The 144,179-nt window shown below is 45.5% G+C and overlaps 2 protein-coding genes across 8 annotated transcripts; one reads left to right on the top strand and one right to left on the bottom strand.

Annotated features, from left to right (window-relative positions):
- Nucleotides 1-38,529: 38,529 nt before the first annotated feature.
- Nucleotides 38,530-110,130, top strand: FBXL20 (F-box and leucine rich repeat protein 20). 6 transcript variants are annotated; one of them, XM_030220702.1, is made up of 17 exons: nt 39,092-39,178; nt 55,245-55,346; nt 69,131-69,217; nt 87,635-87,696; nt 88,178-88,232; nt 88,538-88,612; nt 89,183-89,277; nt 89,398-89,466; nt 91,455-91,550; nt 91,823-91,949; nt 93,018-93,092; nt 93,467-93,597; nt 100,811-100,871; nt 101,335-101,379; nt 106,890-106,946; nt 107,140-107,352; nt 107,676-110,128. In XM_030220702.1, exons 3-17 carry the CDS (start codon nt 69,161-69,163, stop codon nt 107,781-107,783), a joined length of 1,326 nt encoding a protein of 441 aa, XP_030076562.1. In that variant the 5' UTR covers nt 39,092-39,178; nt 55,245-55,346; nt 69,131-69,160; the 3' UTR covers nt 107,784-110,128. The 6 variants fall into 6 exon arrangements, with proteins under 6 accessions (XP_030076564.1, XP_030076562.1, XP_030076561.1 ...); XM_030220701.1 differs by lacking the exons at nt 55,245-55,346; nt 69,131-69,217 and adding an exon at nt 78,901-79,000 and having other exon boundaries at nt 107,676-110,129; XM_030220706.1 differs by lacking the exon at nt 39,092-39,178 and having other exon boundaries at nt 55,266-55,346; nt 107,676-110,130.
- Nucleotides 110,131-112,365: 2,235 nt separating this feature from the next.
- LOC115482088 (transcription factor CP2-like protein 1) lies at nt 112,366-128,556 on the bottom strand. 2 transcript variants are annotated; one of them, XM_030221653.1, is made up of 15 exons: nt 128,343-128,556; nt 124,988-125,139; nt 124,142-124,218; nt 121,715-121,820; nt 121,257-121,363; nt 117,609-117,761; nt 117,134-117,244; nt 116,848-116,933; nt 116,607-116,661; nt 115,374-115,470; nt 114,444-114,534; nt 114,217-114,299; nt 113,786-113,931; nt 113,394-113,445; nt 112,366-113,018 (listed from the first exon to the last, which is right to left on the bottom strand). In XM_030221653.1, exons 1-15 carry the CDS (start codon nt 128,423-128,425, stop codon nt 112,981-112,983), a joined length of 1,437 nt encoding a protein of 478 aa, XP_030077513.1. In that variant the 5' UTR covers nt 128,426-128,556; the 3' UTR covers nt 112,366-112,980. The 2 variants fall into 2 exon arrangements, with proteins under 2 accessions (XP_030077513.1, XP_030077514.1); XM_030221654.1 differs by having other exon boundaries at nt 115,374-115,467.
- Between the last annotated feature and the right edge of the window lie 15,623 nt (nt 128,557-144,179).

Here is a 144,179-nt window from a genome sequence, read left to right as displayed (position 1 = left end):
CAGACAGATGTAGTTAGGGAATGGAAGATGAAAGTGGAGAAAATACAAATAGAGAGCACCCACTGGAAAGAGAGCAGAAAACAGACAAGCAGAAAAGAGAAACTGGAATCAGCGTGCTAAGAAAAAAAAATGCCCAGACAACAAAGGTAGGAAAAAAGTAGGTTTTTTCTTAGGTGGAATACTTCAGCTTTGGGAAATGTGCTTCACGGATGTCTTTGTGTTTTGTTCTATACATGATAAAATGCAGTTTTGTTCTTATTTCTCCAATTTTGTGATACCTGCCTAGTTTGACTTCTTGGGGTTCCCAGTTCAATTTTTGTCTTTATATTTCTATTTCTAATTTGTCATTCCTTGTTCTATATTTGGTAAAGGTTTGTCTGTGTTTTGCCTGTGACCAAAGTGTCATTCTGTTTAGATATAGTTTCTGTGTAGAACTCTGTAGCAGTCCCACTTGTTCTGTTTTACCAGTAGTAGGTATATTGGTGTTTTAGAGCCCTGTGTAATAGTTGTAGCTCTTAGGTAGGGTTCATGTTGTTTGAATCGTAGGAATTAGTAGTATTAGTGCTAATTCAGATTTGCACCTGTTAGGGGGGGAGATAGGGTTTTTGTGGATGCAGAGAGTGTTTACATTTAATACATTTTTTCATTTCTTTTATTACCTTTTATATACTGCCCTTATCCAGAACGGTGTACAAATCAAACACACATGATAAAAACATTAAAAGACACAAGTACGATACAAATTCAAAAGTGACATAACAGATAATTCCTAAGAATTGCCTTACTGTATCAAACCAAAGATCGGGGAGCGTCATATGCAGTGTGTCACGTATGTGAGCATCATCTGTCAGGTGTGTCCCACTTGAAAAAAGGTTGAGAACCACTGCTGTAGGGTATACTTATTCAGGTTTCTTCTCGTACATCTTTTGGCTCAAACTGAAAGCGTGTAGGGCTAAGCTGATCTTTATATGCCCTCCCCCACCAGGGGACCTATCAGTTCTTTATCCTAGATTCCCCTGAAGAGGTCAACTGAAAATGCTATACTTCGGTCCCGTTTTGGGCGCCATCAATTTCTATGGGGATAAACTTTGGTTTAGCGCACCACTGATAAGTGCAAGGGTCGCTTATATGCATGGTTTAAGACCGCTCCCCTGCAGGGAAGACTCCGCATAAGCGCACGCACGGAATATGGAAGCTGATTTTCACGTGACAAAGGGGGTGGTAAATTTGAAATCTCGTTGGTTAACTGCCACAGGCAGAAGAAGCGAAAGAATGTTGTTAGAGTGTACACTGGAGTTGCCGTCATCGCGCAACTGTAAGACTTTTACACTGGCTGAACAAATAGAAGTTCTTAAAAAATTAGAAAACAAACAAAGTCAAGCATCTATTGCTAAAGAATATGGTGTCAATCCGTAAAATTTCACGTATCTTGAAGCAGAAAGATCAGCTTCTGGAAGACTGGCAAAACAATACAAATCCACACGAAACGAAAATGGGCAGGAAAAGCTGAGGATGTAGAAAATGCTCTTCTTCATTGGTTTTCTCAAGTCAGGAGCAGACAGTTTCTTATGGAGAAAGCTAATCAGCTAGCTGAAAATCTTGGACTAACTGAATTCAAAGCCACTGTTGGATGGTTGGAAAGATGGAAGGAGAGGAACAACATAAAATTCAAGAAACAGCATGGTGAAAACAAGACACTGTTGACTTTGGTGCTGAAAATTGGGTTGTTTCAGTTCTTTCTACCATCTTGAACGAGTTTGCACCTTGTGACATTTTCAATACTGACGAAAACGGTCTCTACTGGCGAGCGATTCCTGATGAACACTTGCATTCAAACAAGCCGAAACTACAGGAAGTAAAACGTCGAAGGACCGACTGACGATCCTCCTTTGCTGCAATATGGATGGGAGTGAGAAGTTGGAACCACTCGTCATTGGAAAGAGCAAACAGCCCTGATGCTCCAAGAATGTTAAGCGACTTCCTGTGTCATACGAGGCTAACGCAAATTCATGGATGACTGGGGAAATTTGGAAGCAGTGGCTAAAGAAGTTAGACCCTAGAATGCGGGCACAAAAGCATCAGATTTTGTTGCTTTGTGATAATTGTGCTGCACACAGTGATGATGTCAGGCTGTCTAACGTCAAGGTGGTCTTCCTGACACCAAATACTACCTCTCTGATCCAACCTATGGATCAGGGCATAATAGCCCATTTCAAACAACATTATCGGGCTCTTGCGCTACGTCGTCTGATGAGCATTATGGATGATCAGACTGGCAAGGATAAACGTGCTGTTGAACTGGCTCGTAATCTATCACTGTTGGATTCCCTACATATGCAGAAAGAAGCCTGGAATCATGTTACACAGGCAACCATTGTGAACTGCTACAAGCGGGCAAGCTTTGTTTAGGATGTGGAGAGGGACAAAACAGATGCAGCTGTTGCAAACGCGTGAGATGAACAGGCTATTGACATCCCAGCCGGTGTTACTGAAGAGGAGTTTCATCACTACGTAGCTGGTGATTACGATCTACAAACAGCTGACGACCGCACTGATGTCGAGATATGCGCCTACACACAGGCAACGGATGATGTTGAAACAGATGATGAAATGAGCAGCGAAGCACATGCTGACGAAATTCAACAACCTCCTGTCACTTTTGCAAGAGCACTGGAGAGTCTCAACACCGTGTGGGCCTATCTGGAGGCCACTGGATGTCAGTGCTATGACAGTTTTTACCGTCTGGCAGACGTAGTTTATGGAACTCACAGACACAATAGTGTATAGAGGACTAGGACTGATTACTTCAAGTAAGCCTAACGTCAGTTAACGGAGACTGTATACTGTACATATAATAAACAGTACTATACATATGTTTATCAGATGTCAAGCTTCTTTGGGTCACAACGGTTAAGTGTATGCTCCGGTTAACTGCATGGATTTCTTTGGTCCCAGACCCTTGCACCAGTGGCATAGCAGGGAGGGCTGCCACCCGCGGCGGTTCACCGTTGCACCCCCCCCCCCCCCAGGGTGCAGCACGATGACACCCCCCCTCGGTGCATCGACACCCCCTCCCCCCCTCCCAGCTCCCGCACCCTACCATTAAAAAGAATGTCGGAATCTGAGGCGAGGCGCAGCCCCTCGCGCCTGCCCTGCACGTAAAAGAAACGTTGACCATTGGGCCTTCTCTCGCTCTGTCTGTCCCGCCCTTGCGGAAATAGGAAGTTGCGTCAGCGGAGGGCGGGACAGATAGAGCGAGGGAAGGCCCGACGGTCCACATTTCTTTTACATGCAGGGCAGGCCTCGGATTCGGATATTCTTTTTAAAGGTAGGGTGCGGGAGCTGGTCGGGGGGTGTCGATGCGCCGAGGGGGGGGGGAGCTGGCAGGGAGCACCCCCCCTGAGCTGACACCCAGGGCGGACCACCCCTCCCACCCCCCCTTGCTACGCCACTGCCTTGCACTTAAGCAGATTGCACTGTGTGTGTGTGTGTGTGTATATATATATATATATATATATATATATATATAATATAATAATTCGCACCTCCAACGTTCTGAATCTGACTCCATGGCAGCTTGGAAGTGAAGCCGTGAAGCCGTGAAGTGTTCGTAGGCTTCGTAATTGCTCCGCCCATGGTAACGCGACGTCAGAAGAATTCCTCCCTCCCTCCGATTTCCAGACCCCCCCTCCGAGTTCCTGACCCCTGGACCCCCCTGCCGCGACCCTCTCGAGCCCCCCTTCCTGCCACCAACCCTCCGCTGCCGTCGCGTACCTGTGCTGGTGGGGGACCCCAAACCCCGCCAGCCGAAGTCCTCTTCTGGGCCATGCAGCGTGGACAAATGATCTGATGAAGTTGCAATCTGTTCGTGTGCATGCGTACGATGTCAGATGCACGCACACAAACAGATTGCAGCTTCATCAGATCATTCGTCCCCCACCAGCACAGGTACACGACGGCGGCAGAGGAGGGTTGGTGGCGGGAATGGGGGACTCGAGAGGGTCGCGGCAGGGGGGTCCAGGGGTCAGGAACTTGGAGGGGGGGTCTGGAAATTGGAGGGAGGGAGGGAGGTGGGGTCTGGAACTCGAGGGGGGGCCTGGAACTCGGGAGAGGGAGAGGGCCTGGAAGGAAGGAAGGAACTCGGGAGGGGGCCTGGAACTCTGGGGAGGGAGGGGGTGGGGGCCTGGAACTCGGTGGAGGAGAGGGCTTTGGAACTCGGGGGAGGGGAGGAGGTAGGGAATGCACCACTTGTACAAAAACTAAAAAAAAAAGCAGGGGGACGACCCTGGAACTGGGAGGGAGGGGGGGTGACGACAACCCTGGAACATGGAGGAAGGGATGACACTGGACCTGGGAGAGGGGGAGGGGGGCCCCTGGCACACACTCTCACTTCACACACACACTCTCTCACAGACACACTTGCACCCATTCTCAAGCTCTCTCTGTCACACACACACTCGCACATTCACTCTCTCTCACACAGTCACTCTCACACATACTCTCTCAAACATACACACTCCAAGGAAAACCTTGCAAGCGCCCGTTTCATTTGTGTCAGAAACGGGCCTGTTATACTAGTGTGTGTGTGTATATATATATATATATATATATATATATATATATATATATACACACACACACACACCCCCAATGTGGAGCGAAATCCTGAGTCTCTTAAACCGTAGAGATTCTACAGGACTGGCTCAGAGATACACTTCAGCCCTCTTCTTTTTATTGGTAAGCAATCAAAGCCACATCATCATTAGATTCAGGCATCACATGTTATCAGCATCATATGGAAAACATTACTCATTAATCTTTACCTTTCTTATGAAAGTTAAGCAGAATCATGGAAAATTGTTGTAATGTCAGCAGTTGTCCATCCAGCATATTGGTAACAAGCTGACCTATATTTAATCTTTCTAATTCACGTCAAGTCACTTAATGCTGACAAATCTATGATTTCCCAAAAGCAAGCTAAAATTAAATTTGCTGATCAGGGATACAGTTCCATGTTCTTTATCATTCTGCTAGCTTCAGCTGTTGATTTAGAAATATGTGTTATATCTAGCATCTATCTCAAGTTATTTGAACATTAGCTCAATGTTCAGTAAATTATTATTATTTTAGTTGCTGTAAGCAGAATCATCTAGCTGCAAGCTTTTTATCTCCCCTGATTTAATTGTTACATTAATCATAATCCTTATCAACCCGGACCTGGGGGGTCTCTATTCTCAGACAGATTTTCCAGGCCATCAAAACCCTGTATCATTTTTGTAACCTCCTACTGGTCAGATTCGTCTTTTTATGTCCTTAGCATGATACAGCCTTCAAAACTGAACACAGTACTCCAAGTGGACCTCACCATTGATTTGTAGTGCATTGGCACTATCTTTCTTTTGCTGATTATGTCTCTCTGTATGCAACCTAGCATCCTTCTCACTTTGGTCACTGCCTTTTCACACTGTTCTTTCATGTTGATATCCTCAAACACTGTCCTCTAAGGTCTCCATCCTAGTCCACGCATATCGACCTCTCACCCCCTCTCACATACAGCTCCTTTGGATTTTTGTACCTCTAAGTATATCAGTGCACTGCACTTCTCTGGTATAACCCCTTAGCAGCTAAAATTGAATGCAATTTTCTAATTTTTGTAGATCACTTCTTGTGTTGTCTTGCTTTTGACATGTCCAGTCGGTTACAAATCTTTTGTGTCATCCACAAAAAGGCAAACTTTTCCTTCTAACCCTTCAGAAATGTGCACAAATATATTGTATACAGTCCGTTCTCGGTATTTGCGATGCTGTGGTTCCGCAAAAACATAGCGAACCACAAAATCACGAATACTGAAAAACTGTACTTATGGGAAATAGGAGTTAGGTTCCAGCAATAGCAGTTTTCTTTCAAAACCACGAAAAGTGAATACATATTCCTAAAGGGAATACAGGCTTGGTTCCTTCATTGGACAACACATAAAAAAAAACAGAGAAACAATGTGTGTTGCAAAAAAATTTTTTTTTACTTGCTGAACCACTTACAGTACTGTAGTAACACTCCCAAATTAAGGAAAATAAATACTGTAACACTCTTAAATAAAAAAATACTGTATAGTATTGCACAATAGTAAGCAAGTACTGTGCCATGGTTTTGCCGCCATATTGTTTTATTTGCTGAGCCACTTACAGTATGTACGTAGTAACATTCTTGAATTAAAGAAATTGCACAGAACAGTGCTGGAAAATACTGTACCATGGTTTTGCCACCATATTTTACATTCCTTGTAGTTGACAACAACACTTTAAGAAAAATGTCCTTGATAAACATTGCCGCGTACTGTAACTAGAAGGCTACAGGAATGTTACTGTACCATATGAAACATTGCCTCATAAGCAGAAGGCTACAGTGTTTGGAAACTACAGATCTGCTTGTGAGGAGGATGGGGACAGAGAGATTTACTCCTCCTGTACAGATGGAGACGATGAGGGTGTCAGATCAGGCAAGTCGACCTCTGGAGAGTGATAGCCTTGCAGAAAGATAGTAGATTATGAAGAGAGCGATCCTGTGGTGAGGGGGAGGGAGTGGTGATTCAACTTCTGCCTGATCTACCTCAGGTGCCTTGGTCTCGCACGTTGACTGAAAAAAAATGCCAACCTTGTCTGGCTTTCCTTCTCAAGTCCTTAAGTGTTTCATTGTAAGGGCTTGTGAGATGCTTAAATTTTAGACTGAACTCCAGCATAGGCTCACATTCCTCCATGTTGCTGAACATTTTTTTCCAGTCTTGACACCCACTCTGCTATTTTAACAGATGTGAGAGGCATGATTTTTGAAGTCTCAACTATCTCTGCTTTGTTATCACTTCCCCCGAGACTTTGTTGCACCATCTCGTCCAGGTCTTCATTGCTGGGCTGAATTGCAGTCTCTACCAAAATTCCCTCAACATCTTTTTGTGTCATGCCCTCTAAGTCTTCGCCAGGGATGTCACACAAAGTGCATGTTTTCCACATTTCTACTCTTGTGTTCTGCAACACTTTCAAATCATATTTGTTGAAAAGTCTCTGTGATCCCTGGGGCAAGTCCCTTTATCTCATTGTGCCTTTGTATTCAGATGGAAACAGTTGTACTGTCTGTTTATTCCATTTTGCAAGTACTGTAGTTTTTGGAGGCAATGAAGAAAATCCCTCTTGGCTGTTCTAGGATGCTTGGTGGCAGTTTCCAGAAGCAAATAAGCAAATGCAACTATAGTAGTTTTGGAGGTAATGAAGAAAATCCCTCTTGGCTGTTCTAGGATACTTGGTGGCAGTTTCCAGAAGCAAACAAGCAAATGCCAAAAATGGAAAAGTGAAAGGCACATGTCCACAACTATGTGAACACAATACCGCGAATGACAGTCACTATTTGCTTCTCCACAGATAAGCGAAATAGCAGATGCCGAACGCGTGAATAATGAGAATGGACTGTACCTATAATAAGGTTAATAGGGATAAATTACTTGGAGATGTCTATTTTCTATCACTGTCAATTTTGTAGGCTATTTTCTAGTTTTATATTTTTTCTGCAGCAGATTATCAGTAAATAAACTTTTTGAGCAAACCAATGTTAAATTGGTGTCCAAATAAACATCTGAGAATGAGAGAGTGCAATGGCAAACGAGAAAGTAAAATTCAGGTCCTATAGGGCAGAGCACTAAGTGATGGATAGAGGATTAAGGGGCCAGTATGTAAAGGCTGGGGTGAGCCATGTGCAGAGCTGAAGGTTATCCAGTTAATGGCCATATTCAGACTGTTAACCAACTTAGGACAGCAAAAAGTTCTCTTCCTTTTATTCAGTTAATGGTCTGAATAATGCCACTAACCAGAGGGCACTTCATGTTGGTGTTGAATATGTATTTTCAATTTAACTGTGGTGGTTGGTGTTTTGACTAAAAGCTGACCCCTGTGGTTCGGTATCAGCCCTTTAGGCAGAGCCAGTCCTATTCACTAGTCACAAGAGGATCCCACCATGATCCTAGTGATAACTTGCATCTTTCTGATTTTCATCACCAAAGGCTTTAATGTTAGATTAGAAAATGAAGGGGACAAAGGGCACCCTTGTGTGTACCTCTTTCTAGGGGAAAAGACTCTGTGTGCGTATTATTCACTAAACGTTGCACTGTAGGCACTGTATACAACCTCATTATCCACTCCTGAAAGGGGGCCCATAATGCCATATTGTTGTACTAAAAAAAAAAAACCCCAAATACACAAGACCGAGGAGTGGCCTAGTGGTTAGGGTGGTGGACTTTGGTCCTGAGGAACTGAGTTCGATTCCCAATTCAGGCACAGGCTCCTTGTGACTCTGGGCAAGTCACTTAACCCTCCATTGCCCCATGTAAGCCGCATTGAGCCTGCCATGAGTGGGAAAGCGCAGGGTACAAATGTAATTAAAAAAAAAAAAAAGATACTCAGACACAAACAAGAAACATGAGTATAATCTCTTTCTGAAGGGTGCAAAGTTCTCCAAACATCTAACAGCTCTAACCCAGAACATAGCAATGTAATACCTTTATCTGAAATACTACCTCCCCTTATATCCTCCCTAGATCTATCTTGAGAGGAATCATGCACCATGTTAAAGTCTCCCCCCCATGATAGTAGGTGTCTCCATCATGCCCGTCAGCCTGCCAATCAATCCTCGTACCCACTTATGATCATATATATTAGGCCCGTAAGCATTACAAAGCAGCAGTGGTTTTTTATTCAGGAGCGCTTTGATTATCATAAATCTACTCTGAGGGTCTTTCCATGTACGCTGCATAACAAAATCCAGCCCCCTCCGTACCAGAATCAAGAGCCCCACCTTACACCCCAAAGCCAGCGCTTCCGCTATTTGCCCCACCCACCATCGCTTAAACTTTAAGTGTTCAGCAGTCGGGAGATGAGTTTCTTGCAAAAATGCTATATCAGCCCCATGTCTGTTCAAGGTCTGCATAATTTTTTGTCTCTTAACAGCTGAGGATACTCCATTGACATTCCAAGATATCAATTTAACCTTTTTCATATCTTGTAATCCAATTTAACTTATACCAGATCCATTGTTCATTGATAGCCAGCAAGCAGCTCCCGAACCCATCTTTTGTAAATCTGATGACCGGCACTGCAACCCTCCTCTTCGAAGGACTCCGCCCCCCCCTCCCCCCGACTCAAAAAGAAAAACAAAACCGAAAAAAACAGAACAAAACCCCATACCCACATAAAGGAAACTTAATTTGCTCTTTATATTCTTCCCCTTGTCCCTTCTTCCTGACTCACATAGAGCCTGATTGAATTGCCCAGTTAGCCCCCTGCCCCACCTCCCTTTACTGGATATTTCTCCCCCCTCAGATCCCTAATCCTAATTTCGTCCACTACTCTAAATGGACTGAGATCCGTGTGAGATATCTCCCACCTCTAGTCTCCTCCCCCTCTCTCCTATATTTTACCCACATTATACCCAAATGACTAATATAAGCATCCTAATACACATAGCTCTCATAATAAATCAGTACAAAAAGAAAAGGATCCCCCTCAAAAACATCCATGAACCAACAACCATAACATTCCCATAACATCTAATCATAACATTAAGACTTAGTTATCTCCCCCTACGCCAAACCCACACACAGCTCTACTCATCCGCTCATACAAACCCACTTCCCTCTCCCCCCCTTTCCTGTCATTCAGCCCCTTTCGAACCTCACACAAACAACTCTCACTTCCGCGCCTAGTTGTTGACCAACAGGGGTGGGAACCCTACTGGCACCAGTATTGATCATGTGATGTCGATGTAAATTGAATCTTGTCTTAAGCATCTGGCCTGTTTCTCCAATATAGCATCCTTCGTTACATTTTTTACACTGAATGATATATACCACATTGGAAGATGAGCAAGTGAAAGATTCCTTTATGTTGAATGTCTTTCCTTTGTGGATGACTGTGGGGGTCCTGTGAAATATTTTGGCATAGTTTGCAACTGGATAAATTACAGGGAAGTGTGCCCTTCTGTTCCTTTTCAGTCTGTGATGGAAGTTTACTTCTGATTAGCTTGTGTTTTAAGTTGGGTGGCTGTCGGAAGGCCAGTACTGGTCAATATTTTACAGGCCCAGGACACTGTACCAGTGACTTCACAGTGAGAATCCTGAAACGTTACTTTAAAACCATACAAGAATGTAAGACCTTTGAAGTCAGAATGATTGAATATTTTAACACCCAACAGAAAGGACAACAAGGATCTGGGGTTCCTAGCCCATTATCTCTCTATATAAAAGGCAACACCAACGTTCTATGAAGCCTCCAGCCGGAAGTGTGAAGGGGGCGAGATATCCGGTTTCCCTATGAGTGTCTGCCCCGCCCTCTCTGTAACACAGTCGGTGAAGGAAAACAGAGCACGAAATCAAATCGCTGGCTCTGTAACACTGAAGGACTCAGAGGGGGGAGGGGAGAGAGGCCAGAGGGCAGGGACACACACACTCCCACATGCACACAGAAGAAAACATTGCTAGCCCCCGTTTCATTTGCATCAGAAACGGGGCTTTTTTACTAGTAAACCATAAAAGCTGTATTTCTCTGTTGATCACCCCACCCCTCACCTATCCACACCCATCCTGTTAGAATATCAATGATATGCTTTGATGTCCCCATGCATACCTCCTACCCACCCCCATCCTCCCACCCTGTCAGACTGTCATAGTAATGCTTGAATGTTTTCACTTATATACACTGTCAGCTAGCACATTTGCTTATTTCCGATCTGACGAAGAAGGGCAACCTTCTAAAGCTAATCAAGAAATGTATTAAGTTATGTCCAATAAAAAAGGTATCATCTTATTTTCTTTTCCATGTTTTATTTTGTTTGATTTCTATTGATAACCTTAAGAGTGGACTAACACTGCTACCACACTCCTCTACAGCCAGTGTATTGGAATCGATCAGATAATGATGTTACTTTCAGATAGTACATAAGCACCGCCATACTGGGAAAAGACCAAGGGTCCATCAAGCCCAGCATCCTGTCTCTGACAGCGGCCAATCCAGGCTTCAAGAACCCGGCAACCCCCCACCCCAAAAAATTGTTTTTATATAATGTTCAATGGACTTTTCCCTCAGGAATCTGTCCAAACCCCCTTTAAATTCCGTAAGGCCAGCTGCGGTCACTACATTCTCTGGCAATGAGTTCCAGAGTCTAACTACACGCTGAATAAAGAAAATCTTTCTCCTATTTGTTTTAAATCTACCATATTCTAGCTTCATCTTGTGTCCCCTGGTTTTGTTGTTGTTTGAAAGTGTAAACAAACGCTTCACATCTGTTCGCTCTAATCCGCTCATTATCTTGTAGACTTCTATCATATCACCCCTCAGCTGCCTTTTCTCCAAGCTGAAGAGCCCTAACCTCAGCCTTTCCTCATAGGGAAGTCGTTCCATTCTCTTTATCATTTTCGTCACCCTTCTCTGCACCTTTCTCTAATTCCTGTATATCTTTTTTGAGATGCGGCGACCAGAATTGGACACAATACTCGAGGTGCGGTCGCACCATGGAGTGATACAATGGCATTATAACATCCTCGTGTTTGTTTTCCATCCCTTTCCTAATAATACTCAACATTCTGTGCGCTTTCTTAGCCGCCGCAGCACACTGAGCAGAAGTTTTTAACATCTTATCAACTATGACTCCCAGATTCCTTTCTAGGTCCGTGACTCTTAACGCGGAATCTTGCATGACATAGCTGTAATTCGGGTTCCTCTTACCCACATGCATCACTTTGCACTTGTCAACATTGAACTTCATCTGCCACTTGGACGCCCAATCCCTCAGTCTCGCGAGGTCCTCCTGTAATCTTTCACACGCCTCCTGTGACTTGACGACCCTGAATAACTTTGTGTCATCTGCGAATTTAATTAAATCACTAGTTACTCCCATCTCTAGGTCATTTATATTGAAATGATTTTTATTGAACCACAACAATCAAACATAAATATGTTAAAAAGCAGAGGTCCCACCACAGACCCCTGCGGGACCCCACTAACTACCCTTCTCCACTGAGAATACTGACCATTCAACCCTACTCTTTGCTTCCTATCTTTCAACCAGTTCTTAATCCATAGTAATACCCTACCTCCGATCCCATGACTCTCCAGTTTCCTCAGGAGTCTTTCATGAGGCACTTTGTCAAACGCCTTTTGAAAATCCAGATACACAATATCCACAGCCTCTTTAAATTATTGTGTGCCTCCTTTTCTCTAATCCATCCCCTCAAAACCAGCCACCATTTTTCTATTCATTCACCTCCCATCCTTCCCCCTCTATCTCCCTTCTCTTCCTCAGACATTCACTCCCACAGACTTTCACCACTTGCCCAATCGAATTGTAGAAAAGTCTGCAAAACCTGTTATATTTGTAAGCTGCATTGAACCTGCTAATAAGTGGGAAAGCGCAGGGTATAAATGTTACAATACAAAGTGGACAATGGGGTGGCACATAGGCGCCCCGTATAAGAGGCTTGGGGAGGCTAAGCCTCCCCAGCCCAGTTGTGACCTTCGCCGCCTGCCTCCCGCCCCCCCTCCAAAATTTAAAACTTGATACGCTTGAGAGACAGAACGAAGGGAAGCTGAAGGCGCGCCGAGCCAGCACGCGTTTCACAGGCGCTGACGTGCTGTGTCGCTGCCGACGCCGCCTTCCCTTAACCCCGAGCAGGTATCAAGTTTTAAATTTCAGAGGGGGGACGGGAACTGGACCTGGTGCTCGGTGGGAGGGAGGGAAGGAGGAAGGCCTGATGCTGGGTGGGTGGGAAGGAGGAAGGCCTGATGCTGCTGGGTGGGTGGGAGGAAGGAAGGAAGGCAGGCAGGCCTTATGCTGGGTGGGGTGCCTGGCGCTTGATGCTGGGTGGGTGGGAGGGAGGGGTGCCTGCCTGCCTGATGCTGGGTGGGAGGGGTGCCTGGTGCTAGGTGGGTGGGAGGAAGGGGTGCTTGATGCTGGGTGACAATTATGGGTTTAAGCTCCGCTCCCAACCCCACCCCCTTTAGCCTCCCCAAACAGTTGGGCCACCGACCGCCTATGGGGTGGCAGAAGATCATTTATTCACAATCAAAATCCAAAAGACCTGACATGAACTGTATTTTGGTTCTGAGACCTGCATCAGGGGTCAATTCACATCTGATTTTGAAACAATACAATGTGTAGCTTGTCCAGCAAATACAGTAAATTCCGCTCGATCTCAACATGGAAAAATCTGCATTAAAAATGGAGAAAGGTGTAATCACACAAATCCCAATCTAGAAAATCATTGAAAAATTATTCCGTTTGGAGAAGAGATGGCTGCAGGGAGATACAATAGAGGTGAATAAAATACTGAGTGCAATGGAATGGGTAGACGTTAATCATTTGTTTACTGTTTCCAAAATTAAACCAGCCGATATTCAGTGCAAGTTAACCATCCACTGCTGACCAGTTAACTTGTGACTTGGTGGATAACCAGTCATTTTCAGTAGCATTTAACCTGTTATCGCCGCAGAAAATGCCTGGTTAGCACCAAAAATAAAGCTGGCGATGTTGAGGGTGGTCTGAGGGCATGACCAGTTAAGTCCCAATATTCAGGCTTAGTGGCTAAATAAGTCCGCATAAAAAGCAGGCCTATATTTGCCTGCTAAGTCATGGCTTGTTAAGTCTGAATATCGACTTAACTTGGCATTTTTCAACCAGTTTGCCATGGCTGCTCCCCATGTGTGCCAGTGGAGTTTGGGAATCCTTGTGACACTGCCTGATTTTTTTTTTTTTTTGGCTGCATCTTTTTTCCCCTTCATACTGCATTTCTGCCTCCCTCCTCCCTGAGGGCGAGGCAGCAGCTCTCATGAAACTCCCCTGGGTCCGAACACTTTTCCTCCTTCCAATGCCCACAGTGCTTCAAACGTTTCTCAAGCAGTGATCAATACGCTGTCAGGAGCTGGCGCTGGAACCTTTCCTCTGAACATCCCACCCCCTGCTGATGCAATTTCCTATTTATGCAGGGGCCGGGACGTGCAGAAGAAAGGTTCCAGCGCCAGCTGCAGACAGCATGTGTTGATCGTTGTTTGTTTTGTTACATTTGTACCCCGTGCTTTCCCACTCATGGCAGGCTCAATGCGGCTTACATGGGGCAATAGAGGGTTAAGTGACTTGCCCAGAGTCACAAGGAGCTACCTGTGTCTGAAGTGGGAATCGAACTCAGTTCCTCAGTTCCCCAGGACCAAAGTCCACCACCCTAACCACTAGGCCACTCCTCCACTGTTGCAGCAAAGAGGAAAGTTTGAAATGCTTGGACCCGCAGGGGACATCAGGAGAGCTGCTGACTTCCACTCAGGAGGAGGGAGCAAGTAGAAAGGCGGGGGAGGGAGAGCCGCTGGATTCAAGGGGGTAGGGCAGGAGAGATGCTAGACTGGTAAAGGAAGGGGGCATAAGAAAATCTGGACCTGCAGGGGAGGGGGAGGTGCCAAGCTACCCAGAGGAGTTGTTTACCAGGGGGCAACTGGGTGGAGAGGAGGAGATGAAAAACTACCCAGGGGTACCCAGAAAGAGGGGGAGATGAGATGTCATAGTGGGAAGAGGGAGGGCATGCTGGACTCACAGTGGTAGGGACACATTCTGCACTGGGTATTGGAGAGGGAATGGGAGAGAGAGACATTCTGGACACAGGGTGGAGAGAAGAAACAAAGATAGTAGACCATGTGGGAAGAATAGGAAAGATGCTGGGCCATGTTGGGCTTGGAGGGTAGAGAAAAAGAAGAAGCTGGACATGGGGGAGGGGTAGGGACACGGGAGATAGTGGGCATGGAGGACCAATGCAGAACTTGGGGGAGGGGTGGTTAGGGACACAGAAGGAAGCCTATTAGGGGAAAGGGTGATGTTAGACATGGGCGATAGGGACACAGAGGGGTGATGCTGAAAAAGGGGGAGTAGGAATACAGAAGTGAGATGCTGAATGTGGGGGCAGGGTAGGGACAGGGACACAGGGAAGATGAATATGGAAAATATTTCTTCACTCAACATGTAATTAAACTCAGGAATTTGTTGTCAGAGAATATGGTAAAAGCATTTAGCTTAGCAAGGTTTAAAAAAGGCTTGGCTAACTTTAAAAGAAAAGTGTATAAGCCATTATTAAGATGGACTTGGGTAAATCCACTGCTTATTTCTAGGATAAGCAGCATAAAATGTAACAATCTCATTTTAAATTATGTACATTAGTCTCTTGGTCTCTATGGGGGAATCTGCCTTCCTATTTTGTTGTTTTTTTCCCTTTATTGGGTAGACAGCTGTTAAGAGGGCAAGTTTCTTTATAGTTTTCACCTGTCTGAAATATTTCCACCAATATTACTGCCACAAACAAGCTGTGACTACTACCATTACTTTGGAAAAAGTTCTCGGCGCTGTCACAAGTCCAAAGCCATGGCTTTGAATTGAAAGTGGTGTCTCAGAACAGTGAATCTTAGACATCGCTGATGTGGAGGTCAAATGGGGATATGCAAATATGCCTCCTTCAAATCCAGTGCTGTGAGATATTTCCCTGCCTGAAATGAGGCTATGACAGCATGCAAGGTTTCCATGCATGAGAGACTTGTAAACAGTGATTCAGACTCATAAGGTCCAACATTGGATGAAAGGAGCATTCTTTCTTCTGGACAATGAAGTAAATTGAATATATCTTCCCTGTCCCTGCTCCTTCATAAGAACTGTTGTAGTTGTGTCCAAAGCCACCAAGTTGTCGACAGTGGCCTGTACCATTGCTTGCTTGATGCCCTTTCAACAGGGGGACTGTAAGAAGAGAGGTGTGATTGGTCAAGAGAACTCGAGCTTGTAGCCTTCTCAAATAATATCCAAGACCTACTCATCTGTTGTAATCTTGGCCTACTCCCCCAGAAAACCTTGAAAGTGCCCTCCAACCGCAAGGGATGAGGAGTGGGCCAGCACCATTTCATTGCATAGAACAGGAAGTAAAGGAGGTTTCCAGACCGGAATGCTGTCTTCCTGTTGGAGTGAAAGGAAGATTGCTGATCCTGCTACGCAACCTTTGCCCGAACTGCTGACTGCCAGGCCTGTTTCACCTACTCTCGCAAAACCTCCTAAGAGAAGATCCCGCAGAGCAGCGGGACAACTGTGGCTTATCCTCCACAAAGCACTGAGATTTAGTCTTGCCAAAGTCTTAAACCAGATTGCTGAGGTCCTCCCCAAACAACCATTTACCTCTAAAGGGGAGCTTCACTTAGAAACTGCATCTGCCATCTGATTATGCAGCCAAAGCTGTCTCCTCACCATGATGGCTAGAGATATTTCCTGGGCAAAAGCATGGAGCATGTCATAAATAGCATCGGCCAGGTAAGCCAACCCAGTCTCCAGTTGGGCCACAGGGATAGCATCCTGAGCCAAGAACTGCTGATTCCACTTCAGATACACTCGTACCACAAAAGAGATGCAGATAGTCACTTGGAGACCCAGCGACATCACTGCTTCAACACATTTTCCTGTCCTGTAGGTCTTTTAGCGTAATACACCCTTCCACCAGCAGAGTAGGCCTCTTAATCACTGCTGTCACCAATGGATCCACTATCGATCAAAAAGGCGCCAAAAGTAGTGTACTGCTTTAAACTGTGGTACAAGCTTAAGGCAAAATATCAATCCAGAAAGACACCAAAGCTTTGTACTACTGTGACTGCTTTTGGCGCCTTTTTGATTGATAGTCTTTTTAAAGACTTCACCTGCTTAAGTGTTTTTTTGAGAAGAAACAATCTTAAAATCTGACCTTTTGTGTCTTTAACTCATAATTAAGATTCCTGAAGCAGGCACTTGTGCTGAAACACAGTGCCGTGTCGAGTCAACATTTCTAAATAAAATGTATATGATAAGTTCTGTCCCCTTGGTATCTTTGGAAGAGTTCAGTTGATCACTGTACTCCTTTGAATTTACCTAGTATGCTCTTAGTGGATCTTGTTCCTCCACCTTGGTGATGTAGCAGAAGCACATATTGGGGGAAACATGGCCACCAAATCAGGAGCAGAATGTGCCTGGGCTACAGGTGTCAAATGATGTGCAGTTAGAGGCGGGAAAGCTGACACAGCCTAGCCCTCACAGTTGCCGTGTACTAACAATGTGGCTGCCATTCCTGCACTTTGTTGTGGGGAGGCACGATCAGCCATGACAGGGGAAACCAACCAATGCAGCAACACTGTTATAAGAATTTGCATGCAGGGCATTTCCTGGGAACTTCACCCCTCATCCTGCTGGGAATACAACTTGCAATCTATGTAGCACTGAGGCTGGACACCGCATCCCACAGCAGAAGCACGACTTCCCTGCCTCTGCCAGAGATGTCATTCATGGCCACGAGGTACACATGCTCCCCAGCTGACTCAGCAACCGCAAGGCAGGCAGACTTCTGCACATACCGCTGGAGCTCAAGTGATGCCACGTTGGCAGAAAACAAGAGACAGACTTGCCTCTGCTGCCAGGCTCAAGCTCACCCCTCCTCCACCCATGCTGACCTCTCCCCTGAAGTGAGATGAATCCATGGAGCCAGTCACCACTCTTGAAGCACAAATTCTGTCCTGGAGGAGGGGGGGTGCATGTCTCATAAGCCAGGGAACTAGAGACTTCCACCTGTGAATGCCTGAGGTGCGAACTGTCTGCCAAGCTCAACTATGAGCCGGTTGACTTGACGACCAGGAGCACCAGCCAGAACTTAGAGCTGCTAGCTATGCACCTGCTGGAGCTAGAAAATACTGAGGAGCTATGGAGCCTCGCAGAGCTTATAGGTCACAACTCAGATCAGTGTTCTCCATCTCTACCTGCTGGTCGATGGGCACAACTATCTAAATTCTGGACTAGTGGGAAGTGGGCAATATGAAGAAAGGCCTACCTCGACCTTGGGGATGAAAAGGGCTTTGCTTTCCAAAGGCTGAAGGGAGGGGGCAGCTTTGGAGATTGGGGGGGGGGGGGTCTTCTTAGGTAAAAAATAGTTATGCAGTTCCTGGACAATATTCAGTGCCAGGGCTCACATAACTAGGCGGGTGAAGTTAGGATAGTTTTTAAGCTGTCCTAAATTCACCTGCGTAGCTTTGCAGGTGCTAGCACTGAATATTGCCGACACCCACATAACACGCAGCTGCTCCTTAACACCGCCCCTGACCTGTCCACTTTTTGTTGGGCGGTCTGTGGGGATATTCAGCAACACTGTCTGCCCAAGTGCCTTTACATGTCCCCACTTAGGTGTAGTACTAAATTCACCTGCGTAGCTTTGCAGGTGCTAGCACTGAATATTGCCGACACCCACATAACACCCAGCTGCTCTCTAACACCGCCCCTGACCTGTCCACTTTTTGTTGGGCGGTCAGTGGGGATATTCAGCAACACTGTCTGCCCAAGTGCCTTTACATGTCCCAACTTAGGTGTAGTACATGATTTAAATCACTTTGAATATTAGCCAGAATACTTATTATTATGGCAAGGTCTTGATGGTGCATACAAGGGGATTTAAAAAAATAGCAAGGGGAACAAGATGACAACTGAATAGGAAGCAACAGAAGCAGTCCTGAGTTCACCTGCTCATTATTTCCCTTGTTACTTGAATTTCCACTCAAAGATATGCCTAAGCGGAGAGGCAAACAACACGTCGGTCCCACGACCCCTGTTTTGCCGTGAGCTGGAACAATGGACCACTTCCTTCTGCTAGGTGTATCTACGGGGATTTCTTTGCTGCCAGATGGTTCGGGGAGAGGTCTCCCGCTCCACCGGCTTGAACACGAAACATCTCTTAGCCCCGAAACGAGGAATCCTCCTCCCATGCCGGCGATGACAGAGTACGGCCCAGAATGCCCCGGATGTGCAAATAACGACGGGGCTTCCTGGAGCGGGTGCCGAATTCCTGCCAGAGACGCCGACAAATCCCGCCGTGGAGATAGCGGGTACGATCGGAGGAGATAGTATCCTTGAGGAAGATCGTGGAGCAGCGGGAGGACACTTAGATTTGACTTCTTTTACAGACTTGGACTCACCAAGTAAGTCATATTTACCTGAGAAACCTCAGAAAATCACCTTGGATAATATTTGGGAGGCACTTGTAGGTTTGGAAGCCTCTTTTTTACAAAACTTTACTAGCCTTAATCAGAAATTCAACTCTGACTTGGAAAAAATATCTGTAATGGATAAAAAATTAATATCTCTGGATAAAGAAACTGAAGCTAACTCTAAAATGATACAAAACTGTCAGCAGGTTCAAGTGAACCTAGAATATTGGAAAATTACCAGCGCTCAAATACCCTCAGATTAATAAATTTTCCCAAGCAAGTTGCCATCTCACCTTTAATAACTTTCAAACAATATTTAACTGAAGTGCTAAAAACCCCAGAAAAGTCACAGCCCCCTATTTCAAAAATCTTTTATATAGAACCTTTTTTGGAAGAAAGAACTTGGACAAGGAGAGCATGTGACTGCTCCAATAGAAAATTTAGACTTGAATTTGACTCAAATAATTGAAGGGGAGAATGTGGGTTTGACAACTGCTACACTTAAAGTGATTTTCATACTACAGCCTGATAGAGACAGGATACTCAAGCAATATTTCCTGAATAGAGGACAATATTTCCTTAGTTGTAAAATAAGGATGTATCCTGATGTCTCTAAAACCACCCAAAGGAAGAGACAAGAATTTCTTAAAATCAGGCCAAAAGTATTACAACTTGGTGCACTATTTTGGCTGAACTTTCCCTGCAAGTGTGTAATAAATTAAATACCATCAAATATGTATTTTTTGAGGCGAAGCAACTCAACATTTTTTGGAAGCCAAACAGAGACTCACAGCTGCCACTATCAAGGAATATAACAACTTCAACACTGTAATTAGTAAATAGTCACCTGACTTGCTCCTATCAGCTGCCTTATTCTAGAATTAAAAAACTTGATGCTGATTTAATATACTTAATTTCCTTAATTATTGTGAATACCCCCGCTATAGTGGACTAAAGATGAATAATTAGTTTAATAATTCTCATTAAGTATCATATGTTTTTCCTTTTTTTCCTTCTGTGTTAACTATAATCATCTTTTTCTGAATTCAAGATATATTCTTGATGTAAATGTAAAAATTGAATTAAAATAAAAAACAGAAAGAGAGCTACTTGTTCTGATGGGGGAGGATAGCGATTGTCAAAATGAATGTCCTCCTATCGCTACTGTATCTTTTTTAAGCCAAGTCAAGTTGCATTTCCCACAGACCAAAGATCTTAGCTATAGACCGATGTACTTGCAATTAACTATAAGGGCTCAAAACAAATCGGACACTGTATGTGACAAAACTCCACTAGGTACACTGCTTAGTGTTCAATCCTCTGAAGTTGATGAGAAAGTGCCATGTATTCACCATATTCTCAAACTCTCCTTTTGAGAATATAGCATCTGTTAGCCTTTTTTTTTTTTTTTTTTAAAGGAAAATTAGCAAATAACCTTCACCCACTGAAAAGTTCATCAGAATCAACCTGAGCCACTCTATGACTGATTCATTAGAGGACTTCACAGCCAGATGGACATAGCAGGCAAAACACATATTAGTCAAACCCCCTAATCTCACCTATTTACATAAGTACAAAAGTAACGCCATACTGGGAAAAGACCAAGGGTCCATCGAGCCCAGCATCTTGTCCACGACGGCCAATCCAGGCCAAGGGCACCTGGCAAGCTTCCCAAACGTACAAACATTCTATACATGTTATTCCTGGGATTTGGGATTTTTCCAAGTCCGTTTAGTAGCGGTTTATGGACTTGTCCTTAAGGAAACCGTCCAACCCCTTTTTAAACTCTGCTAAGCTAACCGCCTTCACCAAATTTTCTGGCAATGAATTCCAGAGTTTAATTACATGTTGGGTGAAGAAAAATTTTCTCCGATTTGTTTTAAATTTACTACACTGTAGTTTAATCGCATGCCCCCTAGTCCTAGTATTTATGGAAAGCGTGAACAGACGCTTCACATCCACCTGTTCCACTCCACTCATTATTTTATATACCTCTATCATGTCTCCCCTCAGCCGTCTCTTCTCCAAGCTGAATAGCCCTAGCCTCCTTAGTCTTTCTTCATAGGGAAGTCGTCCCATCCCCGCTATCATTTTAGTCGCCCTTCACTGCACCTTTTCCAATTCTACTATATCTTTCTTGAGATGCGGCAACCAGAATTGAACACAATACTCAAGGTGCGGTCGCACCATGGAGTGATACAACGGCATTATAACATCCTCACACCTGTTTTCCATACCTTTCCTAATAATACCCAACATTCTATTCGCTTTCGTAGCTGCAGCAGCACACTGAGCAGAAGGTTTCAGTGTGTTATCGACGACGACACTCAGATCCCTTTCTTGGTCCGTAACTCCTAACGTGGAACCTTGCATGACGTAGCTATAATTCGGGTTCTTTTTTCCCACACGCATCACCTTGCACTTGCTCACATTAAACGTCATCTGCCATTTAGTCTCCCAGTCTCGTAAGGTCCTCTTGTAATTTTTCACAATCCTGTCGCGAGTTAACGACTTTGAATAACTTTGTGTCATCAGCAAAATTAATTACCTCGCTAGTTACTCCCATCTCTAAATCATTTATAAATATATTAAAAAGCAGCGGTCCTAGCACAGACCCCTGAGGAACCCCACTAACTACCCTTCTCCATTGTGAATACTGCCAATTTAACCCCAATCTCTGTTTCCTATCCTTCAACCAGTTTTTAATCCACAATAGGACATTTCCTCCTATCCCATGACCCTCCAATTTCCTCTGTAGCCTTTCATGAGGTACCTTGTCAAACGCCTTTTGAAAATCCAGATACACAATATCAACCGGCTCCCCTTTGTCCACATGTTTGTTTACTCCTTCAAAGAATTGAAGTAAATTGGTCAGGCAAGATTTCCGCACACAAAAGCCGTGCTGACTCGGTCTCAGTAATCCATGTCCTCGGATGTGCTCTGTAATTTTGTTTTTAATAATAGCCTCTACCATTTTCCCCAGCACCGACGTCAGACTCACTGATCTATAATTTCCCGGATCTCCCCTGGAGCCTTTTTTAAAAATGGGCGTTACATTGGCCACCCTCCAATCTTCCGGTACCACGCTTGATTTTAAGGATAAGTTGCATATCACTAGCAGTAGCTCCGCAAGCTCATTTTTCAGTTCTATCAGTACTCTAGGATGAATACCATCTGGTCCAGGAGATTTGCTACTCTTCAGTTTGCCGAACTGCCCCATTACGTCCTCCAGGTTTACCGTGAAGTCAGTAAGTTTCTCCGACTCGTCCGCTTGAAATACCATTTCCGACACCGGTATCCCACCCAAATCTTCCTCGGTGAAGACCGAAGCAAAGAATTCATTCAGTCTCTCCACTACGTCTTTGTCTTCCTTGATCGCCCCTTTTACCCCTCAGTCATCCAGCGGCCCAACCGATTCTTTTGCCGGCTTCCTGCTTTTAATATACCGAAAAAAAAATTTACTATGATTTTTTGCCTCTAATGCTATCTTTTTTTCGTAATGGGCTTCCAAATTTCCACCACCTGAAAAGATCCTTTGCAACAAGAATGCAAAGGTCTTGCTCCTTTGGCCTTCCAGCACAATGAAAACCAGTGTGGGGATCCAGCACTATGCACCCTCATATGAAACCACCTGGGGATTTGAGTATTGAGATTTGTTTTTAAATACGGATGGATGATCTTTTCTAAATGAAGTTTGGAGTTCTTAACCGCCGTGATCCATTCAGGCTGGGCGATATATATAAAATTATATAAGCTAAACTAATATTCCCATCTTAACTGCCAGGGCCGACTCAAAATTGTTGCACCCTGAGCCAGCTTTTGCATCACTCCCCTCCCTAGCCCCCTTACAGTATGCCTGCAAGGCAGCTTTCCCCACCTGGCCTTGTAGTCCAACTTGCCCCAGGGGTGATAGGGACAGGAGTGATCTCCATTCATTTCTTCCCCAGCTTGGCACTGCTGACCCCTAGTCTTGCAGCTCTACGATTAGAGGATTCAGGCTGCCATCTAAGCTGCCAGAGCATGAGTGAGTGGGGATTGCTCCTACACGTGGGACCCATCTCCTCCTCTTACTCCCTAGATCTCCCATTTCCTGTCTCCTTCCCTAGCCTTCTATTCCCTTCTTTCAACTTCTCCTCATTACATTTTTACTCTCTGTACACACTATCCTCCTCTCAAATCATCTCCCTCTCTCTACCCTTATAGCCCAGCAGCATCTCCCTCACTCCACCCCCATAGTTGTATCCTGACATCTCCCTAGCCCATGTCTTCCCTCTAGCCCTCACCCAAATGCAGACATACCTCCTGTTTTCCCTTCACCCACACCTGCATATGGTCCAGCATCACCCCTCTTCTTCCCCCCGTCCTCCACCTCAGCTTTATTGGGAGATGCTACTAAATTACAGGCCTGTTGCTTCTCTCCCATTTTTGACTAAAGTAATGAAGGGAATAGTTGGTATTTAGCTTATGAATCACCTTTCCTCTTTCTCCCTCTTGCATAAATCCCAGTCAGGCTTTAGGCCTTGTTATAGTACCGAGAGAGAGAGTCTTCACCACCTTAGTATCTGATTTTAGGAAAGCAATCAGTTTAGGCTGCAATTTAGTGATGCAATTCGATATGTCAAGTGCATTTGAACTCGTTGATCATGACTTGCTTTTAGGCCTGTTGGATCAATTTGAACTGTGCGGTAAGGTTCACCAATGGTTCCTAACGTCTAGGTTGTATTGGGTAAAATTGTCAGGTTCTCTCACCATCCTGGTCTCCTGACTGAAGGGTGTCACAGGGCTTGCCGCTATCTCCAATCCTGTTCAATGTTATGATGGCTTCGTTAGATGAAAGAGTGGAGGCAACGGGGTTCTGCACTTTCATTTATGCAGATGATGTCACAATCTATATCCCTTTCAAGACTGGTCACAGAAACTGTCACTAAGATTAGGCTTGGTCTTGATTTGTTGGAATCCTGGGCTTCCAAATTTAAAGTTAAGTTAAACAGAGATAAGACTACATTTCTTGTATTAACCAATGCCTTTCAACCATACCGTATATAATAATTTTATCACTGACAATGCCTTCTACCCCCAGACACTTAAGGTACTGGGTGTATTGACAGTTACCTTACATTTGAGCCTCAGGTTTCCTCAATAGTGAAGTGGTGTGGTAGCCGTATTACCAACCCCTTTTGACCATACTGTATATAATAATTTTACCATTGACAATGCATCCCCCCCCCCCCCCCCCAAGACACTATGCTTAAGGTCATAGGTGTATTAATTGACAGTCACCTCAGGTTTCCTCAGTAGTAAAGTGGTGTGGTAGCCGTGTTAGTCCACTTTTAAAAGGTAATAAATAGAAATAAATCAACACATAGAAAAGAAAATAAGATGATACCTTTTTTATTGGATTAACTTAATACATATTTTGATTAGCTTTCAAAGGTAACCCTTCTTCAGATTGGAAATAAGCAAATGTTGACAAATATCAGAATATAAAGTGAAACACAGGCATTCCAATGGCAGTCTCACAGGAAAAGGGTGGGGTAGGTTAGGTGAGGAAACAGGGAGAGCTGGGTGGATGACAGAGAGTGATGTATGGCAGATAAGAGAGTGACAAAGCAGTAGTATTTTATGGTTTATAGTGGGATAGAAAGCCCAGATCTTTGTTTAAGTCCTTTCTGGTGGGTGTCAAAATGTTTCATCATTTTGACTTCAAAGGTCTTACATTCCTGGATTGTCTTAAAATTTCCTTTTAGTGTTCATACCAAAAGATCATTGATGCAATGTTCTGGTTTTGTAAAGTGCTGTCCCAGAGAGGTGGCATCCTAGTTGGCATTGAAGTGTTTAATATTGTGTCTGTGTAAATTGAGCTGTATCTTTAGCATCTGGCTTGCTTCTCCAATATAGTATCCTTCTTCACAATTTTTATATTGAACGATGTATACCACATTGGAGGATGAGCATATGAATGAAGAGATGTTTTTAAATACATATCAAACTAAACCCTTAAAATACTCTCAAACAATTTTACAGTTCCTTCAATACATACAGTCCTACAATAAAAGTGAAAACGGACTACTCCCCTGAAAAATTCAACTTTCTAGACACCAGTTTCCATCAGCAATGGTTATATACAAACATCAATATACAAGAAACCTACAGTCAAATGCAACTATCTCCACAACTCCAGCTTCCACCCTTCACGTTAAAAAAAAATCCATTACACAGCCAAGCCACACGATACCACCGTACCTGCTCTGACCCAAGAGACACAGATAAACACTTCAAAATCCTGACTGATTCCTTCAAACAAAAAGGCTACAACCCCCAAATAATCTCCAAGAATATTGCTGCTTCTCTTAAAATACCTACAGAAAACCTACTACAGTACAAAGAAGAAAGCCACAGAGAGAATCCTTCTTCGTGACATGCAATCCAGAGCTAGACTAATTGAGAAGAATCATAAAAGACCTACAGCCACTACTCCAGGAGGATGAAGAACTGAAAGAGATATTCCCAGCCCCACCAGTGCTGGCCTTCCGACAACCACCTAATTTGAAACAAATTAGTGAAAAGGAAGCTGCCAATAGAAGCTCAAAAAGAAGAAAATGGCACACGCCCCTGCAATATTCCCAGCTGCAAACTGTGCCTACACATTTCACAGGATCCTACAGTCACATGGGAAAAACATTCAGAATAGGGGGATCATTCACATGCTCATCCTCCAATGTGGTATACATCATTCATTCAATGTAAAAAAGTGTGAAGAAGGGTGCTATACTGGAGAAACAAGCCAGATGCTAAAGACACGGCTCAGCTTACACAGACACAATATTAAACACTCCAATGCCAACCAGGATGCCACCTCTGTGGGACAACACTTTACAACTGGAGCATATATTCACCTAGTGCAGGTGCAGATGTAACTTACCACCTTCTTCTCTTCAATGACCTTTGTCTATGTTGCACCTAAAATTCGGCACCAAATATTTTAGGTGCTGAGCACTATTCTATAAAGGATCCACATCCTTTATAGCATAGTCCTTAAGAGCATAAACCACGCCTAAATTATGCCTGTTAAAAGCAGGTGTAAATTCTGATGCTTAAATTAGATGCGGATTGGCCGAATTCTATATTTACGCACGTAAAATTCTGGAATGTCCCTAAAAATGTAAGTGCAGATTGTTATAGAATATGATCTACGCATAAATCCTAATTAAGGCAAATTAACACCAATAACTGGTTGTTGGCAGCCAATTATTTGTACTGATTGGTTTGTTAAACAATTAAGTTGTGCACGCAAATCAGCATATGCAACTTTAGTCGCCGTTTATAGAATCCTGGGGTTAATCCTAATAAGAGCAGCACTGTCATTATACCTTGAGAATTCAGTTCTGTGCTCATGTCTTTGCTTTTCAGACACATGGCTCTTCAGTCAAGTAAAATGGATAACCTATACTTGGGGCCCCCTTGTCTAGTCTCTTTGCAATGAGAGGGTGAACAAACTTTTTAAAAAAATGTCTGCGCAGCTATGCCAGAATCTGGATAAGAGAGACAAATCTAACTACACCAATGACTACTAATGCCAAATTCAGCTTCTTCCTCTATGTTTGGCTAACAAATTTAAGCTAGCCATTACAGCTTCTTAAATGCTGAAGAAGACATGTTGCAGGAAAAGGACTCCTCGTGTAAGTGAGGTGCTTTCATGACCCTTTCCAATTTTTATTAGTTTACTTCATGAGCATGTTATTTTAGGAATGAGTTCCATGACCTGCTTGAACAAATTGAATACTACCTTGAAATTTTCCACAGCCTTTCTTAGAGAGCTGTCAAGTTCGTCAGAGGATACTCTCACATAAGTAAACTCAAGGAAGTCACAATCCATGTCTTGTGTTCCAACTGTTCTAATAGAATAGGTCCTTTTCTTCTTGTAGTGGAAATTTCCCAATGCTCTCGTGGAAGACAATGGTGTGAAGCAAAGCAAGCACTGTTTCCTCAATCTGATGACTCCACCACCACCTCCAGCACTTCTCACAGTTCAACTCGATATTATGTACTGTAGGGAACCTTCCCCCTCTCTTGTCAAACCTGTTCTGAAAATTAGAAAAAAGTAAAACTCAGATGGCATTAAAATAAAACTAAACGACGTGACGCCATGCCGGAGAGAGGTCGCATGTGAAGAGCTCTCCGGCCCCTGAACTCTCCCCCTGCGCATCGAACCGAACATAAAAAACCCAAAATAAAAATTTTGACAGCGGGCAACGGGCGGAACGCCGTGCAGTCAAGCGGGAGAATCGGGAGTCCCGAAATGGCATCGAAAGCGGCGCAAAAAGAGAAGCTCAGAAACAAACCGGCGGAAGCCAAGATGGCGTCTCCGATGCAGAGCGCCGGTTCTTCTGTTGCCTCTGCATGGGTCGCGGAGATAACCTCGGAGATGACCGCGGTGCTAGAGGAGATGCTGGAGAGGCGGTTGACACCGCTAGACACAAAACTGGAGAGACTGCAGGAGCGCATGGATGACTTGACCCGAGAATGTGTGGCGTTTCAGACCAGAACCAGCCAGGTGGAGGACAGAGTAACGGAAGTGGAAGGAGAGCAGAAAAGCCTCAAGAAACGGCTGTTGGACTTGGAGCAAAAAGTAGAAGACCTGGAGAATCGATCCAGGAGAAACAACTTGCGCTTGGTGGGGATCCCAGAGGCCCTGGGGGGAAAAGATCTGGCAAATACGATGGAACGATGGCTGACAGACAAGATTGACTTCCCTGCCAGTATGGGCCCCCTCAGAATAGAGAGAGCACATCGCATAGGTCCCCGCCAGGCAGAGGGCTCCAGACCGCGAGTGATTATAATGAAAGTGCTGAACTTTGCACACAAACAATATATTCTTCAGGCCTCAAGATCGGAGGGTGCTCTAACATATGAAAATAAAAGAGTCCTGTGTTTTCAAGACTATTCAGCTGGAGTCTCAGGGAGGAGGAGAGCGTTCTCAGGCCTGTGTGCTAAACTGTATGCCATGAAGGTGCGGTTTACTTTAACGTATCCGGCTACACTGAGGGTAACATACAAGGGGACAACAAGGTCATTTGAGTCAGCTGAGGAAGCGAAGGACTTTGTAACCCAACTGGAAACAGAGCTTGCGGATAAAGCAGAAGAAGGCGCGGCGACCTGAACGGAGGGTGGAACACGAGCTGGCAGGAGCCATAATCAAAATGGAGGACAGTGACCTGAATGCATAGGTTTGGGTAGTGTAAGCTACGAAAAAATGGGGAAATTGAGTTAAGGTTGGGTTTGGAAGTATTAATGTTTAAGTGTTGAACAGTTGAAAATGTTTTGTTGTATAAGAGGGACAAAATCTGATTACTGTTGGGGGATATGATGAGGAATAGGGATGTAAAATCGGAGGGGAATCTGAGAAAATGGGAGGGGGGGAGGGGGTGTCTACACGTGATGGTTCCCAGGCAGGGAGCAAGGGAACTGGGGGGTAGGGTACAGAAAGGGGGTGGGGAGAGGGGGGAGGGAGGGGGATGGGGAGTTGGGGGAATAGTGGAGCTTATCAAGAATTAATACGATATGGAGACGGACGCTTAAGGGGCAAACAAATCTGCAGAAAGCTAAGAGACAAGTGGAATAAATTTGGGAGGACGAGCGTGGACTTGGGGGGGCGGAGGCTGGGACGCCTGCTCGAGTCTCGTTATAGGGATGCTATCATTGAGTGTCTCACAGCACCACAAATATGGTAAAGTTGGTAACATGGAATGTTGGAGGCATTAACTCCCCAATAAAAAGAACAAAAATTTTACAGCACCTACAGAGACATAAGGTTGATATTGCCCTATTGCAAGAAACCCATCTCAGTCAGGCGGAACATGCTAAATTAAAAACGTGGTGGGTGGGGGAGTGTGTGGCAGCGGCAGCCCAAGGGAAAAAAAGGGGGGTGGCGGTGTTATTTCGTAAGGGGGTAGCAGCAGCGATCAAACCCATATATGTGGACCAGGGGGGGAGATATGTGGTGGTGGAAATGGAGAGCAAGGGTCAAAAAATCTTACTTGGTAATATTTATGCCCCCAACCAATATGATAAGAAGTTTTATCAAGAGGTGGTGGGACACCTAGTGGATCACCCAGGAGTACCGGTAGTAGTGGGCGGAGACTTTAATACGGTGTGGGACCCCCAACTTGACTGTTCTCAAGGAGCTCGCAGCGACTTGGGGGCATCAAATAAAGGCTTAAAAAGATTGGGGAACCTATTAGATTTGATTGATATCTGGCGCACTTTGCACCCCATGGAACAGGACTACACACACCTCTCCCGTGCACATGACACCCAGGCACGAATTGATCACATCCTAACTTCACAGGATTTATTTAGCAAAATAACTAAGACGGAAATTGGACCTTATACAATCTCGGATCATGCCTGGGTAAGCATGGACTGGGAGATGGGACCCAGGGCTCATAGACAGGGTTCGTGGAGATTCCCAGTGGAGATGTATAGAGACGTGGGGTTGAGAGAGAAGCTTAGGGAGTGCTGGCGAGCATATGAGTCATCAAATAGGGAACATAGGGACAATCCGGTATTGTTCTGGGATGCCGCGAAAGCGGTGCTCCGCGGGGAAGTAATTAGCTACACACATTTCACACGCTCAGCGCGGAACAGGGAAATACTGAGATTAAGTGCCCAAGTTTGCAGGGCCAGGCAACTGTTTGGTCGAACGCATAAGGGGGAGCATAGAGCGCGTTTAATGGAATTACAAGTGGCGCTTAATGAGCTGTTACACCAAAGAGCCGCCAAATCCTTAACCTATTATAAATACCAGCTGTACAAGCATGGAAATAAGACAGGTCGCTTATTGGCCAGATTGGCGCGCCCAAAAGGGGGGGGAGGTAGGGTGCTTCAGTTAAAGGATGGTCAAGGAGGGAAAGTGCGGGCCGATGGGGCTATTTGTGAGGTTTTCCTTAAGTTTTACAGTCAATTGTATGAACAACCTTTGGACCAGGGGCTCCAAGGGATTAATTATCTGAACAATCTTAACTTGCCCTCCCTGAGACAGCAAGATGTGCAGGAATTAAATCGCCCTGTGCAGGAAGAAGAGGTAGCGGTGGTAATAGAAAGGAGCCAATTACTCAAAGCGCCCGGCCCGGACGGATTACGTATAGAATTTTATAAGATGCTGGGGGAAGACATAATACCAACCCTGACTCGATATTTTAACAGAATAATCGACAGGGAGGAATTGCCGAATTGCCGCCTCATTTGGCGTTGGCGCAGATTGTAGTGCTGCCAAAGCCAGGTAAAGACCCAGAGCAACCAGAATCATACCGGCCTATCTCTCTGCTAAATGTAGAGGCGAAAATACTGGCTAAGCTCATGGCCAATCGTATGGCAAGGGTGTTGCCGGAGCTGGTGCATGAGACGCAGGTGGGTTTCGTGGAGGGGCGAACAGTAGCAAAAAACCTAAGAAAAATCTTAACAGCATTGGAGACAAGGGGTAGGAAAGGGACACCGTCCTTACTTATAAGCTTCGACGCTGAAAAGGCGTTCGATAGGGTCCATTGGGATTTCCTGTTCGCCACACTGAAGGCATATGGCTTTACCGGACGGTTTATGTCAGCGGTACGGGCCCTATACCACTCCCCTCAGGCCAGGATTTTGGTAAACGGGATGGAATCAAGAACCTTTCCGATATTCAGGGGAACGAGACAAGGATGCCCGCTGTCCCCCCTTTTATTTGTACTGTCTCTAGACCCATTGATTCGGGATATTATAGATATCCCATCGGTAAAGGGAATAGAGGTAGGGTCGTCTCAATTTAAAATAGCGGCTTTTGCGGATGACCTACTGGTACTGTTAACAGAACCGCAGGCCTCTTTTGCGGCTTTAATGGAAATTATAAGGAATATGGTGATTTTGCAGGCCTACGTTTAAACCTAACTAAATCAGAGGCATTGGCATCATCCGCAGGAGTGAAGCGTAAGATGGGTAGAGACTTTCCCCTGAGTTGGGCGGAGGACGCATTTAAATATTTGGGAATTAGGCTGACCCTGGACTTGAGGAAGTTACATGTTATAAATTATACGGCTTTTATGGGGGTTACTAAGAAGCAGCTGGAGAAGTGGGGCCCTCTTCCCCTATCGCTGAGGGGAAGGGTGAATCTGATACAGATGATCCTCTTCCCACAATGGCTGTATCTGTTACAGACATTACCAATCCGATTGACACGCAAAGACTTGAAAAGTATACATAAGTCTTTCAGTAAATTCTGCTGGGCGGGGAAGAAACCTAAATTGCGATATAAATACATGCTAGGAGGTTGGAGACAGGGTGGTCTGGGGTTACCGGACTTGTCCTTATATAATCAGGCTTGCCTGACCCGGCACTTGGGGGACTGGTTCACACAAACTTGCACTTACACTCCCATAAAAATGGAAAGGGAACTCTTTGCTCCTTATGAACTTTTTTCGTTGTTACATCTTACACGTAAGCAACTACCACTTTGCCTGAGGAATAGTGTGATGCTACAGTCCATTCGAGAGGCATGGAAGGGACTAATACAGGCAGTGGGGGGGAGTCCCTCGACATCAGATCAGTTGACCCTCAGGGGGAATCCAGCTTTCATGCCAGGCCTAGATAACCCAACGTTTTTGGAGTGGGAGCGGATGGGAATAACCAAGATTGAACACCTATTAAGTGAAGAGGGGAATTTAATAGGGTACGAGGAATTACAGTCTCGGATCGGGGTGGCTTGGGGGGCTAGGTTTGCGTATGCCCAAGTTAAACATTACATTTCAGCATTAGATCCAGACTTGCTACGGCAACGATTGGGAAGCAAACTACAAGATTTTTTCGGGGAACTGGAAGTCACGGGAATGTCAGTGTCAGCACTCCATAGAGCTTTGATTAGACGTAAGCCCCCTAAAAACTTTGCAGAAATCAAGCAAAAATGGGAACAGGAATCGGGGACATCATTAACGGGTTGGAATGTGGGGCTCACATTGCAGGGAATTCCAGCCATTAGTCAGGACGAGAGGCTCCGGGAAAGTGGGTATAGAGTTATTTTACGGGCCTATATGTCGGGGCAACAATTGGCTCATGTAGATTTCCTGCAAGGGGCCACATGTGTTAAGTGCGGCCACTACCCACACACATTATATCATGCCTTCTGGGCATGCCCCGGAGTGAAGGCTTTCTGGGGGGAGATTACTAAATTCTTAACTCAACTGTTGGGGACCCCTGTGACAGGATCCTGGGACCACTTTGTGCTGAATACGCAAGGGGCATTTGGTAGGTGCTCTAAGACAGCTCGTCTCCTGAGCCGTAAATTGTGCTTGGTGGCCCAGAAAAGCATCTTACAATACTGGACTGTACCGGAGGTGCCAGCCTACTGGCACTGGAGAAATCAAGTACATCTGCTGGTTACTTGGGAAGCTAGGGGGGCTAAGGGGTCCCCGAAGAGTTTAGCGCGGTTCACACAGATTTGGGGTCCCTATTTACAGACATTGAGTCCTAAGGGGCGAAGCTTGCTTCTGAATAAGGGGTAAGAGGATACTATAAGGAGTCCCAGAGAGCGTCCAAACGATATATATGGCTCCACTAGGGGGGAAGGGGGGGGGGTTGCCCTAGGACTATCAGAGTCCAAGCCCTGGGGCACGAGAGGGAGGGGTAGGGAGAGGGGGGAGGAAGTGGGGGGGGGGGGATGAAAAGGGGAAAAAGCAAAAATTGATGACAGATTTCTACACTAGCTTTTTGTTATATAAGTACATAAGTACATAAGTAGTGCCATACTGGGAAAGACCAAAGGTCCATCTAGCCCAGCATCCTGTCACCGACAGTGGCCAATCCAGGTCAAGGGCACCTGGCACGCTCCCCAAACGTAAAAACATTCCAGACAAGTTATACCTAAAAATGAGGAATTTTTCCAGTCCATTTAATAGCGGTCTATGGACTTGTCCTTTAGGAATCTATCTAACCCCTTTTTAAACTCCGTCAAGCTAACCGCCCGTACCACGTTCTCCGGCAATGAATTCCAGAGTCTAATTACACGTTGGGTGAAGAAAAATTTTCTCCGATTCGTTTTAAATTTACCACACTGTAGCTTCAACTCATGCCCTCTAGTCCTAGTATTTTTGGATAGCGTGAACAGTCGCTTCACATCCACCCGATCCATTCCACTCATTATTTTATACACTTCTATCATATCTCCCCTCAGCCGTCTCTTCTCCAAGCTGAAAAGCCCTAGCCTTCTCAGCCTCTCTTCATAGGAAAGTCGTCCCATCCCCACTATCATTTTCGTCGCCCTTCGCTGTACCTTTCCAATTCTACTATATCTTTTTTGAGATACGGAGACCAGTACTGAACACAATACTCCAGGTGCGGTCGCACCATGGAGCGATACAACGGCATTATAACATCCGCACACCTGGACTCCATACCCTTCTTAATAACACCCAACATTCTATTCGCTTTCCTAGCCGCAGCAGCACACTGAGCAGAAGGTTTCAGCGTATCATCGACGACGACACCCAGATCCCTTTCTTGATCCGTAACTCCTAACGCGGAACCTTGCAAGACGTAGCTATAATTCGGGTTCCTCTTACCCACATGCATCACTTTGCACTTGTCAACATTGAACTTCATCTGCCACTTGCACGCCCATTCTCCCAGTCTCGCAAGGTCCTCCTGTAATCGTTCACATTCCTCCTGCGACTTGACGACCCTGAATAATTTTGTGTCATCGGCGAATTTAATTACCTCACTAGTTATTCCCATCTCTAGGTCATTTATAAATATATTAAAAAGCAACGGACCCAGCACAGACCCCTGCGGGACCCCACTAACTACCCTCCTCCACTGAGAATACTGGCCACGCAATCCTACTCTCTGCTTCCTATCTTTCAACCAGTTCTTAATCCATAATAATACCCTACCTCCGATTCCATGACTCTGCAATTTCTTCAGGAGTCTTTCGTGCGGCACTTTGTCAAACGCCTTCTGAAAATCCAGATATACAATATCAACCGGCTCCCCATTGTCCACATGTTTGCTTACCCCCTCAAAAAAATGCATTAGATTGGTGAGGCAAGACTTCCCTTCACTAAATCCGTGCTGACTTTGTCTCATCAGTCCATGTTTTTGTATATGCTCTGCAATTTTATTCTTAATAATAGCCTCCACCATCTTGCCCGGCACCGACGTCAGACTCACCGGTCTATAATTTCCCGGATCTCCTCTGGAACCTTTCTTAAAAATCGGAGTAACATTGGCTACCCTCCAGTCTTCCGGTATTACACTCGATTTTAGGGACAGATTGCTTCTGAATAAGGGGTATGTATGTTATGTTGTGGCTATGTTATTAAGGCCAGATATGGAATATGTCTAATTTTGATTGTCATCAATAAAAATGTTGAAAACTTAAAATAAAACTAAACTCTGCTGCTTTTTCTGAGCAAGAATGAAAAAAATGGCACCTAGAAAAACAACCACAATGACTGAAAGCTGTTATGCATAACATTCTTGGGAAATTCTTATACTGGTCAATATAAAGATATTTCTTTGCCTGCAAAGAACTCAACAGCAGCAAAATTTAAGAACACAAGGCTAATCAACTAGGGGAAAGTCAAAGCCTGACCATTATCATAAAATGAGGAAAAATATATAAACGTTTTAGTAAACAAAACCCTTAGAAAAGGGTTGTCCAACCTCAGTCCTCAAGGACTGCAATCTAGTGGGGTTTTCAGGCTTTCCCCAATGAATATACCCTTATCTGCCATCATGTTTCTATGAGATCTATTTGCATGCAATGCCTCCATTGTATGCAAATAGATCTCATGAATATTCATTGTACCACAACAGTAACTATACTTTTCTTATATTAATAAACTTTTATTAATAAACATATTAATACTTTTATTGAAAAATACTTCTATAAAAAACCTTATCAAAATTATAATTACAAAATTATAATCCCACTGCAATGAGAAACTATTCAAAGTAAGTATAATCTTGATAAGTTTTTTTTATAGAAATATGTTTCAATAAAGTTTATTAATATAAGAAAAGTGTAGTTACTGTTGCAGTAGGATTTAGTAACTGTAACTAGGGTAAAATACATTTACTCATTAGGAAGGGATGCATATTCATTGGAGAAATCCTGAAAACCCAACCTGGCAAGGGCCGAGGATTGACACCCTTGCCTTAGAACAAACTAAGCATAAAGGGCCACTTTTAATAAGCTGCACTGGGTGGTGTCCTGATAAGTGCCAAATGTACACGTGTTAACGCACACTGATAAATATTTAAAAAGTTTTTTAGGGGGCTAGTCTGGGAAAGTGGGCATTCCTGCACTAATCAGTTAGTGTAGCTATATTACCGAGCACTAACTGCTTCATGCAGGAATAGCGTGTGAGCCCTTACCATTGTAAGTGCACACACATTAATTTTTTTTAATGGCTGTTTGATAATGGAGATATTAGCACATGGCCGTCATTAATAAAAGAATAGAAAATGGCCATTTTTACAGCTGCAGTAAAAAGGGTCTTAGCGGGCAGGGAAAACCTGGGCAAGGGTGTGCTATGGCCACTCTTTACTGCAGCTTAGTAAAAGGACCCCAAACAAATTACAGGCTGTATTCACCCACGAAAAAAATTTATAATTTTCTTTCCTTTAGTCCTAACTGACTAGTCTAGAAAAAAAGTGGTGTTGTGTGTGTTGACCAGTGGATGGAGATGGAGCAAGAAAGTAGTTCTTAAAGGGGGATTGTGCAGTCATAAAATGTTCAGTATTACGAATAGCTAAGCAGTGGTGTTCAAGCCCAAAGTGTAATTATGTTGCTTCGTAATAAATAGTTGAGGCAAACTGCCACTCAGCCAATGCATCTACCAACCAGGTAGACAGACTCTACTGAAATGCAGTACTTCCACTGAGTCTGGAGATGCATGATACATAATACATCATGGCAATATCCACAAGAAATGATCCCATCCACAGAATGAGGCAAAAAGAGTGGAAGGCATAAGGACAACAATGGACTGAAAGGAAACAAGAACAAAAAATTAAATTACTATAAGGGAGGGTTTCTGGTCTGGTTGGACTAAAGGAAAGAAAATTATTAGGTAAGACATCATTTTTCCTTCCTTATTTCCATACCAAACCAGTCCATAACAAGTGGGATGTAGTAAAGCAGTTCTCAACAGGGTGGGAGTAAAAGATAAGGTCCAAACAGTCGGCAGCGCAAAGACCAAATGTGGTGATGCAGCAGCCAACAAGTCAAAGCCAAGGTGGACCTGAGAAGGCTTCCACAGCTTCTCTCCTTTAAAAGGGAAATATTAACCCTTGAGGAAGAAAAGTTAAGTAAACAGCAACATAGACAAGCTGGGATTTATGTACAATGAGAAGCAAAAATCATCCATGAAATATTGATCTGATCCAGCTTGATCAAAATACCATAAACATAGACGGAAGCAAGGAAGGCAGTACCAGAGTTGGTAAGCTAGGAAAGGAATTAACTATAGACACTGAAACCTGTCAGTAGCCTACTTGCAGAAAAGTGGCATAATAGGAATGGAAGGGAGGAAAAGAATCCCCCTATGAAACTGGAGAGGGTGTCCTAGGTTATTTGTCCTTATTTCAGTTTTTCAGCTTAAGTGGCACTAAGACCACTAGTATGTTGAAGGACAAGACTCCTTTGCTCCCCGGTTCACTATTATGCAGTAGGAATGGATATGCTACTAAAGAAGAGAATGCTCCAGAAGATCCTCACTGTAGGAGAATCTAGTAGTTGTGTCCTTCTGCCCTTCCCTTAAAGCAGTAGTACCCTTTATAGGCCCTCAAAAGAGGCTGAAAGCCCAGAGATTAAGGATATGGACTAAGTGCAAGAACTCCTGATAAACTTAGTCTAATAGTCTCCTCCAGGAAGACATAAATGTGTAAATGACGGAAAGGAAGCATGGCAGTGGAAATGGAGCACAAAGGATAGAGACATGATATCCTGCAATACGCAAGTTAGGGAATTCCATATATTGTGCCTAGCGTTATAATGCTTTTCCTTGCCAAATAGCGCGTAACAGAAGGTGCCAAAATGACCCAAAAACGGTAGATTGGCACAGAATTACATTTACCCAGCCTGTTACAGAATAGCACCTAAGTGTTTCCGTGCAGATCTGAAAGGGTGTAACGAAGGGAGGCGCACGGGTGGTTCAGAGGCATTCCCTTAAAATGCCTGCAGTACTATAGAATTCAGGGAATCCGCACCCAAGTTGCACACTGGGATTTACAACTGGTGTTTAAACTTGTACAGCGCTGCGTAACCCTGGCAGCGCTATAGAAATGCTAAGTAGTAGTAGTAGTAGTTTCAGTTGGTGTAAATTCCAATGCTATGCACTATTCTATAAAGGGCACCCATCCTGGAGTGCCCTTTTCAGCGCCATATACTGAATCCAGCCCGTGATTGCTTGGCTTATTCATTTATGATCTGCGGAAACCTAAGCAGAGTCCAAAGAAAGCCAGACGCCCATCCATCCCTACACAAAAGGAGCAAAACAGAACATGGAATAGGAATCAACCAGAAAAGGGAACACTTCACCAGCCAGAACTGAAAGGAGTCTAGAATAGAGTGTGAGGAACAAGCAAGTCATCCAAGATTAATATACTAGTGCCATTTAACAACAACAAAAAAAAAAGCTGGTAGCAAAAATAGTTCAGGAGCCAACATGTTTTAGAAGCTAAGCGACTGCACATAGCACAATCACCATTCTATGGTTGGATAATCCCCTTTAAGGAAAAGCACATAGAATTACATTTTTTCTCTGTCTCTATCTGCTGGTGGGTGAACACAACACTCACCTGTTCTGAACTGGTCTGATATAACAATAAGGAAACCTCCGTTATTTAAAAAAAAAAAAAAATCAGGTTTCTCTAAATTCATCTCTGTGTTCAGTTATATAAGGCTCAGAGACATTTTGCCTAGGTTTATTAATAATACACACTCAACTGTACCATGTAAGGGCCTTTGCTGGGTTCACCGTGGCATATCAGCCACTAGGCTGGGGCAGCTGTTAATATGTGCATTGAGATTCTCATCAAGAAGGGAGGACCATAGATTCAGATAACTTTACTGGTGTAACATGTGCTGCTGGAGTAATACATTTGGAAAGTAATTCTACAGCAGAGGGCGTTAACAAAATAAATAAATAAAAGCAACCCACACTATTTTTACAAAGACAAGTTATGTGTTTAACTGGCTTTAAACAAGACCTTAAGTAATTCCAAGCACTGCACAAATGCTCTTAACGCAAAGGTGCAACTATGTACATGTACTCCAATGTGGGTATGCGCCATATTTTTACTAACATAAAATATACACTGCTGTACAACATCTAAAGAAAGACCCTTAAAAGTACACATGCATACACCCCCCCCCCCTCCGCACAATTTATATAAAAGCTATTTCCACGTGTACAACATGCCTCACACAAGCAGAAAATGCTTTATGAAGTTACCTTCCAAGTGGTTAAAAGGGAACATTCTTTTTCTAGATCTCAACAGCAGTGAAATAGCGCTACAGAGCACACACAGCTCTTGCATTTACAGATCCAAAGGTGGGAGCGTAGAGTGCACGTACAACAAGCCCCCGTGTCTACGTAAATCTTGGTGCAATTGCACGAGTCTCAGAGCCGGGTTCGTAATATCCTTTAGTGGATAATCACGAGGCCTACCGGGACTGCAACTCTGGACAGGACGGGAACGACTACGCTCTCCTTAGGGATTTCCAAGGACCGGTCCTGCACTCTTCCTCTAAGAGGCTCCCGGGGAACCTGAACGAGGCCAAAGTCAGCCCGATGTACGGCAATCAGCAGGTGCTCAACACCCAAATCATCTCTTCCAGCCCTCCGCAATGCGACGCCTCTTCCACTCTCTTAAGCCGCCATCCTACCTTGAAACGGCGGCGGCAGACAGGTGCTTAACCCGCCACAACAACCGGCCCCGGGGCCTCTGTCTCCCATTCCCTTCCCTCTGCCACGTCCACGCCCCCTCCGACGCAAGTTCCTGTTTCCGGCGGGGCGGAACGCGGCAGAGGGAAGGCCCCGGGGCCGGTTGCGGGCAGCCTGTGTAGATCGCTGCCGCTGCCGGCGACCTCAGAGCCAAGTCTGAAGGTAGGACGGGGAGCAGGGGGTTGAAACGAGGGAGAGAGACCGGACCGCCAGTGGGGGAGAAATGCTGGAACGCAGAGAGTGAAGAGATGCCAGATCGCTGGGTGGGGGGAGGGGAGGGAGAGAGAGAGAGATGCTGGATCACGGAGGAGTGGGGGGAGAGATGCTGGACCGGAGAGAGGGGGAAAATGCTGTATTGGGGGTGGGGAGAGGAGAGGGACCAGCTCAGGCTCCCTCAGTGTTTGTGAAGAGGGGTCCTCGGCGTGTGAGGGTAGTCAAATGTGTGTCACACGACTAATGGGTGTGACTTGGGATTTCTGGATTGAAGACATTAAGTAGAAAGGAGCAAGCATGTATGTTGTTTTGAGGGTGAAGGATGAGATGAGCAGGGAGTGCAGATCATGGATGGTACCTTTCATTATGCTTGTAGGCAAGATGAAACTTTCCCCTTTTTGCATCAGAAGCTAAGTTAGAAATAGAAAGGCTGGCTACACCTGTTGCAACTACCTAGGCTCATACAGTCTCCCGTTCTTGGGAACATTGGGTAGGATGATGATGTGAGAAGCAGTATCTACAGAATACACTGAATGAGAGGATATGACCTTTTAGTTGGAGCAGTGGACCAAGAAAGGGGGTCTAGGTAAAAGCCCAATTCCTCCAGACCCTTTGCTTTCCCAACTTAAAACCGCTGGATCTGTGCCGGATTCTCCAGCAGCTTTTAAAGTGGAAAGCATAGGATGCTATTTCCTTTTCTTCTCAGTCTGTACTCAGTTTATCCTGATCCTTGTCCTCTGGATCTCCCAGATACTGTGCTTTTCATTTTAAAAGCCACTGGAGCTTTTTTTTTTCTCTTACCTATTTTCCTGAGAATCAGGAAAGCCAGCTTTCAAATCCCTGTTCTGTCACAGATACCCCTTGTGACCTTGGACAAACTATTTTATCTCCTGTTGTTTCATGTACCCACCTAGACTGCACGCCCTCGGGGGAAGAGACATATTGTAGTTGAATATTTAACGTCATACGGCACTGTTTATGATTAGTAGCACCATAAAAATAAATATTAAAGTAGGGCAATGATTCCCAAAGCTGGTCCAGTGCATGCAGATCTCTCTCATTAATATACATTGCATAAATATCAAACTAACTTGTTTACCACTTAATCTGCTTATTACAAAATATATATTGACAAACATCATTTATTCAAACACATCAAATCTCACATATTATTTAAAAATAATATGTGAGATTTGATGTGTTTGAATGATGTTTGTCAATAAATATTTTGTAATAAGCAGATTAAGTGGTAAACAAGTTAGTTTGATATTTATGTATTAAATACAGAGTAACTAATTGGAGTAAAAATTTAACCCTTGTATTTATATTAGATTAATATACATTGTGGATATCCTGAAATCCTGACTGTCTGGGGTGCCCCCAGGACCAGGTTTGGGAGCCACTGAATTAGGTAAAAAGAGACTTAAACGTTGGTCCTTTGTTCTGGTTAGTGAGGTTATTCCATAACAATTTCAAGGAGAATTCTCTAGTGGGTAAAAAATTATAAAGAGGTAGCTGCGTTAATCAGGCATAACAAAGATGACAGAGGCAGGTGACACCTTTATAGATGAGTGTTCTTCATGTCAGGGTCTGGGAGCCAGTGGCTCCCCCCCCCCCCCCCCCCCACCCCCCATCAACCTTAATTGTGGCTTCTGACTTTCCCCAGTACACAGTCGCTCCCACCTTTTCTTCAGACTTGTTGCTGGTATATTTCCGTAACTTATTCTGTTTAATTCCTATACTGTACAGTTCTAGATGAGTTTAAGCTATATGTTGCTCAAAATTCCACTGTAGTCTTTCAGACTCACTGCAATCTATGTGGTGCTGGAAGAAAACAGAATGGTTGTCCAATAGGTAGCACTACAAACAAGCCTCCAGAGAAATTGTAGGGGGAAGATTAAAAACTGAAGGGGGAGGGGAAGGACCAGCTTGAAAGAGGGGGTGTAGAGACAGGATGGTGGACGTTGACAAAGTGGCTGCCACTTTGTCCAGTAGTGTTTTTGGCTCTCACATTAAAGGGTTGGTTTTTTTTTTTTTGGCACATTGACCCCCACTTGAAAAAAAACAGCAAAGGTCTCTGTTACAGACTAGCCAATTTGAAGCATGATCTTTTGAGAGCCAGAGTCCGCTTCATCTGATTCATTTGATGAAGTGGACTCTGGTCCTTGAAAGCTCATGCCCCAGTAAATTGGTTTGTCTATAAGGTGCCAGCCATCTCTGTCATTTCTGTAGTGAGTAAGTACTTGGATCCCTGCAAACAAAATGACTTTTTAAATTCTCTGCTTGGGACGGATAGAAGGTACTGCTGTCTGGTTCCTCCTTTTGTTGTTATAACAGCTGTTAGGATGAGAGGAAAGTAGTCACACTATTATTGGCAGAGTTTGACTTGCACGATTTGGATTTCACTCAGAAAACAGTGAACATGGCAGTTTGGCCTCTTTGGTTCTGCTGTAGTACTGTAGTGCAGTCTGAATGTTAGAAAACAAAACAAATCCAACAGACTCATGTTGGTACGTAAATGCCATATGGAGCCTTTTCTGATCTCCAAAGGCACATATGAACTAAGTAGATGTACTTTGTTTTTCTGAGTAATGAGAATCTGTGTAATGAATAGTATGCTGATAAAAAAAAGCCCTGTGGGTTGAGACATAAAATTGCATGACATGAATTTGTTTTCAGCATTTTTTAAAATTAAAATATAGTAATCAAAATTAGGAATGCATTGAGAAGCATCCATTACTACTACTGTTGTCTAATAATAACATTAAAAAGCTGCTTTTGTAAATCCAGAATTCTGTTCTAATTTGGCAGAATAATACTTGCCTACAGTTGGGAGTCTGTGTACAGTTGTCGTGCACAAGAGTGTGTTCTCACTATCAGATGTGTGTAGGGCTTTAAAACATAAGTCATAATGTGCCTGCAGCCTTAAGTTAAATAAAAATATTTGTAAATTAAAGGGTATCACCTATAACTTTGAATTTCTTCATCTTCGTGTAGCTTAGCATGGCTGTCATGCTGCATAAAGGAAAGTTATATAGTTATTTGGATTTAAGAATTGGAAAGAGCATTTGCTGCAAGCCCATTATTGCTCAAGCTACTTTGTGATTCACAAGTAATTATCGGGGCTTAACATATATCACACACTTCCATCATTTGCGCCTTTTTTATAGCACTGGTAGACCAAAACAGTGCACCAAGGTGCTAAAATATGACACACCTAGGCTTTAAGTACCATGCTCAAGTTTCAAAGAGAGCATGGTGGCCCTTACATTTGGGAAAGCTATGAAGAGATTTTAACACATGAAATTTCAGTAGTTGGGCTTGCTTGGTTGGCAAATTAAAAAAAATAAAAGGAACATGCTGGGACTGCCAGGCTGTTTTCCATCTTTTATGTGGCATTAAAATGCCAGGGAGAGAGTGTCAGGAGAATGTCATTCTTTCTAACATGCATTCCAATCAAAAGATCACAATTGCTACACAGTAGTAAGTGCTACAGAATTGATTTTGTTTGCATTTGTTTAAAACTATAAGAAGCTATTTTTTCTGTCCCTTCTTGTCTAGGTCATACAGACAAGTAATTTTGAGACCTGACCTTTTCTGGAGACTTTGTGGCATCAGCAGTCTCCAGTTAAACAGGGCTGATTAGAGTTGGTTTAGGTGGCTACTATAAAGAAGTATTAATTTCTGTAATATAAAGAGGTTTGGTTAGCTCACCCATGAAAAGAAATGCCATTGCTTCTACGAGTTTCTCTTTTTTTTTCCTGCCAAGAGGCCAGTGCTTGTTATACCCTCAATGATTTTGTGTTTTACCAGGAGAAACATAAGAGAATATTTTGGTAGTGAAAATGATGGTATTGATTTGGGTTGTCAGTTAATCACAGAGGTAAAATACATTTCTGCCCTTAGCTTTGGTGTGTATGTTGCACAAGGAATGAGGTGCCAAGGGTGCCCTGCTGAGGAATGCTGACTCAACAGAATAACTTTTGGTTGCGAAACACTGAGCACATCTTGTTGCTCATCTGGCCATTGTCTCTAAATGCAGACTAAGAGAAAAGGTTAGAGTCCCAGTTCTACCTGGTTTATGGATAAGCTGGTTTTCAAATTAAATGCACGGGTTCCATCCAGCCAAGCTGTAGGCTGACAGGAAGTAAGCACTGGAAGGAGTCATCAGCTATAATAGAATTAAAATTCTGATAATCTTCCCATCAGAAGCAGATTCCTATAAAATGTTAACAGAAGATAAATGACAGAAAATGCTTAATCATATTTACAGGAGAGATTGGAAGGTTTGCAGAATGAGCATAGAGATTCAGAGCCTGTCACAACCAAGCGCTATCTGGCCCATATGTATAGAACAGGATATGCGGCATTTAGTCCTCACTAAGCTTTAATAAAAGAGGCCCTAAATTTTTTGTTCTGGATCTAAAATACTCGTAAATATAACAAATTTACCAGTACGTTAGACCCATGACAAAAAAAAAATTTTTTAATCTAAGTTTATAATCTAATAGTGCTTACTATGTACTCCACTAAGGGCTTCTTTTACAAAACTGCGTTAGCGATTCCCCTGCAGCAAATGAGAGGAAGCCCATAGGAATTGACTGGGCTTCCTCTCATTTGCCACACCTAGAATTGGTAGCGCAGCTTTGTAAAAGAGGCCCTTGGCCTGGATTGGCCGCTGTCGTGGACAGGATGCTGGGCTCGATGGACCCTTGGTCTTTTTCCAGTGTGGCATTACTTATGTACTTATAATTGACTACGCAGAGCAGAGCGGTTTATATATTTCAAAAACTTCTGGAAAAAAGAAAGGAACTCCATTTTTGAAAGGAAAGAAAATTCAATCACACTGAGAGGGATAGAGGGAAAATAGGTGGAGAAAGGGATCTGGGGGAGGGGAAATGCAAAAAAAACAAAAAAACTTTTGTATAGTAGGAAGGTGAAGAAAGGAGAAAGGGGTGGATGGTGAACTCTTATCTGGTACTCTGAAAGCCTATGTAAAAAGCCAAGTCTTGATTTCAGATTTAAAGTTTTGAAAAGAGAGATTGCTACAAAAGGAAAGGGGAAGATTGTTCCAGACATGAGATGAAAGAAAGAAAAACATGCAATGCCTAGTTTACTCTAAATATGCTAATTTGGGACTTGGAAGGTTTAGACGATGATCGTTAATAGAATGGAGAAGTCTTGCTGGGAAAGTAGTTAGGTAAACCTACTCTGAGAACTTTGAACATCAGTATTGCTACTTTGTAAAGGATACGTTGTTGATCTGGTAGCCAACAGAGGTGAAGTGTGATCATCATGACGGATGTGACAAAGTAAATAAGTTGAAGAGTTTGTAACTTAAAAAAAGAAAACAGAAAATCCACTTAATAGAAAAAATAAACATAATTCATTAGTCCACAATATTGCTGGAGTCAAGCAGGCAATATAAATATAGAAAAAGAAATAAAACCCTAACAACAAGGCAGAGGAATCCTATACAGTGGCATCCAGATTACATGCTAACCTATAGGAACTACCATCACAGTCAGACCACCCTCCCAAGCCGCCAAAAATTCCAACAATTAATTAGGTTCAAGAAATAAATCACCACCATTAAATGTTTACATTTTTATTTAATTAATTTATTTATTTATTGCATTTGTATCCCACATTTTCCCACCTATTTGCAGGCTCAATGTGGCTTACAGAGTTTGAATTCTGACATAGTTAATCCATGATATCATTTACAATTAGTAATGTTAAGAGATTAGGTGAGGGTAGAGAGAAAGGACATTTAACAGGACATTTTAACAAGTATGGTGCCCCCATCGTCATGACCCTTGGGCAAAATCCCCCAGAAAGTCCTTATGGAAAGTTGGGGGTCACCAAAGAAAAATCAGGGAAATATATGAACATTAGAACCCAAACGTACGGTATATCTGAAGTAATTATTTAACACCAAATTTCTGTCCCGTTCCAGGGCAAAAGGTTACTAACAGAGTAGATCTAAACACCCTGTATTTCCACCTTAGCCTGGATAACCCCAGACATCTCTGAAGATATCTTCACAGTTTGCTATAGGAACAGATCCAGCATCTTGATGGTGTCCCATGTGGTGTCACAGTCGACTACTGCTGGTTTCTGTAATCCACCGAAGATGGCACTATGCTTTGCTAAACCAACCCAGCAGCACCAAAAGTTGTTGCAGTGTCAGGCCTTGATCTCCGATAACCTCTCTTCCAGCTGCCTCAAAAGGGGGTGGGGGGAATGGGGCAGTCCACACACTGGCTCCCCGCTTGACGAAGCTAAATTCTGCCCCTTCATACACAGTGCAAAAAACAACAAACTGCTTCCCAATCTCGGTGGAACCAGTCTATCTTCTGGACTCAGACACCCACTCTGCACTAATGCCCAAATCATTGAATGTCAGGCCCTCCAAAGGCACTGTAGTGGATCCATGGGTCATGATTCCAGCAACCTCAAAGAGGATCTGAATCAGCTGAAGAACAGAACTTTGCACCAGCTGTAGGTATGTATCTGACCTCTTCCCCATTGTAACCAGCACAAATGGGGAGAAAATGGCTTAAAACAGATTTCAACACAGGAGCTGACTTGCAGCACTTCTGCCTCAGACACCATCTTGACTCCCGCAGGTTTGGGACACTCTTCGTCTAATTTCTCCTCAGAGGCCTGTCTGATATGGGTGGCCGTGCAGCATAGACCTCTGAGTCACTGGAACACACAAGCCCCTCCACCTCTACAAGGTGGTGCCCCTTGGAGGGGGAGTGGAGAGTTTGTAACTTCTTTATTGCCATATAAGGTAAACCTGCATAAATGATGTTACAGTAGTCTAGGCAGGATGTGAAAAAAAATAGAACGAGAACATAGAACTGATTAGAATCGGAGATAACGAATTGCCTATGATTGCTGAAAGATCAGAAAACTAATTCTGGATAAATGTGAAATTTGTGGCAAGAAAGATAGGGAGGAATCGAGGATAACTCCTAAGTAGCGAAAAATAGGTATTGGGGTTAGAGGGGTTCCAAAAAGATGAATGGGAGAAGAGGGGGATGTTGAAGCACCAGAAAACCAACAGGCAGCAGCGGTTTACAGCGCTGCGTACGTCTAGTAGCGCTATAGAAATGATAAGTAGTAGTAGTTGTCAGTGTTAAGTACTAAATGATGGTCTTTTAAGCAAGTGACAACCGAATCAAGACAGTATAACATGATAAAATTACCATCCTATATAATAAAACGCACCTCCAACATTCTGAAGCTGACTGCATGGCTGAGGCATTCCTGCTCTCTGTATCCATCTCCTGAATTGACATCACGTACTTCCGGGTTCGTCACAAGCAGAAGTGACCAACCACACGAGGTTTCTCGGCTTCAGAATGTTGGAGGTGCATTCTATTAAATAGGATTGGTCAGTTCCTTGAAGCACAGCCAGAGCTCAGCGTCCTGCACAGTAGCGCTCGGACACCAGAGAGAGAGAGGGGGGTATCTCTGTCACACACACACACACTCTCTCTCTCTCTCTCTCACACACTCTCTCTCACAGTCAATGTCTTTCTCTCTCTCTCACTCACACACTGTCTCTCACACACTCTATGTCTCACACTGTATCACATTTACTCTCTATGTGTCACACAGTCACACACTCTCTTGGTCTCATACACTCAGTCTCACAGAGAGTCTGTGTCTCACACACACTCTCTCGCACACACTGTATCTGTGTGAAACACTATCTCTCTGTCTCACATACGCACTTGCACACACACTGATTCTCTCACACACACACTATCTCTCTCTCTCACACAGACACACTCGCACCCAGACACACACACACACACACACACACACACACTTACACACTCTCTCTCTCTCTCTCTCACACACACACACACACACACTCGCACATTCACTCTCTCTCACACACAGTCACTCTCACATATGCTCTCACAAACATACACACTCCGAGGAAAACCTTGCTAGCACCCGTTTCATTTGTGTCAGAAACGGGCCTTTTTTACTAGTATATTATAATACTGTAGGTTTTTACTTTGAAGCTGGAGTCTGAGTCAGTACATTTTTACCAACTTGGACTCCACCCAAAATTGCTTATGACTTCACAGTAGAGAATGAATGGGGATGGGGAAATACGGTTAACTGCAGGGACAGGACAGGAGTTATTCAACGATGTTTTGAAAAAACAAGTAAAAGTACAGGCCAAAACTGGAAAAACTTGCACAGGGGCTCCTATGCATTCCTGCTACCAGCATGTCTTCTGAGAGGACACTTTCTATTGTGGGAAGGACTGTGGAAGACAGGAGAGCTAGACTGAATCCATAGATTTAAAAATCATAATAGTTCTTCATAGGGCTTTTTTCTCCCCCGCGAGGGCATACATAGCGGGTTGTATTTTGTACCCCTGGGTAGGGTTCCTTGGGGTAGTAGAAGTCAGCTATTGTTGGGGATGGAAAGGTAGAGGGTGGCTGGTGAGGGGGACTATTTCAGTTGCATGTTGCCATACTTGTTTTCTATTTGTGATTTATAAACAACAGTTGTACAGGATATTGTTCCTTTTTATACTTTACTAAAAAGATTTAAATATAAAATCATAAGTGTTTGAGGAATGTGCAGACAAGGATGGAGCCCGCGGGGACAGGGACAGGATAGGGGCGGAGACAGCCGGCGGGGATGGGGTCAGAGCTTTGTCCCCATGTCATTCTTTACTTCTGAGCCCTAGTTTTACAAGAAATGGGCACAGGGATGTCATTTTTCACCTCCAGAGCTGGAGGGCTCAGGGGATGGGCATGGAGTTACAGAGCTTGTCTATAGTTTGCGTATTCAGATTTGGATTAGGTGCTCTCTGAAAGGCGTTTGGTGAAATGAACTGATAGCTCCAGTTCAGCTCCCAGTGGATCAATATTGTTATAACTAGGGTTGGGGAAAATTTTAGGAGGATCCATGGTTCCTAGTTACTGGTTGACTGGAGCTGAGGTGCTGCAGTTAGAGCTTATGATGTAGCATTCCATAATGCTTAGGAATAATGAGGGAAGAGGGCTTTGTCTGCTAAAATAAGGGGGGGGGGACAGTGTAGTGAATGAAGTTCTTGGTGCCAGGATCCTAGCACTGTTTCTGACTGAGTTGGAAGGCAGAAGCCGTGAGGCCCCAAAAAAACCCAGTGTGTGCCAGACTGGCATTTTTAGGTACCATGAAAGCACTTGGCCTAAACTGAGTTTTGGAGAGGAGAACAATTGGTTGTATTTTTTTTTTTTTTTTTTTTTAGTTTTTACTTTTGGAGGTTTGAGAAGAACCATTGCAGTTCAGTTTATTTTGTTTTATGTTTCTCCAACTTTGATTCTTTGTTCTTCTCACTCCACTGCAGCCCTCCCTTCCCACCTTTCTCCATAAGCTCCAGTGGTACCAAATGTTAGGCACCCGGGCTTTTCACAGACCAGGCATCAGTTAGTGTCCTGGTTTTTGTCATGCTGTCGTAAGATTTGTTATACGTATCCACTTTTTCCCATTGGCAGACCATAGCTCTGCCCCTCAGGTAGGCTTGCTTCCTTGTTTCTTTTTCCTTGCAACTACTCATCCATCTTCCTTTTTGTTGCAATTGTACTTTCTATCCAAATGAGCCTGGTAGAGCTGGGGAAAGACACTATTCACTGAGCAGCAAGGAATCAGTGTTTTGGGATCCTCCTGTTGGGTACAAGCTCTCTGGCTTGGCTATGATTGGAAATGAGATGCTTGGACTGATGAGCATAGCAGTTGTTCAGGCAATTGAGAAACAAATATCAAAATAGGGTTTTGTTACAATGTGGAAACAAGTGTGGAAAGCATACAGAGTATGGCTCATGTAATTCTTTCCAACCCCTCAAAGTATTCGTGTGTCTTTGACATAGAAGAGGGGAAAGGTGGCAACTTTGTTCGTGGAGGGAAGTGAGTAGTAGTTTAGTTGAGGGATTAGTTGTGGGGTGTGGGCGGAGTTTAGGAAAATTGGGGGTTTTGGGGGGGAGGAGATAGTTGGGGTAGTGGGGTACATGTGGGGATAGTAGTTTTTTTTTTTTTTTTGGGGGGGGGGGGGTACTTAAGTAAGTAAATATTGCCACGTTGGTTGATGAAGGCCAGAATCCTGTTTCAACAGTGGCCAGTCCAGGTCACAAATATCTGGCAGGATCCCACAAAGTCACAAGACTTTATGCTGCTTGTCCCCAGCAATAAGTGGTGGCTTTCCAAGTCTTCATCAATAATAGTTTATGGACTTGCTCCAGGAACTTGTCCAAATTTTTTTTTTAAACCAGGTATACTAACATCTTATGTGGCAACAAATTCCAAAGCTTAATTATGCGCTCAGGGCCTTATTCTATAAAGGTTATACTCCTAAACTATGAGCCTAATCTATGCTCCAAAATAGATTAGGCCGATTGGATCTCCCCTAAGACAAAATCTGACTGATGTCATGCCTTTTCTTAAATCTGTCAAGCCATCCATTACTGGCTTTCAACGTTGACTGTCAAAGTTTTCCACCTGAACTTTTATGATGGGGCCAGAAATAGGGTCTTCCTGTGACCAAGCTTGGATGAACCATTGATGTAGCGCTGAATCCAACTTTTCATTGCTAGCCACTTTAATTTTCTCCCTCTGTAATTGTGCTTCCTCTTCCAGAATTCAGGGCAAACCTCTCAGCATTTCTTGTTCTTTCTTCACCCTCTTAGATTAGATTCATTGATGCCTAGCTCTTTAGCCAGCTGAGTTTGTTGCTTACCAGACTTCAGTTGATCAAGTGCAGATAACTTTTCTTGAGTAATGAAAGACTTCTGCTTACGAAATGGTTTCTCCATGAACAGAGCTCACCCCAAGTTGTAGACAGTCCACCTGAACTTGTTTTCACACCGGCACAGAGTACGCCCAGAGTTGTTTTCACACTGGTACAGACAGAGCTCATCTGGAGGTTGGCCCAGGCCCACCCGGCTTAGCTAGAAATTGGCAGGAATGGGTTTCGTACAGGGAAAGAGGTGCGCTCCCCCTGGCGTAGGTAGACATTGGCTGGAGAGGAAATGTAAACTAAAAAATAAAAAGGGGGAGCCAAGGCATTATCACATTGTAAGCAGATTCATGTTATAGTGGGATTCCACTGTATATCATTTTTGTAATGGGACGACTGGAAGTGTTCATAGTATTCAAGGTGAAGTCACTCCATGGAGGAATGCAGAGGCATTATTATAGTCTTTATTTCTTTCCTAATAATTCCTGTCATTCTGAAAAGGAGGGGTAGTTTCATGAACTGGGGGTGGGGAAGTAGAAAAGAAGGCAGAGTTTGAAGGGAGCAATTCTATTATGTTACATTATATGTAAGTATACTGGAATGCTTTTCCCTTAGAAATGGGTCGAGCTGTAATTTAGTAAGGCTTATTCCTCTGTAACCCCAGACCAATATGGCCCATTTTTGTAATTCTCTTCATCTCTCCCCCCCCCCCCCCCCCCGCCATGCCAGATTTGATTCTGTTCTGTTACATTTTCAGAGAGTTGTTTTGCCCCCAGATAGACAGATGGGCAAACATTCTCAACCCATTGGATTGCAAGGAATAATGAGGGCAGGAGCATTAGAACTAGAATTGGGGCAATACATCAGATTCCCAGAAGCTAAATTACCACTGGAAGAATGACTCTCACTTATACTGATCAGGTCCAACGCCCTTCTGCCCCGGAGCACGTGTAAGTTATGTCTAGCATCGGCTCCATGAATATGGAATATGCTACTGTTACTTAAGAAGTTTTATCATTTAGTTTGTATTTTTGATGTATGGGAATATTATTCTGTTATATTTCCTTTTGTACACTGCCCTGAGCATTTGGTTGGGGCAGTATAAATATAAACATTAGTATCCCTTCAATTGTAGCTTCAGCTGAGGCTTTAAAACTGGCTAGTGCTGAATTTGGCTCTGCTAAACAGTGTTATGCACAAATACCTTGGTGTTATTATAGGAGGGGGCGAACACCTCAGGCTTTTTCATTTTGAGGTATTTTTTTCCTGTCCTTTTGTAAACTGACTTTTCATAATGTAGTCTTGCTTTGGTGTAGCAGGCCCTGGTGTACAACTAGTGGAGGCTCTGACAAGGCCACAGAATGAATTTTGTTACAAAATTTAAAACAATGTATTGCAAGATTATGAGAAGTCTCAGGGCTCAGGATGTTTTAAATGCACTGACATGTTTCCCAGTCTGTAATACAAAGCTTCCCAAACTGTGGGTTGAGACCCCAAATGGTTTCACAAAGCACATATTTGGAGACATGACCTGGGTAGGCTCATCATAGGTACATCATTATTGTGAACCTGTGGGGAAAGGGGTTTCACACAATTTTATTTGGCCACTATCATAGGGATATGGTCACACACAAAAAATCAACAAGCATAAGTGTTGCCATACTGGGACAGACCAAAGGTCCATCAAGCCCAGCATCCTGCTTCCAACAGTGGCCAATCCAGGTTACAAGTACCTGGCAAGATCCCAAAACAGTACAATACATTTTACGCTGCTTAATCTAGAAATAAGCAGTGGATTTTCCCCGAGTCCATCTTAATAATGGCTTATGGATTTTTCTTTTAAGAAGGTATCCAAACCTTTTTTTAAACCCCTCTAAGCTAACTGCTTTTACCACATTCTCTGGCAATGAATTCCAGAGTTTAATTAGTGGTTGCTTCTTGTCAGCTGGGTGACTGCATTTTGTCTCAATAAAGCAAAATTACATAGTTGCATGGAGTGAAGTGGAAACCTCCTATCTAAATCCTAAGAGGGGTAAAATATCCCCTAGGAGCAGGAGATTGGTGTCCCTTCCCTCTGCAGCGTTTACCCCAGCTGCAAAGGCTGACCTGCTGATTCAGTGGCAGTCCTATATGCTGCCTTGTGGAGGACTTGGTTTTTCATTCATGGTTCAGGTCGTCTATTCCCTAGGGTGCCAGAGCTAGGGATTCCATGGAGGTAGCACTTGCAGCTTGTGGAAGGGAGAAGAAGAAGGAAGCCATGGTCCATGGCCAAGAAGACTCACTGTAATGACTAGGCTGGATGGGGGTAAGGTACAGAACTCAGGTAGTTGAGACTGAAGGCATATGGCACCAGATCTGGAAGTCGGTTCCAGTTAAGCTGGAGACTGAAAGGAGGAGGAAATTGTTGTGTTAGAGCATCTGGCACATGGGCTGGTTCTCAACCTTTCTTCTGTTGTGACATACCTGACAGACTATTCACGTGTGTGACATGCTGAATACTAACATTTACAGCTGAACAGAAAAAAACCCCTAAATATTTCATTGTTAAAAATAATTCAAGGGAAATATAAAATATTCTTAAACAGTATTTTATTTGTTTTATAAACCATTGTGTATTACATTTTATTTTTCTCAAAGAAGTTTTAATCTTCACTTTATCATTGAGAAATCTGGGACTGATGTGCTACATACAGTTTTTTTGATATGGGGTTGAAGGATAGGCAAATTCACACTAATCTTACTGTTGACATCTAGAAACTTTTACCATTCTAGAATCTATATAGAGCATAGAGTTAGGATGTTTCACCTTATAGCTTGTCATCCAAATAAATGTGTGTTCAGATTTTAGTGTCTCCTTTATAACTGCAACACAAATACCCTCCACTGCCAAATATTGTGAAGTACCACAAAAACTGGCAAATATGCTCCTCAGAAACTATATAGAAAACAGAATCTGTGGGTAAAAGTCCTGCACAATTTCCAGTTGGGGCTGGTGGCAGAAGTTCTTATTGGGAGTATTATGAGGATTTTAAGTACCAGATTCTTTGGATATCTGCACTCCTTAGCATGCATGCTAAAATTACGTTCTGTACAAAATATTAAAGGCTCCTTTTACAAAGCGGCGCTACTCATTAGTGGCAAGCTGAATGCAAAGAAGTCCGTTCAATTCCCATGGGCTTCTTTGCATTCAGCACACGCTATTCAGAAGTACCTGCTTTGTAAAAGGAGCCCTAAATTTCTTGAAAAAAAAATTTGAACCTTCAAACCAAAATTTCTGTTGTTGGGTGTTAGGCAGAACCAAGCTATGGATTCAAATCTCATTATTGATGGAGAAACTTATTGTTCAATTGAAATCTTAGTTGTTGTGCTGGATGATAAATACTCTTTGGACTTGATTCTTCCTTTCATTAGCTCCATGATTTACCTCAGCCTTTCTCTGGGCTCTGTGCCAGATTACTGGAAATCAGCTATTCTATGCCCTAAAATTAAGGATCCCACTATCCCTGCTATGGATCTCAATAACTACCGTCCAGTTGCTAACCTTCCATTCACCACCAAAATTCTCAAATCTGTGGTGCACCTACAGTTAGTTGATTTCGTTACCAAGACACAGGTACTACATCCAAACCAAACTGCTTTCCATCAACATCACAGAACTGAAACGACTTTATTAGGTATCAACTCTTTCATATACTGTTTCCTCGATCAGGCAAAATCTGTCTAATTGCTATCCTTGGATCTTTCTGCAGCTTTTGACTTGGTTTATCACCAGATTCTCTTGCTTTGCCTTCAGTCAATTGCTTTATATGATGTTGTGCTAAACTGGTTTTCCTCATACTTACAAAACCGCCAATATACAGCACTCTATGAGAATACTTCTTCCACCCCTTTTAGCCTCAGTTCAGGAGTGCCACAAGGTTCCATTTTGTCCCCAACACTATAACATTTTCTTGACTCTCCTCCTAACTTTAATTCAGTCTCTAGACATGACTGTATACGTGTATGCTGATGACATTCAAGTGCTTATCCCCCAAATAACGTGCTCTGCTAGTGAAATCTCCACTATGCACCATAAACTTACCCAGATTTCGGGCAGGTTCAAAGAACACAGATTAGTTTTAAACCCAAATAAGTCTAAAACCATACTATTCCAACTTAAACCAGGTCCTCTATCTATTCCAATTCTTCTTGCTAACATTCCAGTGCCCCAGGTTGATACCATTCGCATTCAAGGAATACTTACAGATTCCAATCTATCATTCCTCCCACAACTCTCTCGGGTCATTAAACTCATTTGTTCTATTCGTTCCCTGATATTCCCATCTTCACTAAATATATTAACTCATTCATTAGTCATTTCACAAATAGATTACTGTAACTCCCTTTGTAACCCACTGGATTGTAGATAGTTCTCTGTAGGGCCCTTAAAACTTAGCGTGTGCTAATGGACATTAGCATGCACTAAGTGCCACATGGCCCTTGTTCAGCATTTAACATGTGGTATTCATTAGTGTGCGCTAAGCTTTAGCTCAGTTCTTTTCTTCAATAGCATCTCTATTACTTTTTCCATCACTGAGTTCTACAGTTTCCCCCCCCCTTCTTCTGTTACCACATCTGCCCTTTTCCAGTCTCACAGAATCTCTCCCATGTCCAAAAATCTATTAAACACATCTTCAGCAGATTCACCAGAATCTCTTTAAGCTTCCTGAAATACATCTCCTCTGGCCCAGTGGCTTTGTCCATTTTCAGTTTTGTAAGATGTGAACTGTGCAGTATCTATTCCTTTCCTGTATCTGTCTTTTCCAGCCATTACATTCTTACTTCAATGAATAATGAACAGAAGTGTTTTAGTATTTCTTCTGCCTTTAAACTTGAATAGAATTGATCACAGATGTAACTGAATAATATCATATTAGGGACTGTTTTTATTGTTTATCTGTTTATATTGTGCCTTGAACCAAGGCAGATTACAATATAACATTTATAATAATGATTAAACATAAAACATGAAAAGTTTTGTTTAGTTTTCCACAGTGGAAAGCTAGTCTGGTAGTTGGATTGGTTTATCTGTAGCAGTTCGTTTAGTTTACATTATTAATTCTTGATATACTGTCTGGTCTATGAAAGGTCTAGGCAGTTCACAAACAGAATCAACAATTAAAACAGAAAGGAACTCCAAAGCAACATCTAAACCAAGAATACTTACTCTTCCCCCATAATCATACCTGGACCCTCACATACGTACCCCATACATCTACACAGGTGCCTCAAGTCTGACTGGATTCCAGAGCTGCCTCTACAAAAGCCTTTGTGGTCCCTCTCCACAAAAGTGGAAGTAAGGAAGAGATTGGGAGCTACAGGCTGGTAAGTCTTACTTCTGTGGTAAGTAAGTTAATGGAAATGCTTTTAAAACAGAGAATAGTAAAATTTTTGGAATCCAATGAACTACAGGACCTGAGGCAATGGTTTCACTAGAGGCAGGACTTGTCAGACAAATCTGATTAATTTCTTTGGGTGACCAGAGAGTTGGATCGAGGGAGAGCTCTCTGTATGTGTGGTGTATTTAGATTTTAGCAAAGCCTTTGACATGATTCCACATAAACGACTAATAAATAAACTGAGAGCCCTCGGTACGAGCCCTAAAGTGACTGATCGGGTTAGGAACTGGTTAAATGGAAGGCGACGGGGTAGTGATAAATGGAGCTCATTCTGAGGAAAAGGATGTTATCAGTAATGTGCCTCAAGGTTCAGTTCATGGGCCGGTTGTTTTTAACATTTTTGTAAGCGATATGCTGAAGGGCTGTCTGGTAAGGTTTACCTCTTTGCGGATGATACCAAAATCTGCAATACGATAGACACACCTGATAGTGTGGATAACACGAGGAAGGACTTAGTAAAGCTAGAGGAATAGTCTGGAATTTGGCAGCTTACATTTAATGCTAAAAAATGCAAGGTCATACATTTGGACTTGAAAATCCTGAGGGAACAGTATAGGAGGTGAAAAACTTTTCTGTAGAAAGAGGAGCGGGATTTTGTTGTGATCATATGTGTTGATCTTAAGGTGGCCAAACAGGTAGAAAAGGCTACACCAAAAGCTAGAAGGATGCTTGGATGCATAAGGAGAGGAATGGCCAGTAGGAAAAAGAAGGTGATGATCCCCTATATAAAACTCTGGTTAGACCCCATTTAGAATATTGTGGACAATGGAGACCACACCTTCAAAAAGATGTAAACAGGATGGAGTCGTTCCAGAGAGCAGCTACTAAAATGGTCAGTGGTCTTCGTGTTAAAGCGTATGGGGACAGACTTAAAGATCTCAATATATGTATACTTTGGAAGAAAGGTAGGAGAGGGGAGATATGATAGACATTTTAAATACCTACATGGCATAAATGCACAGGAGGGGGAATCTCAGTTGAAAGGAAGCTCTGGAATGGGAGGCATAGTATGAAGGTTAAAGAAGTATTTCCTTTGATTACTTCTTTCACGGAAAGGGTGGTAAATTTGTGGAATGGCCTTCCGGTGGAAGTGGTAGAGATGAAAACAGTATCTGAATTCAAGAGAACTTGGGACAAGTACGTTGGATCTCTAAGGGAATGATAGGGAGAATAGATGGCATGGATGGGCCAGATTGGATAGGCCATATGGTCTTCATCTGCCTACATTTTTCTTATATAAAACTTCTGTCCAAATAAGCTCCAGGATCTGATTCCACAAAATGGGTTGTCCAAAAAAAGGCACTCAAGTAAACACTGGACTAGATATGTTAGAGGCTAGTAAAGCTAGCATATGACCTAAGCGGTTTTCTAGGCATATATGGTTGTACTAATGCAGCTAGGTACGAAGGGAGTATGGTCATATAATGCTTTATGCACCAAGGTGAGCAGCTTAAACTTAGGCCTACTGGCTGCAGTCAGCCAGTGGTATATGCAGTGGTGTCGCATAGTCCCATCTATGTTTCCCTTTCTAGCAGGTGAATCTAGTTAGGAATCTAATATTGAAGAAACTTAGCTGGAAATGAGATAAAGGAGCACAGGTTACTGTCATAAGAACATAAGCATTGCCATTCTGGGACAGACCAACGGTCCATCAGGCCCAGTATCCTGTTTCTCAACAATGGCCAATCCAGGTCACAAGTACCTGGCAAGATCCCGGAAGAGTAAAACAGATTTTATGCTGTTTATCCTAGGTATAAGTAGTGGATTTTCCAGAGTCTGCCTTAATAATGGCTTATGGGCTTTTCTTTTTTTAAACCCTACTTTCCTTGTTTTCTGGCTGCATTGTTCTGTTATCCCCTCCTACCAGCAGATGGAGGTAGAGAAAAAGCTGGTCCTTTCCAGTGAAGTCACTGCTATAACCTGCTATTGCTCATGCACGGGGAAATCTCCAGTATTTTTCCTTACCTCTTAGCAGATGGTAGGTTGTTCAGGTTGGGCCCTGGCCTAACTCCCCGCTTCATTAACTGAGGTCACACAGTGAGGTTGAACCTAACAGCTGCTCCCATGTTACGCAGTCCCCGGACCAGAGCTGTGCTCTGCTACTTCGAGTTGCACTTTTTAGCATCCACTGGGCAACGCACATGGCTTGGCCCTGCAGGCCCCTACCAGAGGGGCATGGGTTCCCATCTAGCAGCCCCTCTTAGCCTGTACACCCTGTTTTCTTCCCTGGGCTCCTCAGCAGCTTCCAGGCTTTAAAAAAATTGTTACTAATTGGTTCTACCTGATTTAGCTTTATTTCCCTCTATTAGGGATTAAGCCTAATTGAGTAAACAAAAAAAAGTAGCTTGTTACCGAAAAAAAAGCACACCCACAGAGAGCAGGGGGACAGTGGAGCTGGAACTCCAGGCTGAAGTCGGCCCGAATGAGGAGACAGGCCTGCACATGCTGGCCATGTGGATGGGCATGTCTGCTGGCAGATGCTGCTCAGTCTGCAAGAGCTAGAAGCTTAGTACAGCTGCCGACTCTGTCTGCCCCTCCTGCAATGGGCTATTTACAATATTGGAAGCGGCTTCTTTTGGGGGGGGGGGGGGGGGGTGCACTGGAGCTGACTGTCTTTCTCCCTGCACTGAAACATCAGGACCAGTGGTCCCAGCAGCTTCAGTGGGAACGACAGCCATTTTAAATTATTTACTCTTTCTCCTGCTGCTGCTTCAGTGCAGCAGGAGAGCTCTCAGCCCCCGTCGGACTTTGTGGGGTGCCCATGAGAGGTTCCAAATGGGGACCCTAGGGCCCTGGGGCTGTTTGGCTCCAGAGCGTAATCAATCCCTGCAGGCAAAGGCTGGTCCCTTGATCAGCAATGGGGCCCTAGGGGTCCTAAGGATCCCAGGTGGGACCCCATTCTGGGGGCTAAGTGCTGCTGGGGGAACTGGGAGGCCCACAACACCCCAGGAGGTTTTGGATGGACCTCAGAGGCTCAGGAGGGACAACCCTGACCCCCCAGCCTCCCTCAATCTCTGGTTTTAAGGAGGATTCTCATCCCATGTAATTTGGCTTTTCCTTTAGAAGGAGCTTTCTTATCTCCGAGACGAGGTCACGAAGGCCATTCATATGCTTAAGGCTCCTGCTGCAGATCCGTCAGAGTGGGATCCGTTGTGCTTTGTGGGACTGCCAAAGCATTTTCTGCTTCACAGTGCCCTCACCCAAATGATGCTGGTGGAGTAGGAGTCCCTGGATGGGGCTATTAAGGGGGCCAGGGCCCTGGATTGTCTTTATAAATTTGCTCCTGAGGAAGTGTAGAGTTACTGGGCGTGCCCCAAGGTGAACATACTTGTCACACCAGCCGCCAAAAAAATGCTGTTCCCATGCAAGGTGGCTCAGCTCTCTGGGAGCTACACGAGAAGCGGGTGGAGAAGCAACTTCGTTTGCCTTTTCCTTTGTCTTTGGGACATCTGGCGTGTAGGCCTCCATATGTGGCAGCTGTGTGGTGAAGGCCATGGTTTGTTGGCTACATCTGCCAAAAAAAACCAGCTGTTTCTCATCTGGAGTCTGGCACGGCCTTCCTTACAGACTTTCTCTGTGATTTGATCCGTAATTTATCCTGGTCAGTGATCGCTTCTGTGGTGGGTTGGTGTTGGCTGTGCCTGCGCCACTTGTTGCAAATGTGGCTGCCAAGACGCTTCTCAATCAGATGCCCTTTAGAAGGGGCGTCTGTTGTTTTGAGAGGACCTGGAGAAGCTGGTGAAGGATGTAGGTGAGGCATGCCCTCCTCTTCTCCCTGAGCTGCAACAATGGAGCTCTCAGCAGCTCTCAGCTGCTAGAGACTGCTCCAGGAGAATGGGCCAGTTTCGGCTGACTCGGCATTGTGCGCTCCAGGCCCCAAAGTTCCTGGTACCAGGATCCTAGCACTGACTAAATTGGAAGAAGAAGGCAGGAGCTGTGAGGCCAAAATAAATGTCCCCCTCCAGCGGGGTCGGAGCAGCCCAGCCTGCCCAATGAAGGTGTGCTGAGCCCCTAAATGTTTCTGATAGGGGACAGGTTGGCCTCTTGCTCCATGAGTGGGCCCATATCACCTTGGATCAGTGGGTCCTAGAGGTGGTCAGAGAAGATTACTCTCTGGAGTTTGCCTGGCCATTCCGGACACCTTCATGGTGTCTCTTTGTGGCTGAGAGACAAAAAGACAGGCTGTTGCTCTTACTTTACAACATTTGCTCAACCTGGGTGTGGTAGAACCCATTCTATTAGAAGAGCGGGGTCTGGGTCCAATATTCCATTTATTTCATGGTCCCAAAGAAGGGCAGCTCCTTTTGGCCCATCCTGGATCTAAAAGGAGTAAATGCTTGCTTTCAGGTTGAGCATTTTTGTATGTAAACTCTCCAGTCGGTGATTGCCTTGGTTTGTCTGGGCAAGTTCTTGACATCTTTACACCTCAAGGAAGCCTATCTTCACATTCCCATTGTGAATCGTCACAAGCAGCACCTCCACTTTTGTGTGCTTGGGCACCATTTTCAGTTTTAGGCTTTGCCCTTTGGGCTGGCCATGCCCACATTTCGCACTTTTTCCAAAGTGATAGTGGTTGTGTCGGCCCATTTGAGGTACCAGGGCTTCTGTGTGCATCCCTACCTAGACGATTGGCTGATTCAGACCGACTTTGAGATGGAGGCCAGGAGAGCAACTTCTCAGGTCATCACCCTTCTGGAGGGACTGGGCTGGGTGGTGAATCACTGAAGAGCCACTTGCTTCCTACCCAGGACCTGGAATATCTGGGTGTTCGCTTTTGATGTGGCTTGGGAGATGGTTTCCATCCCAGAGGATCAGGTGACAAAGCTTCAGGCCAGAAACGCAGACTGTGTGAGCTGCTGACTCCCAAGGTTTACACTATCTGCAGCTCATGGGCTCCATGGATGTGATTCTGGAGGGTAGTTTCTTGGGCTGAAGCCTGGTAGGTCATCCTGGAAGGTTGCCCTGGAGGAGATCTGAAGGGCAGTGATGTGATTGTCACTTCATTCTTTTGTGAAGCATTACATGTTGGACTTGCTTGCCAGGGCTCGCTTGGACTTTGGCAGAGCTGTCTTTAGGGGAGCTTTGTCTTCCCTCACCCAGTAGTAATGCTTGGGTACATCCCACTTGTTCAGTGCAGCCAGATGACAAGAAAGTTGAAATTATGCTTTACCTGATCATTTCCTTTCCTTTAGTTGGCTGCACTGTTCTGAAGCCTACCCTTGGAAGACCAAGGCTTGGGGCTCTCAGGGTGCTCTGCTCTTTCCCTTACAGAAAGAAAGAAAGAATGAATGAATGCAGGATAGTGCCACTCTGTGCTGTTATGCTTGCTTGGTGATCATTGCATCGGCAGTGGTTGATTGGGCATGGGTGAGCATTACAAAGGTACATTCTGTTGCTTTGGCAGATGCATACTGGAGATGTTCCTGAGCACCAGCAGGATATACTGGTGAGTTCATTAGAAAAGGACAGGTTTTTTTCTCTACCTTTATCTGCTGGTAGGAGGGGGTAACACCCACTTGTTCAGAATGGTGCAGCTGACTAAAGCAACGGCAAAGGAGAAGTATTCCAAAACACACAGCAAAAGGCGAATAGCAGAAGAAAGCAAGAAGGGTGTCCAAGGTTGGGAGAGCAAAACAGTTCTTTATTGAAAGACCCGACACATCCGTATTTTGGCATGAACACCTGCATCAGGGGTCAGTCATTAAAATCCATTCAGTAAATAAACACTATCCAGTGAGTCTTTGTCAGAGATGCCAAGAGAATTAAGGATTCTGAGGTTCCAAAACAGCAGTTCAGAGAGTTTGGTCCCCAGGAGACCTATAGCTGTAAGCAGTTCTTGTTTCTTCAGCCTCTGGAGCTGTTCCAGGATCTGGTACCAAGGATAAGTGGTCCTGGGTGCCCTGCCAATTATATGTGGTGATGTGTATCATTACACCTGTTTCGGTGCTTCTTAGTAGCTTCATTGTGTGCCCCCTAGTTCTTGTATTTATGAAAAGAGTAAACGAGCAGGTCACATCTCCCCATTCCACTTCACTCAGGATTTTATAGACCTATATCATATCTCCCTTCAGCCTTCTCTTCTTCAAGCTGAAGAGCCCAAACTTCTTTAGCCTTTCTTCATAGGGAAGTAATCACATCCCCTCTATCATTTTTTCCTGCCATCCCAGTCTGAAAAGGCCAATAGTGTCAGTAGTTTATGTATTTTTTGACGACAGTTTCCTGCTCCTCCTCCTTTATACTGCCAGCTCAGTCAGAACCAAGGCCAGGTTCTGATGCTATGAGCCTTTATTTTTCCATGTTTTTTTTTTTTTTAATATCTCCTGCTCAACTCCAGAGCCCCACCCCTATATGATGTTGAAGTGGTAGCCCTTGTCTGGGACTATGTACCTTCTGGAACTCTGCAATTATGGGCCCTGACTTAAGGATTAAATCGGGAAACTATCATCAGAAAATACATAAATATAAACTACTGACATTATTGGACTTTCCAGACTGTGACGGTGACAAAAATGATCAGAGCACCCTTGCAGGCTGTGAATCCTGCTTTGGGCAACATGGGGAGCAGAAGGATTGAGCTTCTGCATGGCAGTGCACAGTACTGGGTCAGTGGGTCAGATCTCCTGTCAGCAATTTTGTAAAGGCAGTATTTACAGATGTGATGCAGAAGCCTGGAATCTGCCTTCTCTGGTTATTTTCTGCTTTCCAGCTATTGGGTGGCATCCAGACACATTTCTTAGAGCTCAAGAACAGTTTTAGCTTGCTTTAGCCAGTCAGTGGATTAGAAACTTGTTTCTTAAAGATGTAAAAGGTGTGAGTAGTATACAAAGAATCAGGCATGCAAGGCAGGCACCCCAAAGCTATTTGGGCAGGACTCCTCATGTGAGTTATGAGCAAGGTGACATGCTGTGCTGTACCAGTGAGACAACCATCTTTTGTTGACCCATTCCTGGCAGCTTCCCATATCCAGTGCTACTAAAACATAAGAATTGCCATACTGCTTTGGTCTTTACTCCTATTCCTTAAGGGCCACCAACAGGCCAGGCACAAGAGAGATTTGCATATAGTGGAGGTAGTAGGCATGCAAAACTCTTTCATGTATGATCATTATGCATATCATGAAAACCTGGCTTGTCGGCAGCCCTCAAGGACTGGGAATAAAGACCAAGGCCATAGTCACGGGTTAATCCAAAGGTCCGTGAAATGCAGTATCCTGTTTACAAATAGTGGCTGGTCCAGATCACAAGTACTTAGCCGGATCTCAAAAGAGTAGATAAACTACATGCCGCTTGCCCCCTAGGAAAAAGCAGTGGCTTTCCCCAGATTTACTTGGTTAACAATAATTTATGGGCTTTTACTCCAGAAACTTGTCTAAACATTTTTTTTAATCCAGCTGCATTACCTACTTTTACTACATCTCTAGCAATGAATTCCAGAGCTTAATTGTGTATTGGTGAAAACATATTTAGTAATATAATGGAGTGTTTGTCGTGTTCTCGAGGACCATGGCATTCTGTCAGGCTTCTTCCCCAGGAACCCTGGGTACGCGAGTCCTTGGACCACGGCCGAGGAGCTGCAGTGGCAGGCAAGATCACCTTCAGAGCAGAGAAGAGACAAGGCTGGACTGGAACCCCGGACTGGAGTCCTGCACTGGAACACTCGGGACTGGAACGCACCGGACCGGAACACACTGGAGTAGGCTTCACCTACGCTTAGCTGCCTTTCCCCGAGGGTTGAGCCCTCAGGTTCGAGCAGCCGGTAGGGCTTACAGGAAAAACAGAACTGGAACCAGCAACAGGAACAACCGGAGTCAAGATCCAGCGGTGCTCCCAGGTACCTAGGCTAAAGCAAGGCAGACAAGCAGGGAAGAGGACACAGGAGCTACATACAAGCTAAGCTCAAGGGAATGGGAATGATAGCTACGCTTGCCAGAGGAAGGGTTAGACTGGAGCGACAGTAGCTAACAGATAGAAAGGAGAGAAATGGCTGCAGCATCAGCCGCTGACCAGCCTCAGACAGGGAGCAGCACCACTGCACAGGGATAACAGAAAGGCTAGAAGCCCACAGAGAATAATAAACACAGAAAGGCTGAAAGCCTGCAGGTCAAAGAGATACACCCAGAAAGGCTAGAAGCCCACAGAAAGGCTGGAAACCCCCAGGCCGCAGTAATACACCCAGAAGGCCTGGAAGCCCACAGGTAAAGGGGATATACGCAGATAGACTGGAGGCCCTCAGAGCAATGGGCACAGAAGGGCTGGAAGCCCACAGCGCAATAGACACAGAAGGGATGGAAGCCCACAGAGCAATAAACACAGAAGGGCTGAAAGCCCACAGAGCAATAATACCCTGAGCCAGAAGGCAAGGCCCACAGATGATAGTAACTCACAAAGCAGAAGGGCTGGAAGCCCACAAGAAAAGACAAGGAAAGCTAACTGTGCAAACAGCACACTAACCTCGGGACCTAAGGCACTGCGGAGGCATTGGCAATGCAAAGGACCAGAATGCCAGCACAGCACTTCCTTATGAAGGCTCTCACTGATGAGGTCACCAGCAGCAGGACATAAGCAGGAAGTACCTTGACCCCAAAGAGAGGCTTGACACACATAGGAAGTGAGCACACAGGAAAGACAAGCAGGAGCCATCTTGGAAGCTGGCATAGAGCCGGTGGCAGCCATCTTAGATGCTGGCTCCCTAGAGAGGCATAGCCCACACAGGTGAGGTCTAGTGAAGTAATCAGCACACAGAGCCAGAGACAAGACTAACACAAAGACAGACAGAAGCCAGCAGAGCTGCTGGCCCCCAGAAATGAGGTAAGTCTGAGGGTGGTCACGGCCACAGACGTGACAGTGTTCCTCTAGTGCAGCCATTCCTAACCCAGTCCTCGGGGCACACCTAGTCCCATTGGGTTTTCAGGATATCCACAATGAATATTTATAAGTTAACATCTGTTTATATAATATGTTTTTTGTCACAAAAAGTATTTCACATATCAAATACAGATGGAGTTAAAAATAAAGGAAGGATAAGAGGCAAAAGCACAATGTGCTTCACCTGAGGGCCTGCAGAAAGCAGCTCCTAGGTTTGTTAGCAATATCTGGTGCTTCTTTGACTTCATTCTTCAAGCTACAGGTGCATTGTGTGAGTAATTCACTAGTGTGCCCTGTTTACTGCTTAGACCTGTAGCTAATTACTTCGGTTCGCTGAGCACACACCCTTTCTAAAGTACAGTTTTACTTCTAAGGTCATTTTTCAGCCTATGAAACTGGATTTTAGATTTATTACTCACCTCTTCCAAATCCAAGCGCAAGATGAATTACTACAGGTAGCGAAATGACTTGCCCAGGATTACAAAGAGTGTCACTGGGAGAAGCAAGATTTGACCTCTGGCTTCCATGGTTTCTCTAAGTTACTAACTACTCTGCAATAGCTTCTGATAGGTCAGTGTGACAAATGACCTCCACTAGAATCCAGTTGGTCATGTGTGATGAATTTCTAGAGCAATTGTCTTTGATGATAGAGAGAGAGAGATCCTTGATGACACTGCTGCTCCCAGGGGGAATGATGGAGCAGCTTAATGAATTTCAAAAAGATTGATCAGTGCCTGTGAGTGTGGTGACCTCTATTTTGTTTTGCATAGCATTGTTGAACCAGCCTTGGGCTACAGTGCCATAAGCCTTCATTTGCAACTGGCCAGGTTTATTTCCTCCTGTTATACTCCTCTTAACTTACAGGTATGCCAAGGGTCCCATTTGTGACTAAGTGTCACATTACAAGATGACTGGGTCCACTTCTGGATCTATGTATGCTGCCTTACCTAGGAATTCTTACATTGAGCCACTGGACTAGCCAAGAGTGAGCTTTTGGTACCGTATTTTTGAGGTACAACAATTTTTATTGATGATAACACAAAACAGATACAACCAGCACCTGTAATCATACAGTTGTAAGTAAAAAGCAATCACATGTTATCAGCAGTATAATATCTGTCATCAAACTTTGAACAATCTATATCTCTCTACCCAACCCCTCTTCCTGTCTTCAACTAGAAGTTGAGGTAATAAGCAAGAGTGAACTGAACCAAAAAAGTCCCAAATTTGGTCATATATCAAGAAAATCAAATGCATCTCTACTCTCCTTTTTCCGTGACAGGCTAAACTAGTCAAGTGCACAGCCATTAGATCATACAAGGGACATGTTCACACAAAAACATAAAACCAATTAAAAATATATATAATAAGTATTAATTACCTGCTACTGAGGCACAAAATGAAAGGGTGTACTCTTATCCCTTCCAGCAGTGCCTAAAAGAACCTCGATACAACTAATAAAGATATATAGACAAAAAAAAAAAAAACACACACACAGCCAAGGTGTGCACGGTATGGGGACTCCTCTCCAAAAAGGATGAGGAAAAGAGCTTCCACACAAATCCCTGAAAACAAAGGAAGGAAAGAGATAAAAAAAGAGAAAATTTCTCTCTCTCCCCCTTTACCCTCCCTTTTATCTCTTTCTCATCCCCTCCCCACAAAATGTCTTTAAAATCAAACTTCTAGCCCTGTGTGGGAGAAGCTGAATATATACATCCCAAACTGCCAGAAGCATTTTTTTCTGATTAGGAGAAGACATTGCTGCAGTAACATCAATGCATGCATGTGATTTCTCCAGGCCCAGAAAAAGGGTACCGCATCACCTATCCATACCCCTAAAATAATTTGCTTACCCAAGCCTCCTGCCTTATGAAGAAGAACATAACGATTAGGAATAGGAAAAGCTTCATATTTGTCCCAGAGCAATCCTGCTGGCAAGAACAGCAGAGAGAAGCCCAAAAGTCTCTCCAATAATGTAAAATGGCTCTCCAAAATACTTTTACCCCCAGGCAACCCCAAAAAGCAAGGAAAAAAGAGGTATGGCCCTGATTACATTTCTGACATACTGGAGTCCCCACCCCAAATACTTGTTCCTGCGTAAAATAAGCCCTATGCAATGTATGAAACTGACTTACCCGCAATTCAGCACTCACTGATCTCTCAGGTGTGCGTTTTAACTAATGTAGTAAAGTCTAATGAGATGGCAAACAAACCTAAGTCTTGACTCCATTTGTGAATTAGATCTTCTCGGGTCTGGGCAGGGGAGATTAATTGTAATTCTCAATGAAGGGAAGAGTTTGACAAGCTTCTATCTCGGAACTTATCAAAAAACCCCTATACATGAAAACCCAATGAAAAAGCCAAGCTGTCCGAGTCAAGTGATTGAATATAATGCTGTAATTTTCGATAAGCTAGAAAATCCCTTAGCTCAACAACTCCCTTGTTCTGCAACGCTGCCCAAGAATTGGTACCGTGTTTTTAATGAGCTTGCTTTCTCTTCCATGTTCTGACTATAAAGTCGTGCTTTTTCATTTAACTTGCCTTTAAAGGACTGATGTTGATAATTTCTTTCCTGTTTCTCTCAGACCCCACTAAAGCTGTTTTTAGATCCAGAGTGAAATTTCTTTAGCTTATTTTGTTGTTGTTGTTGTTAAGTTTGTTTTCAGTTTCACGATTATTTGATACATTGCAAAAACAGTGCCATGTATCAAAGTGGTTTACAAGATAAATTATGACCACAGCTTATAACTAAGCCATGATTTATTTCAGGAACCCAAATTGGAAAGCTTTGATTTGGTTCTGCGTTGCCGGATGGTCAGCCTCCATCCCGCTTGAGTGCTGCACTTAGTTTCTGTGTGAGCATCTCCACCTCAGAAGCTGGGGATTTGGCTAGCAGCCATGGCATTCTGTCTCAGGTGGATTAACATTGGCTTCAAAGCAGCCAACCAGGACAAATGAAGCAGTACCAGAGCTTGGCTACATGCCCTTGGAGGGAAGTATTTGTAGTGTCCAGCTTAACTCCTCTGACTGACTCGTATCCCACACACTTTCTGACAGTGTCTAGGATTTAAGCTGTGACTTGTGCCAGGTCTTTTCTCTGTAAAATTCATAGGTGTATACAGCTGTTAACGTCATCTGAAAACGTCTCCAACGTTTAACATGTAGAAGATGGCTGTAGTTAATGAGGTCTGACCTTGCTTGGGGTGTTCTAGACTTAGTTTTGGGATGTGCTTGCCCAGGCTTAAGCTTGGAACTAGCATTTGTGTTGATCTAAAAATAAGCATTTCATTGGTATGATTGATTTTCAGCTTTCTCCATGTAGGCAACATTTTAATAGCTTTGGCATACAGTTCTATAGTGTTTTCAAACTGAAGACACTGTCCTGCTCCCAAGATATCTAAAGTTTGGGGGTTTTATTAGAATTTACTGCCTTTTTGAAGAACGTCACCCAAGGTGGTGTACAGCAGGTATAACCCAGACGTAGTGTTGTAATCGTGACAAGTGCAGAGTACCAGTCCACTCACGGGCTGAACTGGAAGGACCGATCTTGCCTTTGAATTTCATGGAGTAGAATCTCAGCTTTTTGGACTACATGAGACATAGCCAAGTATTAGCAAGACTTTCCTACACAGTTACATAGAATAGTTCATGGATACTTCAAATGTCTGTCACTGACCTTAAAACTGGCTTTTGAAGGCTTTCTAAGCTACTACTGCCTTGGGGGCCAGACTGTGTCACTGAGTTTGCATCTGAGGCCATTAGGATGGGAATAGGAATAAGTGGTGTTTGAATGCTTAAAATATGTTAACCATCCAAGTGAGGCAAAATTCCCCATAAACTGTTGTCTTTTGTATCAGCCCTTGGTAATTCCTTTGAATTTGGGACTCTTCCATCTTTATACAACTTGAAGTTGGATGATTAAAATAAAGAAACTAGTTAGAATACTATGCAAAGGATGTTTGTTGTAATATTTTATTATAATGACAAAGCTGGTTAAATTCCATTTTTCATTAGAACCTCTGAAGATGGTCTCATATACCTTCAATACATCTGAAGCCTGATAGTGAAACCTGTGACACGTCCATTCTCCTGCTACTTTTGCCTGTGGATTTTATGTATCTATTTCAGAATACCATGCTTTCTACTTGCATTCTCTCATGTGCATGACATGCCACCCGTTTTGCCTTTGTTAAACTTCAAGTTTAGATGCTGCAGATTTGATTCATGGTCATGTGTGTTTATATATATATATATATATATATATATATATATATATATATATATATATATATATATATTAGTGACTTCCACCTTGACCTATACTTACAATCTAGAACACCAAAATTCCAGTTCCTGGCTTCAGTTGCTCATAAAGGTGACTTAGTGTGGGGAGTATCCTCTCATAGCACCTTTGTGTATTAGTCCAGCCTGACCTGTTTCACTCCCTAAAGCAAGACAACTGTTAAACCTATTGTTTTGGAGTGGAGGAGTGGCCAAGTGGTTAGAGCACTGGTCTTGCAATCCAGAAGTGGCCGGTTCAAATCCCACTGCTGCTCCTTGTGATCAAGTCACTTAACCCTCCATTGCCTCAGGTACAATGAGCCCTCCTGGGAAAGAGAAATATCCAGAGTACCTGAATGTAACTCACCTTGAGCTACTACTGAAAAAGGTGTGAGCAAAATCTAAATAAATAAATAAAATTTTGATAACTTCTATTTCCAGAGCATTTTTCAGACAGGTTAATCAGAGTCTTTTCTGCACTGCAATATCAGACATAGAGTGCTGAGTTTGATGATGGCCCATTTATCTGACCCAGCAATGGTAAAACCTTTTTGTTTTGTTTAAGAAAAATGGATTGGAGCCAGCAGTGGCATTCATGCTCCATCTCAACTGTCATGCGGGGAAAAAGAAGCTAGTTCAAGAAGGTTCGAAGGTGATGATCTAACATAGCACTTTTTTGTGTTCTTTTGCATTGCATTATTTTCTGTGTTGCACAGTTGCTGTATCACCAGAATTCGTATCCATACTCTTGCACAAAACTACGACAGAGTAGAATCCAACCTCAGTCCTTGAAAGGCTACACTTGTTGCGTTTTCACAATTTCCCCAATGAATATATATAAGGTCTATTTGCATTGTATGCAGATAGATCTCATACATATTCATTGTGAAGAATTAGACTTGATGAGGGCTGAGGTTGGACACCCCTATTCCAAAGCAACTTGAGCACAGCCAGAATCTGTCTGCTGTACTTAATGTTATTGCCATGATGAGAATGACCCATAGATAAGTTGACCCTGGTTTATTGATGGGATTTTGAAGCCAGAATTTATCAACTTTAAACAAGTATATATGGTATAACCTCTCTTTCATCTTTTATCTAATTTGAAGAGCCCTAACCTGTTTAGCCTTTCTTCATAAAGAAGATATGCTATCCACCTTTATCATTTTTTTTCACCCTTCTCAGAACCTTTTCTAGTTCCGTTATGATGTTTTTGAGATGGGCACTCAGAACTGAACACAATATTTAAGGTGTGGTGACACCAGGGTCTTATACTGAGGCATCGTAATTTTCAGTTTTGTTCACTATCCCTTTTTGAATAATTCCTAATATTCTATCTAATCTAATTTGATCACTTATAGACCACTTATACCCGTAAGGGTTCAGAGCGGTTTACTAAAGATTAACCAGAAAAGAACTGAGAATTACAAGCAATAAAAAATGTAATTTTTGATGTAGCAATCATTAAATTATAATTTTCTAAGTAAAATATTCTAACTCTCCCATCTTCTGGCATTTGAATATAAAAAGTTGTAGAGTACATTTTTTTTCATTGGTATTTGCAACCTGCGTAGAGGTTGTTTTGACATCTCATTCAAAAGTTGGAACTCAGCGGTGTGCTTCTCCTTTTCCCCATTCTGGGACATGAATTTATTGCCTTGAAACTAGATGTACTCCCAGTACGTGATGATCAAATACTGACCAGACCCAATCCTGCTATTTTTAAAGGTTAGAAAATTCAGAGCCCAGAGTGAGAGACTCGTATGCCAACAGTGTTTTCAGTGTTCCTCTGGGCTAAAATACTATCAGCAAGGGTCTTAGCATGAAGGCGAGATGGAGCAAGAAAGTCTTTATCCAGATCGAAAATTTGATGTTAGGGCAGTTAATGTTATCAGCATAGGTGCCAGCTCTGTGGGTGCTGTGGTTTTATTTATTTATTAGGATTAGGAGATCACTCAAGATGGTGTACAGCAAGAATAAGTCAAACATAAGCAGTAGACAATTACAGCAGTAAAAATATTCAAACAACAATACAATGTCAACACAATAAAACATTTTAATAGGCAGCATAAGGTGAAAGCAAAGATGGAATATATAGATAGATAACATAGAGTAACAGGAGTTAGAAAATAAGGGACTAGTTAAAAGAGAGTTGCAAATGAGATCAGAAAGGTGCTTGAACATTATCGGCTAGGGTAGGAGTTGATAATCATGCCCTGCTATAATATTTGTAGCCGGTGTCATTTACTTCTTCCGTTAAAGGCCTGGTTGAAGAGCCAAGCTTTCACCTGCTTCCTGAAGTAGAGATGGTCTTGTGTTAAGCGAAGCCTTTCAGGGAGTGCATTCCAGAGTTTGGGGGCTATTCCGGAGTAGGCTATTGCTTGAGCATCCCCAATATTGATCAAACCTCATTACTTTGAACAGGAAGCATTTACTTTTGTTAAATTTAGCACCCCCCCCAATCATTTTGAAAAGTTGGCTCCTATGGTTATCAGAAGGGCTGCATATTTTACTAGGTTTTTATTATGTTTTTAACTTTTATTACTGTATTGTAACTTATTTTCTCTATACTTGTAAATTGCTTTGAGGCGTTTTTTTTTTTTTTTTTTTTTTTTAAAGAATAGGTGATTAAGAAATAAATACTTTTAAATCCATGGCAAATTTAAGGGATTGGTGGCCACTCTAGGTGCTTGTCTGGAACAGACACCAATTGCATAATCTTGTGATTGCATCAAGGATCCCAAAACCAATCCTATCTCTGCCACTTCTTAAAGCTGTGCAAGTCACGCAACTGTTTCTTGTGTCAGGATTCAACTATATACTATGTGCTCATTTGGTTAGTCTTACACAGCATGGGAAGTCCCACACTTCCCCCCCAAATTAGTCACCTGTGAGACTGTATTCTCCGAGGACAAGCAGCCTTCAATCTTCTCACAAGTGGGTGACACTGATCAGCCTTGCACAGTCCAGCATTTTGCCAAAGCTAAAAATAGAGCTTTTTGTAGTGTGAACCCCACTCCACCAGGTGTGCTTTTTTTGCTCTCTCCTCACTTGCCTGGTCTCAGAGCTTTTCAGTGCCTTCGGGCTATTTTTCGTTCTCATTTCAGAGTGGCTCCTTTATTTCGGCCTTTTTTCAAATTCATCCTTTATTTTCCTTAGTTTTATTTTGCCCGGGTTTAAGGTTTCTTATTTTTCTGTCATCATCGGGCCATTTTTAGGCCTTGACTTCGGTCGGGTTCTTCCCTTTCTTTTTTCTGTGCCTTGCCCCTTTTTTAGGCACCATTGAGTTTAATTTAGCTGAGGTTTTCCCGTCCATGTTCACGAAGACTTCCAGGGGCTTCAAGCGCTGTACCTGTGCAGTCGGACTATCTTGGACAAAGACATCCATTCTTGGTGTCTGCAGGGTCTTGGGCCTGACCATAGCCCTGCTGTGTTCCTCTGTCTTCGCATGAAGAAGAGGACCCAGGTTTCTCAAGATGCTCAACGAGAGAGAACTTTTGGGACCAAATGTGGTTACTTGACATCAGCATCAAGGTCAAAGGTGTCGGCATCGACATCAAGCATCGCACTGGCATCGGAAGCGTCAGTAAGCATGGCTGCTTTGAGACCCTTAAACACTGGAAGCAGTGAGGCGTCAAGTGGGGCTCCACCTGCCTCGAGGTCTCCTGCTGTGCAGGCCCCCGGGACATTCCATCATTGGACCTGACCCCGAGGCAACGTGAGGATTCAGTGTCATCCTTGTTGGCACTGAGGAGCATTAGTGACATGCTTCGGGTGAAGACCAAGAAGCATCGTCATTGGTGACCCTCGACACATGGTGCCAGGAGCTCCAGGGCATTGAAAAATTCGTTCTCCCTCCATACAGGAGGTGCCGATGCGCTTGTCGCCAAGCAGCCAAGACCCTTCTTGCATCGACCCCAGCAATTCTACAACCTGCTCCTCAACTGGCATCCCAGCTGTTCCCAGTGTCGGCCCCCGATGAATGCATCTGAACCTTGCTCCCAGAGCTGCTGGATGGCCTTATGCAGTGGTGTGCATCGGTATCATGGGTGCTTGTGCCTGCCATACCTCCTGTTGTGGCCCTGCCTGGCCCTGAGCCTTCGGTGCGCCAGCACCGCTTGTGGCCCTGGTGTTGAGTGCCACCCAGGCTGGTACCCCCTTGACATCAGTGGAGGAAGCTTCACCCAGTATCGGATCCACAGTGAACCTAGTTTTGTTAGGCCTTAATTACCTCACAATTCCATGGGCCAGATCTATTAGTGACTTCCATGGTGGTGGAGTCTGCTCTCAAAAGAGCCTGGAGTACTAGGTACTATGCCTCAGTGCCCCCAGGCAGAGAAGCTAGAACCTTGGATTCTTTTGAAAGGAAGATGTATCAGGCTTCATTGCTCATCTCCCATATGCAATCCTACCAGCTCTAAACGAGCATCTACTTGCAAAACTTAGTGCAACAGCTGTCGAACTTGGTGGATGCACTCCCTCTGGAGCAGGCCGAGCCTTTTCGCCACTTAGTCAAGCAGCAGAAGACATGTTGAAATTTCTTGGCCAGGGGCACTTGCGACACTTTTGATGTGGCATCCAGGATCTCTGCTCAAAGTATATCAATGCGCAGACTCTTATACCTGCATGTTTCTGACTTGGAATACTCTGTTTAGCAGTGGTTGGCAGATTCTCCTTGCTGGAGGATAACCTCTTTGGAGAGAAGGTTGAGGAGGTCACTGACCAAATCAAAAAGCATACTGATACAATCTCTTCTTTCTCCCGCTGGGCGCCTTCTGCATCCACCTCCTCATCTAGGAGGGTTTTTGGTAAGCCAGGGAGCAGTTCCTACTACTATCCTAGGCGTAAGTACACTCCAGCTTGCCAGCCTACTCAGGCTCAACCCCAGCATGCTCATTCACGTCAACAGCATGCACCTAAGGCTCTTGCTGCTCCCCAGTCAAAGCAGGGGATGAGCTTTTGACTGGCTCCAGCAGAACATAGCCGCGGGAAAAGTGTCCATCCCGGACAACTTGCCATTTGGTGGAGGCTAAAATAGTTTCACCAAAGGTGGCTTCTTATAACCTCCAACCGTCTCGGATATGCCCTCAATTGGCATCTCCAACCTCCAAATTGCTCACCGAGAGTTCATTCATTCAGCTCAGGCAGGTACTTGCAGAGGAACTCGCCACCCTTCTAAAGGCCCATGCGGTTGAACTCGTTCCATCAGGGAAGAAGGGCAGGGATTCTATTCCAGGTACTTCCTTGTGCAAAAGAAAACAGGGGGAATGCGTCCCATCCTGGACTTAAGGGCTCTGAACAGATTTCAAGTCCGAGAAAAGTTCAGGATGGTTTTCCTGGGCACCCTTTGCCCCGTGATTCAGAAAAACGATTGGCTATGGTCTCTGGACTTAAAGGACACATATACTCGCATCCCGATATTTCCAGCCCACCGGAAGTATCTTCGATTTTCTGTAGCAGGTATTCTCCGAGGACAGCAGGCTTCAGTCCCTCCCATCTCCCCTTAGAGTTGTCTCCTTGGGTATTTTTACTTTCGTTTTAAACTGAGGAGACCGCATTTGCGCGACGGGCAGGAAGGTACTTGCACATTCGCAGTGGAGCGCGTCTTATGCTCCACAAAGCTCTATTTTTCAGCTTTGGCAAAATGCCGGACCAGGCAACGTGGATCAACGTCACCCACTTGTGTGAATATATGAAGCCTGCTGTCCTCGGAGAATAACTGCTACAGGTAAGTATCTTCGCTTTACTGCAGAGGGCTCAGCTTATGGCTAGTGATCTTGGGACCCATTAGGCTGTAGTATTGGGGAGTGCTTGGCTTGGGGAAGTGAGTGTGAGATAAAACCATTTAAAATGGAAGGGGACTGGATCAGATGTGTGGGAAGCCTGGCTTTGAGCCTTTCTTCTCCTTCCTCAGTGTGTAGTACTTGAATGAGTATTCACCCGGCATAGTTTGTAAGTTGTTGCTGGCAGGAAAGCCTTCTTCATTGGAATCATGTGATGTTGGCTGCAGGCTGAGAACAATCAAAAGAAAAGCAAAAGCTTCGCTGTATAAAAATAGCCTGAGTGGAAAGTGCCAGGAGTTAGTTTTCTCCAGCTGATGTCCTTTGCCTCTGGAAATTAAATTCCTCTTCCTGTCCTGTACCAGGGAAGGAGACAGCCAATCACCCAGCAACAAAATCCCTGCAGCCAAGAATGAGCATTTCCCATCTGTGTGCATAATGTATTAGAAGAGTTAATTTTGATAAGAGCTCTGCTAGTCATGTAACTTACAGGAAAACCTGGAAACCAAATGCTTAGCACCTCCCAAATGTCAGTGATTTCTGCCAGAATCCCTTTTACAGATATAAGAAGTACAGGTTAGCTGGGCCAGTTCAAGGCTTTGGGTTCCCTGTCCACTGCTCTAACCCTTAGTCTACAGCTTTGGGTGAATCTCAGCTGGGCGGACCAGATGGGCCTTGTTGGTCTTTATCTGCTGTTATTAACCAAGAAAGAGCTTTTCCATACTTATCTACCCAGGAAGGTGGAGTGCAAAGGCAGATGATGACAAAATCTGTCTTTGGTAAGAAGAGAGATCTACAGAAAGTCAGGCTTTATAGCTGTCACTTGGAATATATCCCTAACAGCAGGCACAGGAAGAACTGGACAATTTGGATGGCCCAATTTATCTTTCTCTGCCATTATTCACATTCGGGCTTTCCCAGACTGGAGTAACCTGCATGAAGCAGCCATAGGTATTTTAACTCTTACATCAGTAAGCCTGGGCTAGCTGAATGCATTGCCTGACTGACTTTATCAAGGCCATATGCTATTGGAATTATGTTAGGGAGGACTCATGGGACTTTTAATCATCCTGCTCTGTTGAAATGTATTATTTGTTGTATATTATTAAAATATACTTTTATTGTATGTGTGTGTGTGTTTACTGCACTCTGGTTTGGTGTATTCAGATAATTTTGAGTTTTTCAGTTTAGTTCACACCAGTGGTGTTCTTAGCTTGTTCGCCACTTGGCGCATCCCCTTCCAGCATGTCACCCCCCCCCCCCCCCCACCCAAAGCACATCTCCTGACCTTTCCTTCTAGCAAGGGGGTACACAGAGCTGGTGCACAGCAGTCGTCGGCTCTGCCCGTCCCTTGCCCCAAAACAGAAAGTAATTTCAGAGGGGGCAGGGGACCGGCAGAGCCAACAGCCTTTCACCTGCACCATTCGTCCCCTTGCTGCCTGCACCCAAAGTGGACCGTCCCTGCTGTTCTGCCCTTGGTACGCTACTAGCTCCCGCCTTTTTATCGGTAGCTCAAGGCAAGTTACATGCAGGTATAGTAAATTTTTCTCTGTCACCAGTGGATTTATAATCTGGTTTTGTACCTGAGGCAATCGATATATGACTTGCCCAAGGTCACAAGAGCATCAGTGGGAGATGCAGGCCTTGAACCCCAGTTTTCCTGGTTTTCTGCTGCTCTGGTCACACAAAGCTACCCCTTTCTTGGCTGTGTGGATTTCAGGATAAGACATAGGAAGGGGCCTGAATGTTAGATGAAGGATGGAACTAGTAAAAGCCATAAAATGAGCAGATGGATCCTGTCACTGTAACAGTGCTAGAAAGAGGGTGAAAGGCTGGGGAGAAAGCATGGTGGAGGACAGGCTGATGTTTTAGGTTTACATATGGAAATTGTATTGCCTTATGTACCTGGCTCATGGGCCAGACTTAGGTTTTTCACTATATGGTTTTGCACTATATCTGCTGTTTTGTATTGAAATTCTTATTAGAGAGTTGAGGTAGAGAGCTTGGTAAATTATATAAATGTCATGGGGATGGGGTTTACATGAATTAATGCACATCCATGCTGTTTAATCGCTTTGGTCCTCTGAGAGCAAGGGTATGTAGGATTTTGGGTTTCTAGGAGTGCCACAGAGTGAGGGGATGGTTAGAAGGCTGGATGTGTTCCAAATCTCACATGCTGTTCTTGAAGTACTTTGATTGTGGAATATCCCACTAGGGGTACTTCTGGCTCATGTATTGCAGCCAGTCTTAACCTGCATGACTTCTCTGAAAATTAACAGCTACAGACTAGAGTCACTTAAAGTGCCTCTGCCTGCTGGGCAGCTGAGTGGGGGAAAAAACAGTGCTCTTACATTAAAAAAAATCATACTGTTTTACTCCCCCAAGCTAACCACTCAGAGGTACACCTCTTTTTAACCTAGCTAAAAGCACACTTCCTTTGGAGGTTGGGCAGAAGGGGGCAATTTCCAGACCATCCAAATAGCCCTTGGAATCTTCTGAAGAAGGACTTATGTGCTTTTAAAAGCACAAGTATTGCATCGCTTAATAAATGCAGTGTTAGCAAAAGGATCAGAGCCTGCACAGTCTGGGTGTCTTCAGGAGAAATTGAGCTGCTGGAGCTGTGGTTTTTTTTTTTTTTTTTCTTTAGGACCTGGCAGGGTACTCTTGAGACTTCCAGCTTAGTCAGAACTTACTTTTGGTGAGCCTTTAGTCAAAGCTACCTGGAAGTCTCTCCTGTGCAGTATAACTTGCTACGGGATCCTCCAGTATGTATGGTTTATAGTTTATTAGCTTGATATACCGCACTTCCTCTGAATCAGACCGGTAGGTGGCAGTATTATGTAAAGGCTGTGAGTGCTGGTTTTACAAATCTTTGGCCTGAGGCAGGGCCGCCGAGAGGTGGGGCGGGGTGGGGGCAGAATTCCCCGGGCCTGGCCTCCAAGGGGGGCCCAGGGTCGGGGTCTCTCTCTCCTGCTCCTGAAGAAAACTCTGGCGCCATGGACTTCGTTTTGGCTGGCGAGGGTCTCCCCCCAGGCCCCGCCAGCAGAAGAGGCCTTCCTCTAGTGCTTCTCTTCACTCTGCCACATTGCCTGCCAAGCGACTACTTTTCCCCTCAGGTTCTGAAACCAAGCATGTGCAACGTGAGAGAAAAAGCCGTAGGGGTAGAGCACACAATGTGACGGTTTGAAGAGCAACACTGGAGGAAGACTTTTGCTGGTGAGGCCTCGGGATCCCAGTCAGCCAAGGTATTTGGAGTTGTGGCGGGGGGAGGAGAGGTGGCAGCGACAGCGATCCTGGGGGGGGGGGGGGGGGGGGGGGGGCGGCGCGCCCCAGTCTTTCAGCGGCCCTGGCCTGAGGTACAGAATCTGGACCTTCTTATGGCAGTGGACAGTGTAGTCTCAGAGCCCCATAACTACATTAATGTGGCATTGCAGCATTTCAGGATTAATAAAATTAAGAACATAAGACGTGTTATTCAGCCTTCTGTCTTGATTTTGACAATACCCAGTCCATATTCTAAGATAAATCCATTCCTTGTTACTTACTTGCAGTGAAAAGCAGAGGTTCTTCCAAATCACTATGGCTTATTGACTTTTCCTACAGGAACTTGTCCAAACCCTATTTGCCTTAACCACATCCTCTGGCAACAAGTTCCACAGCTTGCTTTTGCATTAAGTGAAACATATTTTCTCTAATTTATAGTAACAGATGTAATGCTAGTATTACTCATTTTTATAGCACTACTAGACTCGAGCAGTGCTGTACACTTGCACATGAGCAAGTCCCTTCTCCATAGAGCTTACAATCTATCTAAAGTAGACAAGAGAATTAGAACATTTCATTTATGGGAATGGTTAAAAGCAACTTAAGTAAGAGTAGGAGATTTAAAACCAGCCTAAAAAAAGGTGGGCTTTTAGGCTGGATTAGACTAGGTCCTGCATTGGGGAACTGGCACAAATATGAGACAGATATGGTGGACTGTTGAGTTAGTCACCGAGCACACAGCACTTGTACTTTGATGCATACAGATGATTGGAGGTGTTGTATGTAATCAGCCGATGGAGGGTTAACAGATATACAGTGTTTTCCCATCGAAGATCGGTCATCCAGCGTTTACGTGCAATACGTTTACAGCGGCCAAGCAGAAAGTGTGGCGTCTGTAGGAAAAGGACTATCGAGCTGGCAGGACTGATTTGTGATCCTTTTTGTATGATATAATGTATAATTAGTGTAAAACATATGTAAAATAAGAAACAGCATATGTGTGCAGTTCAGAATGTAATAATGGTTGGTTTGTATTCAAATACAGGTGGTGCAAGGTGAGTGGATGAATGAATGAGTGAGGTTTTAATATTAGGTAGCAGTGCCAGCAGGGTTAGTGGGGCATTGCAATATAATAACATTTTTTGTGATACTGAAAAAATTACTGGGGTCTTTGTGTAATAGATATTAAAAGTGACTCTGGAATCAAAAGTTTTATCCCCTAATTAGTAATATGGATTAGACTAGGGCCAGAAAGGGAACATGAGACACTGACTCGGGAAGTTTATTCCAGGCATATGGTGCAGCAAGGTGGAAAGAAAGGAATCTGGAGTTGGCGGTCGACGAGAAGGACACAGATAAATGACTTACTTGATGAGTGGAGTCCTGAGAAGGTGTGTCCCCTAGTCTTAGTACTATTTTGAAGGCGTAAATAACCGTATATATGTACAGCTCTTCAACTCCCATTGCAGCTCCTTGTGACTCTGGATAAATCACTTAACTTTCCATGGCCCCAGGTACAAAATAAGTACCTGCATATAAATTGCATCCCCTTTCCCTTTCAAATTTCCCTAAATCCCTCTTTTGGGTTTCCCTAGCATAGTTCCTACTGCTGCTTTAACAGATGTATAGATGTAGGGTCTATAATACGTACTCAGATTATTACCTCGGAGTCTTCACCAGCGCAACGTTTCCCTAGCTGGAATGAACATACACTCCTGTACTTTCTCTCCTTTTGGTGGTAGAAAGATAGTCCTCTTCTTCCATGGCAGACCAGTAGGAATATGCCTCAGACGGAGTAAATTTCTGATCTATCCTCTCTATATTCTGGTGCAGCAAGTAACCTGTCAATATTTACTTTGTCTCTGCTTTTAACGTAGCTACTTCTGGGATGTATTTCACATATTAGAATGAGAGGCACTGTTTTTATGTGGTACCAGTTTTCCCTTTCTCCAAGATCATTCAGTGTCTGCTTTAATTCCAGCTGTTCAGTTGTCGGTTCTTTCAACTGTGGTGTGCCACAGTGAGTCGTCCTTGTATACATTTTCCTTTTTTAATCCAGTCACAGTGCATTAGTGGCTTTCTGTTTGCTGATGATGTCCAGTTAATACATTACTTGGATTCCCGTAGGCTGGACTTGTCAACTCTTAATAGTTGACTGGAGGAAGTTTCTAAATGGTTTTGAGTAATTCCCTTAAGCTAAATCCATCTAAATCTACTTCTGTGTGGATCATTGATTGGCATCAGCCATTGTCCTTAGCACCTACTTTAGAAGGGATGCAGCTCTTTTTTGTTAAGTCCTTCAAATTATTGGTTATCTTTTTAGATCCTGAGTTGAAAATTTGAAAGCCAGATCTCTGTGGAAATGAAATCTGATTTCCATTATGTTCATTCCCACTATTCCAGGACGAGTGGGTAGTTATGTCCATCGACCAGCAGGTGGAAATAGAAAATACAGAACTGAGCACTACTACATAGCTCCCTGCTAGCAGCTCAGCTCCTCAGTATCTTCTATCTCCAGCAGGTGGATGGACAGACTTCCTCTGGTTCTGAGGCCTTGCTCCTGGTCCAGTTGGTCAGCTGGTTCCCAGTTGAGCAGAGTGAGCAGTTGAGCAGACATACCTGGTGGTGCTGGGTACCTGTCGTGCCTTCCCCCTGGGGTGTTCTGCGCCTTTTCCCTGTTTTCCCTCTGTGTGAGAGAGCCTGCTGAGCAACCAGTCTGCTCAGAAGATGAGGAGTCGCAGGCAACACAGTGAGTCTGGCAGGCTGGTGCTGCTGCTGTGCCCTGTTCTGAAAGGGGGGGTGGGTGACTGTGTCCCCGGGTAGCTTGGATCCAGGGTGGTGGGTCCTTTCTGCTGTGCTTCAGGCCTTGGGACATCGATGGGAGCACTGTGTGTCGGTGCTACAATAAAAATAAAAAATAAAACCATGGAGGAAGTGGAGGAGCAGTTTAATGATTAGATCAGTGGAGTGAGAACCAGGGGAGCCTGGTTGAAATCTCACAACTGCTCCTTGAGGTCTTTGGCAGATACAAACAGACTGTGATTCCTCCGAAGACAGAAAACTGTTTAATCTACCTGAATGTAAAAAAAAAAAAAGGACATATTTTTGCTTGTTTGTGCTGTGCTCTGGTTTAAAAAAAAAAAGCGGGTGTGTAGCGCGGTGCGCCACATGTTTTCCCGCGCAGTGGCGGTCTCTGGCCATGGCAACCCCCGCTAAGTGTGTGACCTGCTGCCCATCTTGCAGTGAGCGATGTTCCTCCTTGGGCTGCTGCAAGTCCGGTTCCCAAGTGGAGGAGCTGATTCGGGGCTCGCATATACAGGGCACGCTCGGTCACAGCAGCACGTTTCTTTGGCCTTGGTGCTTCGCCTCAGAAGGAGGCGGGAATGGCGGTCATTTTGGGGGTTTTTCAGCAGAAGTGAAGCCCCTGTGCAGGCAGCTGTGTAGGTGGGGGTCCCTTCGGGTCAGGGCCAACCGTTCGTCTGCTCCATCAGGCCTTGGGCTGGTGCTAGGAGCCTTTTCTCCAGCAGGCCTGGCAGCTCCAGGGAGAGAGAGGAGATGGGGATCTCCCTGCCTGTTCCCAGGGGATCCTGACTGCTGCCCCATGGAGAATTAGTCTCAGATTTCGCTGCAGTTGGGCTGTTAGGAGGCGGCCCCGTGATTTCAGAGGCACTTGCAGCACTCCCTTGGGGAGTTTCCAGAAGGTAGTCAGGTGGCTAGCCTTATGAAGAGCCTCAGGGGACCATCCAGGGTATTTCTCCATTCACCTGGACATTCGGGTCCAGCTTGCCGCAAGGTGGAGTGCGTCTGACACAGGCCTACAGGTTGGGAGGACCGTGGCCCGTCCTTTTTCTCTGGTGCCAGAAGGAGGAGATGTTCCCTTACCTAAGTTGACGGCCTTGCCTTGAGGGATCTGCTAGATAGGAAGCCGAAACGGGCTTTCCAGCACACCTTGAGGTGACTGCTTTGGAGCTGCAGGCTTCTATTTGTAGCCCTTTGGTGGCACAGGCCTGTTTGCAGTGATATTAGCAGTCCTTTTTCTTGGGGCAGTCCCGGGCTGCCTGGATAGAGGCGGGCTTAGCCTGTCTGATGGCCACTGTGTATGTCAGTTTTTCAGCCACAGGCATGTATTTGATGCTCTCTGCGATGTGTCAGTTCTGGCTGCGGGCGTGGGTGGCCATTGCCACTTCAAAGGCCTGTGTGGTCAGGTTACCCTTTTGAGACACATTTCTTTTTGGGAATGACCTCAGCAATTTGGTTCAGGAGCTGAGTGAGCAGGCCCCAGCGTCCTCCAGAAGACGTTCCTTGTTCCTCTGCGTGCCTTGTGGGCTCAGCAGGTGCCCTGTTTCATGACAGGTCCTTGTGTAGGTCTGGTCGTCAGACCTTTGGCTAGAGGGGCTCAGTTTTGGGCCCGGCAATCTTCCTTCCTGGGGACGGAGAACCGGCAGGGCACTCAGAGTGAGTGGCTGCTGTCTCCCGGCAATCCCAATATAGCCAGGCCGGATGGTCCCTCTGGGCCTAATGGGGGCCGCTTCAGGCCTTTCGGGACGTGTGGTCTACCTTTTCCTCAGCTCTGGCACTGGTTATTCTGGATGGCTTCCAGTTGGAGTTCTCCCCTCCGGTAGCTCCTTGCAGTCTCCTTGTCGGGGGGCCTCTGGCAGCTCGGAGCAGAAGCTCAGTTGAGGTGCTGCTGGCCCTTTGGGCCATTGTTCCCATCCCTCCCGCCGAGCGTGGTCTGGTCGGTTCTCCTCCTATTTTGAGGTTCCCAGGAAGATGGGAGCAGTGCAACCCAATTGGGATCTCTAGGGGTCCACTGGTGTCCGTTTTCGGATGGTGACCCTCAGGTCTGTGCTCCAGTCCATTCAGAGAGAGAGAGTTGTCTCTGCTCTTGAGACGAGGGAGGCGTAATTACCTTCCCCTCTTGGGGCTGCTTCTGCAGTTCTTTTCCAATTCCGGTCCCGACCATTTGGTCTCCTCACGGGCCCGGGGACCTTTTCCTAGGTCATGCGTGTAGCGGTCTTTCTGCGGAGACAGAGGTTTCATTTCCTCCTGCACTTGGGTAGCTGGCTAATCCGAGCCTCCTCTTCCCAAGCCTGTGTAGAGGCTCCTTCAACGATGGTTCGCCTCCTGTTTTGTTTTTTCTTTTCTGGTTTGGGTGTTCAATTTCAGTGGGCGCGGCTGGTGCCAGCACACCAGCTTGGAGCATCTAGGTGTTCTTTTCGATTCCCTGTGAGCTTGAGTGTTTCTCACAGAGGGATGGCGCTTTAAGTTAGTGCACTGGAGTTTTCGCTTCTGTTTCATTCCCAGCTTCCAGCCTGGGATTTTGTGCAGCTCCTTGGTTCTGTGACAGCGGCCCTGGAAGTGGTACCTTACACTCGGATGCGGCCAATTTATAGGGCCCTGTTCAGCTCCTGGTCTCTGATTTCAGAGGGTTACAGCCTCTGGCTTCTTTACCCCTGGCGGTCAGACAGACCTGAGGTGGTTGTGGCTTCAACAGTCATTGACCCTAGGGAGGCCCTCCCCGCTCCTGCCTTGGGAAGTGGGGTCTATGGTTGACAGTTTCTTGGGCTGGGGGGGCCCTTTGCACCCCTGGCACGGCTCTTGATTTCCAGTAGAGGCACATTGGCCCTCTGGAGCTGTGAGGGGTGTGCTAAGCTCTGGTGGCTTTTGCCCCGCTGTTGGAAATGCCTTGGTTTGGGCCTTTTCAGACATTGCTGTGGCACTAGCCTCTTCTACTAGCTATGGGGGGACTCCTAGCAGTCTGCTGACTCTGGAGCCCAACTGGTTAATGGTTGGGGCAGAGCCTTTTGGCGGTTTTGAGGGGTCCCTCTCTTGGGGACCGACCTTAGCAGGCACGTTCGGACTTCCAGCAATTGGGAGCTGTCGGTCGAGCCATTACAGCTGCTGATGTGTTGATGGGGCTTGGTTCTCTTGGCCTATTCCTATGTCACCATTCCTCTGTTCTTCAGCAGTCACAGGGAAGAGGACTCTCTGGGTCTGGACACCCTGCTGTGTTTGTGTTTGAGTGAGGGACTCCTGTAAGCCTTCCCCCGTGCCGAAGTTAGGCTGAGAGTGGGGGAGAGTGGGAGACCTTCGGGATACAGTGCTCCTGTTCTCCAGCCTGGACGTGGCTACAATGCTATGCAGATCTTGTGAAGCTCCTAGTTGGGGAGCTAATGCGATTCCCTCAAGTTTGAGGTTCTTCTGTTAGGGCCTGGTGGTCATGGAGGATTCTTCTCCCTTTGGTCTTACAGTCTGGTCCTTGAGAGGGCTCAGCTGAGGAAGAAGGATTATTGGTTTCAGTCCTGGCTTCCCTGCTGCAGGCTAGGAAGCGCTCTTCTTCCTTGGCGCCTGCCAGTACTTTGCTTCCTCCCTGGGCCATTTCCTGGCATTTTTGCGGGAGGGAATATCAAGGGCTAGCACTTGGTTCCTTGTGGGTTCCAGTGGCAGCCCTGGCTTGCTTTCAGGGTCGTAGGTAGACCTCTTCTTTAGCAGCTCTTCCGGTTGTGATTCGTTTTCAGAGAGGTGTGGGTCGCTTACGCTGCCCTTCGCGTGCCTTTTCCGAATGGGATTTTATGCTGGTCCTTCAGGTGTTGCAGCACTCTCCATTTGTGCCCTGTCATTAGGTGATCCTGATAGTTCTTACATAGAACTCGGTGTTATTAGGGCGCTTCCGTTGGCCTGTTGCTTCTTGCAACTTCAGGCTCCTTCTATAAATATAGTGGTTGGATTGTTCTATTGATAATTGATATTGTTGTTTAGTTTTGTTTGTGCTTGATTTAGTATGATGTTCCCTGAAATAGCCTGTGGAGGGTGAAACCAGTTGGAGTATAGCTGATGGGCAGTTTGAATATTGTAGAATATCCACTTTTTTTTTTTTTGTTACATTTGTACCCCGCGCTTTCCCACTCATGGCAGGCTCAATGCGGCTTACATGGGGCAATGGAGGGTTAAGTGACTTGCCCAGTCACAAGGAGCTGCCTGTGCCGGGAGTTGAACTCAGTTCCTCAGTTCCCCAGGACCAAAGTCCACCACCCTTTTAAATGTTTGTGTGAGACTTCTCCTTTCTATCATTCCTTTTTTGAATGGTATATGCTGGAGAGTCAGTTTTCTTCAGATAATTCTGAGATATAGATCAGTGGATAAATAAAGGCTTGTTTATATTTTTCTAAAAGATTTAATAAAATAAGTATAGAATTTCCTTGTTAAATAATTAGAGCCCTTTTTGGGGTTAGTGGTTTACATTTTTGCTTACCGGACTACTGTAGTCTTGAAAGTTGTCATTGCCAGAGGCTGTGCCTTTCTTTATGTGTGTCGAGGTGAAGTCAGTCTTAGAAGCCTAGAACACTGGTTGTGGATATTATTGAGCAACTTCCTGCAGAAGTTATGTCTCGGACATACTGTTCAAACTTCTTATTTTGGGGGACTTTTTGAATCTGAATCATATGCACAGCTGTGGTACTTGCTCATAGTTGGGTTGCATCTTTGGGGAGGAGGGGCATTGAGCTGTCCAAAGACAGTGAACATGACTATAGTTCTTATGGCTTAATGGGTAAAGTCCATATTTGTCATGGAGTTCTCCCATGAGGCCCTTCTGGCTGCATCTAAGGATGTAATCAGATATTCGGCAACATCAGGGTCACCCAAATTCTCATATTTTTCCAACAGAGAGGCACATTCAGCATTCATACATTTTATGTAAATTGGCCAGAAACTTCTCAGGACATAAGACTTGGTGGCTTTTATCAAGGTGTTCAAGGAAGTAATGGTATGCAACCCTGACTTTCCTTACAAGGATCAATGGAATGGAGCCCGCCAGTGCAGTGGTAAACCTAGTTCAGTCAGCTTTCTGGAAGTTCCATCTTCTCTTCTGTACTCCTCTAATGACTGGAATTTGAAGTCTAATGAAGGATGGTGCAGAGTACACAGAAACCCACTCGGCAAGGTGCATGATGCTGGGAGGAGAGATCCGTTGATTGTTGATATCCAACATAGATCCAGGGTGAAGTTGCACTGCAACCTAGATGAGTGAAAGGTGGAGCTGTGGAGAACATGAGTGTTGTTGCAAGAAGTCCACTTGCAGACAGAGTCATCAAAATGGATCCCATTCCTCATGCTAAGAAAGGCCACCATGTTGTGGGCGAAGACTTTCTAGCTATTGGCCCAGCATTGCAGATTTTTATGGAAGGTCTTTCAGCAGCCAAATGAACTATGATCAGTGGTTCTGGAAAGGGCAAGGCTAAGAAAGTTGAGGTTCTCATCTGCAGTGATCAGTACCATGCAGAAAGCTAGAAGGTCTGTTTTAACATGTATCAGGATCCGGAGAATTTTTGATGATTCAGGGAGAACCACATTTGCCTCTGGAGTGTTCAGATTCTTGATGTTTTAGTCTTTCTGCAGACTGGGCTTGAGAGGGGCCTAGCATTTAACTCCATTAGACTGCACTGCATAGCCATATCATGTTGTAGGGGGCCAGTAACAGGGATTTCCCTGTCAATACATAAGCAGGTGGTGTATTTCCTGGAGGCCAAGCTTATCAGGCCTCTTCTGAATTGGGCACTGTAGAATTTGGTCCTCAATGCTCTAGAAAAGGCTCTTTTCAAGCCCTTCAAAGCTGCATCCCTGGGAGATGTCTTGAGAGAGGCTGGCTTAATGTCAACTATTACATCAGTCAGGAGAATATTGGAGCTCCAGGCCTTTGTCTGTAGAGAGCCTCATCTAACAGTGGCTAAAGATAGGATGATGTTGCTCACTGTACCATCTTTTCTGCCAAAAGTAGTTTCATCTTTTTATCTTAGCTAGACAACTGAGTTGTCTGTCCCATGAGGCACAAGAATGAACAAGCTAGCATGGTGCTACACCTTCTGGACATTAGTAGGATAATCCGTAGATATCTGGAAGACTGACAGTCTTTTGTCCTTTTTTTGTGGCCCCTGAAGAGTTGAGGTGACTTTAAAGCTACATTGGCTTGCATGGTGTATGGCTTGCATGGATGCAGTGCTTCAAAGAACTCAAAAACACATTTGACCAGAGCGCAGGCAGCTTCCTGGATGGAGTTTAGGTCATTTCCACTGGAAAGTATCTTTTCAGCAGTGACAAAAACATCTCTGCTGCCCTTTTTCATGACATTGTAGACTGGACCTATGGGCCATAAAAGCAATCTGCCTTTTGGAGCAGCAATCCTAGCTACCACACTGGCTTCCTCCTGCCCCAGATAAAGAATGGTTTTATACATCTCAGTTGGTGTGCCATGGATGACGAGGAAAGTGCAGTTGCGTTTTACCTGATAACTGTCATTTGCTGAGTCTTACCAGACCAGTCTAGGAACTTGCCCAAATAATCCATTTCTATAATATTACTAGATGTAAGCAATGCTGTGCACAAACATGTAAGAGACAGTCCCTGCTTGACAGAGTTTACAATCTATACAAGACAGACAAACAGGACAAATAAGGAATTTTGGAGTTTCATTGATTATGGGACTAATTAAAACAATGTGGCTATTGAACAGGTGAATAAAGGGTTTACAGTTAAAAGCAGCCTCAAAAAAGTAGGCTATTAATCTGGATTTGAATAGTATGGATGTGAGTATAGGCATTGGACAACAGGCAATAAGAACTCCAAGGACTCAGCTATTTTTTTTTTTTACGAAGTACTGACAGGCTGCTTGCTGCATTGGTAGGAATTTGCTCCTTCTCCCCCTGCTGGTGGCAGGGTTCAAGGCATAGCTGCATTTTAGTGCTGTCTGTGGTTTTGAATGAGGCCAGAATTCTCCGCACCACAAGTTGAGTGCTTGATCTGTTTTAGTCTTCAGTGGTGCCTCCTTGCCTGCATCCCCACACTAGAAACTCCTGGGTGCTGGATCTTTTGGATCAGCCTTCAATGGCCCCTGCATGACTGAAAGCTGACCCCACTAAGAGTTTGGCGGCCACCCCTATGGTTCCTCCAAATTTTTGTTTTATAAATGAGAAACAGTATATATGGACAGAAAGGTCATAGCTTTCCTCTTTTGTGTTTTTGTTTTGCAGATGTTCTCAAACAATGATGAAGCTCTGATCAACAAAAAACTTCCTAAGGAACTGCTGCTCAGGTAAGGAGATACACTGAGTAAGGGGGACGAAGGCACAGGAAAGGTGGGATGCTGGCAGAGGAGGAGGACGGCAGAGCTATGGATACCAATGCTGGCCTGGGAGGAAGAGAGGGTGCCGCCTTTCCCTTTCCCTCAGTGCCCATCATATACCTCATCAGCATAAACCCATCTTCCCTATTTCCCACCCTTTTTATCTGCAGTGTGCCCCACCTCATTCTTCAGACTTGGTGCTGGAAGTGAATTTACAGTGTTTCTGTTCCAGGTTGCTATTCTGTGCACAAGAACAACAGGCAGGTTTGGGTTTGCTAAACTTTACAAATTGACAATGAGTTTTGGTGGGTGGTGTAGAAAGTAAAAGGGTCAGCTGTCCTATCATGAATCTTCTACTCTCAGATGTCCTGCCAAGCCTTTTGAGTTACACTGCAGTCTATGGTTTCATGTGGCACAGTGTGTTTCTCACGTGCGCTTTGTGTTTTCACAGAATCTTCTCCTTCCTGGATGTGGTTACTCTATGCCGATGTGCTCAAGTGTCCAGGGTAAAGACCAGGGCTTGGTTTTTGTTTTTTTTTTGGGAGGGGGGGAGGGTTAGGGTGTTTGATTGATTCAATGATTCATTCACTCCCCTAAAGCATTAATGGTATTCTCTGCTCTACAAGCACGTTGGTATTGACGCCGTTCTCATGGAGTTAACCAGAGGAAGGACTGGAATAGGAACCCCTGGACCTCCTTGCTCCCTCCCCCCACTGTGCTTGAGTTTCTTTGTGTTTATATCCAGGGCGGGGGTTGGAGTGGGCTGCCATCACTTCCACTGTCTCTTATTGCTTTCTTTTCTCTTGTGAAGGCCTGGAATGTTTTGGCTCTGGATGGCAGTAACTGGCAGAGGATTGACCTATTTGATTTCCAGCGGGACATTGAGGTATGATAGGTGACACACAAAGCTGTTTTATCTTGTAAAAATGTAATTGTATCCTGGTAGAGAGAAATTGCTCAGCTAGAGCTGCCTCTCAGGGGGGGTATGGAGCCTGTGACATGTGTGAGGCCCTCATGAAGGAGGTGGGTTAATTATGTCACAGACCACATTAGGCTCAATGAGTCTCGTTCTTCCTTTATGAAATGTTCAGCCTCTCCTTTCCTGTTTCCAGTGTGTTCTGTGAAATGCAGAGCCCAAAGCTGTGCATCCTGTCCTCCAGCCTGATTGCTATATGGCCAGCTCAAAATCTCTTCAGGCACACAATTGTGTGAAATGATTTCATGTGCACCATTCCCAGCAGCCATCTTGGCATGAACAGTGATTCTAGAAGTAGAACATGAATCTCGGTATACAAGCATTTGTAAAATATGAGCCAAAATCCTAACTGTTATTTGAAAGAACCAGAGACAAATACATATTCCCACAAATACCAATTACTGCTGGGGGTACCCTGTTCATGTGTTGACTGAGAGAGCAGGAGATGTGTTTAAGGAAGTCTGTCCTTTCTCTCCCCAGGGCCGAGTGGTGGAAAATATTTCTAAGCGATGTGGGGGCTTCCTAAGGAAGCTGAGCCTGCGTGGATGCCTTGGTGTTGGAGACAGTGCTCTAAGGTAGGGCTGGTGGGTTGCATGACTTTTCGTGCCCCTTGCATGCTTCATCTCTTGGTCTTGCTGTAACCCTTCTATTGTTGTTTCCTCTCTCTCTCTCTCTCTCGTGCACACGTCATGAAGAACCTTTGCACAGAACTGCAGGAACATTGAAGTGCTGAGCCTCAATGGCTGTACCAAGATCACCAATGAGTAAGTTGGCAGCTGTGTGGCCGGGAGTAGGCAAAGAAGGCAGCCTAGGAACAGAACTGTAATATCTGAGAAACTGCCGGTGTGAATGCCTGGGTTTTAAGTACTTACTGCAGAGATTGGAAATGCATCTTTAATTATGGGATCACTGGAAAGTGTTTGACCCTGCAGTGATGGGTTAGAGGCTTGGATAAATCCAGTAGAAATAATAAGTGAAGGGTATGTGAGAACATTTCGAAATACGGCTGTGTTAATTCTGTGGAAAACTAATTGCTCATAGAGATGTAGGGTAATAGCTGTATAATGACACAGTGACAGGAAGTGAGAAGGAGCATTGAGAGAACAGTGCACATCTAAGGCACCTTCAATATCATTAGACTGTGTAAGTGTTTTAGAATAGGACAACTGGACAAAGCAAAAGTAGAGGATACCACAAAATGTGGTTTAAAGAAGCCTTTAACAGCAAAGTATTTGTTTGCTGCTTTATTGCTTTGCACCAGACTTCCCTGTCCTTTTATTTTACTGGGTAAGTTTCACTGTGACCCCTGAAGTAGGCATTTTTTTCACCGAAACACGGACCATGTCTGGTCTGGTCACTGGTGCTTTGATTAAATGACTTTGACTCTTATCCTTTGTCTGATTGCGGTTTGTGGTATCCTCTACTTTTGTTTTGTCCTGTTTGACTTCTCATAGAAGCATTATCCTGTGTGTGTGTGTTTTGTTCCTTTAGAATAGGACAGTACAGTTCCAGGGTACCAGCTGCTTTATATAAAAACACATACTATTCTGTTATAAAATCTTAAGCCGGGAAAAACAAACATCAGAAATGAGGCGAACAAATAAAACTAAAAACGTAACAGAGTTGAACACCCACATAATCCTAAATAGAAATAACAAACATAAAAGCAACACAAATAAACAGCAAATGAATAGTTCACTGCATGGTGATTTTTGTGCAGGTCTGCAGCAGAAATGTGCATAAGTATTGCCACACTGGGACAGACCAAAGGTCCATCAAGCCAAGCATCCTGTTTCCAACAGTGGCCAATCCAGGTCACAAATACCTGGCAAGATCCCAAAAAGTACAAAACATTTTATGCTGCTTATCCCAGAAATAAGCAGTGGATTTTCCCCAAGTCAATTTAATAATGATCTATGGACTTTTCCTTTAGGAAGCCAGCCAAACCTTTTTTTTAAACCCTGCTAAGCTAACTGCCTTTACTACAGTCTCTGGCAACAAATTCCAGAATGTAATTACACGTTGAGTGAAGAAAAATTTCTCTGATTCGTTTTAAATTTACTACTTTGTAGCTTCATCGCATGCCCCCTAGTCCTAGTATTTTTGGAAAGAGTAAACAAACGATTCACGCCTACTCATTCCACTCCACTCATTATTTTATAGACCTCTATCATATCTCCCCTCAGCCGTCTTTTCTCCAAGCTGAAGAGCCCTAGCTGCTTCAGCCTTTCCTCATAGGGAAGTCGTCCCGTCCCCTTTATCATTTTCGTCACCCTTCTTTGTACCTTTTGTAATTCCACTATATCTTTTTGAGATGCGGTGACCAGAATTGAACACAATATTCGAGATGTGTTTGGCACCATGGACCGATACAAAATCATTATAACATCCTCATTTTTGTTTTCCATTCCTTTCCTAATAATACCTAACGTTCTATTTGCTTTCTTAGCCACTGCAGCACACTGAGCAGAGGGTTTCAACGTAATATTACAGAATAACATTGAAATTGTGCAAAATGCATTCTGAGAAACGTCAAATCCTGGTTTGCATGATAATCTTGGCCAAACTCCATGAGCCATTGGGCTTCAATTCATGTCACTGGATGACTTCCGATTTTACATTACGAGCATTGGAGACTTAGTGCTGCTTCACTGCTCAGCTGGGAGCAAGAAAACTGCCTTTGGTTTTGTGGATTGAGTACTGTGCCGCACTACAGTCTGTTACTCATCATTGTCATTCTCCTCCCTTTCAGGACGTGTGCCAGCCTCAGTAAGTTTTGCTCAAAGCTACGACAACTGGACCTGGCTTCCTGCACCTCCATTACCAACCTGTCCTTGAAAGCCCTGAGGTAGGAATGTGCTGTGACTGACATAACCCACATGCATAGGTTGTGTTGGAAAGACTGTAACATGATTGAGAAGGTGTGGGGAGGGGCATGTATAAGTGTGAGAAATGTTGGTGCAGGTAAGAAGTGAATATGGCAGTCGATGTTTTTTTTTCCCCATTATCTTTTCACTGGACCAGTATTATATGGCCCCTCTGGGGGGAGAGCAGCAGAGTGACCTAAGCAGAAGACATTTTGATTTGTTATCCACTCTCTTTTTAATTTCCTCCTGGCAGTGAGGGTTGTCCGCTGCTGGAACAGCTGAATATCTCCTGGTGTGACCAAGTGACAAAGGATGGCATCCAGGCACTGGTGAAGGGCTGTGGGGGGCTGAAAGCGCTGTTCCTGAAGGGATGCACACAGGTATGATTCCATGCACAGTTTTAAAAACTGAATGCGAGAATAACTCTTGTACCCTTTCACTGACCAAACCAGGTCCTGGTGACCTTTTTATAAACTTCTCCAATAAAGAAGTAAGATGGGGGATGAAAGGGGAGTCAGATGTTGCAGTCTTCAATGGGATCCTCATCCAAAGGCTGTATGGAAGCCACTTAATATTTATTTGCTGCATTTGTACCCCACATTTGCCCACCTATTTGCAGGCTCAGTGTGGCTTACACTATGTTGCAAAAGGTATAATCATAAACAGAGTATATGAATGATAATGGAGAAGATCACAACAGAAAGGTGGGTATCCAGGGTTTAAAGACAACTCCTCTCTCTGCCACCCTTGCTGTGTATGGAGTATGCAGCACTATTGATTGGAACACATTGTGACCGGCTCCTTGCCAGCTGTTTTGCCCAGCGCTGCTCTGCAGTAGGGTAAGCCATGACATCTGCTCCTGCATGCAGTGTACTGATTTGGGTCATCTAGGGATGGGGGGGGGGGGGGGTCCAGGAAGATTTCTGGCTTCTGCTTTAGGGCTGTCAGCAGAGTCCTTTGATTTTATTAGGAGCATATTTTGCTGAAATTAAGCACTGTACACCAGGAGTCACCAGCTGCCCCTTGCCTCGCTCCTACCGTTGACATTAATTTTACAAATTACAGTCAGTGGTATTTTAAATGTCTGCTGCCTTTCCAAGAAGTGTATGAGCTCTGGCAGTTCCAGAGGGACCACTGAGATTTCTCATATTATTGCTTCACTCAGTTCTTTGCAAGGTCATGCATCTTGCCCTCATTGGAAATTCTTAAGTTTTTTTTAGTTTTAAAATGACTAAAGCAACTGCTGCTTGTTCCTACGTGGGATTGATGTTTTAGTCTTAAAGTGTTCACAGCACAACTCCAGCTTTTGTCTTCCTCAACTCTGTAAAAAAAAAAAATTGTGTTTTTTTTATGGTCACATATAGTGTTGGTCCCCTGCCCCCAAGCCTTCCTTCCTTCCTGTTCCTTTCTGGTTATTACTACATGTGACTCTTTTATTTCTGTTTTAGCTGGAGGATGATGCACTAAAGTACATCGGAGGACAGTGCCCCGAGTTAGTGACGTTAAACCTTCAGACCTGCTCGGTAAGTTCTGTTCCGTTGCCTCCTTCTCGTGAACTAGGCCTGTTCTGGTAATTGCTGGTCTGTCTCTTCTGGGGAAATCTGATTTTCAGGTGCATTTTGTAATATACTTGTAGCTTCTGCTTAACTTTGTAGATACTTCCTGCCCATTACCCTGCTACCTGCCCTGGGAATCTTTGGGCTCAGTGTTGGAGCTAATTTGTGTCTCACCCCCACCATGGTTTGTTTACGCAACACTAACCACTGAAGTACTTCATCCCAATGTTGGCTGCACCAGTCTTAAGAACCTCTGGGATCCTGTAATTCCAGAGAGTCTCTGTAACCATGTGTGTTTTCATCCTTTGTGCTGTTTCTTGTTTTGATAATTGTTTCTGCAGCAAATAACAGATGATGGTCTGATCACAATATGCCGAGGATGTCACAAATTACAATCCCTCTGTGCATCTGGCTGCTCAAACATCACTGATGCTATCTTGAATGCACTGGGACAAAACTGTCCACGGCTCAGGTGAGGTCTTCAGTCTGTTTGTGCATATCTGCTGGTAGAACCAATAGAGTAAAGAAAAAAAAAAAGAAATGTTATGATGGGAGAGAAGAGTATCCTGCACAGATACTAGGCTATTAATGCTGTAACAGTGATGGCAGTCTCTTTCTTGGGAGTAAGGTTAAGAACATAAGAGTAGCCATACTGGGTCAGACCAATGGTCCATGTAGCTCAGTACCCTGTTTTCCAAACAGTGGCCAAGCCTGGTCACAACTACCTGACAGAAAACCAAATTGTGGCAACATTTCATACTACAAATCCCAAGGCAAGCAGTTGCTTCCCATGTCTGCCTCAATAGCAGACTATGGACTTTTCCTCCAGGAATTTGTCCAAACCTTTTTTAAACCCAGATACGCTAACCCCTGTTACCATATCCCCTGGCAATGAGTTTCAGAGCTTAACTCTTCATTGAGTGAAAAAAATATTCTCCGAGGACAAGCAGGCTGCTTGTTCTCACTGATGGGTGACGTCCACGGCAGCCCCTCCAATCGGAAACTTCTCTAGCAAAGTCCTTTGCTAGTCCTCGCGCGCACCGCGCATGCGCGGCCGTCTTCCCGCCCGAAACCGGCTCGAGCCGGCCAGTCTTCTTTTGTCCGCACTCGGTACGGTCGTGTTTCGCCGTGTCGAGCCCCGGAAAGTCGACCTCGCGCGTCCAAATTTATTTTGACGTGTTTTTTTCTTCGGAAAAGTCTTTAAAAGTGTCGGGAAGTGCTCCGGAAACCCCCCCCGGGTTTCGTGTCAACCCCTTCCCGTACTTCCAGCTTTTTGCCCCGATAAGTTTTCTTTCGTCGTCGGGGTAGGCCTCTTTTCGGCCTCGGTCGAGATTTTCTCCCTTAAAAATTTTTGGTGCTCTTTTTCCGTCATTTCGGATTTTGATTTCGCCGGCGTGATTTTTTCCGCCCATGACATCGAAGCCTTCCAGCGGCTTCAAGAAGTGCACCCAGTGCGCCCGGATAATCTCGCTCACTGATCGACACTCGTCGTGTCTTCAGTGTCTGGGGGCCGAGCACCGCCCTCAGAACTGTAGTCTGTGTTCCCTGCTTCAAAGGCGGACTCAGGTAGCGAGATTAGCCCAGTGGAACGTGTTGTTCTCGGGCTCTTCGTCGGCATCGGCACCGGGATCTTCGAGTGCATCGACGTCGTCAGCGTCCAGACCATCTTCCTCGGCCGCCACTGCATCGAGTGCATCGAGGCATCGGGCCTCTGCATCGGCGCCAAGGTATCGGGCGACTGCATCGACGTCGGTGGTACCGGGACCTCGTCTGCTGATGTCGTCGGACGGTGGTGCATCGTCAGGAGTGCAGGTGAGGGCTATCCATTCCCCTGCTGGTGGCGGTGAGCCTTCGGGTGGGTCTCCTCCTACCCTGAGGGCTCCTGCGGTACAGCCCCCCCCGAGACCGACCTCCTTCGGCCTCGGCCCCGAGGAAGCGACGGCTGGATTCTACGTCCTCCTCGTCGGTGCCGGGGAGCTCCGGTGACATGCTTCGGAAGAAGTCGAAGAAGCATCGACACCGGTTGCCTCCCCGCGTCGGCACCGAGAGCTCTGGGTCGCCGAGGGAGTCGGCACCCAGCAGGCATCGGCACCGAGAGGACCGCTCACCCTCTGATCAGGAGGTGTCGATGCGCTCCACTCTGGACAGCCCGGAACAGCCTCCTCGCCCGGAACAGGTTCTGACGTCGACACCTGCATCGACCTCTTTGCCTTTCTCTGCAGCCGCTCTGAACGAGAGCCTCCGGGCCGTTCTCCCAGAGATTCTGGGAGAGCTGTTGCGCCCTACCCCTCCGGTACCGGCGGTGCTTGCGCCTCCGGTACCGTCGAGCGTGGCGCCGGCTGGCCCATCGCCCGGGGTGAGGTCCCCGACGTCGGTACCGCGTGCGGTGCCGACTGCGGCCACCTCCCAGGAGGGCTCCCCGACTACGTCGGCGGAGGGAGCTTCGCCGATGCGGGCGAGGGAGTCTACCTCTCGACGCCCCCATCGTGGACGTGGCTCCACCGAGTCGAGCCGGGCGAGGTTGCAGACACAGGTTCGTGAACTTGTGTCTGACACCGAGGGTGAGGCCTCGTGGGAGGAAGAGGAAGACCCCAGATATTTCTCTGACGAGGAGTCTGAGGGTCTTCCTTCTGATCCCACTCCCTCTCCTGAAAGACAGCTTTCTCCTCCTGAGAGTCTGTCTTTCGCTTCCTTTGTCCGGGAGATGTCTACGGCCATCCCCTTCCCGGTGGTTGTGGAGGACGAGCCCAGGGCTGAAATGTTTGAGCTCCTGGACTATCCTTCTCCACCTAAGGAAGCGTCCACTGTTCCCTTGCACCATGTCCTAAAAAAGACATTGCTTGCGAACTGGACCAAGCCACTAAGTAATCCCCACATTCCCAAGAAGATCGAGTCCCAGTACCGGATCCATGGGGACCCAGAGCTGATGCGCACCCAGTTGCCTCATGACTCTGGAGTTGTGGATTTGGCCCTAAAGAAGGCTAAGAGTTCTAGGGAGCATGCTTCGGCGCCCCCGGGCAAAGACTCTAGAACCTTAGACTCCTTTGGGAGGAAGGCCTACCATTTTTCTATGCTCGTGGCCAAAATCCAGTCTTACCAGCTCTACACGAGCATACACATGCGGAACAATGTGCGGCAGTTGGCGGGCTTGGTTGATGCTCTTCCCCCTGAGCAAGCCAAGCCTTTTCAGGAGGTGGTCAGGCAGCTGAAGGCGTGCAGAAAATTCCTGGCCAGAGGGATGTATGACACCTTTGATGTTGCATCCAGGGCCGCTGCTCAAGGTATGGTGATGCGCAGGCTCTCATGGCTGCGTGCCTCCGACCTGGAGAATAGACTCCAGCAGCGGATTGCGGACTCGCCTTGCCGTGCGGACAATATTTTTGGAGAGAAGGTCGAGCAGGTGGTAGAGCATCTCCACCAGCGGGACACCGCATTCGACAAGTTCTCCCGCCGGCAGCCTTCAGCCTCTACCTCTACAGGTAGAAGATTTTTTGGGGGAAGGAGGACTGTTCCCTACTCTTCTGGCAAGCGTAGGTACAATCCCCCTTCTCGACAGCCTGCGGCCCAGGCTAAGCCCCAGTGCGCTCGCTCTCGTCAGCAGCGTGCGCCTCAGCAAGGCCCCGCGGCTCCCCAGCAAAAGCAAGGGGCGAGCTTTTGACTGGCTCCAGCAGAGCATAGCCGACATCCAAGTATCAGTGCCGGGCGACCTGCCGGTTGGGGGGAGGTTGAAAGCTTTTCACCAAAGGTGGCCTCTCATAACCTCCGATCAGTGGGTTCTGCAAATAGTCCGGCAAGGATACACCCTCAATTTGGCCTCAAAACCTCCAAATTGTCCACCGGGAGCTCAATCTTACAGCTTCCAGCACAAGCAGGTACTTGCAGAGGAACTCTCCGCCCTTCTCAGCGCCAATGCGGTCGAGCCCGTGCCATCCGGGCAAGAAGGGCTGGGATTCTATTCCAGGTACTTCCTTGTGGAAAAGAAAACAGGGGGGATGCGTCCCATCCTAGACCTAAGGGCCCTGAACAAATATCTCGTAAAAGAAAAGTTCAGGATGCTTTCCCTGGGCACCCTTCTTCCCATGATTCAGGAAAATGATTGGCTATGCTCTCTGGACTTGAAGGATGCCTACACACACATCCCGATACTGCCAGCTCACAGACAGTATCTGCGATTTCAGCTGGGCACACGTCACTTCCAGTACTGTGTGCTACCCTTTGGGCTCGACTCTGCGCCCAGGGTGTTCACAGAGTGCCTGGCTGTAGTAGCAGCGGCACTTCGCAGGCTGGGGGTGCACGTGTTCCCGTATCTCGACGATTGGCTGGTGAAGAACACGTCCGAAGCAGGAGCCCTGCAGTCCATGCAGATGACTATTCGCCTCCTGGAGTTACTGGGGTTTGTAATAAATTACCCAAAGTCCCATCTTCTCCCAGTGCAGAGACTCGAATTCATAGGAGCTCTGCTGGATTCTCGGACTGCTCGCGCCTATCTCCCAGAGTCGAGAGCCAACAACTTGTTGTCCCTCGTCTCGCGGGTGCGAGCGTCCCAGCAGATCACAGCTCGGCAGATGTTGAGATTGCTGGGCCACATGGCCTCCACAGTTCATGTGACTCCCATGGCCCGCCTTCACATGAGATCTGCTCAATGGATCCTAGCTTCCCAGTGGTTTCAAGCTGCTGGGGATCTAGAAGACGTGATCCACCTGTCCACGAGTTTTCTCGAATCCCTGTATTGGTGGACGATTTGGTCCAATCTGACACTGGGACGTCCTTTCCAAATTCCTCAGCCGCAAAAAGTGCTGACTACGGATGCGTCTCTCCTGGGGTGGGGAGCTCATGTCGATGGGCTTCACACCCAAGGAAGCTGGTCCCTCCAGGAACGCGGTCTACAGATCAATCTCCTGGAGTTGCGAGCGATCTGGAACGCTCTGAAGGCTTTCAGAGATCGGCTGTCCCACCAAATTATCCAAATTCAGACAGACAACCAGGTTGCCATGTATTACATCAACAAGCAGGGGGGCACCGGATCTCGCCCCCTGTGTCAGGAAGCCGTCAGCATGTGGCTCTGGGCTCGCCGTCTCGGCATGGTGCTCCAAGCCACATATCTGGCAGGCGTAAACAACAGTCTGGCCGACAGATTGAGCAGGATCATGCAACCTCACGAGTGGTCGCTCAACTCCCGAGTGGTGCGCCAGATCTTCCAAGCGTGGGGCACCCCCTTGGTGGATCTCTTCGCATCTCGAGCGAATCACAAACTCCCTCAGTTCTGTTCCAGACTTCAGGCCCCCGGCAGACTGGCATCGGATGCCTTCCTCCTGGATTGGGGGGAAGGTCTGCTGTATGCTTATCCTCCCATACCTCTGGTGGGGAAGACTTTGTTGAAACTCAAGCAAGACCGAGGCACCATGATTCTGATTGCGCCTTTTTGGCCGCGTCAGATCTGGTTCCCTCTTCTTCTGGAGTTATCCTCCGAAGAACCGTGGAGATTGGAGTGCTTTCCGACCCTCATCACGCAGGACGAAGGGGCTCTTCTGCATCCCAGCCTCCGGTCCCTGGCTCTCACGGCCTGGATGTTGAGAGCGTAGACTTTGCCTCTTTGGGTCTGTCAGAGGGTGTCTCCCGCATCTTGCTTGCTTCCAGGAAAGATTCCACTAAGAGGAGTTACTTCTTTCTGTGGAGGAGGTTTGCCGTCTGGTGTGACAGCAAGGCCCTAGCTCCTCGCTCTTGTCCTACACAGACCCTGCTTGAATACCTTCTGCACTTGTCTGAGTCTGGTCTCAAGACCAACTCTGTAAGAGTTCACCTTAGCGCAATCAGTGCATACCATTACCATGTGGAAGGTAAGCCGATCTCAGGACAGCCTTTAGTTGTTCGCTTCATGAGAGGTTTGCTTTTGTCAAAGCCCCCTGTCAAGCCTCCTACAGTGTCATGGGATCTCAATGTCGTTCTCACCCAGCTGATGAAACCTCCTTTTGAGCCACTGAATTTCTGCCATCTGAAGTACTTGACCTGGAAGGTCATTTTCTTGGTGGCAGTTACTTCAGCTCGTAGAGTCAGTGAGCTTCAGGCCCTGGTAGCCCAGGCCCCTTACACCAAATTTCATCATAACAGAGTAGTCCTCCGCACTCACCCTAAGTTCTTGCCAAAGGTCGTGTCGGAGTTCCATCTGAACCAGTCGATTGTCTTGCCAACATTCTTTCCCCGTCCTCATTCCTGCCCTGCTGAACGTCAGCTGTACACATTGGACTGCAAGAGAGCATTGGCCTTCTATCTGGAGCGGACACAGCCCAACAGACAGTCCGCCCAATTGTTTGTTTCTTTTGATCCCAATAGGAGGGGAGTGGCTGTAGGGAAACGCACCATATCCAATTGGCTAGCAGATTGCATTTCCTTCACTTACGCCCAGGCGGGGCTGGCTCTTGAGGGTCATGTCACGGCTCATAATGTTAGAGCCATGGCAGCGTCGGTAGCCCACTTGAAGTTAGCCTCTATTGAAGAAATTTGCAAAGCTGCGACGTGGTCATCTGTCCACACATTCACATCTCATTACTGCCTGCAGCAGGATACCCGACGCGATAGTCGGTTCGGGCAGTCGGGTTCTTCAGAACCTGTTTGGGCTTTAGGATCCAACTCCACCCCCCGAGGGCCCTGTTTGTTCTGTTCCAGGCTGCACTCTCAGTTAGTTGGTAAATTTTTTAGGTCAGTCTCAGTTATGTCCTCGCCGTTGCGAGGCCCAATTGACCATGGTTGTTGTTTTGAGTGAGCCTGGGGGCTAGGGATACCCCATCAGTGAGAACAAGCAGCCTGCTTGTCCTCGGAGAAAGCGAATGCTACATACCTGTAGAAGGTATTCTCCGAGGACAGCAGGCTGATTGTTCTCACAAACCCGCCCGCCTCCCCGTTGGAGTTGTGTCTTCCCTTGAAGTGTATTGTCTTGCTACATACTGGACTGGCCGGCTCGAGCCGGTTTCGGGCAGGAAGACGGCCGCGCATGCGCGGTGCGCGCGGGCGCGCGAGGACTAGCAAAGGACTTTGCTAGAGAAGTTTCCGATTGGAGGGGCTGCCGTGGACGTCACCCATCAGTGAGAACAATCAGCCTGCTGTCCTCGGAGAATACCTTCTACAGGTATGTAGCATTCACTTTTCCTCCTATTTGTTTTAAAAGTATTTCCATGTAACTTCCATGAGTGTCCCCTAGTCTTTGTACTTTTGGAACAAGTAAAAAATCAATTTACTTCTACTTGTTCTACACCACTCAGGATTTTGTAGACCTCAATCATATCTCCCCTCATCTGTCTCTTTTCCAAGCTGAAGAGCCCTAACCTGTTTAGCCTTTCTTCATACAAGAGGAGTTCCATCCCCATTACAGTTTTGGTCACTCTTCTTTGAAGGTCTTTTGAGTATAGGCAGAATCGTGTGAAATCTACCTCCTGGAGTACAGAAAGGATGCATCTTTGTACCTTTCTCCCACCAGAGTATTATAGGGCACTTTTACTCTGACACAAGGGTTGCAGTATCTTCTTCATACAGTCACTGCTGCTCTTAATGGGTAATTCTGGGGGGGGGGGTGGGGTCACACATTGTAGAAAGACATCCTCTTTCTAGTCCTGTGACTAGTAGACCAGAGGAGTAATGTCTAACCCTACCATCCCAGCCCTAATTTGCTTCTCCCTTTCTTTCTCATTCAGGATATTAGAGGTTGCCCGATGTTCACAGCTGACAGATGTGGGTTTCACCACCCTGGCCAGAGTGAGTATTTCAGCTTGCTCCTTGTCACCAGCCTTTTTTTTTTTTTGCTTTGCCTGAGATTAACTGAAAGGCTCAGAAAAATGTTATGTTGAAACATCAGCTGAAGGAAATCTTTATTGGTCTTTTGTTTCCAGTTGTATAGGTCTTACATGTGCCAGATACTTGGGCTCTTCTGCTTATAAATAATATATTCAATGGAATAAGTTTGAAAAGCCTGCTCACCACATAATGAGCAATATACATGCCAGGACTCACCTTAGTGCAAAACAGTCTTACATTTTGTTGTTGAAATCTTCAAGCTGATTGAGGAGTATCAGGTTCAACAGTAACATCTGTTCTGGTGTAGGTCAGTCCTGAGCGTGCAGGCAATGAGGCTTCTGTTTCTAATCCTGTGCTGTTTAGTTGTAAGTTACCACCCAACAGTGTTCAGTTCTTACTAGTTCCCCTCTGCTCTTCTTCACAGAACTGTCATGAGCTGCAGAAGATGGACCTGGAGGAGTGTGTGCAGGTATGTGAGCACAGTAGGGCAGCAGAACATTTATCGGTTTGCGTGACCCTGTCAGTGAGAATTCTCTAAACTGCCATCTGAATTTCATTGAACTCTGTTGCATCCCATGTACATGAAGGGTTAAATGGAGTTCACTCTGAGAAAAGGGGCAAAACTAGTGGTGAGGTGCAGAGATCTGTCTCTGGTTTGATTCTTTTCAGTATTTTTGTAAGCGATACAGCAGAAGAGCTGTTGGGAAAGGTTTGCTTTTTTGCAGATGCCTAAGTACTTGACAGAGTACTTAGTCATTTGACAAAGTACCTCATGAATGTTTCCTGAGGAAATTAAAAAGTCATGAGATAGGAGGCAGTGTCCTATTGTGGATTAAAAACTGGTTTAAAGATAGAAAATAGGGAGTAGCGTTAAATGGTCAATATTCTCGATGTAGAAGGGTGAGTAGCGGAATTCCCCAGGGATCTCTGCTGGGCCCACTGCTTTTTAACATATTTATAAATGATCTGGAAACAGAAATAATGAGTGAGGAATGGCCAGCAGGAAAAAGGACGTAATGATCGGTGGAAATGAGAGGCGAGTGGTCCGGGGGGGGGGGGGGGGGGGGGGGTCTGTGTCATCACATACTTGTGGAAGGCATGCTGTGGTGGGATGCTTTGTGTGACTGGAGACATCATTTTGAGCACAGAGGCCATGTGAGTGTGACCACAATAGAGATAATTGTCAATAAATAATTTGCCACAGGCACAAAAAGAGAAAAAAAACTCCCAGATATTATAGAAAATAAAAATTGATCCTTTAATATATAGGCATACACCATATACAGTTATTGTGAATATAAAAATGAGAACACATTTAGTGTATTGTGTTGACATTGTAATGTAGCATACTATGCCATACTTTGTAATTTGAATATTTTTACTACTGTAATTGTTTGTTGCTTATGTTTGACTTATTCTTGCTGTACACTTTTCTTCAAAAAGGTGGTAAATAATTTAACAAAAAAAAAGATATAGCAGAATTAGAAAAGGTACAGAAGATGGGATGATTTCCCTATGAGGAAAGGCTGAAGAGGCTAGGGCTCTTCAACTTGGAAAAGAGCCAGCTGGGGGTGGGGGAAAGATCTGATAGAATCTATAAAATACTGAGTGGAGTGGAAATTGTAGACATGAATTGCTTGTTTACTCTTTCCAAAAATAATAGGAGTAGGGGACACACAATGAAACTACTAAGTAGAACATTTAAAACAAATTGGAGAAATTATTTCATCATTCAGTGGGTAATTAAACTCTGGAATTCCTTGTCAGAGAATGTGGTAAAAGCAGTTAGCTTAGCAGGATTTAAAGAAGGCTTGGACAAAAGTCCATAAACCATTATTAAGATGGACTTGGGAAAATCCACTTTTATTCCTGTAATAAGCATTATAAAATCTGCTTTGCTATTTTGGGATCTTGCCAGGTACTTGTGACTTGGATTGACCACTGTTGGAAAAAAAGATACTGGGCTTGATGGTCGATGCTTATTACATTTATACTAAAATCTGCAACGGGGTAAATACCTTGGTGTGGAAAGCATGGAGAGGGATCTACTGAAGTTTGAGAAAAGGTCTAGAATATGACATTTAAGATGTAATGCTAAAAAAATGCTGGGTCATGCATTTGGGCTTGAAAAACCCAAGGGAGTGGTACGATATAGGGGGTGAATTTCTTCTGTATATGAAAGAGGAATGGGATCTGGGGGTGATCATATCTGATGATCTTAAGGTGCTGTTAAAAGCCAGAAGGATACTAAGGTACATAGGGAGAGGAATGGCAAGCAGGAAAAAGATTGTAATAGTGCATTTGTACATCTGCAGTTCTGGATATCGCACCTTCAACTGGGTTTAAGTTTGAACAATTTTTTATTGGTGACACAACCAACAACACAGGTAAACAACAGGATAAATATATAAATAGTCAAGTGGTGATACATCTCGTCAAAACTTTTACAATTATATCTTCCACCACTCTACCCAACACCCCCTACCCTCTATATACCTCCCAAACAAACAAAAAAGGAGGACTGGCTAGGGACTTGGACTCTGATAGACCCCAACCAAACAATCCCATCTAAAAAAAAACACCTCCCCCCACATCAAACAGGTCTAAATATTAGTTGCCTTCTGGGCCGACTCCATCCTAAAATAGTCAGTGGTCTTCGTCAAAAAGCATATGGAGACAGGTTTAAAGTTCTAAATTTGCCTACTTTGGAAGGAAAAACAAGAGAGGGGAGACATGATTAGGGTTACCATTTTGCAGTGCTTTTTTTGTGCCAGTACGCAACGGTACGGCGTACCGGCACCTTTTTTTTTTTGCTCCCCCCGCCCCGTGACGGACGCAGTGCCAGCCCCCATTTCCGGCCGCTGCTGCTTCTCCTGTTGAGCAGCAGCGGCCGCTACACAAAGAAAAAGATTTTAAAAAAAAGTTCAAACCTGGCTGAAACGCGGCGGCGGCACCCCGGCACTGTAGACAGCCATTAGGCATTGGCTGTTGCCCCGCAGCCGCTCCTCTTCTTGCCTCTACGTCACTGCGCTCCTCCGGGGTCTTCCTCCAGGGGCAGTGACGTAGAGGCTGTGGGGCAACAGCCAATGCCTAATGGCTGTCTACAGTGCCGGGGTGCCGCGTTTCAGCCAGGTTTCAATTTTTTAAAACTTTTTCTTTGTGTAGCGGCCGCTGCTGCTCAACAGGAGAAGCAGCAGCGGCCGGAAATAGGGGCTGGTGCTGCGTGCGTCGCGACTTCGCGCCGTTCGCGGGAAACTTGGCAGGGAGAGGGAAACCAACAGAGGGAAGGATTGGGGAGAGAGAAAAAGAGGGAATCCAACAGAGGGAAGGATTGGGGAGAGAGAGAAAGAGGGAAACCAACAGAGGGAAGGATTGGGGAGAGAGAGAAAGAGGGGAAAACAACAGAGGGAAGGATTGGGGAGAGAGAGAAAGAGGGAAAACAACAGAGGGAAGGATTGGGGAGAGAGAGAAAGAGGGAAAACAACAGAGGGAAGGATTGGGGGGAGAGAGAGAGGGAAAACAACAGAGGGAAGGATTGGGGAGAGAGGGAAAACAACAGAGGGAAGGATTGGGGAGAGAGAGGGGAAAAACAGATGGAAGGATTGGGGAGAGAGAGGGGAAAACAGATGGAAGGATTGGGGAGAGAGAGGGAAAACACAGATGGAAGGATTGGGGAGAGAGGGAAAAACAGATGGAAGGATGGGGAAAGAGAGAGGGAGGATTGGGGAGAGAGAGGGAGGATTGGGGAGAGAGAGGGGAAAACAGATGGAAGGATGGGGAGAGAGAGGGAAAACAGATGGAAGGATTGGGGAGAGAGGGGAAAAACAGATGGAAAGATTGTGGAGAGAGGGGAAAACAGATGGAAGGATGGGGAGAGAGAGGGAAAAACACAGATGGAAGGATTGGGGAGAGAGGGAAAAACAGATGGAAAGATGGGGAAAGAGAGAGGGAAAACAGATGGAAGGATGGGGAAAGAGAGGGGGAAAACAGATGGAAGGATGGGGAGAGAGGGGGAAAAACAGATGGAAGGATGGGGAGAGAGAGGGAAAACGGAAAGATGGGGAGAGAAAGAGGGAAGACGCTGGATGGAAGAATGCAGAAAGAAATAGGGGAGAGAAAGCAGAGCTGCTGGATGGAAAAGGGGAATAGAGAAAGACTGGAGAATAAGAAGAAGGGCATGGGGAGAACAAGGGTGAGGAAAAGATGAAAAGCCACAGGTAGATGAAGGAAATTAAAGAATGGATAGTAAGAATGAATTAAATCTGGACAGAGAGAGCCTGAAAAATATTGAAGAAAGCAAAGAAAAAGGAGACAAAAATGACAAATGGCACAGAAGAGTTAAGCGAAAACAAAGGAAAGCAGAATCACAGACTGGGACCAATATGGAAAGAAAAACAGTCACCAGACAACAAAGGTAGAAAAAAAATCATTTTATTTTCATTTTAGTGTTTGTAATATGTCCAATTTGAGAATTTACATTGGCTGTCTTATTTTGCACTGGGTATACTGGAGCTGTAAGAGCTTACATTGATTATTTATAATGAAAAAAATCACGATATTTTTTTCTCCTATAATACTGTAATATTTTCAATGATGTCTGTTTATATGCGCCATGGCTGGTGTAGGGGGTGTGGTTAATGTGGGTGTGGCTATCATAGGGGTGGAGCCATATGTGGTGACCCCGCCCATAATGAGTACCGGCACCTTTTTTTCTACAAAAAAAGCACTGCCATTTTGTGTCCTCTGAAAAAGAGAACACATGTCACGCCCCCGCCATGCCTCATGCCCCGCCCCCTTCAGGTCCGGGTTCCGCCCCTATTCTCCCCCCCCCCCCCCCCCCCGTCACATAGTCCCCTTCCCCCCCATCACATACCCCCCCCCTCGCTTACTATTTAGCCCTGGTGGTCTAGTAGCATCTTCCCTTCGGGGCAGGAAAGAGCCCCCTCTTTCCTGCCCGCTCGGAGCGCTGCCTGCCCTTGCCTGCTGCATCCTCCTCGGTATGGCTGGGGATTCAAAATGGCCACCGAGAGTTGAAGCGGCCTCGCGAGAGTTCAACTCTCAGCGGCCATTTTGAATCCCCAGCCAGACCGAGAAGGATGATAGACAGGAGAGGCAGCGCTCCGGGCAGGAAAGAGGGGGCTCTTTCCTGCCCCGAAGACGTCACTAGACCACCAGGGAACATGGTAAGGAAGGGGAGGGGACGGGAGACCAGGTCACCAGACCCACGGCGCCGATCGCCTGCCCACACGCCCACCGCACGCACGCGCCTGCCCGCGCCCACGTTTGTCCAGAAATCCGGACAAACGTGGGCACAGGCAAAATCCGCCGGACGCCCCGGACATGCCCTCAAAAAGAGGACATGTCCGGGGAAATCCGGACGTATGGTAACCTTAGACATGATAGAGACCTCCATGTTATAAACACACAGAAGGTGGGCCTTTTTCAGTTGAAAGGAAGCTCTGGAAAAGGGGTAGGAGTAATCCAAGGCAGTGGTTCTGAATCCAGTCCTCTGGGCACACCCAGCCAGTCAGCTTTTCAGGATAGCCACAAGGAATATGAATGAGATGGATTTGCATACACTGCCTCCTTTGTATGCAAATTAATCTCATGCATATTTGTGGATATGTAAAAACCCAACTGGCTGGACATGCCCTGAGGACAGGGTTGAGAAACACTAATCTAAAGAAATATTTATTTAAGGAAAAAGTGGTGGATGCATGGAAGAGCTTCTCAGTGCAAATAGTGAAGGGGGGAGGTCTGTGTATGAGTTCAAGAAAGTGGGGGATTAATACCGAGGATCTCTGAGGGGAGCGCAAGGAATCCTGGAGCTGAGAAGTTGGTATGGATGAGCAAACTAAATAGACCATAGGCTGTCATTTTCTATGTTTCTGTGAAGTCCTTTACCTGCTCTTGCATATCACAGTGCTAAGAAATGGGCCATTCCTTTCTATTAATCTAATCTGGTTCTTTTTCTTGCAGATCACAGATAGCACCCTCATCCAGCTCTCCATACACTGTCCACACCTGCAAGTTTTGGTGAGTTGTGTCTCCTCTGGGCTACCGTGCTTCTTTATCTTTAAGGGTGGGCAGCACAGATATTCTCATCTGATTTTTAACCTCATACCTTTCCTCCTCCATCTCCCATATTGATGCAAGCAGAAGTTAACAATGTCCTCCAGATTTTGTCTGTGCCATGCACTTTCTTAGTACTGCTTATGTTTGGCTGCAGAGCTTATCACACTGTGAGCTGATTACAGATGACGGGATTCGTCACCTAGGAAATGGCGCCTGTGCCCATGACCGTCTGGAGGTGATTGAACTCGATAACTGTCCCCTGATCACAGATGCCTCCTTAGAGCATCTGAAGAGCTGTCACAGCCTGGAAAGGATAGAACTGTATGACTGTCAGCAGATCAGTCGCGCTGGGATCAAGAGACTGCGGGTAAGGAGTGAGATAAGCATTCCGGAGGGTCTAGGATATTTCCAAGGTGTATTTGCTTCCATTGTTTGCCAAAAGCTAGAATACTGGTGAATGTAATTAGCTGGCGTTCCTTCTAATTTCTAGATCTAAGAGCTGTGTTCCTCTCTTCTGCTTATTGAAAGTTGTGCCAGGAAGCTGGCGCTGGACTCTCTGCTTACCTTATGGTGTTTGATTTGTATATGTGTACTATACTCATCTTAAACTGAGCTGTGTGATGGAATAAGGTTACCAGTTCTGTCCTGATTGTTGACAGTTACTGCCTTTTGGTTTTTCTTGTTTTTCAGACCCACTTACCTAATATTAAAGTGCATGCCTACTTTGCTCCTGTGACTCCGCCGCCCTCCGTTGGTGGTAGCAGGCAGCGTTTTTGCCGGTGCTGCATCATCCTATGACCTTGGGACCCACTCAACTTCTTGCACTCGGAGTCTGTCAGATGGCTGCTTGGACCACAGCTGACACGCCTGTCACCCCAGTGTCATTTGTATACACCAGTTAAAGACTGGGGGAGGGGCATGATGCTGTTTCTGCCCTCACTTGCCCCTCCTTGGATACCCCAGACATACACAGACACATATGTTCAATCCAATCCTGAAGAATTGTGTAACTGATAGGGGGAGGGGGGAGGCTGGTGTGAATTGACTTTTTCTGCAAATGGATTGGTCTAAATGCTGAACCATTCCTACCGAGCATGCTCAGAAGACAGCACTTGGGTGAGGGCTGCAGCCTGGTGTGAACTGCAGCCCTTACTCTGTTACTGTCCTTTAAAAGAGCAGTGAGCCCTCCTGCTGGGTTGTGCTGCTGATGGGGGAAGTGGGGAGGGCAGACGCTGTGAATAAACACTGTGTAATGGAGGGGCAGGAAACGAGCAGTCCTGTGCTGTGCTCCCCTGGAAGGCTCTCCCCCTTCTTGTCTGTGTTTCCCTGGTACTTGTGCTCACTGATTTCTACATCCTTGTAATGATAGTGTTTTGTAATGGCCCATATTTGCTTTTATCAATTTTTTTTTTAAATTTAAATTTACTTTCTTCAAATTTGTAAGTTGCTCTTTTTCTTTTTTTTTTTTTTTGGAGACTGTTAAATCATCAAAGCAATCATTCAGTCTGTCGGGTAACCACACCTCCTCTCCTCAGAGGAGAGGAGAGGAGAGGAATCTACAGATGTCCCATTTTACTGCTGTGGGGAGGCAGGGCATAGAGCCACTTGAAGTTTGTACATACACATGGAATCTGTTCAGTTGGGGTGCAGTCTATCTCCTGTTCCTCACAACTCAGCACTACCCAACTGCGGTACGAACTTGCTGCTACATCTCCTTGCATTATGGATCAAGCCTGGTTGTCTTTAATCCAAACCCAGTTGCATTCTGCTACTTCTGGTCCTGTTCCATAGGAATAACAGGGCTAGAGCCAAAGGAAATGTGGAACTGGATGTGCTTATGTATTAGGAGCTGGTATGAAGCTGCAGCAACCCCATGGAGAAAGGACTTTGTGTAAGTAAATCCAAAAGGATACCTGCTTCATGGGCACAGCACCTCACAGGCTTCTTACTCCCATGGAAGGTTGGACATCCCACTGTGGTCAGGGCTACGCACTGAGAAGAAAAAACAAGTTGCAATCAATGCTTCTACCTACCCCCTGTCTGCCTGTGTAAGTTTGTTAGAGGAAAATCCAGCTGGGCCTTCCTCTGATCTCTCCCCCATCCCCCCAGAATAAAAATAAGTGTGAGATGATAGCCAAGACTGAGACCCCTGCTGACAGATGAGAGCTTGGGGGCTGGAGGTCAGGCAGAGCTTGGAGCCCTGATGAGTCTAGCAGATGTGTAGGGCTTGTGGAACTGGGAATGGCCCCACAGCTTGAACCCTTTGCATTCTCTTAGCTTTTGCATTAGTGTTTTCTCCTTGCTCAGTTCTGGCACTGCCCTTAAGATTTACTGTTCCCTCTATATGTGAAGCACTTTATTCACTTATTGAAAGTGTTCTTCATGGATTTAAAATGAGGCATTTCTCTGTTGACGGGGTCTTTTATTTTGATATTTTGGGGTGAGGGTGTGGGGAGGTGAATCATTATTGTGAGTATGCCACACTTCTGGGGCCATTCCATGAAGCAGCTTGGCCTTGTTTGAATGAATAAGGTGATATGCCACTATTCAAGAGGCCAGATTTGTATCTGCACAAGCAGGCTGGGTTTGGACTAACCAGGGTTTACAGCAGCAAACTTCATAAATGTAGCAATTACATGCACGTGTCAGCCTTCCAAAATACCAACTTTATTAAAGAGATATCAGATTTCAAGCACTCAATTAATCTCTGTGCTCCTCTGTTGACAATATGTGACCCACAGTGGGGATTGGGTGATCGGAAGGTGGAGCATAGGGACTAAGTGCCCCAGAGGGAGGTCAGAGTGAACTGACCCTTGGCTTGGCCCAGTATGAATTATTTACACATGAAAGTAAGAGGTGAATCTTCTTTTCTGCTTGAATCTTGAAATGTGGAGAAGCTTGAGGTTTGATGTTGTGGATGGGATGCCTCCAATATGTGAAGGTGTTTTGTATAAATAGATTCTTAAGAATAAATACCCAACTTCTTTCCTACACTGTATCCCAATTACCTTCTCTCATGATTCTCTGCTGGACCCTCAGTAGTCTCAACAAAACCTTCCAATGAGCTACCATAAAACAAGGTATCGCAAGAGTTTTGAGAACCAGGTAGGTCTTTTCCTCAGCTACTCTGCGTGATCTTGAAAGCTCCTGTCAGATTATTACCTGACCAGGCCCATCCAAGTTTTGACTTTTGTAGAGTTAGAAATCCCTACTTCAACATGACATGTGCAATACTGGGTCAGACCACAGATTAATCAAGCCCTGTCACTAACAGGATTCCAAGGAGTATGTTTATTCCTTATTTATACCCAGAAATATGTGGTGGATTCTCTGTCTACATGGCTAATAATGGGTTTCTGCCAGGTACTTTTGACCTGGATTGGTCACTGTTGAAAGTGGGATGCTGGGCTAGATCGACCATTGGTGTGACCCAGTATGGCTATTATGTTCTTCACTTGTAAACCCCACTTTTTAGCTGAACTGTGCTAAATGGCTTGACCACAGCTTAATTGTATGTCAAGTGAAAAGTAGTTTTTGCTTTAAATCTACCTCCCATCAGTTTCATGGAGCATCCCTTTGTCTTAGTAGTATTTGAAATGCTGAAAACCTGTTCTTTGTTTACCTGTTCCATCCAACTCATGACTTTATAAACCTCTCCTATGTCCTCTCAGCTGGCTCTTCTCCAATCTGAAAACCCTAGACTATTTAGCCATAGATAAGCCATTCCATCCTCTGAATTGTTTTGGTTGCTCTTCCCTGTACCTTTTCTGATTCATTGGAGCTGACCAGAATTGCACACAGTACACAAGGTGTGGTTGCACCATGGAGCCATTATAAAACTTTTTTAAATCTCCAATTTTCTATTAATTTCTACGAATCCTGCTTTTCTGTTACTCCAAACTGACAATTTCAGTGCCTTGTTCACAGAAACCTCCTCGGCCCTTTTCCTGGGTAGTGACTCCTACTATGAGGAAGAAAACTAGATGTAGCCGAGCTTGAGGTGAGGAGTTTGGATACAGATTTTGCATGTTAATTTCTCACCTTGTCAAACTGAGCTTTGAGGCAAGTTACATTTGAGTACATTATAGGTTGCTCCATTCCCCAGAAGGCTTGCAATCTGGCTGAGGCAATGGAAGGTGAAGTGACTTGGGCCAAGGTTCTAAGGACTGTCAGTAGGAACGGTGGATTTTGAACACTGGCTTCCCTTGTTCTCAGCCTGCTTTTAATATCTGGATGATATGCTAACACTTCATGAACTGCACCACTAGAAGGCACCAGACCCCAAGATTAGTGATTGCATGTACATAAACTTCAGCATAATCCAACTCCCTTCTGGCTCTTCACGTTGACTTTCTCAACAAGTGGATTGATCATTGCTGTCCGTTGTAGAATGTGGCTTATGCTCCTGTCTGCCTCTAGGCTATGCTCTATGTCTGATATGAGAGTGCCAATACAACTTGATAAATCCTCTACAAATCTTGTTAAAAATTGTTAACAAGATTGGAGAAATTTGATATGTTAAAAAGTTTGACGTATACTCATTTGTAGAGGATTATTTTGAAGTTGTATTGGTAACAAGCTATCCTCGCTAATCCCTTATCTGTATATTTGCATAGAGGGTTCTGATCTGAGGGTGCCACAGGGTCCTACTTTGGGCATGCCAGGTACAAATGAGAGCTGTATAGCACTATGTTTCCTGTGGGGGCTTGCTCTCATTATTTAGCTGACAAGTGCAGAAAGGCACCTTATTTGTTCTCCTTTTCTAGCTCTTGGCATGAAGACAGTGAGTGGTTCTACCCCGCCCCCCCCCCCCCCCCCCCCCCCCCGCCCCAGAAACAGGTACTAGTTATTAAAAGGAGAAAAATCAACACCAAACACAACCACTTTATTGAACAGTCCATCTTCATACAGCGTGTATATAAGGATTATGACAGCCTTAAAAGTCCTGAAAAAGCACATGGTGTGCGTATTGTGCATGGCCGTGGCGTAAGCTGACAGCCCAGTGAGTGAGTGGGAACAGACTGGAGCAATGCTTGTCCGAACTCCAGCTGACAGTACCTAGGGACATTCAGGTAAGGCTTAGCTGAAGTGGCTACTCCAAATGTATTGAAATGAAAACAACTGACTTTTTGACCTCCAGAGGCGCTGGCCATGATGCAGCAGTATGGAAGGGTCTACAGGAGCTGCAGAAGCAACACTTCCTGTGTATCTCTTTCATCGGCCAAGAGTACCACTTTCTGTCTGGTTGGAAGCCAGTGCTCTCACTTGTACCTTGTGTTGGTGTTTGTATCTCTTTCTTATGTTGGTCTACCCGGACCCAGCTGGTGGCCCTGGTCTGGTTATTCCTTTGTGTTTAACTCTGTGACCCCTTCAGTGCTCTCACTTGTACCTTGTGTTGGTGTTTGTATCTCTTTCTTATGTTGGTCTACCCGGACCCAGCTGGTGGCCCTGGTCTGGTTATTCCTTTGTGTTTAACTCTGTGACCCCTTGTTTCGATGGAGCCAAGCAGATAGCAAAGCAGGTGTGTTCTTAGAGGATGAAGAATCCAAAATGCGTGGGCGTGAAAACCCTGGCTTTTTGCTTAGAGAGATTTTCTATGTATTGAGAGGCTGTGTAGGGTCCTGTAAAGAAAGAAGAAATACACCTCTGTGCAGACTTGTAGTGAGTGAATGCCTTTGCTTCCCACCCTGGTCCAGCCTGAGGGGAAACGTTGGTGCTATTTTAGTGTGCCAGGTGCAGTTTGAGTTTGTTCCATATTGTTCTCTTGTGGCCACGGTTCTTTTCACACACATTCCTTCCTGACTTTGCTGAGGCCTCCTCAGTAATTCTGCTGGATTGAGATTTAGAAGGCTTGGAACCTGCCTTTTGGGTTGGAACGTTCTGACACGTCGGTCCTATTTTGTCATCATCTTGCTGTTGCTCAGTAGAGGGTCCAGCCCTTTTAGATGTGAAGGGTGAGCAATACTTCTGTCCAAGGACCAGCTTCATTCAAATCTTATTTTAACATGATGTGGTAGCCATCAGGGTTCTGGACTGAGATATGCAAACAGAAGCATGATTCGTTTCATCATTCCTCATACTTGCAGAAGGGGGTGGTAGTGGCCTTCTCTCTCTTTTTCATATTCTCTAACGGATGGGCCAAGTAGGGTAGGAATGTAAGACTGAAGCTGCCTCTGTGTCTACTGCCAAAGCTTCTATGTGAGTAGCAGCTGGGCTTTTACATGGACAGTACCTTTGCTTTCACCACCCACCATCCAGCCAAATCCCAAACATACACTTGCCCAGCTTCCAAGTGTCCCAGCTATACTGTGTCTCTCTGGAAAGTCTGCCCAACCCTCTTTCTTTCTCATAGGTCACCTTTGTGGGGATGGATTCTTTTTTAATAAGTCTTTCTTGGAGCATACTTACCTTTCGTAATGTCGGCCCTGAATGAGGATTCATCAGGCAGGTTTCTCACCATCTGCAGGACAGAGAAGAACATATTGGTACACAATTTGGGATTCTGAACATCTAGCAAAGACTTTGAAAATGTCCCTTAATGCTTGTGTCTAGTAGAGTCAGAACATGGGCATACTGCATGTCTTTTGAATGAAATAAATTCATGTTTCTGGCTTGTATTAATCTCTTGCCTTGCTAAAGTTGGGGCTGTACAAGGCTAGTAATATGACCTCCTGTAATTCACAGTGAAGGGGACAGATAGAGGCTCTTTCCTTTTGGTATCAGCCTGAGCCCTCCCTTCTCTACTGGTCTGTAGTATTGGTTACCCTTCTCCCCCCACCCCCCGAATTCAGGAGCCCTACCGCATCACTGATGAGAATCTGGATCCCATTGGGCCCTTGCCTGGAAACCCAGTATATCTGATTGGCTGGCAGACTGGTGAGATCTGCTAGTTGAGTGGTCAGTTCGATGGTTGTGAGCTCCTGAAGGTGAATTTCCCGGTAAAGTGCTGCAAAGATGGGACAAGATTCTTCATTAGCAGGTGTAACAATAACGTACCTCAACTCAGCCGCAAGCACCGTCAGCCAGCACTGGTATCAAAAGGAGAGCTACGTTCCTGAGTCTGAGCCTGTACTGGAGGGAAGGGAGAAGCAAGAGTTGGGCACCCTTAGTACTGGAAGGAAAACCTGCAGTACAGGATGGCATCAGCGAATGAAATGGACTAAGAATGGGGCAGAACACAATGTGTACCCTCAATCTGTACTGTAGTAGAGGATGAAGGTCTTTCCTTTACCTGTCTGTGCATTCTCGGAGCTTTCATCATCTTTCTCTTTGGCCTCTGTGCCGATATAGAGAGTGAGACGTGGTCGCACAGCCCTGAAGTAGAAAAATGCCCAGCATGAATATGTGCTTAGGTTGTAGGTGTGTGCTTTTGTGTTTCACTGACCTCTAGTTTAGCCACAAGCGTGATACCACCACTGCAAAGGAACCCAAGCCTTTTACCCTCCCTTCAAACTGCACCTGGACTTCAGCACGTTGGATAGACGGATTCCATCAGCTGCACCACAGATTTGAATCAGGTCAGAGCGGGACAGTTTCATCAAGTCTGCTCCTATGGATAGGATGCAAAGCAAGCTTTTCAGATGAAGTTTTTACAAAGTACTAGACTAAGGGAGAGTCTGAAAAGTAGGATCATCACCACTATGAGCCTTCCCTCCAGCATCTTGAAGCAGGCACTATGACCCATCCCCTGGGAGTAGTCTGACTGACATCTCTTCCAGCATCATCTGCTGGAGGGACACCATAATCCTCCCTCCCCAGGGAGCAGTTCTATAAGCAGGGGGTGACCTCATTCTGGAGTAGTCCCATAAGCACAGGGCTGCCGAGAGACTGAGCTGGCGTAGGGCTGCCGGACCTCCCTCCGCCCCCAACTGCCGCATAGCCAGACCACAAAAACTGTGTGGGGGGGGGGGGGGGCAAAGCCTAAAGTGTGGAAGGGCACATTTTGCCCCTGCCACAACTCCACATACCTTGGCTGGCTGGGGTCCCCAAGCCCTGCCAGCAGAAGTCTTTCTCCAGTGCTGTTCTCCATTGCATTGTCTGCCCTGTGGCTGATTTTCCCCTTGTAATGTGAGGGGAAAAGCAGCCACAGGGCAGGCAAATGCATTGGAGGAGGTTTCTGCTGGCAGGGCTTGGGGACCCCCCGGCAACCAAACCAGCCCTGAAGTTTTCTCTCTCCTGCTGTCAGGATCTGATCACCTGTGTCTCGTCAGGAGCAGAAGAGTGACAGATCCTGGTGCCAGGCCTTCCTTGGAGACCAGGCCCAGGGGACTCTTGCCCCCCCCCCCTCGGTGGCCCTGCATAAGCAGATCCTCTACCAGCATCCTCTCTAGAAGAGGCATCATGACCCACCACACACAGTGAAACCCAGTGCCATGCTGGTGGCATTACCTGTGAAGTTTCCCAGTGTTCTGCAGTAACTAGAGAAGCGATTCTTGATAAGCCACTGCTGGGTGTCCTGAAGGGTTGCAGAGAGAGTGAGGGCCTGCTGGGGAGAAGGATAGCCATCACAATCCTTTTCTACACTTATACCACCCCCACCCCCTCTTCTCCAACCAGCCAAGACCCTTCACCTTCCCCCATAGTCATACTGTAGACTAGCAGCAGAACTCTGGAATGAAATATTTCTCCAGCATTTTGCTGCTACTCCTGCTGTAAACCAGCCCCTTTTTTATTTTTTTATTATAAAGATCCTCACCTTGGTTGGACAAAAAAAAAATGCATGGGATCACACTGGTTTCTTAGGCAGTGAAAAGGTTGGTTGGATGGAATCTATAGGAGCCAGCTCTGTGGGTGCTTGAGCACCCCTACTATTGAAGAAATTCTGATTGTGTGCAGGGGAAGGTAATTTTCATTGGGTATAGCACCCCCAATAATTTTGGAAAGTTGGCTCCCATGATGGGATCTTGCATAGCAGCCCAAAGACGGTTGTTGTACCAAGTGTTTTTCAGTCCAGGGTTGGCAGTATCGCTCTCTCCTGAAGTCCAAGCTTAATCCCAGGGGCCGAAGCCCAGGGCAGTCTTGTTGCATAGTTTTTATGTATTTGTATCTGTTTAGAACTCACTAGATCATGCAGGCAGCCAAGAAATTAAATAAATAATTATACATTGTCCTACATTGACCACAAGAGGGTACTGTCCCACCATGCTAGCTTGGAGGGTTCCTGGCTCACTGCTGCTTAGGAGTAAGATTCAGGGGCTGGTTTGTGCCCTTATCTGTATTTCTGATATTCGGTGGCTCCATCTATTTAAGTAGGTCCTTAGAATATGTGGTCTTAAATGTAAATGGATAAAGTTATCCATTTAAGTCAGCTGTCATAGTCCTAGAAAGCTGGGTGTTTTCTGGATAGCAACCGAATATTGGCACTATCTCCTCCCCCAGAACACCTCCTAGAACCCTCCCTAGGGAACTAATATTCAAGCACAGCTGCATGCCAGTTTATTTAGAATCATCATAATGGGATCATAAGAGCCAAAGGAATTTTCAAAATCAGAGAATAATTCTTTGATTTCAGTCTAAAAAATACATATATTTAAAAATGTTTCTTCTTGCTGGTAGCACAAAAGGCGTTCTGTGCTCCTTTATCCTAAGACAGCTGCAGGTGGGAATATGCTGGTGTCTTACCTCCACAGTGCTCTCTGGAGAGCTGGCAGATGGACAGACCGGGGATGGACAGACCCTGGGAAGACAAGGGCAGACAGACAGGTGAGAAGCCGGAGGAGGCTGAGAGAACGACTGAGCATCTGCAATGCTGTGCGCACTGACACTGCTTTTACTGAAGCCCTTCTACTGTACTCTGTGGCACTAGTTCAGTTACTGCACCAAAGCTGCAATATTTTCTGCCTTTCTTCCCCACCACGCTCACCTTTCTGGAGTTGAAGAATTGAGTTCAGGGGTGCTGGGGGGGCTGTGTTGGCTGCTGGAGACCTCAGAGTCTGGCCATGGGGTGCACTGAAAAAGGGAAGAGAAAGGGATTAGACCACTTCTGCAACAGGACAGGAGAAAGGAAGAAGCATGGCACTCAGTGGACATCAACGAACAGACCATCATGTCCCCCACATCCACCACTCAGGACCAGTGTACTCATCCCTACATATCCCCAGGACTCTGGTCTTATAAAGGGCTTGTATTCCATCCCCTCCCCCACTTACCCCGGTCAGTAGCGTAGTTTCATATGAGGGCTGGTATTTCTCTCTCTCCTGCAGAGACCGTTTCTCAATCTTTTCTCGGTCTGTTTTTTGCTTTCTGTCAGCTCCTTTAGGCTGAAATAAATTTTTATGAGAAATTGGGTGATGTTTGCAGCTGAGAGCCAAGCAGGGGCCAGATGATTCAGGGTAGGCAAGTCTGGGGGATTATCAACAAGAAACAAGGTGTACATCTATAGGAGGAAGATGAAATCAGGAGAAGTAGATAAAGTGGAAGATTAAAGCAGGGGAGAGGGCTTGAGACAGAAAGGTTAGGGCAGACTGTTAGAGGGACTGGGTGCTATGAGACATGCTGTGAGTTGGGGTGAGGTGATGGCCAGGTAAATGGTATAAGATGCTGAAGTTAGGGCAAACAGAGCACTGCAAGGCAGAGGTGGAAGGTTAGGGTGAGGTTAAGCCAGGTGGAAGGCAAAGAAGTCACCTTGAATACTTTGATTTGGCAGCTGGCAGAGTACAGGGGTTCTGTGTGGGCTCCATTCTCATCTGCCTTGAATGTGTCAATCTGGATACGGAAGGGGACGCCCTTCTCCCCGCCATTTTTCCGCAGGGTGAACTCTGTGCTGATGCAGTGAACCTAGCAGTAGAGGACAGAGGTGATCAGAGAGCGAGCAGGGTAGCTAAGGTGGGTTACGGAGATGGTATTGGATGCAGAAAGGAAGGTTCTTCTTTATATCAGAGTGAACTTTCTGCTGATGTAGTGAACCTGGCAGCAGAGGATATAGAGGGAGAGCAGGGTAGCCAAGGAAGGAAGGCAACAGTAGACACATGTATGACAGTGATCCCTTTTGACTATGTATTATTAAAATGACAATATTATTTACCTCAGAAGACTGGGCTTGGCCTACTTAGTTATCCACACCCTGTTCTGCATCTGGTCACCTAAATCAGATTACTAGATTGTCTGGCACAGGTACCTCTTTTCATGTGTACAGTGTACCTTCTTGCAGCAGTGGTGTAGCCAACGGTGGGCCTAGGCCCACCCACTTTAGGCTCAGGCCCACCCAGTAGCATCACACCTATGATGTGATTGGCAGGGATCCCCAAGCCCCACCAGCTGAAAACTCCCAACAACTGTCCCTCCTGCATACCTTGTAAATAGCAGACTTCGCCTGCAGCGAGTAGCGACTGATACATACTACTTGCACCAGCCCCACAGCCTTCCCTCTGATGTATTCCCGCCTATGTGCAAACAGGAAGTTGCATCAGAGGGAAGGCTGTGGGGCCAACACGCGCAGTGTTGCTGGTCATTGCTGGTGAAAATCTGCTATTTAAAAAGTATGTGGGGGAGGGGGGATGTTTAAGAGACCATATGGCATGCAGGCAAGAGAGGGAGAGACCAAACCAGTTGTGGGATGGGACGGGGTTCTGCCCACCTATCTTGGGCCCAGGCCCACCCAAAATTGTGTGTCTGGTTACACATCTGTCTTGCAGAGGAACATGGGAGAGACTTTAAGGGGCTCATTTTCAAAGCACTTAGACTTACAAAGTTACACAGAAACCTATGGAACTTTGTAAGTCTAAGTGCTCAGAAAATATGCCTCAATTTGGCAGGCTCTAGCATGCATTGAGTTGTACAGCATTTCCTGAGCTCATTGCAGTGGCGTAGCCAGAAGACAATTTTTGGGTGGGCCAGCGGGTTGGATGGGTGGGCACTACAACCCCAACCCCCCCCCCCCCCCCACGCAGCACACAGCACCTTTAAAGTTATCGACGCTGCCTCCACTCACCTTTTCCCACCGTGTCGCTGACTCGTCTCCTGCACTTCATGGTCTCCGTCTCCCACTGCCGCGGCAGCGCTCTATCGGCGCTGCCTGCCTGACAGCTGACAGACGCGGCGCGACGACATCCTGCTCTGGGACCTTCCCTCTGCCGCGTGCAATCCACCCTGCGTAAACAGGAAGTTGAATCAACGCGGCAGAGGGAAGGCCCCGGAGCAGGAGGATGTCGCGTCGCGTCTGTCAGCTGTCAGGCAGGCAGCGCTGATAGCAAATTGAAAGCGCTGCCATGAGGGTGGGAGACAGACACCGCGAAGTGCAGGAGAGGAGGCAGCGCTACGGCGGGGGTGGGAGAAGGTGAGGATGGGCCTGAGACGAAACTGGGTGGGCCTGGGCCCACCCAGGCCCACCCGTAGCTACGCCCCTGGCTCATTGTGGTAGCGAAGGACTAGGACAGAAAAGCAAAATAAGAAAAGAGTAGCCATACTGGGTCAGCCCAATGGTCCATCTAGCCCAGTATCCTGTTGCCAACAGTGGCCAAGCCAGGTCACAAGTACCTGGCAGCAGCGGCGATCCTTGGTTGGCGGCCACCCGGGGCAGTTCGCCGGTGCACACACCCCCAGCGACATCCCCCCCCCCCCCCCCGGGTGCAGCACAACACCCTCCCTCGGTGCATCAACACCCCCCCCCCCCCCCCCCAGAGCATTCTTGCCTTCTGGGAGCAGCCAAGCAGCTGTCAGTTCCGCTGGTTCCCTACTCCCTCTGCCCCAGAACAGGAAGTAACCTGTTCCGGGGCAGAGGGAGAAGGGAACCAGCGGAGCTGACAGCCACGCGGCTGCTTTCTGCACCCCCCCCCCCTGCCAGCAGCGTGCACCCGGGGCAGACCGCCCCCACTGCCCCGCCCTCAGTACACCACTGCCTGGCAGAAGCTCAAATTGTGGCAACATTCCATGCTATCAATCCCAGAGCAAGCAGTTGCTTCCCCATGTATGTCTCAATAGCAGACTATTGACTTTTCCTCCAGGAACTTGTCCAAACTTTTTACAACCCAGATACACTAACCGCTGTTGACACATCCTCTGGCAAAGAGTTCCAGAGCTTAACCGTTGAGTGAAAAAATATTTCCTCCTATTTGTTTTAAACGTATTTCCATGTAACTTCGAGTGTCCCCTAGTCTTTATTATTTTGGAATGAGTTAAAAATTTGATTTATTTCTCATTCTACACCACTCAGGATTTTGTAGATGTCAATCATATCTCCCCTCATCCGTCTCTTTTCCAAACTGAAGAGCCCTAATCTCTTTAGCCTTTCCTCATAAGAGAGGAGTTCTATCCCCTTTATCATTTTGGTCGCTCTTCTTTGAGCCTTTTCTAATTCTGCTAAAATATGGTGACCTGAACACAATAGTCAATGTGCGACTGCGAAATGGAGTGATACAGAGGCGCTATAATATTTTTAGTCTTTTCACCATCCTTTTCCTAATAATTCCTAGCATCCTGTGGTTATTCTTTCCAAAGTGCATCACCTTGCATTTGTCCATTTAAATTTCATCTGCCATTTGAATGCCCAGTCTTCCAATTTCCTAAGGTCTTCCTGCAATATTTCACAGTCCGCTTGTGTTTTAACAACCTTGAATAGTTTTGTGTCACCCTTAAATTTAATCACCTCACTCATTCCAATTTCCATATCATTTATAAATATGTTAAATAGCACTGGTCCCAATACTGATCCCTACGGCACTCCACTGTTCACCCTCCTCCACTGAGAGAAATTACCATTTAACCCTACCCTCTGTTTTCTGTCCAATAACTAATTCCTAATCCATTGCCTCCTATCCCATGACTCTCTAGTTTTCTCAGGAGTCTCTCATGAGGAACTTTATCAAAAGCTTTCTAGATACACTACATCAACCAGCACACCTTTATCCGCATGTTTATTCATGCCTTCAAAGAAATGAAGTACATTGATGAGGCAAGACTTCCCTTGACTGAACCCAAGCCGACTCTGTCCCATTAAACCATGTTTGTCTATGTGTTCTGTAATTTTATTCTTTATAATAGTTTACACTATATTGCCCGGCACTGACATCAGGCTTACCGGCCATTCTGCACCCTATTGTGTAAAGGAACAAAAGTCTCATAGTGCCAGAGCCCTTGGGGCTCTCCCAGGGAAAGGGGGGCTTGGGACCTCCTCTTGAACACACCCTACATTCCACTTAGGGGCCCAGGCTGCTTCTTGCACATGTGATATTCAGCTTTGAAAGCCATGGACTCTTACTCAATGCTGGGGGGGGGGGGGGGGGCAAGGTCCTCCTGAGTACCAGACCCTCATGTTTTTTTTTTTATTGTGCTCACCTGGATAAAGACAGATGTCCTTCTGGTGGGGTCCCAGAGAAACTCGACTGTGTTCAGCATGGTGGGGTGTATGTGGGGCTCCATCACCCCCACAGAGAGTGGGATGTCTGAAACATTGCAGCAGAGCATGTAAGGCAGAGAAAGGGACTATTACTGGGATTTCCAAAGAGTTAGTCATCATAATAGAGCTCCAGTAGTCTCAGACACATGCAGTTTCTTCTAAACTGCTTGGCAGGCAGCACAGAAGTGTCCAGCATTAGAAATTGTGATTTTTTTTTACATTATATAACTACAGAAGAGATAACCTGAGATGCAGGGAGAAGTGATTAGCCCAAGATTGCCCAGAGACAGTGGCTGAGCAGAGTTTGCAATTCATGTCCACTGACTTGTAGATCAGGGCTTAACTAGCTCATACTTGGCCATCACTGAAGAGGGAACAGGTCAAAGTGGAGACCTACCAATGTCCAATATGCGGTCTCCAGGACGGCTCCATCGCCAACCCTCCAGCTGCTGTCGCTCTGTGTACTGCAGTCGCCGGTCATGGAAACCCACTCTGATCATACTCTAAGGGAAAGAGCAGGCAGGAGCACGATCAGATCAGCCCCCTGAATCAGGGATCCTAATTTATACTAATGATTCTACTAACATCTGGCAACCAAACTTTATTGACACACACACACCCCAGTCACCATTTTGTGCACAACTCAGATTCACCCCTATATGTATCAAGGCCTAATTCTCAACACAGTGTCATAGCATTAGTTGGAACCCTTCCTGCTACAACAGTGTTCAAAATGATAGAAAACTTTTTAAAAGGGGCAGTATTGGAGAGCTAAGTAAAAAGGGAAGAGCATTAGACGAACATGGCAACAGTTCCTAAGTTTCCAAATTTTTTTTTTTATATACTGCTGTAGGGCATATATATGCCTGTTCTAATGAAGCCCCTGATACTGGGAACATTTCCCCCCCACCAGAATAACAATGACAAAAAAAAAACTTGCTGAAATACACATTTGACCTTAGATTTTCATGATGTGTTTCCTTTCTGAATGTACATTGATAAAAAAACTATGGATTTGCCTTTGAAATGACATTTCCCTGGTTTCATGTCATTTGAAATTTCATGTTTTTTTCTAGGGCTGCATTTCAATTAAAACATTTTAATTGTGTGATTAAAGGCATTACATATACATAGTAGCAGTCCATTTGGTGGGGGGCATGCATTTTCTCTCCCTCCCCACTTTAGATATTATTCCTTTGCTTGTGGGGATGCCGAAGCAGCCCCCTTCCTCCTTGTGCTGTATCAGGAGCAAGGAAGTTAGTGGTGGGGTGCATCCAGCTGCCGATGCTGGCACTCCCTGAGCATGCTCAGTTCATGCACAAACTGAGCATGCTTGGGAAGTGCAAGCATTGGTGGCTGGAGGCACCCCGCTGACTGCTTGCTACTGAGGCAATATGAGGAGGAAGTGGGGTGACTCAAGCAGTGGATTTCTTCGGCTCATGGGGCTTCAGCTGCCCCACCAGGCATTGAATAGGTACTGCAGTTTTGGAGGCGGCCTGAGTCCATTCTCTGTCTCATATATACACCCCACTGTCACCCATTCTCTCCCTCTCTCATATGTGCCCCCATGCCTTCATCCATTCTCTCTCTCATGAGCCCCCGCCCGTGCCTTCACCCATTCTCTCATGTTGCCCCCTGTGTCTTCTCCCATTCTCTCATGTTGCCCCCTGTGTCTTCTCCCATTCTCTCTCATGTGCCCCCCAAGCCTTCACCCATTTTCTCTCCCCCTGTGCCTTCACCCATTTTCTCTTACATGCTCCTCCTGTGCCTTCACCCATTCTCTCTCATGCGCCCCCCTGTGCCTTCACCCATTCTCTCATGTTGCCCCCTGTGTCTTCTCCCATTCTCTCTCATGTGCCCCCCAAGCCTTCACCCATTCTCTCTCATGCACCCCCCTGTACCTTCACCCATTCTCTCTCTATCATGTGTCCCTATTCTGTCTCTCATATGTGCCCCCTTTGTGCGTTCACCTGTTCTCTCATGTGCCCCCCCTATGCCTTCACCCATTCTCTCTCCATCTATCATGCGCCCCGCTGTGCTTCACCCATTCTGTCTCTCTCTCATACATACCCCCTTTGTGCATTTACCTGTTCTCTCTCTCTGTCAAAGTGTGCTCTGCCCTGCCTCCCCTCCCCTGCTGTGATTCTCTCTCAATGCCCTCCCCCCACCCCCTGCATGGTTGGTCCAGCATCTCTCCCTCCCCTCCCAGACTGCCAGCAGTTCTCTCTCCCTTCCCCTCCTGATTTCATTTTTTTTTCAGTATGTCTTCTCCCTGCAGTGGCAGCCATATTGAAACGCTGCCTCAGCCTGCACTGGGCCTTTCCTTATGACCCGTCCCATCTCCTGAAAACAAGAAGCTGCATCAAAAGGGGGTGGGAAGGGTCAAAGGGAAAGGCTTGGTGCAGGCCAAGGCAGCAATTCAATATGGCTGCCGCTGGAGGGAGAAGACTTACTGAAAAAAAAAAAAAGAAAGGTAAACAGAGGGCAGAGAGAGCCGCCAGCGGTCCAGGAAGGGAGGAAGAGATGCCGCATGTGCGCGGGCACACAGGGAGAGAGGGCAGTTAATCATTAATCATGATTAATGATTTACATGTTAATCATGATTAATGTGCAGCCCTAGCTTTTTCCTGTCATTGAATACCCCCAAAATGAAAATTAAAAAACAAATACATTAAATTAAAAATCCTGAAAACAGAGAATGAAAATTTGTGCAGCACACCCATAATAAAAATGGCTATTACAGTAATGTAAAGAAGTGATATCACTGCAGAGCTTTACCACAATCCATCTAGCTGAGTCCTGGGCCCATGTAGCATCCTCTCACCTTCAGCAGCCTTCTGCACCCTGGTGACTCTCCGCTCTGCCTCCAGTTACTCAGCATCCGGATCTCATAGGACTGCCCTGAAAAATACAAGATATCCCACAGAAGGGGGGGGGGGGGGGTATTTACAAACTGCTTAAATCTCCCATGTGACTCAAGAAAACTTTTGCCAAAGGCACCCATGACCTGTCTTCATACAGGGAGGGGTCACACAGCTCTGCAAAGCATTTTACATACCACTTCTTCCACTAAAGGTGTGCGATGGTATTTGTGGGTCCCTAACCTTGATTGGCTTATGTGTATACAAGGGCTTAGCCCTGGTCCCTGACCGTTGGCTGAGGTGTGTGTTTGGTACTAGGCATTGTCCCTTATGCTGTTTGATGGGCCCTAACCTTGAGGTGTGTGGCGGTAGTCATTATTCCTAGTTTAAGATAGAGGGGAGAGGAGTTAGTAATGGCCAGAGCCAGTGCGAGGGTAGTGGGTGTCCTAGACAAACCTTCAGTCTTACACCCCCTCCCCTCCACTAACTTTCAGACCCCTAGACTGCCATCCCCCCTCCAAGAATTTGATAATTAAACAATACAATTGTAGACATCACACAAAAATCCTACAAAAATGCAGGTTAAGGTATGTGTTGATGGTTCATTGAGTCTGTGTAGCTGTCAGGATCTATAGTTTGGCTTTGCAACTGCTCTTTGCCGACCCCAGGAAGCTGCTGCCCTAGGTAGGTCACTAGTCTTGCCTAATGGTTGGGCTGGCGCTGGTAATGGCCCTTAGCCATAGTTGGGAATGGCTGTGTGATGATAACATGGTTTGGGTGGGAGATAGAGAAGGTTACATGGCTCTTACCTTGGTTCAAATATGTCAGGGTCTCATCTTGAAGTTTTATGGCTGGCGATGTGGCAGCACATAGGACACACTGAAACGTGGGGCAGTGCAGCTCTGCAGTCGCAGGAACAGTCTGTTCCTCCTGCTTTAAAAATGGCACTTGCAAAGATTCCCTGAAAGAGAAAGCAGTAGCTTAGTGAGCCGGAGCCTATGTGACACTGAAAGCCTTGCCATTCTGTGCCAGGTGCCACAGGCCTGCATCTGTAATTCAGACGGTCTGCCACATGTGATTTCAAGTTGTGAACAGTGAGAGAGCATTATACCAGTCCTTGAAAAGTGGGTCAGATTTAAAGGGAATGACCCACTGTTTAAATGGCTTCCTCCTGCAGTGTCACCTGGATGGATTTTGCCTTCCTCTAATCAAGCCAGTCTTTGAAACAATTGTAAGTTGTTGAGTCTTTTCCTGCAGGGCTCCATCTCTTTGGCAGTGGCGTAGCCAAGGGTGGGCCCAGGCCCACCCACTTTGGGTTCAGGCCCACCCAGTATCAGCATACCTATGATGTGGCTGGCAGGGAGACCAAAAACTCCCAACAACTGTCCCTCCTGCATACCTTGTAAATAGTAGGTCTTCACCTGCAGCAAGCAGCGACTGATACATACTGTTCACACTAACCCCACAGCCTTCCCTCTGATGTATTCCCGTCTATGTGAAAATATATCAGAGGGAAGGCTGTGGGGCCAACATGAGCAGTTGGTATTAGTTGCTGCTTGTTGCCCGTGAAAATCTGCTATTTAAAAGGTATGCGGGGGAGGGGGGATGTTTGAGAGACCATATGGTATGCAGGCAAGAGAGGGAAGACTAAATCACTCGTGGGACAGGGCGGAGTTCTTCTGTTCACCCATCTTGGGTCCAGGCCCATCCAAAATTGGGTGTCTGGCTACACCCCTGCTCTTTGGAACATGTTGCCTTTAGGGAGGTCAGTTAGAACTAAAGTATTTGCTTTTAAGAAACAGTTAAAAGTTTGGGTTTTCAGACCAGCATTGCTTATATTACATGGTGTTTTTGAAACTTATGGTTTTGGTTATTCCAACTGTTATAGCTTAGTTTTGAATTTATTTGATTGGTTAGAGTTTAGTTACAGCTTTTATTTATTTGGGCTTGTGATAAATACTTTTGTAAGTATTTTGCAGTGAAGGGCGACTAACATGATAGCTGGGATGGGACGACTTCCCTATGAAGAAAGACTAAGGAGGCTAGGGCTTTTCAGCTTGGAGAAGAGACGGCTGAGGGGGAGACATGATAGAGGTATATAAAATAATGAGTGGAGTGGAACAGGTGGATGTGAAGCGTCTGTTCATGCTTTCCAAAAATACTAGGACTAGGGGGCATGCGATGAAACTACAGTGTAGTAAATTTAAAACAAATAGGAGAAAATGTTTCTTCACCCAACACATAATTAACCTCTGGAATTCGTTGCCGGAGAACGTGGTGAAGGCGGTTAGCTTGGCAGAGTTTAAAAAGGGGTTAGACGGTTTCCTAAAGGACAAGTCCATAAACCGCTACTAAATGGGAAAAATCCATAATTCTAGGAATAACATGTATAGAATGTTTGTACGTTTGGGAAGCTTGCCAGGTGCCCTTGGCCTGGATTGGCCGCTGTCGTGGACAGGATGCTGGGCTCGATGGACCCTTGGTCTTTTCCCAGTGTGGCATTACTTATGTACCCTTGTGTCTGATTTTATTCTCTATAGAGTTTGCACACCACTGGGCCAGATATTTAGTGGAAGACTGGCGAAGGCAGTGCTGTGGTGTGCAAGGAACCCCTGATGGCAAAAGCAGTGCAAGGAGTATGGCAGGAACTCCGGGAAGTGAAAATAGTGCCGTGAATCCACGACAGCAAAAACAGCACCAGTGTGTGCAAGGATACCTTAATAGTTAAACAGTGCCATGAACCTTTGAGAACAAAAGCAATGCCAGGAACATCCCCCCCCCCCCACCCCCCCCCCCCCGATAATAAAAGCATTCCTAGAGCGAGGAACCCCCATCTGATAGTGAAAGCCATGCCCAAGTGTATGCAAGGAACCCCCCTAATAGCAAAAGCAGTGACAGGATTGCCAAGGTCAAGGAGCCCCCCTGATAGTGATAGTACTGGTACTGCCATGAATGCATAAGAGCAAAACCAGTACCAGCGTGTGCCAGAAACTCCCTGATAGTAAAAACAGTGCCCAGTTCACCAGGAAACTTCCTCCCCCTACTCCTCCTGACAGTATTGATAGTAGAAGCAGTGCAAGGAACTGTTCCCCCCCCACCCCCCCCCACCCCCCCGATAGTAAAAGGTAAAAGTCCTGCCAGAATGTATACAAGGAAATTGCCCCTCCCCTCCCTCCCCCCCCCCCCCCGATAGTGAAAGCAGTGCCATAGTGTGCAAGAACCCTCCCCCTGATAGTGAAAGCAGAGGTAGGGTTTGCCAGGAACATTCCTCTCCCTCCCCCCTCCTGATAGTAGCAGCAGTGCTATAGTGTGCAAAGCATTTCCCCTGATCCAGAGTGTATGTAAGGAACCCCCTCCCCCCCCCATAGCAAAATCAGTGATAGGGTTATGTGCCAGGAATCCCCCTCCCCTCTGATGATGAAAGCAGTGCCAGGAGCCCGAGAGAGCAAAAGCAATGCCAAGATGTGCCAACAATCTGTGAGAATGCAATCAGTGCTGGATGTGCAAGGAACCCATAACAGTGACAGCAGAACCAGGGTGTGCCAAGAGTCCCTGATAGCAAAAGTAGTGCCATTTTACCTTGTACCTCACCACAAGATAATCTTGTGTTTATAGTAAAGAAAACAGCTCACTCCTGACTGGCAATTAGATCAGGCTGACAAGTACACCACTTGAACCTCAATTCAGCAGAAACCAGAATAATCTACTTCAGCCCATGCACAGCCCTAGAAGGGACCCGAGTTCCCTTCCTGGCAAAGCAGGCTTAGGACATATTGATGGGTACAAATAGGGATGAGTATCTGCCACCTGCAATAACACTCACCCTGGTCCCCCTGCCCCAATCACTGCACTCCCATCCTCCTCAACAAAGGTACATCGCTCCTCATCCATGAAAGGAATTCCAGCAAAAAGTGAAGAGACAAGACACCCTGTAATGTTCTGTGAGGTGCTTTTGTCTGGGGAGGGGAGGGGAGGGGGCAAAGATTAATCTCCAAGTACATATAATTATCCTGAACCTTTTTCTCAGTCGGACTTCCAGCCTCTTGGCTTCCCTAGGCTCAGATGCAGACGTGGCAAGATAGATTTTCTCAACAAGTGATTCTCTGATGCTAGAAATCTTCTAAAAGCATTGTACTAGTTAAATAAAAGAGGCAGAGCTGTTACCTGAAGATACTGCTTGTGGGACCCTGGTAGTGCTCAGCTGGGGAAGGCCAGTAGTGCTCCGGTTGGCTGTGCCAAAAAAGCATGATGCAAGGACCCCAGCCTGTGCCAACCAGAGCAAAAGTCACACTCCTCTGCTGGAGCAGATCCCTGGCTTGGGTGATCCTCACTGAGGCTGATGGTGAAGTCCCCTCCTTGGGCTCCCTTTGAGGTTGCAAATTACCCTGTAGCTGCACAGAGAAAACCACCTCCACCTTTATATCACCAGCTCACCTGTTCTCAGGTGAAGGGCTGGATACCAACAGGAGTGATGCTTCCTGATTGGCTTCTTACAGATGATCTCCAGTAAGGGTGGGACGCAAGGTCACGTTTCCCAATCACAGACAAAACTGAAGAACTTGCAGGTACAGTTCAACAAGGGAAGGATAGTTCAGCTGCTAGTGAACATCCCTGCGCTGGGCTAACACTTCTTAGCATGCAGCCCTTTTACCACACCTACCCATAGCTATTCCTCTAAAACATTACTGTAGACTTGATTTAGATCTGGGGAAAGATTCTTTGGATTCCTTACCTTATTCTGGAGGTGAAACTGCTAGCCCTTAATCTTGTTTAGTTTCTAGCAGGTGAAAAGATGGCATGTGAGATCCCGCTTGGGTCCTTTTAATGTATTTATATAGTGGAATGAAATTTCTTTTCTTTTCTAATTTGAATAGCTGCAGTTTGGAGAATCTTTTATTGTGTAGAAGCAGGACAGTCACTGTATAAACAACACCCAAGGCAAAATATTGATCCCCCCCCCCTTATTGGCCTTACTGGCTTGCAGACTCAGACATCCTTAAAGGAGTAATGTGGCATTCCCCCTGACTTGGCCCCCAAAACGGTTGCCCTGTTTGCTTGCTTAGTCCTAGTGATAATCCTGGTGGGACACTTTCTAACATTTTTGGGCCTTTAAAAGGGCAGGAACCCAAAACTGCACCATGTATGCCTTATTCAGGGTCAAACTGAGATCCTGTGGAGTGTGCAGCCCTACACCCGCCCAGCTCTGACTACTGTTCCTTGCTTCTCTGTACACCTTCCCAGCTCCTAACCCAAAGCAGAAGAAAGAGCCAGGGTTAACAGGTCATTGCCCCATCCCAAGCAGATCCTTGTGTGCCAAACTGTTCTACTGCCTTGCTCCACATTGTCTTATTACTAAATGTATGCTTATTCTTCTAAAGTAGCAGAGTCCTGCTTTCTACTCACAGCAGAAAATCCCAAACCTGGTCCTAGAAGCACCCAGCCAGTCAATGAATATTCATGAGAGATATTTGCATGCACTGCCTCAACTGCATGCAAATCTCTAATGAATATTCATTGTGGATATTCTGAAAATGTGACTGGCTGGGGTGCCTCCAGGTCCAGGTTTGGGAGCCACTGATTCACAGTGTGACAAAGTGCGATGCCATTTCTACTCTTCCCGAACTGTTTTCAAAGGAATTCATAAGAAGTTGTGGTTCTCAACCCAACCAGTCAAGTTTTCAGGATATTCCCAATGAATATGTATGAGATAGATTTGCATACCAAGGATGTAGTGGATAACCTGAGGACTGGATTGAGAACCACTGGTTAAAAGCATTGATTCATGCTTGTGGAAAACTGGTGCAAAAGCCCTTCTTACATTCCTGTCTAATCATGTTTTCCCGCCAGCCTGAATTTTCAAAGGGAAGATCTACAAGGCACATCCAGCAGAGAGACCTGCAAATTACCTGAGGTAAAATTCCGCCCTCCTCCCCTGGATCAGGGTTTCTCAACCCAATCCTCAGGACATACCCAGCCATTCAGGTTTTTAGGCTAGCCAAAATGAATATGCACAAGATAAATGTGCATACATTATCTCCATTGTATGCAAAATTTCTCATGCATATCTATTGTGGGTATCCTGAAAATCTGGCTGGCTGGGTGTGTCTCAGCTCTAGATCACGGAATAAAAAATATTAAAAGTGGACCTTGCATGGTTATTTGGGTCCCCATATGTTCATTTATTCCAGTTAGCAGATGAGCTATTAATGGTGACCCCTAACTTCTTGTTTCTGCACAAATGGTTTCCATAACTTGGCTTTTTGTATTATACTGTCTTGAAAACTTTAGCAAACCCCAGATAGATTGTATCAGTCAGGGTTTCCCATATCAGTGTTCTGGGTTCAACTTGCTAAGGTTGGTAGAGTTGCAGAACTGCCGAGTTACCCAGTTCCAGAAGGGAGATTTTAGGCCAGTCCTGGATATTTGACCACCCTAATCTGATGCATATGGGACCTGCAGCACTGATTTCATGAGTAGAATCAGGAACTATAAATACCACACTTCTCTGGGATGTAAGTTCAAATCTAGGACTGGCTAAAAAGATTCCTTCCAGGAACTGAATAACCTGGCAGCTTTATTTGTTGCATTTGTACCCCACATTTTCCCACCTATTTTCAGGCTCAATGTGGCTTACATAGTACCGTCAGAGGCATTTGCCCAGTCGGTGGATAACAAATACAAAGTTGTATACTGATCGTATGAGGTATAAGTGGAGGGTTGCAAGGGGTGAAGATTGCGTGTTGTCCAGTACGATTATAGTCATGCTGTGTTGTTGGGTGAAGAGGTTTACGTGGGGTCGTTGGGGTAGGCCTTTTTGAAGAGGTTGGTTTTTAGTGATTTCCTGAAGTTCAGGTGGTCGTGCTTTGTTTTCACAGCTTTTGGGAGGTCATTCCATAGTTGTGTGCTTATGTAGGAGAAGCCGGATGCGTAAGTTGTTTTGTATTTCAGTCCTTTGCAATTTGGGTAGTGTAGGTTTAGGTAGGATCTTGATGATCTGACTGTTTCTTATTGGTAAGGCTATGAGGTCTGTCATATATTCTGGGACTACGCCATATATGATTTTGTGGACTAAGGTGCAGATTTTGAAGATGATCCGTTCTTTGATTGGGAGCCAATGCAACTTTTCTTGGAGGGGTTTGGCACTTTCGAAGTGTGTTTTGCTGAATATCAGTCTGGCTGCTGTATTTTGGGCGATCTGGAGGTTTTATTAATGAGTTGTTGCAGTTGTCAGTTGGCTTCATATTTTCGGGACAAGCTGTCCTAACTCTGGTTTAACCCCACTGCATGTAGGGACTTTAGTCTTGCACTTCTTGGGCAATGCAATTGGAATAGGTACAGTGATGTTTAATAGGTTATTGTTAAGATTTATGTTTTATGTTTTTTTTAATCTGTTTGTGGGTATATGATTGTGCATGTGTGTAATATTGGAAGCTGCACAGAATGATAGATACTACGGGATATAAATATTTAAAATTAAATAAATAAACTCAGGACTGGATCAGCCTGTAGGACAAGGCTACTCTATTCCAGTCCTGGAGGTCCACAGCCAGGCCAGGTTTTTAGGATAACCGCATATGAATGAGAGGGATTTGCATACCAAGGAGGCAGTGCATGCAAATCTCTCTCTTTCATGTATATTCATTGTAGATATCCTGAAAACCTGGCCTGCTTGTGGACCTCAAGGACTGGAATTGAGTAGCTCTGCTGAAGCACAAATCTAGATTCAGAGGCTAACAATGTAAGGCTGGTCTGTATAACACATAAGTTCATAAGTATTGCCATACTGGGACAGACTAAAGGCCCATCAAGCCCGGCATTCTGTTTCCAACAGTGGCCAATCCAGGTCACAAATACCTGGCAAGATCCCAAAAAAGTACAAAATGTTTTATGCTGCTTATCCCAGAAATAAGCAGTGGATTTTCCCAAGTCCATTTTAATAACGGTCTATGGACTTTTCCTTTAGGAAGCTGTCCAAACCTTTTTTAAACTCCGCTAAGCTAACCGCCTTTACCACATTCTCTGGTAACGAATTCCAGAGTTTAATTATACGTTGAGTGAAGAAATATTTTCTCCAATTCATTTTAAATTTACTGCTTTGTAGCTTCATTGCATGCCCCCTAGTACTAGTATTTTTGGAAAGAGCAAAGAGGCGCTTCACGACTACCCGTTCCACTCCACTCATTATTTTATAGACCTCTATCATATCTATCATACACCGTGTGAGGTCATTAGTAACATTTTACCAAACATGGCCTGTATGCAAAGATGCAGGGGACCAGGTAAACAGAGGTTAAGAGCTTATAGGACCTTGTAGTGCAGGCACTAGGAAGTCTCACACACTCATGGCTACTTCAAGTCAGCAGAATTTCCAAATTATCCAGTTCCAAGCTGAAGCTGTTGTGGCCAGTCCAGCTTGGAACTTACATCCCAAAGTAGTGTGGGATCTGTAGTCCTTAATTCTGCTCATTGACATCAGTGCTGCTAGTCCCATAATGCGTCAGGATAGGGTTGTCAGAAATCCAGGAATTGGGTAAGTTGGCAAAAATATGGTTCCAGAAAAAGGAGGACAGATTGAGCCAGTCTGGGTTTTACTTCCATTGCTTTCAATGGAAGCAAAACCCGGACTGGATCAATGTGTCCTCCTTTCTCTGGAGCCATATGGTAACCTAGCGCAGCTGCAAGTCCCACCCTATCTTGGTATCTCTGATTCAATTGAAGACTGTTTCTGGCTAAACTTTCCTTTTTGCTGTGCCATGAGCTCTGCACACTCCCTTCATTACACTCTGTTGTCTACAAACACAGCAAGATACGGCAGAAAATGCAGCCTGCTCATATTCATGAAACTTGTATGTGTTTGTTGTGAAAACAGAGGCAAGAGCAGGAAGGAGAAAGGTGTTTGCTGTTAGCCAGAGCCCCGAGGCTTTTCTGCTTTTTCTAAGGAAAGCACTAGGTACCAGGAAAATGAACTCCCGGTTTTGGGGTGCAGGTGGTGTGCATGGTTTACACCAGGCTTAGAAATGGTATAATAATCTTGGAAACATTCCTCTGGAAGAGTAACTGTGTCCTGGGATCACATGTACAGCTGTGCCTGGGGAGATTATGAATCTAAGCTCATACCATGTTTTTTATAGGCCTACTAAGGGGGACAGAGCTGGAACAGCAGGGTGTATTGCAGGGCAGGAATGAGTTCCATTGGCAGAGCTGTGTGTAGGGAGAGTTCTCAATCCTGAAGAGGCAGGAGTGAGGTGCATTGGGATTTTTGAAACACTGGTTTCCTGCATTACACTGGATCTCTCAGTCTAGAGAGAGATTTGGTGTAACGTTGTGTTTCTTTACTTCCTCGGTGTTCTGGATCTGATCCAGTTCTATGCTGTTATGTCATCAGGGTGTTGCAGGCGGCGGTGCTGTGCTCAAGAGACTGGTGTGTCCTCTCTCCATGTTTGTATAGCAACATAGACTGGTATCAGGGCTTGTGTCTATCACCATCTTCTAGGTCTCTGTGTACAGTGTACACAACTCCAATGAGAAATCTCTATTGCAAAAAAAGCTGCAGTGTTTGATGTGAAAACAATAGCAGGTTGAACGGCGAAGCTACACACAATCCCAATGTGTCTGAGCTGAAAGGCAGAGAGAAGGATGCAGTTGTTAATGGAGTTGAACAGAAGGTGACCAGATAGTTTTTGTTTTTTTTTATGAGAGGTGGCCTGACTCATTCCTGTACATATATATGACATCAGTCTGAGACATCAGCTTCTGTGAGTAACTGCATTTCATCAAACCTCGATACATTGGTTAGTCTATAAGGTGACCCCTGCATCTTTGCTGTTTATGCTGCTAAAGACCAGCAAAGCTGCCCTTCTGGAAGCTCCTACTTTATAGAGACACTTATGGGCAGCTGTGACCTATCCTTCGCCCTGCAGTTTCTGCTTCGTACCCATCCCGACCGCCTCAACAGGTGGCGGATAGGTTCCTAGAATGATTAGCCACATGATTGTATTGATGGTAAATATTAGGCCGCAGCTTTTATTAAATGCATCAACGTGCCATTTCAAACAAGTCAGTACCCAAGTCATCTGGTACCTTTGATCTGAACATCAAGTAGGCCCACGGTTACATTTGCCAGGTGAGGGGTGTAGCACCATTCATGAAGCAAGGTGGCCCCATCCTGCACCAACTCAAACGTGAGCAGTCCATTGTCTTAGGGGTACATCAGCCCTGCGTACAGGGCACCCCTCTGTAGTAATATCCTTCTCTTAAGCCATGGATTTCCTTTCTAGCTCGGGTACCCCCACCATTAGCCTGGGGTAGTACAGCGGGCTTGCTACCAGCTGCGGCCTAATGTACTGTGCTCAGAACTGCTTGTCTGTTTCTTGTGCCTCGAGCTGCCAGTTACAATAATGCCTTTTCCAAGGCTTCTTGTAGGTCATTATTAAAGAGGTCATTACCTTTCTATCTCTGACAGGTGCATGCCATCATTTCAGTACAGACCCTCTCCCTCAGGGTCCCCCCATTCATGCATGATGTGTGAGCCTTCCATCCTGTGAATCCATACTCCCAGCTGAATGTTTTCCTTCTTCCTTCCCCGCCCCCATATCTTCAGGTTCATGCATCGCCGACGAGGGATGACATCGGACCACATCAGATGTGTACCTTGAAATAGCAATGCGATCTCTGCAAGATCGTGCTTGGCAGAGCGCAGAAGCTGGACACAAGACCAATCCCCAAGATCATCGCCCCCGAGGTGGATAATAATGGCCCTCAGTTGTTCTATCTCCTTGCGGGAATAGGTCCTCCATGTACTTGAGACGATAGACAAACGGAGAAGCTCCCATGCCTCCGAGGTGCGCTTAACCACAGGTGGTCCAGGACTGCCGTTCCAGATGGGTCCGCCTCCAGGGCAAATTTCCTGAAAAAGGCCCATGTGAAGCACGAGAGTCAGCTATTTTGTTGCGAACCCCTGGTACATGTTTCGCTCTAGCAGTTACATTAAGCATTAGACAGTGCAGTACTAATATCCTCAATAAACTGACTACTATCTCGCAATGCACTGTCTGCCTGTTTATGGCCTCCACTACTGCTCTGTTATCTGAGCAGAAGGTCACCCTCTTCTGCTGCAGCCAGTCTCCCCAAATGTACAACGTCACTACTACAGGAAACAACTCTAAGAAGATGATGTTCTGGCAGACCCCCCCCCCCCCCCCCCCCCCCATTGGGCACCAGTTGTCTGGCCACTGGGCTGCGCATCAGAGAACAGCTCCATCTCTTGGCTGGATACGGGCTCGCCCTTCCAAACCGAGAGGCCATTATATGTGTGCAGGAAAGAGTCCCATATGCGCAGGTCCTTGCAGATTGGCTGCGTGATTCTTATAAAGTGGGACTGCCTGTTGATGCCCGCTTTTGCGGCAGCTAGTCATCGGATGAAGACTCTACCCATGACAATAACCCTGTGCATTTATGCTGCGTAGGTATGTAAAAGTCTCTATCATGTCTCCCCTCTCCCACCTTTCTTCCAAAGAATACCTATTGAGATCTTTAATTCCATCCCCATACGATTTATGACGAAGATCACTGACCACTGACCAACTCCATCCTGTTTATATCTTTTTGAAGGTGCGGTCTCCAGAATTGTACACAGTATTCTAAATGAGGTCTCATCAGAGTCTTATACAGGGGTATCATCACCTTCTTTTGCCTACTGGTCATTCCTCTCCCTATGCACCCAGGCATCCTTCGAGTTTTCACTGTAGCCTTTTCTACCTGTTTGGCCACCTTAAGATCATCACATACAATCACATCCAAGTCCCACTCCATTTTCCTGCACAAAAGTTCTTCACTTCCTAAATTGTACTGTTCCGTCGGGTTTTTGCAGCCCAAATGCATGACCTGCATTTTTTTAGCATTAAATCTGAGCTGCCAAATTCTAGACCATTCTTCTAGCTTTGCTAAGTCCTTCCTCATAGTATCCACACCATCAGGAATGTCTACCCTATTGCAGGTTTTGGTATCATCCATAAAGATGCAAATCATATCAGACAGCCCTTCAGCAATATCGCTTACAAAAAATGTTAAAAAGAACTGGCCCAAGAACTGAAACTAGCGGCATACTACTGGTTTTCCTGAGAATGAGCTCCATTTACAATTACCACTACCCTCTGCGCCTTCCGCTCAATCAGTTCCTAACCCAGTCAGTCACTTTTTCAGTGCAGCTCTCTGTTTCATTTGTTGTCAACGTGTTTTTAAAAAAAATGTATAGTGCAGTTTCTTAGAGAGCATGAGGCAGTTGCATGGCACACTGAAAAAAAGAGTATAGTGCACACGTTGTTTGCCTGAAAATACAGTACACTCAGGGTTTGTAACAAAATCCAGAACTTTCCTGAAATCTCCCTAGTGAAGTTCCCAGGACAAAGGAGGAGCTGAAACCTTAACCCTTGTACAGAATTGAAAGTGGGGGAAGAATATGAAGAGGCAGTAGTCCATCCTCTCTTCAATAGTCCCTTCCCATATGTCCTATCTGTCTGTCCCACCCTTATCCCTTATTTGTCCTGTCTGTCTGTCCTATTAAATTGTAAGCTCTCTTGAGCAGGGACTGTCTTTTCTACATGTTAAATTGTGAAGCGCTGCGTACGACTGGTAGCGCTATAGAAATGATCTATAGTAGTAGTAGTAGTAGTTTGCAGAAGCACTTGTATCATTTGGGGGTCCTTTTACTAAGGTGTGCTGAAAAATGGCCTGTGTTGGTGTAGATGTGTGTATTGGACGCACGCAAGTCCATGTTTCAGCGCACCTGCAAAAAAGACCTTTTGGGGGGGGGGGCAAAAATGGATGTGCGGCAAAATAAAAATTGGCGCACGTCCATTTTGGGCCTGAGACCTTACCGCCACCCATTGACCTAGCGGTAAGGTCTCACGCATTAACCGGGCGGAAATGGTCTACACGCATACAATGACAATTACTGCTCAGTTAGCACCATGTGGCGGAAAATTTCCAGCGTGCTTAGTGGACACATGTGAAAAATGAAATTACTGCCTGGGCCACGCGGTAGCCAGGTGGCAGTTCAAAACTGATGCACGTAGGATACACCTAGGTGCCTACGCGGCTTAGAAAAAAGGGCCCCTTAATCACTCTGAGCCAGAATGATGGGTATTATTAGGAAAGGTATGGAAAACAGGTGCGAGGATGTTATAATGCCATTGTATCGCTCCATGGTGTGACCGCATCTTGAGTATTGTGTTCAATTCTGGTCGCCACATCTCAAGAAAGATATAGTAGAATTGGAAAAGGTGCAGCGAAGGGCGACTAAAATGATAGCGGGGATGGGACGACTTCCCTATGAAGAAAGACTAAGGAGGCTAGGGCTTTTCAGCTTGGAGAAGAGATGGCTGAGGAGAGACATGATAGAGGTATATAAAATAATGAGTGGAGTGGAACAGGTGGATGTGAAGCGTCTGTTCACGCTTTCCGAAAATACTAGGACTAGGGGGCTTGCGATGAAACTACAGTGTAGTAAATTTAAAACAAATCAGAGAAATTTTTCTTCACCCAACGCATAATTAAGCTCTGGAATTCATTGCTGGAGAACGTGGTGAAGGCGGTTAGCTTGGCAGAGTTTAAAAAGGGGTTAGACAGTTTCCTAAAGGACAAGTCCATAAACCACTACTAAATGGACTTGGGAAAAATCCACAATTCCAGGAATAACATGTATAGAATGTTTGTACGTTCGGGAAGCTTGCCAGGTGCCCTTGGCCTGGATTGGCCACTGTCGTGGACAGGATGTTGGGCTCGATGGATCCTTGGTCTTTTCCCAGTGTGGCATTACTCATGTACTTATGTAGAAACTGAGCAAAAGACAGCCTCTCCATCTTCTGATTTCTGTCCTACATGGTATATTGTGTTTAAACCTAGTGGACCTACCACCTAGAAATGCCAAAAGATCGGCCCGCAAATTCCTCAATCTGAACTTCCCCAGCTGTAAAGGAATTAAATACAAACAGTCATATGCTACTACTTTTGCGTATAAAAGCACCCAGATCTGGAACGCACTACCCATGGCCCTGAAAAATATGGACAATCTAACCAGCTTTCGGAAATCTTTGAAGACATATCTCTTCAACAAAGCCTACTAAGGACATCCTTAATAAATCATTCCTCAAACTTTTCAGGTGCATCAAAAACACCTCTCACTACACCTACCTTCAGCCTATTATCGACTGTATTTAAGATCATGTAATGACTGCATCATAACAACACTCTGTAAGCCACATTGAGCCTGCAAAAAGGTGGGATAATGTGGGGTACAAATGCAATAAATAAATAAATAAACAATCTAACAACAGCCATCTGGGCAAATAAAGAACAAGCTCTCTAATCAAACCTTCTTAAGTAGTTTTTGGAAAATTTCTCATCTTTGCTGATTATTGAGGGTCTGCTGGGGTTGTCATCAGAGATAGGATGTGGGGATCAAAGGACCTTCGTCTGACTCAGCATGGTTTATCTTATGTTCTTTAAATTTCTCTCCTCCAAACTCATGGCAGTGGAGGAGTAGCTTAATGGTTAATGCAGTGGCCTGAGAACTAGGGGAACTGGGTTTGATTCCCATTAAGTCACTTAACCCTCCACTGCCCCAGGTACAAAAATAAGTATCTGTATATAAAGTACATAAACCGCTTTGATTGTAACCACAGAAAGGCAGTAGATCAAATCCCATCCCTTTTCCCTCTAGTGCTACCATTGCACTATCCCTCTTATTCTATAATCTTGTGTGCACATTTTCATGCAAACTAGGGAAGTCTATGTATGGTGCTCAGTGTTATGCACTATTTCCGTGCCAATTTTTCAGCATTAAAAAGCATTATAACAGAAACAAGGCACCAAAATGGCCTAAAAATGGCAGATCGGCATGGAACTACTTTTATGCATCCTGTAATAGAATAGTGCCTAAGTGTTTCCATGTGGATCTGAAAAGGGGGCATAATGATGGGCGGGTCAGGGGCGTTTCCTTAAAATGCCTGCAGTGTTATAGAATTTGAGGGATCTGCACCCAACTTGTGTGCCAGGATTTACACCTGGTTTCAGTCGGTGTAAATGCCCACATCCAAAGTTGGGTGTGGATTTCAGCGCTACACGGTACTCTATAAAAAATACCCATCCCAGAGCCACCCTTTATAGATCACCGTTCAGTGCTGATTTTTGAGCACCATGTTTTAATCCAGTGTGCAAAATTGTGCACAGTGCACACAAGTTATAGACTCCTGCCAGTGACGTGTAAATTATTTGTCAGATTAGGCACTAATTAGAACTAACAACCAATTGGAGTTAATTGATGCTAACTGATACTAATTTGCAGTTATGTGTGTAACTACACATAGTCACTATTCTAGTAACAGCATAGAAAAGCCATAGCATGTAAGTGTAAGGGGCATGCGTGTGGGAGAGGCAGGGGTGGGTCAAAGGCATGTCAGTACTATCACCAGGGGTAGCCCAAGGCAAGATGCTGTCCCTCCCACCAGGCCAAGTTCTGGCATCTCCCCCTTACTTCCTCCACCCCCGTTCCCTGAGTTTACCTTCTTTCTTCATGTTCCAAAAGCGATTCCCATACGCTGCCCTGTCGCCAGCACTGGCCTCTTCTCTACTGTGGCCACTTCTGAGGAAAGAGGAAGTTACATCAGAGAGACGATCACAGTAAAGGTAAACTCGGGGAACGGGGTGGAGGAAGGAAGAGGGAGATTCTGCTCCCTAAAGACTGCCACTTGAGGCCCCTGCCTCAGGTGGCCTAATGGTCGAGCCACCCCTGACTATCACTCATGTGCATGTCTGCAACATTTACACCAGGCCATTGACATGGTCTAAGTGGCCACACTCAGCTGTTGGTGTGTAAATGCCCTCTTGTGCTAGTATTCTGTAATGGTAATTATGTGAATAATTGCCTGTATAAAATTAGTACTTAGCATATAGGATCCTAGCTACTAAACTTTGGTGATCTTTTCAGAGCTACCCCTAATGTGTATTTGTGTGCATGTTTCTTCCATAATCTTTCTCCTCCTACCTGATCTCTTTAGATCAGGAATTCTCAAACCTGTCCTGTGGACACACCCAGCCAGTCTGGTTTTCAAGATACCCCTAATGAATGTGCATGAGTTAAACTTGCATGTGCTGCCTCCACTGTATGTAAATCTATCTCATGCATATTCATTAGGGGTATCCTGAAAACCTGACATGGTGGATGCGTCCCGAGGACTGGGTTGAGAACCCCTGCTCTAGATGATAATACAGGTAATTAGTTTTCATTCGACCCTTGCTTAACAGACACATATGTGGCCAGAGGTAATGGGAAGTGGCAGGTCAGTTGGTTGGACTATGCTGTGCTACATGATGAAGCAGGTAAAAAGTGTTTATATGATTCAAAAAGTTACAGTCATGGGGTAGACTTCTTCTGTTTCCCAGAATTCACCCTTGGTGCTCATTGGGGGAGTGAAGAACAATGGCAGTCATAGGCATCACTACAGAATGGAAGATGCCCCCCCCCCCCCCCGAAATTGCCTTGGCCCTAGTTTGCCACCCCAAACAGAACCAGCTGGTCCTAAACTGATCTGGCTAGGAGTAGGACTGGATAGAACTAGTACTAGGCTTGCAGGGCAGCTCTGTCTTCTTATAAGGGCTGGGCTGCACAATTCAGTCATAGTAACTAGTAACATAGTAGATGACAGCAGAAAAAAAGACCTGCACGGGCCATCCAGTCTGCCCAACAAGATAAACTCATATGTGCTACTTTTTGTGTATACTTTACCTTGATTTGTATCTGCCATTTTCAGGGCACAGACCGTAGAAGTCTGCCCAGCACAGTGGCGTTCCTAGGGGGGCTGACACCCGGGGCGGATCGCCAATGCGCCCCCTCCCCCCCGGATGCAGCACGACCCCCCTGGCGAAAGGACACCCCCGTGAAAGAACCCCCGGGTGCACGCCACTGGGGGGGGGGGGGTGCCGCATGCGCTTGTCCTTCGTTCGTTCCATGCTCCCTCTGCCCCGGAACAGGAAATAACCTGTTCCGGGGCAGAGGGAGCATGGAACGAACGAAGGACAGGCGCGCCCAGCACCTCCCCAGCGTCATGAACCCGTGGCGGACCGCACCCACCGCCCCCCCCTAGGAACGCCACTGGCCCAGCACTAGCCCCGCCTCCCACCACCGGCTCTGCCACCCAATCTCGGCTAAGCTTCTGAGGATCCATTCCTTCTGAACAGGATTCTTTTATGTTTATCCCACGCATGTTTGAATTCTGTTACCGTTTTCATCTCCATCACCTCCCGCGGGAGGGCATTCTAAGCATCCACCATTCTCTCCATGAAAAAATACTTCCTGACATTTTTCTGATTAATACCTTTCAAATATTTCAACGTCTGTATCATATCACCCCTGTTTCTCCTTTCCTCCAGTCCCGCTCTTTGAGCCACAGAGCTCTGTCAGCAAAGCCCCTTGAAGTTCAAGCATCATCTGTCTGAAGGATAGAAAACGGAGGGAAGGGTTAAGTGGCTAGTTCTCTCCCTGGAGGAGAGTGAGTAGTGGCATGCCCCAGGCAGCTGTACTGGGACCAGTGCTACTTAACATATTTATTAATGATCTGGAAATGGGAACGAGTGAGGTGACTAAGACATTTTTCAGATATATAAATGACATGAGGAAGTGCCATAATAGCATTGTGAGACTCAAAGCTGAGGGGGAGGAATATGTAGAAGCTGATAAGGATAAAGCTGAACTGCTTAACAATTATTTCCATTCTGTGTTCATGGATGAAAGGCTGGGGGTAGGACCACAGAAAAGAAATGCTAATGGGGATGGATGGATGGTAGACCGGAACCGATTTTCAGAAGACTCTGTTCAGGAGGAGCTGGCTAAACTAAAAGTAGACAAAGTGATGGGGCATGAGGGATGTATCCCATCGGAGATGTTCTGTCGGCACCTCTGTCTGACCTCTTCAATGCTTCCTTAGAGTCTTGAGTGGTCCCGGGAGACTGGAGAAGGGCAGATGTGGTCCCTCTGCACAAAAGCGGAAGTAAGGAGGAGGTTGAGAATTACAGACCTATCAGTCAGACCTCAGTGGTGAGTAAGCTAAAGGAAATGCTTCTAAAGTGGAGGATCCTGAGGTTTCTTGAATCGAATGGACTGCAGGACCCAAGGCAGCATGGCTTTACTAGAGGCAGGCCGTGTCAGACGGATCTGATTGATTTCTTTGACTGGGTGACCAAAGAGTTGGATGTGGGAGGGTGGGGTGCTAGATGAACATGTATACCCTGGAGGAAAGGAGAAACAGGGGTGATATGATACAGATGGTTATGTTTGCTGTACTTTCCTGTAATGACTGGAGTTCTAATGTTTGTCCAACCTGTACACATTGTATTGCTTCTTTTTTATAAATTGTAAACCGTTCTGTCTTGCAGTAGCAATAAGATATGGTATATAAATTGACGTAAATAAATATATAAATAAAAATATTTGAAAGGTATTAATCTGCAAATTAACCTTTTCTGAAGATGAAGCTTAGCTGAGATTAGGTGGCAGAGCCGGTGGTGGGAGGTGGGGCTGGTGGTTGGGAGGTGAGGATAGTGCTGGGCAGACTTATACGGTCTGTGCCTTGAAAATGACAGATACAAATCAAGGTAAGGTATACACAAAATGTAGCACATATGAGTTTATCTTGTTGGGCAGACTGGATGGACCGTGCAGGTCTTTTTCTGCCGTCATCTACTATGTTACTATGTTACTATGTGGTGTACTTGGATTTTAACAAAGCCTTTGACAGGGTCCTACACAGGCGACTGATAAATTGCGTGCCCTTGGTATGGGACTTAAAGTGACTGACTGGGTTAAAAGCCTGTTAAAAACTGGTTAAGTGGAAGGAGACAGAGGCTAGTGATAAATGGAGTTTGCTCTGAGGAAAGGGCTGTTATCAGTGGTGTACCGCAGGGTTCGGTCCTTGGGCCGGCTCTTTTTAACATCTTTGTGAGTGATATTGCGGAAGGACTGTCTGGTAAGGTTTGTTTCCTTGCGAATGATACCAAACTCTGTAATAGGGTGGACACCCTGGAGGGTGTGGATGGTATGAAGAAGGATCTAGCAAAGCTTGAAGAATGGTCCGATAATTGGTAACTAAGATTTAATGCTAAGAAATGCAGGGTCATGCACTTGGGTTATAAGAATCCAAGGGAAACGGTACATTATAGGGGGTGAAGTGCTTCTGTGTACGAAAGAAGAGTGGAACTTGGGGGTGATTGTGTCTGAAGACCTTAAGGTGGCCAAATAGGTAGAAAAGGCAACGGCCAAAGCCAGAAAGATGCTTGGGTGCATAAGGAGAGGGTGACCAGCAGGAAAAAAAGAGGTGCTAGGGGGATAGACGGATTTTCAAAAGACTCTGTTCGGGAGAATCTGGCTAAACAAAAAGTAAACAAAGGAGAGGGTGACCAGCAGGAAAAAAAGAGGTGCTAGTCTCTGGTGAGGCCCCATTTAGAGTACTGCATGCAATTCTGGACACTGCACCTACGGAAAGATATAAACAGGATGGAGTCGGTCCAGAGGGCGGCTACAAAATTAGTAAGTAGTCTCTGTCGTAAAACATATAGGGACAGGCTGGAAGATAGGCGAGAGAGAGGGGGTATGATAAGTACATAAGTAATGCCACACTGGGAAAAGACCAGATGTTTAAATACCTCAGTGGCGTCACTATACAGGAGGCAAGCCTTTTTCAAATGAAGGAACACTCTGGAATGAGAGGACATACAATGAAGTTAAGAGGAAATAGACTTAGGAGGAATCTAAGAAAATACTCTTTCACCGAAAGGGTGGTGGATATGTGGAATAGCCTCCCGGTGGAGGTTGTTAAGACGAGGACTGTGTCAGAATTTAAGAAAGCATGGGACAGGCATGTGGGATCCTTAAGGAAAAAAGAGTAGTAATCACTGAGGATGGTTGGGCAGACTGGATGGGTCACTTGGCCCTCATCTGCCATCATGTTT

Source organism: Microcaecilia unicolor, chromosome 12, assembly GCF_901765095.1.
Source record: "Microcaecilia unicolor chromosome 12, aMicUni1.1, whole genome shotgun sequence".
Taxonomy (NCBI): Eukaryota; Metazoa; Chordata; class Amphibia; order Gymnophiona; family Siphonopidae; genus Microcaecilia; species Microcaecilia unicolor.
This window is presented reverse-complemented; position numbering and strand designations above follow the sequence as displayed.

Excerpts from the sequence above, each read along its gene's own strand:
- FBXL20 (XM_030220701.1), top strand. The coding sequence starts at position 78,905 with ATGGTGCAGCAAGGTGGAAAGAAAGGAATCTGGAGTTGGCGGTCGACG. Across the intron at positions 79,001-87,634 it reads ATGAGTGGAGTCCTGAGAAG|ATGTTCTCAAACAATGATGA; the intron begins GTGTGTCCCCTA and ends TTTGTTTTGCAG. Across the intron at positions 93,093-93,466 it reads TAAACCTTCAGACCTGCTCG|CAAATAACAGATGATGGTCT; the intron begins GTAAGTTCTGTT and ends TTGTTTCTGCAG.
- LOC115482088 (XM_030221653.1), bottom strand. The coding sequence starts at position 128,425 with ATGCTTTTTTGGCACAGCCAACCGGAGCACTACTGGCCTTCCCCAGCT. Across the intron at positions 124,219-124,987 it reads CCTGACATATTTGAACCAAG|GGCAGTCCTATGAGATCCGG; the intron begins GTAAGAGCCATG and ends TGTATTTTTCAG. Across the intron at positions 115,471-116,606 it reads CTCCAGAGAGCACTGTGGAG|CAGGCCCTCACTCTCTCTGC; the intron begins GTAAGACACCAG and ends CCTTCTCCCCAG.